The sequence below is a fragment of the Camelina sativa genome, chromosome 6 (genome assembly GCF_030686135.1).
Source record: "Camelina sativa cultivar CO46 ecotype springtype chromosome 6, ASM3068613v1".
NCBI lineage: Eukaryota > Viridiplantae > Streptophyta > Magnoliopsida > Brassicales > Brassicaceae > Camelina > Camelina sativa.
Window position 1 is genome coordinate 3708821 of NC_141885.1, and position 121896 is coordinate 3830716.

Genomic DNA, 121896 nt, shown 5'->3' on the forward strand with positions numbered 1-121896 from the left:
TATTAAAAAATTAAAGGAAATATTTTATATCATATAAAATGCATACTAACGTTGTGTTAAATTTACAAAACCCACCAGCCAATAAGATATTCGACCGAAGAACAACGGACAATAAGATTTTCTCAACGCATAAGAGTTTAGGGTGATAGAGGATGGGTTGAAAAGCTAGTCAAAAAGCCTTTTACCACCAGCCCACACATAAGTAATTGTATTTCATAAAAATATTTGATATATAAATATATATTAGGGAGGAACCGCGCTTAAAGCGCGGTATTAAAATTTTAATAAAAATGGTTATGATACTTTAGTATATGGTGTTTTTTGAGTAATTATTCAATAATTTTCATCTTATTTAGAATTTTCATATTTAGAGAAGGGATTAGTTTTTAAAGTTTCATAATATTCACAATGTAAAATATCAATGAAGTCTTCTATTTTTTAAAAAATTGTAAGGAAATTCTAAAAGATGAAATTATAATATGTTATCCTAGTTACAAAATAAAGTTAAGATTAATCCATATTAGGAATTCAGGTAGCGATTACTACAATCATACTTTTTAAAAAAGACATTCAAACTACAAAAAAAAAAAAAAGACTCCATTCTTTACAGATGAGTTCTTGAGCTTTCACCTTGTTGCTTCATCACATTGTTTATGTAATAACGTCCAGCAAATTCAGACCTGTTAATATTTAAGGTGTTTAAAGAAAGATTACTTAAACATCATACAAAGTCTCAAGAAGATGCCAATATCTTACATATCCTGGTGATGCTCCAGTCCTTCAAAGTCTGGTCTTATGAAGATCTTCGAAGAGGCCAATGTGTTTTCAATACATGGTGCACCTTTAGATATTTACAATTTAAAGTGAATTTATTGGTTACCTTATGAAGATTTTTATCAGAACTAAATTATGTTACATACCTGCATATTCTCCGACCTTTATAAACCACATTACACAAAACAGAGGTTCGGTTTTGTATATGAGATGACAGTCGTTTGATTGCCATGTAGACATGAACTGAGAAGCGTAGTTGTCTTTGAGACGACACTTCACTTTCTCATTCCTACATGTTATCAAATTAATATAAATCTTAACATAGACAACTATAAAATGTAATAACTTTCTTTAAGGTAGAGTAAATTTCTTTCACCTGCCATTCAACATTATGAGAACAATTTCATCACTATTAATGGCACTCGCAGGTCTTCTTTTATCTTACACATTCATTATACACCCACAAACATCTATATCGAAAAAAAGACAGAATTTAGGTTTCCAAAGTGTTACTAAACTATCTTTGGTAAGGTTTAAGTCATACTTTCTATACGAGGGACCAATACACAAAGTTCCAAAATTTATAAAAAAATTGTAGCTTTCCGAACAGAAAGACACCAATTTATTATACTCACGGATTGTACCAAAACTATATAAAATAAATTAAAGAAACATTTACCGAAAGAGATGGGATGATTTATTCTCCCACGGTATATGTCATCCAAATTCTCGAATCGAAAATAATTCTTTGGACTCAATGATTGGAGCAACATCATCGTGGTAGCATCCGTAAATTTAATTTGATAAGGATGGTGGGTATTCCTCTCCTGCAGAGTTGGATTGATGACTTTGAAATCTCTAATTTCGTACCACTCACCATTGTCGATATATTTTCGGAGTTTAGCGAGTGTATTGGATAAAAAAGATGCTTCAATTGTGTCACCCTTCACAGTTTAACAACAATTGTGTAAGAAGTGTTAAGTACAATAACTGTTAAAACTTGGAAATTAAGTAAAAAATCATCCAAATAGAAACTCTAACCTTTACATCCACAAGAAGCATAACTCGTTTTGTAAAGAACTCTCTGACACTCCAAGAATATAAGACCTTCGCTTGGATATACAAATTAGTTCTTCCGGGAAGAAGATCAACAATATAATTGATTCTCATAATTTCACAAATTAGGGTTTTCCTTGATTCTTCTCTGTAATCGAAAACGGAAGGGGGATTTTTTGGCTTCGAGAGAATACAAAGTGTCACGTCTTAACGTTTCGCCTTAATCGTTTAAGTGGCTCACCTTTTTGCGATTATTAAAATTTATAATCTATTATATAAATAAATACTGTCTTAAGAAAAGTGTTGTCACTTTTGCATGTTCAAGTATTAAAATTGTGTTAACATATTGAAGATGTTTTCACTTTCTTATTTTTATAAAGGAAAATAAACCCTGAAATTCGAATATTAAATGTAAAAGGAACCATGAAAATCGAATAACAAATGTATAAAACAAAACGTTATAGTAGATATGAAATGCTTTAAATAAAATCATATATTTTCAAAGACTTCTTTGAAAACCACATTAAGGGTTTTGTTTTGGCATTTCCCTTCTTCATCTGTAATCAAAACCTTCAGTCCTTTTCTGCTTGTCAGTCTAGAGGATGCAACGTAAAGTTGTCCATGTGTAAATACAGGCTTAGGTAGAAACAATCCAACATGTTCTAACGTCTGACCCTGGCTTTTGTTAATAGTAATCGCAAATGTAAGAGCAACAGGAAACTGACGACGCCTCATACGAAAGGGAAACTTTGCATCCGGTGGAGAAACAAACATCCTAAGAATAAGAACTTTATCATTGACATTTTTTTCACCTGTTACAATCCTTGCTTCGATAACATGATTAGCCATTTGAGTAACAATCAATCTCGTTCCATTGCAGAAACCTCCCTTAGGATCAATATTCCTAAACAACATGATAGGTTCTCCCTTTTTCAATGTTAGAACATGGTTAGGTAATCCAGAAACTTGAATATTGTTTAAGAATTCCTTAGTGTAAATCATATCATCGTAAGAACTTGTATCGAAAGTGTCAACACTATATGAACTCAAATATTGCCTCTCTTCCCCTGGATATAATAAAATCAAAATGAGAATCTGTTTATACTGGATTTTGTTTGAAAAAAAAAAATCCTATTTATATACCTAGAATTTGAGAGAGCATAATAGAATGGTTTATTTCCTCACTTAACGACGTGAAGGAATACATCATATTGTATGCTCTTATATTATCACGAAAGTTGTCACTCCTATCATCCTGATTATATAACAACGCCGATAATTTATTTGGTGGAGTTTTCAGCTTGGGGAGCTTGACTTTCCCTTTCCCTTGTGGAAAATTAGACACACAGATTACATGCCATGGTCTAAGAATTAAAACATTTAACAAACCCTGATCATCAATTAAAATCATCTCTAGGGTTGAACCAAGTTGAAGAGATTTTTCTTCCCATAAACACAAGATTCTAACCCGGATTATCCATTCGTATATTGAAGGATTCAAATATGAAACCATTCAATAATTATAATCAAAATTAGATTGTCAAACATAATAAAATCATTGAATGAAGATAAATTTTTAAGAATCTTAAAATATATTTGAGAGTTGGATATCAATCATAAGCTCTGACCAAGGTCTATATATACAACCTTAGAGATTGCTATATATTTCTAAATTCACAATATTAATTAATAATATAATATATAATGGTAAATATATAACATATATATCTCTTATATATGTTAAATTACTTATTTAAACAATACTTATTTACATCCTAATCATATAGTTTATGCTATTTTTTTATTTTTTTATTTTTAAATATAACCAACATATATTCATTTTCATAATTATAATAATTTCCATCTTTATCACTTTAATTTTATTATAATAAATATACTTATAAAGATAATCATCCACTTAAGTAAGTATGTATAACATGTTTATGTATATATTTTTTGAGATATGTTAATTTTCTTTTTCAAACAATAGTTATTTCTACCTTTATCATTTCAAATTTGTAAATTTCTTAAAAATCGTGGGTTTCTCCTTTGCGAGTTTGATTTTTACAAATGAAGGTATATAATAAATTTTTCTTACATATTCATCGTTTAAATTTACGAAATTATATAAGTTTAAAAATATACATTTTTATTATTTATTTATTTATGTATAATTTTTTAATTTATAATAAAATAATTTTTAAAGATTGTCAGAAACGTTTATAATAAATTTATTCACAAATTAAATATTATCAAAAATTAGTAATTAATGATTCTATTAGAAAAAATCAAAAAAGTGTAATATTTTAAAAGATAAAAGATCAATGTATTAATAATTAAATTATTGTTACATTAAAATAAATAAAAACTAAACCAAAGGAACAAATGTAACAGCAACATTGTAGGGTAAAAAAAGTGTCTACTCTTTGAGCTTGGCTTCCATATCATCACTTTATGACACCAAACAGATTGATATGGGATTCCAGAATAAGTGATTTTTTTGGCTTGAAGAGCTTGTGTATTAAATAAAATCCATTCCGAGAATTTAGTTCTTGCAATTGTCGAACGAATCACAACGTCATCATCAGGACCATCTCCATTGTGGTGTTCTTTAGGTATATTCTGTTCAATATATATATATATATATATATATATATATATATATATATATATATTTAAGTAAGAATTTAAAACATGAAATTAATTAATCTAACAAAATTGAAACTAAAAAGGAATTTTTTGATTTATAATGCGAAAATAGGTAAATTTACGTTTAGGGATAAAGTATTTCAACGTCAATGGCACTTTTCATTAATGGCAAAACGGTAATCCGTACCTGAGATTGAATGTGGGACGTTTTGACTTCTGTTTTAATATAATAGATATTTAAAATACATCGAATCAAATCTTAACGTCGTTAATAGTTTCGCAAAGTTCCTGTTAAATCGTGGGTATAAATCTACCAACAAATAAAAAGATGAAATATTTTTCAAACCAAATATATTAAATGAAGTATTTTTTTTATTCCGATACAAAAAAACAAGGTACTAGTCTTTGTAGGTGTCTTTCGGTCTGTCCTTTGCTCCCCCCTCACTTCCGCGCCGTGATGGTGTCTCGACCATGTTAGGTCTTGTGCGGAGGCCCTTGAAGTTGACTTCTTGGTGGGCCTGGTCCAATACTTCTTGGATATTTGTTGGAGCCTTTAGAGCTTGCCTTGACTGTGAACGCTCATGGGAGCCACCGGTCGGCTTAGGAGTCGCCGGTGTTAGAAGATCTTTGTGGTTTGGATACACTTCTATCCATTACCCTGAATGGACTGGATATACTTGTATCCTCCACCTTGTTTTTGCTTCTTTTTCCAGGTTTTTGGAGAAAAGCACTCAACCGCCACACTTGATTCTGTGGCGCTTCAACTGCTGCTATTGTTTTGAGCGGCCAGCATCTGTTATTGAGGGGTGCTTCCCAAAGACTTCTTTCTCTGATGGTTTCGTTAACTCGTCAGCTTAGTGCCCTGTCACTTTTGTTGCTGCAGCCCAATTGTGGATTGTTTTATCTGCCCATGTGGTAGACTCAATCTCGTGCAACATCTCATCTCATGTGTGTGGTGTTGTCGAAGGTGTCTTCTCACTTATCTGCTTTACTGTTATCAAGGATCAAGGTTTCAACGATTTCAGTTATTGTCAATGTGTTAGGATTACTTTGTTCAATCAATCTATATGCTTTTATTCGGTTATTGATCTCGTTTTGGATCAGGGAGTTTTAGCTTTGGTTCATCCTTTGTAAATTTCCTTCTTTGGAGGTTGATACTTGATTTCATATGATATAAAACCTTGGTGCATAAAAAAAAAGGTGTTACATTTGTTTGTATGATATATATTTACAACTAAAAAGGTGTACTAAATCACTTAAAATCTCTTTCAAAACTCGTTTCTAACATAATTGTGAAATTTTGAATAACACCAAATTTGATTTAACTTTTAATTTAATCCCGATTTGATATACCTAAGATGAAAACATTTGTATTGTAAACATTGTTATACTATATGCATCCAGATTGTCTATCTAGATGCATAGCTAAATACATATACTAATAACATATACATGATTTAAATGCATCATGTAGATGGACCATTTGAGTAATGCATTATTTAGCTGTACTAAGTACTAACGAACATGTCCAAAATTATTATTTTTGGTTGCATATTGGATCTTAAAGTTTTTCTAAAAATATAATAAAAATACACAACGTTAAGAAAAAAAATCAAAAGACATACACACACATGTGAACACTCTGCCACTTTTAGTAATTTAGTTTCTAAATTGTAGCAAGATCCAAAAGGTCACTTTTGTTTTTGCTCTAAACCCTCTTAATATACAGGAGGTGGGAAATATGGACTCTTAATAACTCTAGAGTCTAGACAAATGGAAACAATCTTATTGATCTTTTGTTTTTTGATAACATAGTTAATCATATATTATCAAACTTTTTTTTTTCTTATTAACCCGATCATTATTTGTTTTACAATAATTAGCACCGTTTGCAAACGTCCTATGCTATTAAATTTATTTTATATATGTATGGAAGATATCTAATACTGATTCTGTTAAATATAAAAATAAATAGAAAACTTTATCATCAAAACTCAAAAGGGATATATTCTTTTTTCGACAATAAAAAGAAAAAATATCCATTTTTTAGAATACAAGTTTTTTCTAGTTATTTATATATATTAAACAAATCTCAGTTTACACGGAGAAAAAGATAGCCACAGGTAGTACAATCGGTACTAGTTGTTGGACAAAAGTGTTTGAAGCATAATAATTTAGATAAAGTACAGTGCTTGGATTGATGTCGGCTGGTACAATTGTGATGTTCACTATGTTAAAATTTTGGTCTAATTATTCAATCAGTTTACAGATTTGGAACTTTGAGTCATATAAGAATATGTGACTAGCCGGATTGTTATATATTACTTAATTTTGCCAAAGTCTCTAATAAATATCTTATAATTTCCGGAATTACAAACAATGATCTCTATCTGAACTTATTTTTCATGCATTTTTTAAGATGTAGATAGTGATAACATAGGTCCACAATGATACTCTAAGCATTTCCTGATCATTCAGGCCCTAGTTGGATTTGTATCCTTATTCAGTCATATATATTATCATTAAATTTGTTTCTTTATAATAATTTATATATATACATCCGACCCACACATTTCTTCAGCGAGGTCTAGTGGATTTGTATTCTTTAATTTTCCAGTCATTTCCTCTATCCCCTATTTTTTTCGTTAATCCAATTATTAACCAACTATATTGACTCTTAAATGATATAAAGGACCACATGACATTACGCATGTGACATGTCGAATAATGTTTTTTTTTTTTTTCACAAGAAAGGAAATAGTGAAGTTTTTTATTTACCGCGCACTTTTTTGGCTTGTTGTTGGGAATAGTTTTGTCACATTTCTGAGTATAAGCTAACTAGGAAACGGCTACGTACAACTCTCTATAGAGCTTCTCACAAATGGCAATCACGGTACTTCGCTCGACCTTGTGTCTCTGTTCCGTCTCATCTTCATCAAACCTACGACAACAACGGACCTCAGCCCCGAAGCATCGACTCACTTCGGTCAAATCAGTAACATCCACGACTCCTCCAACTTTTAGGGGTGTTCAACGGAGGCGGAAGAATAATGATGAAAACGGAGCCACGGTGGAAAAGGTGGTGGAGAATCCGTATGCCAAAGTGGAGGCGGCCCGTCCTGATTTGAGGAAGAGCTTGTCCGATTTTTTGGAGGAAGCGAGAGGTTTCGTGGGAGATGGAGGAGGTCCACCTCGTTGGTTTTCTCCTTTGGAGTGTGCCGCTCAAGCTCAAGGCTCTCCTCTCCTCCTCTTTGTACCAGGTTTGTCCTCTTTCGCCTTCCGATTTTGAATTCATACCAACCTACCCACGTGTGGTGGTAATAATTGGGATTTAAATGGATACCAACCCGCGTGTCGTGGTTGAGGATCTGTGTCTCATCATAGACGTAAGTGACCTGCCACTTGGAGTCTTGAGTTTAATTCGAGGTGGGCTTGCGGGAAGTTGCAAAAGGGCTTACAGACTAGTCTTATTCTTAGAATGTTTGGAAGTAGACATGCAGTATAATACGTGCATGATATCTCCACTCATTATTATCAATTATTTTTTTTTATTATTATTATTGCAAGTAAGAAGACTTCTTATAAATATTTCATCCGCACATCCAAAAATAAAATAATATAAATGGATCTGTAAGGGAATAGGATATATTTGTTAGGTTAAATTGTGAAATTTCTACGGATTTAGGACTTTAATTTCATTTTCATGGATCTATGAAACGTTTACTTCTTTTTTTTGGTGTGTCAAGCAACGTTAATTAGCTTATTCAAGTTAACAAGACTGAGGATGTATATAACCTGCAGGGATCGATGGGACTGGACTAGGGCTCATTCGCCATCACAAGAAACTTGGGGAGTGCGTTATTTCACATTAGTTCTCTGTTTTTCCAAGAACTTTTAGTTTTTGAATTATTGACATGTAATGGATCTTCACTTCTGATGTTGTTGTCTTTGAGTAGGATTTTTGACATATGGTGCCTACACATTCCAGTCAGCGATCGTACTCCTGCTAAAGGTATCTTTTTATTGCTCCTTCGAAGCACTAGGTTAACTGACAGAGAATACAGTTACTTGGAAGTAAAGACTTTTTGTATTCAGACTTGGTGAAGCTTATTGAGAAGACTGTTAAATCGGAGCACCATCGGTTCCCAAACAGACCTATATACTTAGTTGGAGAATACATTGGAGCCTGTCTTGCTTTTGATGTTGCAGCCAGGAATCCCGATATTGATCTTTCTCTAATTTTAGTTAATCCAGGTACAAAGCTCTCTGTCTGTACCCTGTAGGTTTCTTAGTCGGTGAATGCTACAAATATTTTCTCATCGTACACACTGTTTGTTGCAGCAACACATGTCAACAACTTCATATCGCAACCTGTATCAGGAATATTGAATGTTTTACCAGATGGTATTCCAACACTATTGGAAGATATATTCAGTGTTAAGCAAGGTACACTTTCTCTTATTATCATTTTCTGTCTTGAATCATAAGTTACCCAACTAATTGAGTTTCAAGTTAGATCAATAACTTAATTAATTCAACCATATGTTTCTTTGTTATGTGGTAGGCCATTCGCTGACTGGAATGTTAGACGCATTGTCAAATAATTTTTCTGGCCAGCAAATGGGTGGAGGGATGCTAAGAGATATCCTTGCTGTTTCAACTAATCTTCCAGTAAGTATTCCTTCTTAGAAACTTATGATCTATGGGGATTTCCGTTTATCCTCGACATATTTTCTATTTCAGTTCTAGTCTTCATCTAGTAATGTGATCAAAATATTTTTGCAGACTCTTGGTAGGATATTCTCTAAGGACACACTGCTTTGGAAGCTGGAAATGCTTAAGTCTGCTATTGCTTCTGTGAATTCTCACATACACCCAGTCAGAGTGGAGACACTCATACTTCTGAGGTCCAATAAGTTTCTCTGTTTCATTGATCACCATAAATTTCTGAATAGCTTGGAGCATAAGTTTTCGTGAATATCTGGTTGTTGACTATTGCAGTGGACGCGATCAGTGGCTACTGAACAAGGAAGACATTGACAGATACTCGCGCACGTTGCTAAAATGTATTGTCCGTAAGCTTGATGACAATGGACAGTTTCCCCTTTTGGTTAGTGATCTCTTCATCCAATAAAGAAGAGATATGATACATAGGTTCAAATATTGATACTTTGGATCATCTATAACATACATCTCATGTTAGGAGGACGGCGTAGATCTGGCTACGATCATCAAATGTACTTCTTTTTATCGCCGTGGGAAGTCTCATGATCACATTACGGATTACATTATGCCTACCACATATGAGTTAAAACAACAAGTAGACGATCACCGGTAAAATGCCTCACTAATTGCTCTGAGACATATATCTTAGTTTTTCTGTATACTTAGCAAAACAAATCAGACTATCAAGTAAAAAGTGCAGATTGCTAGTCGATAGTACTTCCCCAGTAATGCTGTCAACTCTAGAAGATGGAACACTTGTAAGAAGCCTCGAAGGATTACCTTCAGAGGGACCTGTTCTGTACGTTGGCTATCACATGCTATTGGGATTTGACTTGAGTCCAATGGTAAATCAAATCATGAAAGAGAGAAACATTCACCTGCGGGGTTTGGCACATCCCATGTTTTTCAAGAATCCCCAAGACTCGTTAGTCGACATGAAGATGTTTGACAAATACAAGATGATGGGTGGAGTTCCAGTCTCTAATTTCAGTATTTACAAACTACTGCGTGAAAAAGCTCATGTGCTTTTGTATCCTGGAGGTGTTCGTGAAGCCTTGCATAGAAAGGTGATAATATTAGTCTGTGAACTTTTCATAGTTTCTGCATTCTTGGAAACTTTTATTTTAGACGCTTACATGTACAGAGTGACTTTGCAGGGTGAAGCATACATGCTGTTTTGGCCAGAACGATCTGAGTTTGTGAGAGTTGCATCTAAGTTTGGAGCTAAAATCGTTCCTTTTGGTGTTGTTGGAGTAGACGACATCTGCGAAGTAAGTTTTCTCTACTGGATTCCGCTTCCTTCATGTTTACACAAGTTAGCAAGAGGCAGAAGCAGTGTCTCTGTTTTCAAAATGATGATAACTCTACTCTATATCTCAGATTGTCCTGGATTCCAATGATCAAAGGAAAATGCCAATATTGAAGGATTTAATGGAAATGGCAACAAATATCGCTGGCAACATAAGGTGTTTCATCACACACTACTATTTATAGATTGTTCTCATAATCCTTCCAAGTAATATATACTCATATGAACATTGATTTTAAACGTCAGGGAAGGTGACGAGAGCGAATTGGGGAACCAAGATATCTATTTACCAGCAATTATACCTAAGATTCCAGGGCGATTCTACTTTTACTTCGGCAAACCAATAGAAACAGCAGGTACACATTTAATCAAAGTGTATGCTCTCAACTTCAAATAACTAACCTTAATAGTCATAATGGCAGGTAAGGAGAAAGAGATGAAAGACAAAGAGAAGGCGCACGAGCTTTACTTGCAAGTCAAGTCTGAGGTTGAACAATGGGTTGCATATTTAAAAATGAAAAGAGAGAAAGATCCTTTCAGACACTTGTTGCCAAGGATGTTGTATCAAGCAACACATGGTTGGTCTTCTGAAATTCCTACGTTTGATCTCTAAAATCTCTCTTCTTTATATGTTGTACACATCTAATCATATGATATTTAGAGGTTTTCAGATTCTGATTCTTTAGTGATCTAAAATCTTTTAATTGGTTACATGGAAAATAAGACAAGATTATTAATAAGTGTGATTTGTTTGTACCATATTTATAACTGAAAATGTATATGCAACTAGATAAGGCCCGCACGAATTTACAAATTGTCAAAGAAAATAACTTAAAACAATTTTTTGGAAAAATATATAAAAAAATTATTTCCTAAACTAAATATATAAATAATTTAAGTTAGAGAATATTTATATTCACCTTCATACATTTATTTATACTTATGTATTTTTAATATCTTATAACAATTATTACAATAATCTAAAGCCTAATTATATCCCACTAAAACTTTTGCCAAATACTCATCATTGCAAATATTATTATTGTCAAATTTCAAAAACATTTCACAACTTATTCACAAAACAATTGACATGCAACAAATTCATCAAAGCAACATCTCATAAGTAACCACGTATAATTTTACTCTATGTTTTACCATTAAAAATATGTTCTTATACGCTAAATTATTTTGTTGTTAAAGTATGTTCTTTATCACCACCTATCAAATATCTTCTAAACAACTTAAACAAATTATATGTTGCTTTACTTTCATTTTGGCATAATTATAGTTCTTATAATTACTAAAAAAATTTTGTGACATAATTTCTTTAACCATAAAGTTTTTTTTACTCCAAAGATATTTCGGATGAACAACTAGTGAAAATTATCTACTCGATTACAATGATTTTATGACTAACCCAATAAAAGTTGAGAAATTGAAAGAAAGTTAATATATATATATATATATATATATATATATATATATATATAAAATTGAAAATTATAATCAGGATGGTATATATAAGTCGTATAATTCATATATACAAAATAGAAGCTTTATATACAATCCAAAACATGACATATGTCATAATCACGTTAATGATCAACGACCTATTTACTCTTCAGAAATATCTAATTGTACCAAAACAACTTAAAGCTATGACCTAATCTAAAATATTCTCGAATCATAAATTCTCAACTTATTTTTACTCGAATCAAAAGTTCTCATATATTTCTTTATATACATTGTTTAAACGGTTTATGAACCTAATCCGATAAAAAACCACATAAATCCGGTTTGAAACCAATTTAAAATGGTTTATCGTTCCAACTTCCCAAATTTGAAACCGCTTCTCAATTACTCGATCAAGCAGCTCTTGTTTCAGTACCAAAATCATCAACATTATTCAGAAAAGACAACTCTATATTTTGACCAAAAACATCAACGACCGACTTATCTTCCAAACTAATAATGCTAGTAATTGTAGAATCACTTTTGGAACCTCCATCAGTGTCTCTATCCTTGATTAAATTAGAGGGCTTATATACTTCGATTTCATTTCATTGCATCTAATAGCTTCCATTGAAAAACCCGCACAAATCAAAGACCCACACAATAGATCGATAAAATTATATCAAAGAAAAATCAAAGATCAAAGCTTTCGATATAAACATGTAATGTTATGTAGATATAATGTTATTTTTTAATTAGCTGTCCTATTCTGTTTCAAAAACAAATAATTATTTTTACATAACTTATGTTATTCTTTTTAAATTTGTTATTCACTATTTATTTATTAATAATAATATACATGCTTAGTGAATTACTTTTTTGTTTATACCTGTCAAATTCTTATTGAGAAAACACGTGTAATATAAATAACGTACAATGGAAAATAGATTAGTTTTGTTAATTTTCTTTTTAGATTTAGAAATTTTTTTTAGAAATCTTATTGATTAATTTTTTTTTTACAAATTTTATTTAGATTTTTTGTTATTTTCTTAATTAGTTGTTTTAGAAAATAATAATTTTTGACATGTGTCAACATCTCATCAATGTATTTGACACATGTGATGGTCATGTTTATGACTAATTTAAAAATCCAACTTTATATAATAAGTTTTTAATATAATAAAAATATTAGTTCAGACTTCAATTTTAGCTGCCAATTGGTTTATCATGATCTTCGTTTTCTTCGCATGTGCCTTCACAAATTTTATTGCAGTACTCAGTGTCCGAAATTGGCTAACCATAGAGACATAAAATTTATTTATTTATTTTTTGTGCAAACAAAGACATAAAATTTAATCTGTTAGGTTATATAGTATAATTATACAACCAAATATGGATGGCAAATAGTGTATTTATTTTACCATGTAGTGGTTGAGAATCTTTGTAACAGTGAAAATTTGATATGGATGGCACATAGTATATTTATCTTAGTTGTTTTTTTTAATATAATAAAATTACAATTATCTTATGCTTCGTTTTACTAAGTTTGAAAACTGTAATTTTTGATCGTTAAAATTGACACGTGTCACAATCTGATGAGTTATTAACTTTGATATTTAATCGTTAAAATTGACACGTGTCATGATCTGGTGAGTTTTTAAATTTGATCTCTAATCTTTAAAACTAACACGTGTCACAATCTGGTGAGTTACTAACTTTGAGAACTTAGTTTTATATAATAAGATATCCTTCAAAACTCCTTTCTACCATAATTGTGAAATATTAAATATATATTACCATATTTGATACATTCTTTATTTATAAATCAGATTTAATAATAAGAGATTATATATTATTTTTATTTTAAATAAATTCTATATTCAGGTTCATAAGATTTGGGAAGACATTTCAAAATCATCGTTTGAATAACAGAAAATTTAATATAGAAACAAAAAGTTCCAAACTACTTAATCTAATAGAACCCTCTAAGATGAAGATATGTGTGTGTAGTTCATTTTGATACTAGTATATGCATTTGGATGTAGATGCATATTCTTATAAAAACAAAAATGTGCATTTTAGATATTTTGATACTACAGTAAAACCTCTATAAATTATTAAGGTCGGGATCACCAAATTTAATTAGTTTATAGAGGTTTTAGTTTATCGATATGAAGAGATTTTTCATTTTATAGTTTTGAATATTTTCTATTAGTTTTATAGTTATGAGCAAACCTCAGATAACTGGTCAGCATTTTCTAATCTTCTAGATGATTTTCACCTGCTCTGTGGGTCCTTCCCTCTATTCTCTCTGTCCAAGGTTGCTCACACATCAATTCAATGGGTGGATTGCCTCGCTTGGTCTTCCCGTTCTCTACTCTATGATATTTCTTTTGTAAACTCATTTCCTCTGGTTTGGGCTACCATTCCTGAAGTTACTTTCCATATAATAGTTTGGTTGACAAAAAAAAAATATACATTTGCTAATAATTCACACTTTTATAGAATTTTCTTAATTTATAATTTCGACTATCCTGATATTATGGATGTAATTAGTTTACTAGATTATCCAGGTAAAAATTATTAATATTAGAAGTTTAGAGTTTTGAAAAATAAATCTTTTTACTATCCTTCATGATGAAGTCCAAGAAGATATTACGGTATCTTTAAAACAAATTACACATAAGAAAACAATTATCTCATCTAGGAGGACGCTCTACAACTTTTGGATGCAATTTGAGAAAACAATACAATTTTTTTTTGATTCAATGAGAAATATTATAGATGTGCTCCAACAAAAATGTAAATTTCAAACAACAATAGAGTCATATTTCACTAAAATTTCTTAGATATATATATATATATATATATTTAGTTTATATCATTATTAATTTATGATATTTATGGGACCATATTTTTACATAAAATTTCAAAAAGTATTATTTTATTATTTTATTGATTTGTATCATTTTTACACCGTTCTAACTTGAAACCAAATTTTTTTATTAATTTATAGCGAGTAATAATTTAAATAGTACTAATTTATAGAGAGTCTACCGTATATGTATCCAGATAATGATGAAGCATATGCATATTATTAAAACAAAACTGCATTTAGATTGGTTTATCAAAATGCACACCTAAATACATATACGAATATAGCATACATATACATTATCTAAATGTATCGTATGAACTATTTAAATAATGCATTATTGGATGAACTAGATTCAGACTCCCCCACGCCATGTCGCTTGCGGAAGTATTTTAGAAAGAAAAAAACTGAATTTAAAATTTAAAATTATACATTATAAAATTATTTGAATGTAATGGAATAGGTTAAATACATAAACTGTTACTAAAGACACAATCATTAAAATGAAAATTTCACAAAAAATATTATGTATAATAGACGCAACTTTGCAAAATATATTGTTTTAAGTATTATAAATATAAGATATTTTTATGAAGAATTATGGTAAAGTGGCACAATTAGAAAAATTATTATAGTAAAAGTGATCCTAACTGAGAATATTGAAATGATGGTTGTAATGAGTAAATGTAAATTTCTATTAAATAACTATAATTAAAAATATATTTAATAATGAGTGGAACTGTATCAACGAAAAATTAAAATTAAAATACACAACTCTTAACAAAAATAAAATTAATTTTAAATATTAAAATAGTTTTAACGAAAAGTTACGATAAATAGGCGCAACTGAAAATTCTATATTAAGTTTTAGTAAATTTCTATATTACGATAATCATTTCTAAAATTTTAGTTAGATTATAGAATAACATTGAATATTAGATATTAATATTTAAATTTTTAGTTTCAACATAAAACAAAAAATTTCTTTCAACAAACAATGATTTGTTAGTTATTGTTGAAGAGACATATATAGAGAGTTCAAAAGATATGACTATTTAAATAGATACACTTATTAGAACGAAAGTTGTGATAAAAAAATATGAATAATATATAGTGAAAAATATAACTCTACAATAAACAAATACAACTGTTTGAGTTTTATAAAAAAAAAAAGAAAACCAATTTTTTTACAAAAAAAGTACTACGAAAGTCGTAACTGTTGTTCTCATTTATTCAGATTGTTATTCTTATTTTTAAATATTAAATATTTTTTTAACGAAAGTTATGAGAAATAGACGTAATTGTAAATTATATATTAAGTTGTATTAAATTTCTCTATTGCTATAATCATTTTTAAAATTTTAGTTAGATTATAGAATAATGTTAAATATTAGATATTGTAACATCCGCGAACCGGAATCCCGATTTGGGATATGCATCGGTTGATGCTGGTGGTGTATCGGTCGAAGCATAGCCGGTTTAGTGCGGACAAGTTTAAGTTAAACGCTGCGTTTTAGGTTAGGGAAATAACCCTTAAGTCGTGTGTTTGTCTCATTAGGCGAGTTTAGCCGTTTTTGAGAGAAAAGAGAAGAGAAAAGAGGTTCTTCAGTGTTCTTTAGGATTTTGGGAGATTTGAAGCTGTTCCTGTAGAGATCTGTAGCGGAGATCGTTGTAGGAGCTTCCTAGGAGCGTGTTCTTTCTTGTTTGTGGTTCAGAATCTTCTGTGGCAAAGGTAAGTGCATGACCATGACTTATCTAAGCTGAAGATTTCTCTGATCTGCTTCTTGTGTGTTGTTAGGTTTGTTAGAACGTTATTTGGGACATTGGGAAGCTTTTTTGTGGATTGGGATCGAGTTTTATTTATGGTTGTAGGAACAAAGATCCGGCGAGAAGCTTAGGGGAAAACGATGCTCGGCATATGCATCGGTCGATGCACTTCGTGCATCGGTCGATGCAAGTGCGAGGATGGCGCATGAAACCTTAGGGTTTTCGTGCTATGTCGAGCATGCGTCGGTCAATACAATGGGAGTATCGGTCGATGCAAGTGACCCTTGCAACGGTCGATGCATGTTATGCGTCGGTCTACGCAACCCCCAACTGGTGTCGGTCGATGCAGAGTCCTGGTTTGTTATTGTTGATTGTTGATTGTTGGTTGATGGTTAGAGATGTCTCTATTGCTTGTGTGTATAGCCCAGTAGATGGGAGGGTTGCCTTACTGAGTGTTTATAAAATACTCATGCATTGCAATTTGTGTTTGTGGTGCAGGTAAAGGCAAAGTGTGATCGTGGAATCAAGGCAATAAAGAGGAGGATGTTCTAGAGACTCGATTGGTTGTTGTCTGGCATTGCTAGGTTTCCAGAGTTGAGTCACTAGAAACATTGCTAGGATGTTGGTTTTGTGTTTCCTGTTGTTTGGTATTTGGATATTGTTTATGCTTTAATATTGGATTATTATTGGATATTTATTGGATGTTGGTATTGGTTATTTCCGCTATTGGTTGTGATTGTGATTAGTTGGCTAGTGGGTATGGGACCACTAGTTGTAGTTTATTTATTATTATTATTTATTAAAATAAATGGGTCTCGTCGTTTTAGTTTGGTATCAGAGCCCTTACGGTTCTAGGTTTGGGTTCACTAGGTTTGGGTTCACTAGGTTTCTGTTGTTGATGTTGGGATTGCATGATTTGATTGATTATGTGAGTTAGTCAATTTTGTGTGGCATGGAATCCTAGAACATCCTCTTCGAGCCTACAGTGTGATTCCACAGTGAGTTTATGTTTTTGTGTTATGTTAAGATTGCTTGTTAGCCTCTGTTCTTGGAAGTGCAGTGGTTAAAGGTGTTTCAGTTTTTGGTCGTGGACATGGGCGTTGTCGTGGTTTTGGTCGGGCAGGTTTCCGAGGCCAGCGAGTGTGTGGTCCAGAGTTCCACGAGGAGGTACGTCGTAGGATCGCAAGCGTATCAGGAGGGACCAGAGGGGGTTAGCCGGTGAGCGTGCCGGGGGTGATGGGAACCCAAGTGTGGGGTTGCAGCAGGTGGAGCCTAGGGTCGAGATGATCGCTTGGCAGATCAATTGGCGTGTTGTGGGAGCGGTTACCGAGGGGGTACCATTGCAGGCTCCAGTTGTACCGCATGTGGCAGGGTGCAGCTGAAACTTGTATTTTTCTATCTTAACCTATGAATGAATGTATGATGAAGAAACAAACAGACTTAGGCTAAGATGATCATGAATGATCAGATGGTATGCATGGTGTTTCAATACCCTTATGATGTTGTAGCATAAAGGATGTCAATCCATAAAGAGTGTGATATGTAAGCAGTCAAGATGTGATCAATGCATTCAAGTTAAGCCAAATATCAAGTTAATTTGTTTCTAACAACCTAGTGAAAGAAATGTAAATGCAGAAGATTAAAGCAACTTAAGACAGTACTAATGCATAATAAAACAATAGAACAAATGCAATGAACTATGCTAAGCAATAGAAAACTACTAACATATGCAACTAAGAGCAAACTGAAATGACACAGAACAATGCATAAACAAGTAAGTAAACTGGAGCTCGACCTAGCACTCGGTCAAGTGCATGGTCGAGTGGGGAGTCGAGTTAACTTGCGGATGAAAAACAGAGACAGAACAACAATAAAAACAGAGCGAAACGAAAGTAAATCAAACAGGAAGCGAATAACAATGCTTGAACAGGGAAATCAATAAACAAGGAAAGGTCCTAAGGATGAATTCATGGGCTGGGCTTAAGTTATGATTATCTAAGATTGACCAACAAACCTCAATCAACAAGGAGCTATCTCTAGACAATGATCTTCCAAGACTTGTTAATCCATTCTCATGGCAATAACAATCAAGCTTAGATACTCTTAGACCTAGATCTCCTTAGCTATTACATATAAAAGCAGGCATTAAAACCCAGATCATTATTGTCAAAAATCAAACAAAACATCTAATCTCTTAGCATGCTTCATGATAATCTCCAGCATTAGCCTTATCTAGAAACTTAAACATTGGTGTGATATTAAGAAGCATGAGATCTATCCTCACCCTCTCAGTATAAGGATGGCATAGAGCATATCTAATCCAGAAGAGATATATAACAATAAAGCTTGATCAATCTAAACACCCATAACCTTTACCCAGCCTAATCCTTCCTTAAGATCTCTACACACTACTAAGAATCACAAAACATGATGAACAAATTCATAAACCCAGAAATCAATGAAACTTGCATAATTAGATAGATGAGATGAAGATCTACAATATTGAAGAAGAAATCAAACTCAAATTCTCAATACTTAGAAAGTTGTGGAACCAACAAGTATCAAAGATTTCTTGGTTTTTTTGGAAAAAAGGGGCTAATGATCTAAGAAAAAAAAAATAAAAAGTAGACAATCCCCAAAAGGGTAAAAACTAGGTTTAGATATTTTTTCCCTAAAAAGTGCTCTCTTTGCGGACATAGAGTACAATATGTTTATATAGGAAGGAAGGGAAGCCCTAAAATGGCTAGAAGACAAAATAGAGAGGCGGCTCACAACTCGACCATGTGGTCGGTCGAGTGCATGGTCGAGTGACCTCTTCTTCTGCTTCTTCCAACGGTCGAGTCCTCGATCTGGGATGATATATGTTCAGTAAAATCAGAATAACTCTTGAAATACACCTCCGATTGACTTGAGACCACCGAAATAGGAAAAGTAACTCAATTTACTACAACTCTCGTGAAAGGCTGAAGCTGAATCGCAACAGAAGATCTTCATTTGAATTGATTTTTGAGGAGCTCGTTATGAATCCGACCAAGTACTCGACTGTGTGCCTGCTCGAGTGGTATGGTCGAGTACCTTCTTTTCCCTTCCTGATACGTCCAATCCTCTTGTTTAGCTCCAGAAATAACACCAAGTCCTTCCTTACCTTTTTAGAGCTCCATAACACCTAATAATACTCCAAATGCACAAATGTATGCAATGCATGCTTCTAAACATCCGAAGTGCATATTTGGACAGAAATGACTATAAAACTTAAGGAATCACTTCGATATGATGCAAAACACGAACTAAACAAGGCCTAAAATATGGTAAAATATAGTGACATCAACACCCCCAAACTTAGTCTTTGCTTGCTCTCAAGCAAACAAACAAGACAAAGAGAGGGAAGTGAGGTTTGAAAATGGGATCTGAGAATCTAAAGCCTGCTAATAAACTAGCTAGAATCAATGTCCAAGTTACTAGTACTATGATGCAAGGTGAATGAGCTATACTTAAAAATTTTAGACAAGCCTTTCACAACCTTAACTGATTCTAGCCTAAGACTTCCACATGCGTTCAAATCATTCATTTCTTTTAACATTCATTAAACAAGAACATGAATCAGATTATGCAATGTTTAAACTCATTTGTCTTTGTAATAAGGGTTTAGAGACAAAAAATGGTCTCTCTTTTGAGTGGGGCTTATCATTAAGAAGGTTTCTCTCACAAAAAGTGGATTGAGCTTTAGAAGAAGGCTAAAGGTAAGATCACTTAGACACATACAAGAACAGAACCTTGTCTACCCAAATGTACCCAAAGTGTTTGTTCTTAACATTCTAATCCCATAATGTCCTAATTCTACCCTTTAACTTCTTCTTTTCTCTTTTACCCTTTTCTCTTTTCTGTTTTTAAGTCTTAGAAGAGGTTTCTTACTTAGTTTCTCTAGTGGAATGGGGGTTTCTTTCTTATTTGCTAAGGCTCTTTCTCTTACTTGTTTCCCAAGTCATAAAGCTTTTTACTAGACTCTTCTTTTCTTTCTTTATTTTCTTTGACCATAACCTTATTTGAAACTTTTACTACACCCCATTCCTTCACTTAGAGCTTGAATTTTCTTGAAAACACTTCCCTCCTAAGGACTTTACCCTTTTCTTTCTCTTTTCACTCTTATTTTTTCTTTATGAACACACCAAGTCCCAAACCCAGAATTTAAACCTCCTAGTCCTATCTAGTTTGAAAAATGCAAACTAGAACTACATAAGGTTTTATTCTTGTCAGTTCAAACCTAACACTTTCTACCAAGCTCAATCCCAAAGTAGGCCTCGCACACAAGAATAAACATGGCTTGAAAGAAAGGTTGGTTATGGGTGGGGAAAAACTGATTCAATGATGAAATCAACTACTTGGATCAACAAGAGTGGTAAAAATGGGAAAGATGATCCAAATATGTATAAAGTATCCATGAGTTCAAAACATTGCACAAACTGATATTTAAAATTCAATATTAGGTTCTTATAAATAGGAAATGACTTCAAATCACAACATGCTTCAGTTTAGACAGAATGCAATATAAGAATTCAAGACTTGGTTCAATCTTATGTTTCTAGCCACTCAACTAGCATCAAAGTACTATTAACTTGGGCATTGATCCTAGTTTAGTGAATTCAAACAGTGTTAACAAGGCTAAACTCATCATTGATCCCTAATGCAAATATGAAGCAATCCTATATGAAACATGCTAACAAGATCCTAATATGCAATGCAAACTACATGAACACTCTTTTTTTTAAAGATTTTTGTGAAAAAGTTTCAAATTTTTTTTTTTGGTTTTTCTATGCCCTAGATGCAATGCAAATACTAATATGTTTATGCCAAAATTTTGAAATAAGAAAATAGAAAACAATGTCAAATGTCATCTCAAACCCTCCCCCAAACTTAAATTACAAGTCCCTTGTGTAAGAAAAATTTGGAAAAGGAGTCAAGAATCAAGAAACAACATAAAAACAAGAAATGCAATGGTATATACAAAGATAGTGTTGGAGTAATACTTGGGATGGGCTGAGGGTGGGATTCATTTATGAAAGTGTTACCAAGTGCTTAAACTCCCTTCCTAGTACATGAACCATGATACTAAAGAAAACAAGATCAAAATAACAGGAAACTTAAACTAATATGTACAAGGATACCTTTGGGACTTCCTCCCAAGTGAGCTTGTTTAAAGTCTTTAAGCTTGACTTTGCATACTTCTTATGCTTTGGAAGGGTCATAAAGAGGTGATGAAGTCCCATCTGTTCTTAAAGATTGCATTGCTCCTCTTATTTATGGGTCAATGCTAAAAGAGTTGTGTCTGCAAATAATACTCAGACCTTGCCTTACTTTCGTTGGAGAAGAACTTCTACCTTTACCATGGAGCTGCTTGATTTGCCCACTTATCTACTCATCCTTAGTTGTTAACTCCCTCGCTGAATCATGTAGAATGTTGATAGTTTGAAGCTCAGAAAAACCATCAGAGGAATGATTTATTGGCTCTTGTTGTTGGTGAAGCTTGGGGATGAAGTCTGGGCATTTTGGGTGACTTGGTACCACTCGGTCGGGTGGCTTAAGGTGCTCGGTCGAGTGGTAGGTCGAAGTGAAGGCCGAGTGACCTAAAATCTCTGTTTCTACCCCACTCACACCCTCAAAGATTTCAGACTCAGTTTCATGACCTTTCTCTTCAATCCTGAAGGTCTGCCCATCAATAGTTGGCTTCTTCTGCTCAAGCACTTTAACTTGTGGCTTATCCTTCATTTCAAAATCTTCTAACAAAGTTTCATGACTCAAGACCATCATTGATTGCTTATCAATAGAAGCCTTGTACTTTTTCAGCATTTGCTCTTTAAACCATCCTGGAAACGGTAAAGGTGGCTGATAAAGAGGAGAAATGAACCGAACCGGCTTGATAGAATCTTGACCAATGACTCGATCAAGCACTCGAACAGGCACTCCACCGTGTGCATGGTCGAGTGTATGGTTGAATTTATGGCCGAGTGGTGTCTCAAATGCAGTTCTCTTCTCATTTTGCACCTCTGGTTGGAGAAAATCCTCCCCATCTTGGTTGTCACTGTCCTCAGGGAGTTTTGAAGGTAGTTCTTTGAGAGAGGTAGCTTGGGTAGTGGCAAACTCCTTTAGATTGTCAATTGATGTCCCATTGAGGTGTCTAGAAGAAGAAGATTCATTCTTGCTCTCTATGAGAAGCAGTCTGCAAGTTAAAGCTTCAATCTTGATATTAAGGTCATTGTATGTGCAGTCCATCTTGTTATTCATCTCTGTGAGCTTCTTACTTGTTTTCATATCTCCATTAGCTTGACCTTGTAGGAGTTGCTGAAGCATACTCTTCATCTCTTGATCAATAGCAGATGCTTGTTGGGGTTGTTGTGGAGGATAGATTGGGGCCATAAACTGCTCATCTTCACAAACAACATGTACTTGCTTCTGTTGGGTTAGAAAGAGCTTATCTAGCTTCTCAAGTTTCTCATTTAAGGCTTGTAGGTCCTTTCTATGCTCTTCCTCAGAATCAACACCTTCCCTTAAGCTGCTATCATTTTCCTCACTATTATCTCCATCAGACTGAGCAAAGTTCTCTACTAATTTCAAACCTCCAGCTACATCTCTATTCATGAAGCTTCCATTGGAGGTTGTGTCCAGGAGCATCTTGATCTTGGGAAGAACACCTCTATACAAAGTACCCAACAAATATTCATTGCTGAATCCATGGTGTGGGCATTGTCTCTGGTAGACTTTGAAACGCACCCATGCTTCACTGAAAGATTCACCATTCTGTTGGAGAAATCCTGAAATTTCATTCCTCAAATGTGCAGTCCTTGAACTAGTGAAGAATTTTGCAAGGAAGACCTTCTTACAATCAACCCAAGAGGTGATTCTTCCAGAAGGTAGAGTCTTCTCCCACTGATGGGCTTAATCTCCTAGAGAAAAAGGAAACAATCTCAGCTTCAAGGCATCCTCACTAACTCCATTTATATTGGTGAGGCTACAGAGCCTATCGAACTCATCAAGATGTGCAAGGGGGTCTTCAGTAGGCAGGCCATGAAATCTGCTGCTCTGAACAATTGAGATTAGACTAGTCTTGATTGTGAAGGTTGTGTTGTGGATAGGAGGAGGCACTATCCCATACCTCTGAGTATGAGTAGTGGGAGCATCACTATCACCAATCTTCCTTCTCCTTTGAGGTTCAATCTGATCATGTTGTAGGTCCATTTCCACCTTTTCTTATATTTTTTTTAGACTCTCAACAGGTGCTCGACCAGGTGCTCGAACCAGCACTCGACCGTTTGCTTTTAGGTGCTCGGTAGAGTGCCTGGTCGATTGGTACCTGAGGATCAAAACAGAACACCAGAAAAACAAACAGATGAGTAATAGAATAAAATCAGAATAACTCTTGAAATACACCTCCGATTGACTCGAAACCACCGGAATTGGAAAGGTAACTCAATTTACTACAACTCTCGTGAAGAAGGCTGAAGCTGAATCGCAACAAAAGATCTTCATTTGAATGGATCTTTGAGGAGCTCGTTATGAATCCGACCAAGTACTCGACCGTGTGCCTGCTCGAGTGGTATGGTCGAGTACCTTCTTTTCCCTTCCTGATACGTCCAATCCTCTTGTTTAGCTCCAGAAATAACACCAAGTCATTCCTTACCTTTTAGAGCTCCATAACACCTAATAATACTCCAAATGCACAAATGTATGCAATGCATGCTTCTAAACATCCTAAGTGCATATTTGGACAGAAATGGCTATAAAACTTAAGGTATCACTTATATATGATGCAAAACATGAACTAAACAAGGCCTAAAATATGGTAAAATATAGTGACATCAGCAGCCGCGGGCTGCGGATGTTGAGGACTATCCAGCTTTTGTTAGGAGGATGGAGCAGTTGTTGATGACCGATACGAGGTTCTTCTCGAGAGGTATCGAGCCTAGAGGATCAGATACTTCTCTGGTTGGTGGGTAATCCAGGTTGATATGAGAAGTTGAGTGGGCAGGTGTAACATTGAAATGTTATACTCGGACCACAGGAGATACTTTTGGTCGGGAGATGTTTATAGTCGCTGAGGATTGTTGCTCTTGAGCGGATGGTGATTCTCCTGTATACTAATAGCTCGAGGGGCTGGGGGCTCCAAGAGTGGCAGAGGGGATGATGTTCCTCTGAGGGGATGAGTAGTTCCCCTGATACCGAGATCTTGAGGATTGTGGTCCAAGAGTGAGACGGTATAACTCGAAGATGCTGGTCTGAGAGTGAGATCAGTATGGCTCGAAGGTTGCGACCTAAGGGTGGAGGAGTTGGGAGCAAGCAATGCCTAGTACGAGAGTATAAACATAACGATTGAATGTAGACCCCGAGAGATTGTCGGTGGTTTAATCTCGGGTTTTGGATGTGTTGACCAATGGGTCAGGGTTTTATGACTAGAGCAGTTATGAATGTTTGGCTGTTGCGCCAGGATTGTGAGGCCGGTGGTGCTGGAGTCCCGGGAAGGGGAGTTGCAGCAGGTTTGAGCCGGGAAATGCATGTTTGCCAGATACATAAGTTCACGAGAAGCCTTCATGGCAGGATAATCTAATCGTTGCGATGATGTTGGATTAAGTTCATTGGAGATGGACAGGGTTGCTAGATTCAAGGTTTTGGTAAGCTTGTTGAGGGAAACAAGGCAAGTGGTTTGAGTTGGCGGCTGATAGAGCAGATCTTTTGCGCAGGGTGCAGTTGGCTTAGGAAAATGATTTGGGGCTGGTGAATGCCTCGAAGGCTGTTGATTTTGAGTATCAGGTCTCAGCTAATGGTACTATTTTGGTACATGGGCGGATTTGTGGGCCTAAGGATGAGGAGTTAAGGCTGGAGATCCTGAGAGAGGCTCCTGCGAGCTTGTTCTCTATTCATCCAGGAGCGACTAAGATGTACCATGCCCTCAAGAGGTACTATCATTGATTCGGGATGAAGAAGGATGTGGCTAGCTGGGTCGCGAGATGTGATGTGGCTAGCTGGGTCGCGAGGTGTGATTTGGCTGAGCAGCAGGTACGAGGTGGATTGCTAAAGAGTCTTCCCATTCCAGAGTGGAAGTGGGATATGATTACTATGGACTTCGTGGTAGGTTTACTAGTTTCCAGGACGTTTGATGCGATTTGGGTCATTGTCGACCGGTTGACTAAGTCGGCATATTTTCTGGCCATTAAAAAGACTGATGGAGCAGCGGTCTTGGCTACGAAGTATGTGAATGAGATAGTCAGATTACATGGGGTGCCAGCGAGCATTGTGTCTGACATGGACTCCAAGTTCACTTCGGTGTTCTTGAGGGCATTTCAGGCAGAGATGAGCACTAAGATGCATATGAGTACAGCTTATCATCCCCAGACAGATGGGCAATCCGAGAGGACGATCTAGACGTTGGAGGATTTGCTGAGGATGTGTGTGCTGGATTGGGGTGATCATTGGGCAGATCACTTGAGCTTGGTAGAGTTTGCTTACCACAACAGTTACCAGGCGAGTATTGGGATGACTCCTTACGAGGTTTTGTATGGGAGGCCGTGTCGTACATCGTTATGCTGGACTCATGTGGGGGGAGAGGAGCATGTACGAGGCAGATTTTGTTCAGGAGACCTCAGAGAAGATTTGGGTTCTCAAGCTGAACATGAAAGAAGCTCAGGATCGACAGAGGAGTTATGCCGATAGGAGGAGAAGAGATCTTGAGTTTCAGGTTGGAGATAGAGTGTACCTCAAGATGGCCATGTTGCGGGGTCCGAACAAGTCATTGACCGAGACTAAGTTGAGTCTGAGGTATATGGGTACACTCAGAGTGATTGAGCGAGTTGGACTAGTAGCATATAGACTGGAGTTACCTGAGGTTATGCGAGCATTCCATAAGGTTTCCATGTGTCTATGTTGCGGAAGTGTCTCTGTGAGGATGATCAGTTGTTGGCTAAGATTCCAGAGGATCTTCAGCCTAACATGACTTTGGAGGCGAGACCAGTGAGGGTTCTCGAGAGGAGGATCAAGGAACTTCGGAAGAAGAAGGTTCCTTTGATGAGGGTCCTATGGGACTGTGATGCACTTCGTGCGTCGGTTGATGCAAGTGCGAGGACGGCGCATGAAATCTTAGGGTTTTCGTGCTATGTCGAGCATGCGTCGGGCGATTCAATGGGAGTATCGGTCGATGCAAGTGATCCTTGCATCGATCGATGCATGTCATGCGTTGGTCGACGCAACCCCCAACTGGTGTCGGTCGATGCATGCTTGGTGTCGGTCGATGCATGCTTGGTGTCGGTCGATGCATAGTCCTGGTTTGTTATTGTTGATTGTTGATTGTTGGTTGATAGTTAGAGATGTCTCTATTGCTTGTGTGTATAGCCCAGTAGATGGGAGGATTGCCTTACTGAGTGTTTATAAAATACTCATGCATTGCAATTTGTGTTTGTGGTGCAGTTTAAGGCAAAATGTGATCGTGGAATCAAGGCAATGAAGAGGAGGATGTTCTAGGGACTCGATTGGTTATTGTCTAGCATTGCTAGGTTGCTAGAATTGAGTCACTAGAAACAATGCTAGGATGCTGGTTTTGTGTTTCTTGTTGTTTGATATTTGGATATTCTTTATGCTTTAATATTGGATTATTATTGGATATTTATTGGATGTTGGTATTGGTTATTTCCGCTGTTGGTTGTGATTGTGATTAGGTGGCTAGTAGATTTAGGACCACTAGTTGTAGTTTATTTATTATTATTATTTATTAAAAAAAACGGGTTGGGTCGTTTCAGATATTAATATTCAATTATTTAGATTTAACATAAAATGAAATTTTTTTTCAACGAACTTGTTAGTTAGTGATGAAGAGACAAATGTAAACAGAGTTCAGAAGGCATGACTATTTAAATAGACACACATATTAGAATGAATAGTTATGATGAAAAAATATATAAAAAATATAGTGAAAAGACACAACTCTAAAATGAACAGATAAAACCGTTTCAATTATAAAAAAACAAATAAAAACAATTTTTTTACGAAAAAGTACTACGAAAAATCACAATTGTTATGTCAGCACTTGGTTATACCTACAAATTCATATAAACTGCTTTTAAATAGAGGACATCTTTATTACCATATTCAAAAGTCAAATTCAAAAGTTCACTATATAATCCATCTAACTCTTGAAAAAAACTCTAGGTGTTTTTATTAAAATTTTATATAGAAAATTAACTAAAAGTTGTAAATTAGATTCATCATTCTAAAAATATTTTGTTAGATCAAGATCTGAAGGAATTTATTTAATTTTAAAAGAATGAATGCTAGAGAATAATTTAGAGAGCTTTTAAAACTGTTGAGATTGAAATTTTATATTATTTTGTGTCATAGCAAAAAAATGAAAACAATTCAAACAGACAAATATATATAGATTTCAAAATATACAAATATTCGAATAGACACAACTCCACAATGAACAGTTTCAACTTTTTGCAAAACACTCAATTTAATTTTTCTACAGATTTTTTTAGAAAATTATCCAAAATGTATGATTGAAAAAAAACACAACTTTGGTGGTATTTATTAGGATTGCTATTATATATAAATTTATTTAATTCAATTATTAACCGACTAGGTTCGGACCCGCACGTACGTGCAGGGTTATGTTTATAAACAACATTAATCTATATATATATATAAAGTTCACTTTTCTCATTCCTGGTGCTGCCACCTCAGCTATCCACTAACCATTTTCTATTGTTTTTTGGACCAAATTTCTTTGAAACCCCTAATTATTTGAGACTCCTAATATGACACGTCAGTTAGATTTTAGGTTGCTTTCTATGACTATATATATATGTAGGATTTCGAGGGAGGTTCGAACTCACCTCCTTCTTCACATTTAAAAACGAAACGTCCCTTCTTCTACTTCCAATCGCTTCACATCCTATCTGAGGGTTTCACCCTTTCTTATTTCATTGTTTTCTCGGGTATGTGCAAGTTCCAGAGATGAAACTGGTCTCATGGACGTTAATTAGGATTAGGGCTTAAACATTTCAAATCCTGGTGATAATGACATATTGTTCGGGGAAGTGCAACTCATTCCGGAATGTAAGTGTCTAACCAAAAAAAAACATCCACTCCGTATTTCTTTTGATTCCTCCGATTGGTGGTTCATTTTCTGATCTTTTTTTTCCCAGATTTAAAAACCTTGACTGATGGTTTCAGTTTGGTTTATCAATCAGTTACGTAGCCAAAAACGCCAGGTAGCTGCTCTTTCTTAAGAACTTATAATAAATTTTGTATTTGGAGAACTTATATTAAAGTTTAGTATTATCTTCGTTTGATATGGATATAGTCTGACGCATGTGGAATATGTCCAATCTATAATAACTTATGTTGCTTATCTAAACCTTTTTATATGTAGTAAATTTGTTGATTTCTTGCAGGTGAAAAGCTTTGGATGAGGAGAAAAATCCAAAGACCTACATACGAAGACTCCTCCAATTGCTAAATCATAGGTACGGCTTACATTAGGAAGAGTGATTTTGTTGGGCTTTTCCTATGCCGATCAAACACTTTTTCCTTTGTTGGTCAAACCATTTTGTGTTTATTTAACTGTTCGTATGTACTCTTATTAATAATGTGCTTCATGGGGTTAAAATAATTGAACTACATATCATGATTTGATTATTTTCTGTACTTTTGTTTGCGTTTTTCATTTAGGAAGTTAAGAAAAAGAAACGTCACTGCGAAAGAGTTTGAAAGTTATAAATGCTAAGCTTCCACAACGTAACTGCCTCAAATTAAGGTTAGGCTAATAGACATTCTCTTATTCAATACTCTGATATAATTTGTAAGACTGTCATGGCAATTAAATACAAATCTGATCAGTTTTAAATTTTTATTTTCGTCAAAGGTATAGAACTTACACTTTTGTATATTAGATATTTTATAAACTTCCTGCTATTGCATGATTAGAACATATATACATACTACATTGAACATAGTATATCCTCACTATACATATTTCTCAAGAATCCCAAAATGGTTACTAATATATTCGTTGCAACTCTTGTGACGTTTTTGTTACAAATAAAAATTTGTGACCATTATATTGCAACCATTCAAAAAACATCACAAATGCGTAACAATGTTTATATTGTGACTAAATAATTTTAATTGTGACTAAATATTTCGTCTTAATAAAATTATTTTCTTGTAGTGCTTGAAGATGCTTTGACAGGAGGAAATACAACACCATGATGTCTATGCTGATGATGATCAATTCGTTTGTCACATAAAAAGACGAAGAATGTGAGGAGGTGGTGCGTTAGTGCAAGAGTGGAGAGAATGAAAGTGTTGTAAGTTTTGTTAGTAGTTTGGTCGGAAAAACCAGTTAAAGTAGATGCCAAAGTTATGTTTTCGCTTAGATTGTTGCACCTCCAATGCAAATAATGCAAATGGGTATGTATATGGGTGTGTATGTGTCCATATGCAATGGATTATGGACACATACACACCCATATACATACCCATTTAGCATTGTCTTATAAATTTTAAAAATTAATTCGCGCGTAACGCGGCATATCGTCCAGCCTATAAATAACAGTAGGAAAAAGTCTTAACCTAAAAATCACACACAACTTGCAAAAAATGCTGCAAAACACACACTATTCCCTTGAAGAACTACCAAACGACGTCCTCGGAGATATAATCTCTCAAGTTGCTAAGATTTCATGCACAACCGTGAGACATGTTATGCAAGCATCACCACATCTAGCCAAGGCAGCCCAAGATCATCGAGTCTACAAGAATATCAACCTAAGGCCCCTGGCGATGAATCCACTAGCAGCACTAACGAGATACCAAGACCTCATAAAAAAATGCATTACAAGTGGAAATGTTGAGGCTCACTATATCAAAGGGATCAAAGAGTATTTTCAAAAGAACAACACAAAAACAGGGCAGGAACACTTGAAGAAGGCGGCAGAAGGTAGTTATGAGAATGGTATGTACCTTTACGGAATTGTGAAGTTGTGCAGGGGTGACGCAGCAGAAGGAAAAATTTGGCTCGACAAGCTAGGATGGAAACAAAACAAAGCAAAGGGTGACCAATGCTGGAAAGATATCAAAAAGGCGTTACACAGAGTCAATGTACAAAGCCTACAATGCTACTACACTACATTGACAGCAATCAGACCAACTATTTACTGCACCGTCAATGACATGGAAAATAGATGCGCACACTGCTACTACTACAAACAAATGCTCAACTTTGTCTTTTTCATTTAGGTTAAGGAACATCAATATGGTTTACCAATGTTATCAACCTTAAATCAATTCCACAATTCGAAATAGAAATCTATGTTTTTCTCCTTCTTAAACAATAGCGACGCCTCCAAAAGAATTAAAACAAGAGAAACAAGGAACAAACCTGAAAGTATAGCAAGTAAACAAAAAATATATATAAAAAAAAATTTAAGTCTGCCGCTTACCATCACATCAAAATCAGAACATAGAAAATCAAAATATGTTGAAAAGACCAACATGACATAGATATATGCAAAGAGGTCTTTACCTTCAGGGACAACTACATCATAGAAAAACTCGGCTTAGAAAAACTGGGCTATACAAAATCAAAAAGAATAACCAAATCAAAGCAAGGCAACACAAGCAACACTTTCAGAGGATCAGGAAAACACAACTAGAAACCAATTAACATTATTTGGCAGCCCTTCACAAAACCATCACCAAAGACAAAGAAGGTAAGAGATGCACACACCTTTAGTAAACTAAAGAGATTCAGAAATATAAGTGCCACAATCGATAATCGTAGAACTAAATTATATGAAAATGAAAACTGAGCCAGCAAAAAACAACCTGGAATGTATAAAATAACAGATAAGAAAATTAATTTTTCCCAAAACACAACTCACATCGAATCGAAAAAATCACTCAGAGGACAAACGGAAAAAGTACAACTAAGAACACAAAAACAACTCACAACTTAATTAGGAAATCTAAGAAAGACAACACATTTTCATATAAAAAAATTTGAACACAAATTCACATTTACCTTTAACGAAATCAACAGAGGGATAACCAAATATCTCCTACAGATGCGAAGCGAGCAGCAAATCAACCAAATACGCAAACCAAAAAAAAAAGGTAATGGATATATGAAAGGGATGACTGAAAAAACGATTATGAGCATCAAAGAAATAGGTTCAATACTCGTATTGTCCTCTAGATCGCAAACATTGCTCTCCTCCTATCCGTTCACGAGGACATCGAATTTTGAAAAAGAACAAATTCATTCCCAACTCAAGAACATACAAATAATGACCCAATAGACCAACACATTATAAGCCTTACAGAGAAATTGGGCCCAACGGCTGAAACAAAGAAAAATAGCCCCAAAAAAAAAAATGTAAGTTATTGATTTTATTTACTTTTCTTAATAAAATCCACAACTTTTTTCACTCCAAACACTAAAACATTGACAAAAAAACTACTCCCACAGTTTACTAAATACAAATGAAAATATTAAAAACTCTAACCCAAAACCACATATAAAACCAAATAACACATGACAAATAATAATAAATTAATAAAAACTAACAACTACAGCCAAACAACAACTTTAACTACACAATATTAACTTCTCATGATAATTTAAAAAAAAACATTAAAAACACACAAGATTATCTCAATTTTTGAAAAATAAACAGCGATATGCTTGAAAATATCCAACAAAACAACATAACCACCCAAATCAAATGCAAAAACAGACGTAAAGATGAATCTGCGTAACAAAAAAATAATATACACAAAAAAACTCGGAATACACCTTAATCTAACTCCCGCGCGTAGCGCGGATCAATTGCTAGTTTTGTATATATAATCAAACTTATACTAATTGAGATTTTAGTTTGATATTTGGTTTGGTTTATTAATGTCTGAAAATTGAAAATAATAATGATTTCACCAGTATCCTAAAATTTGGAACAACATAACGGTTGGACTGGTAACAAACTAAATCAAATAAATGAGTTGTTAGATTCTATTAAATTTGTGAAATATTAAATTGGATATATAACCGCTAACAGCGATGAAAACCCATTTGAAACATATACAAATATTTAGGGATGACTGTAACTCTCTTTTCGTTTTGTCATGTTCCATTATGTGCTATACCCGTTCTCAACTTTTTGTTGCATAACAGAAAGCATTCCCAATATGGGACATTCCGGATATAAGACAAATTTCCGATTGAAAACGGGAGAGGACCGGACGAATACATAAATTCTCGAACTCCCGTATGAAATAAACATAAATATAATTCATAGTGTATCTATATATCATATGTTTTAATAAAAATATTACAAAATTAATTGACTTCTTTATTCTTACTATTTTATATATATTTCACCTATATTAGATTATGTTTTTTTTAATATTTTTAACTGTTACAGAACATATTTTATGTATTTTTATTTTTATTTTATTTTGAACTTATGCTAGTTTAATTGAAAATAGTAAGAATTATTTATTTAGTATGTGTAAACATATTTATATAGTATAACGTTATTAACCCAAAATTTTGTCATTTTGATTTATGAATATTTGGGTGTTTGAGTGTTAATCTGTACTTTAAGATTTGGATTAGAAATTTGTATACTATGAGTCATCGTTACCTTGAAAATTTCGTTAGAAATTCAAGGTAACCATGACTTAAAAGACTATAAAAAAATTTCAAGGTGCTCTTGTTATTAAATTTTACTGCCATGTGTGTTTTTTATTTTCTTTTCTATATACATCCCAAGTTATAGTCCCATTTTAATAAAGACCATTAACATCATATATTTGGAAAAATTAAGAAAATAATATAATTTAATACATACAGCTGATTACAATATAGTCATGGAAGATTAATTGTACTTACATAGTTTATGTATATGTACCCCTTGCTGGTATTAAAAGTTAATTAATGTTAATGCAAAGCTCAACTATATACTCTAATAAGAATTTCCTACAGAGGTTTCTTAAGTAAATCTATAGAAAAACTGAAGAAAACAAACACTAATATAGTATTTTGTGACTTACCGGGTTCATATAAAAAATGTGGACTTTTTTAAGCAATCAAATGTAATTGGATGAACACCCGTTCATACCATAATCCTCGCTTATATACAATCTCTAGATAGAAAAATGTATGCTTTCGAAAAAGATCTTGATTTGTATATGCTTATTATATACACAATAGAAAATTATAAATTTAACAAATGAGAAGAATCATAAATCATAAACTGGACATAGAATCATAAATCATAAACTTAATACATAGACACTTTTTATTTTTTTGTGCAGAAACATAGAGATACAAACAAAAATAGTGCTAGAGTGGTGTATATGATATGTGAATGTTAGGTCGATTACTCTATTTATAAGCTCGAAAGATTAAACATTTTTGCCTTTACGTTTAAAACTAAAAAATCAATATAAAATCTTTTAAAAACTTGTTTAGTTTTCAGTTAATTTATATACAATATGTTTGAATGTTTATGGATAATTAGATTTTTATTTTGAATTAATTGTCTAGATTTTCCTATTAAACCGATGAGAGTAAATATATAAGGTTAGTTTTAGAAATAATTCCTAAATTTTAGAAATTTGGTAAATAATTACTGATTTTATTTCAAGATTTCTTAAAATAAATCATTTATTTAAATTTAAGTTAAGTTATTTTCATAAATACTATTCGAAATTAATGAGACTCATTTGTTATGGAAATTTTGTTAAATAGTGAGTTACATTTTTGGTATGTTATTAATTGCAGAAATCTCTTATTATTTTATAAAATTTTAATAACTTTATAAATTCAAGAAATTATTAATAGAATTAATTTCGTTTTTATTATAATATTTTTAATTTCATTTTGTAATCTTGTTGGTTTTTTTTTTATATAGTGACGGTATGTTCTAACTAAATTTAAAGAGAAAATGATTAGTTTAATATTTAATTTAGAAAAATATTTGGAAAACTTAATATATTCAAAATTAATTATTAATTATTTATATCTATATGAGAATATATATATACAAAATCTATAATCAATTATAAAAAAAGTTAATCATTTATGTTTTTTAATAGTTGTTACCATTATTTTAGGAAAGATTAACTTTTTTTATTATGTATGCAAGTGGATCTGTTTGACAACATGAATATATGTTATATTTTTTTAATACCTAATTGTGTTTCTCATTTAATAGTATAGATTATTATATCGACTGTTAGAGAGGTGTATCCAATTTCACATTTTAAGTGATTTGTGTAAAAGTTACAAATCTCATGTTTTTAAAAAGTTTCATGAAATCTACTGTTATTCAACTAATGATTTAAAAATCTACTTTGAAATCCACTGTTATTCAAAACAGTTTGTAGATTTAAATTTTAATAAGTTTTAAAGATTGTTAAGAATTTTGGAAGATTTTGAAAAATTTATTTAGTTAAAAATACAAAAATATAAATCTCATGATTTTATGTAAAATTTGAAACCATAAATCATATCAACTCTCTTAAAATCTATCAACATTCCAAATTTTTTAAATCCCATCAGATCTTCCAAAATTATTAAACGATACTCCAAGGACCCCATGAGATTAATTACGCATGTGACATGTCGAAGTTTTGTTCTTGGCTCGTTGTTGGCTCCTTTCTGAGTATAAGCTGAATAGGAAACGGTTAAAACTCTCTATAGAGCTTCTCACAAATGGCAATCGCGGTACTTTGCTCGACCTTGGGTCTCTGTTCCGTCTCATCCTCATCAAACCTACTACAACAACGGACCTCATCCCCGAAGCATCGACTCACTTCGGTCAAATCAGTAACATCCACGACTCCTCCGTCTTCTAGGGGTGTTCAACGGAGGCGGAAGAATAATGATGAAAACGGAGCTACGGTGGAAAAGGTGGTGGAGAATCCGTATGCCAAAGTGGAGGCGGCCCGTCCTGATTTGAGGAAGAGCTTGTCCGATTTTTTGGAGGAAGCGAGAGGTTTCATGGGAGATGGAGGAGGTCCACCTCGTTGGTTTTCTCCGTTGGAGTGCGGTGCTCATGCTCCTGGCTCCCCTCTCCTCCTCTTTATCCCTGGTTTGTCCTCTTTCGCCTTCCGATTTTGAATTCATACCAACCCACGTGTCGTGGTAGTAATTGGGATTTAAATGGATACCAACCCACGTGTCGTGGTTGAGGATCCGTGTCTCATAGACGTAAGTGATCACTTGGAGTCTTGAGTTTAATCCGAGGTGGGCTTGCGGGAGCATGCAAAAGGGCCTACGGATTAATCAATCAGTCTTATCAGTCTTATTTTATATTGGAAGTTGACACAATATAAATAGGGCCTACGGTTTCTCCAACTCATTGTTAACTGGTTTTTGAATGGCAAGTAAAATGATTCTTTAAGCCAATTAAAAATATATAATAATATGTATGGATCTTTAGAGGGATATGATAAATTTCTTTGGTTAAATTTTGATAGTTTCTACGGATTTACGATCTTTGAAACGTTACTTTTTTTTTTCCTGTTTTTTTCTATTTTTTTTTAAAAAAAACTGAAGATGTATAACCTGCAGGGATCGATGGGACTGGACTAGGGCTCATTCGCCATCACAAGAAACTCGGGGAGTGCGTATTTTCACATTATTTTTCTGTTTGTCCAAACACTTCAACTTTAGGTAGAGTTTTTGAAATATTGACATGTAAGGGATCTTCATTCTTGATGTTGATGTCTGATAAGAGAGCACATGTGAGAGGCACATGTTAAGAGTAAAGAGAAGCATGTGAAGGATAGAGTATAAATAGAGGTAGAGAGGAAAAATATAGGATTCATCCTGCGTGATCAACATTGTGAGTTTGTTAGATCAGAGCTGCATCTCTGTTCATGGTGATAAGAGAGAAGAACTGTAACTCCAATCTTATCAGTTAGGGTTCATAGTTTGTATTAGGGAATTAAGAAGAGATAAGAGAGAAGAGTTCTTACCTTCATTCTTATCATTGTCTTTGAGTAGGGTTTTTGATATATGGTGCCTACACATTCCAGTCAGCGATCGTACTCCTGCTGAAGGTACATTTTTCTCGCACTACAAAAAAATGGTTAACTGACAGAGAATACAGTTACATGGAACTAAATACTTTTGTATTCAGACTTGGTGAAGCTTATCGAGAAGATTGTTAAGTCAGAGTACCATCGGTTCCAAAACAGACCTATATACTTAGTTGGAGAATCTATTGGAGCATGTCTTGCTTTAGATGTTGCAGCCAGGAATCCCAATATTGATCTTTCTCTGATCTTGGTTAATCCAGGCACAAAGCTCTCTGTCTGTTAGATTCTGTAATAGTCGGTGAATGTCACAAATATATGCTAATCATAGACATTGTTTGTTGCAGCCACACATGTTAACAACTTCATTTCGCAGCCTCTATCGGAAATGCTTAATGCTTTACCAGATGGTATTCCAAAACTATTGGAAGATATCTTCAATGTTAAGCAAGGTACACTTTTATTCTCTTCTCATATTCTGTCTTGAATCATAAGTTAACCAACTACTTGAGTTTCAAGTTACATATTCAAACATGTGTTTCTTTGTTACGGTAGGCGATCCGCTGACTGGAATGTTAGACGCTTTGTCAAATAATTTTTCTGGCCAGCAAATGGGCGGAGTGAGTGGAGGGATGCTAAGAGATATCCTTGCTGTTTCAACTAATCTTCCTGTAAGTATTCCATCTAAGAAACTTATGATTACCGACTACACAATTCAATTTCAATTCTAGAGTTCAAAATATATTTGCAGACTCTTGGTAGGATGTTGCCTAAGGACACACTGCTTTGGAAGCTGGAAATGCTCAAGTCTGCTATTGCTTCTGTTAATTCTCACATATACTCAGTCAGAGCGGAAACACTCATACTTATGAGGTCCAATAAGTTTCTCTGTTTCATAAATTTCTGAATATCTTTTACTTGTAAAAAGGTATTCTAGCTTGGAACATAAGTGTTCGTGAATATGTGGTTGTTGACTATTGCAGTGGACGGGATCAATGGCTACTGAATGAGGAAGACATTGACATATACTCACGCACGTTGCCAAAATGTATTGTCCGTAAGCTTGATGACAAGGGACAGTTTCCCCTTTTGGTTAGTGATCTCTTTTCATCCAATAATAGAAGAAATATGCATTGATACATATTTGTAACCAACACAACACTTCAACAATCTCTTTTACATCTCATATTAGGAGGATGGCGTAGATCTGGCTACGATCATTAAGTGTACTTCTTTTTATCGCCGTGGGAAGTCTCATGATCACATTACGGATTACATTATGCCTACCACATATGAGTTAAAACAACAAGTAGACGATCACCGGTAAAATGCCTCACTAATTGCTCTGTGACATATCAGACTATCAAGTAAAAAGTTATTGTGGATACCGAATGATAAATTCTGTAGTGCAGACTGGTAGTGGCTAGTACTTCCCCAGTAATGCTGTCAACTCTAGAAGACGGAGCGATTGTAAGGAGCCTCGAAGGATTACCTTCAGAGGGACCTGTTCTGTACGTTGGCTATCACATGTTATTAGGATTTGACTTGGTTCCAATGGTAACTCAAATCATGAAAGAGAGAAACATTCACCTGCGGGGTTTGGCACATCCCATGTTCTTTATAAATCCCCAAAACTCGTTAGTCGACATGAAGATGTTTGACAAATACAAGATGATGGGTGGAGTTCCAGTCTCTAATTTCAGTATTTACAAACTACTACGTGAAAAGGCTCATGTGCTTTTGTATCCTGGAGGTGTCCGTGAAGCCTTGCATAGAAAGGTGATAATATTAGTCTTGTGAACTTTTCATAGTTTCTGCATTCTTGGAAATTTTTATCTTAGAGGCTTACATGTACCGAGTGAGTTTGCAGGGTGAAGCATACAAGCTGTTTTGGCCAGAACGATCCGAGTTTGTGAGAGTTGCATCTAAGTTTGGAGCTAAAATCGTTCCTTTTGGTGTTGTTGGAGTAGACGACATCTGCGAAGTAAGTTTTCTCTACTCGATTCCGCTTCCTTCATGTTTACACAAGTTAGCAAGAGGCAGAAGCAGTGTCTCTGTTTTCAAAATGATGATAACTCTACTCTATATCTCAGATTGTCCTGGATTCCAATGATCAAAGGAAAATCCCAATATTGAAGGATTTAATGGAAATGGCAACAAATATCGCTGGCAACATAAGGTTGTTTCATCACACACTACTATTTATAGATTGTTCTCATAATCATTCAAGTAATACTCTTATGAACATTGATTTTGAACGTCAGGGAAGGCGACGAGAGCGAATTGGGAAACCAAGATATCTATTTACCAGCAATTCTACCTAAGGTTCCAGGGCGGTTCTACTATTACTTTGGCAAACCAATAGAAACAGCAGGTACGTATTTAATCAAAGTGTATACTCTACTTCAAATCACTAACCTCAATATTTATAATAATGGCAGGTAAGGAGAAAGAGCTGAAAGACAAAGAAAAGGCACACGAGCTTTACTTGCAAGTCAAGTCTGAGGTCGAACAATGCGTCGCCTATTTAAAAATGAAAAGAGAGAGTGATCCTTACAGACACTTGTTGCCAAGGATGTTGTATCAAGCAACACATGGTTGGTCTTCTGAAATTCCTACCTTTGATCTCTAAAATCTCTCTTTTATTTTTTTAAATTACGATGTGGCTCTTTATATGTTGTACACATCTAATCATATGATATTTAGAAGTTTTAAGATTCTGATTCTTTAGTGATCTAAAATCTTTTAATTGGTTACATGGAAAATAAGACAAGATTATTTAATTGAACGTCCATGACATGAATCTACCTCTTACTTCATAAGATGTCAAGTTTTAACCAATTTAAGGGGACTTATGAATGCCGTCATATGTGATGTGGGTTAAGGATCAGACAAACATTTTAACTACTTTTAAAAAATGCAAATTAAGGATCAAGTTAGAGATTAATTGACGGTTATACATGCTAGTAGTATTTATAGAGACGGAGTCGATGGGCATCTATGTTTTCTAACTTTTCTAAAGTCTCTTCAATTATTATTATAATAGGTGTGATTTGTTTGTACCATATGTTCAACTGAAAATGTAAATGCGATATCTTTCAAAACTCATTTCCACCATAATTGTGAAAGTCTAAATATATAACACCATATTTGATACGTTCTATATATATAAATCATTGATTTAATAATAAGGGATTATATATTATTTATATGTTAGATAAATTCTATATTCAGGTTCATAAGATTTGGGAAGACATTTCAAAATCACCGTTTGAATAACAGAGTATTTAATATAGAAACACAAAAGTTCCAAAATACTTAATCTAATAGAACCCTCTAAGAAGATATGTGTGTGTTAGTTCATTTTGATACTAGTATATGCATTTGGATGTAGATGCATATTCTTACAACAGAAAAAAAAAACATGTGCATTTTACATATTTTGATACCATATGCATCCAGATGATGATGATGAATATGCATATTGTTAAAACAAAACTGCATTTAGATAGACCTAAATACATATACGAATAGCATACATATACATTATATAAATGTATCATATGGACCATTTGAATAATGCATTATCTAGATGAATTAACGAACATCTCCATTGTTTTTTTTTGGTTTGCATGATGGATCTTATAGTATATATACTTTTCTAAAATCTAACTAATACGTTAGGAAAAAAAATATCTAAAGTTATACACATACATGTGATTAATAGTTGAGTTTGTGAAATTTCTTTTTGTTTTGTAGAAATTTCAGAAGACGAACCTTGCACGTCTATATTTAGATTCTAAATTATAACAAGATCCAAAAGGTCACTGTTGGTGTTGTATATATCCAAATCTCTATATATTTTGACTAGCCCATATATAATTAATTAGTCAAACAAACTGTTATTTCTTTATTTATAAAAACTTTTGGTCATTTCTCAAATTTTTATCTTCTTTTATTTTTTTAATCTAATGTTAAGTTTTTTTTTTTTTCTGGGATTACAAACAAATCTCTTTCTTACTTTCATGCATGATTTCTTGGCTCTTTTGTTCGGAATAGTTTCATGCATGATTTCAGTGATACGATACCCAAAGCATTTCCTGATCATTGATCAGCTCTAGTGGATTTGTTTCTTTATTCAATCATATATCTAAATCTAATTGGCAAAAACAAAATCTTGTATCAGCAGATTTGTTTCTTTATTAACCATTTTTGCTAGTCAAATGATTTACCAATTTATTACTTCTTAAAACAAAATTATACCTCATGTGAAACGTCCAATATAATAAATGTCTTTTCAAAAAGGATATAATAAAATTTCTTGGCTCTTTTGTTCGGAATAGTTTTGTCATATTCTGAATATAAGCAAAATACAAACGGCAAAAACTCTTCTGATTAGAGCTTTTCACAAATGGAGACAACAACAGTACTTCGCTCGACCTTGGGTCTCTGTTCCGTCTCATCTTCATCAAACCTACGGCAGTACCGGACCTCAGCCGCGAAACATCGACTCACTTCGGTCAAATCCGTAACATCCACGACTCCTCCTCCTCCTAGGGGTGTTCAACTGAAGCGGAAGAGTAATGATGAAAATGGAGCCACGGTGGGCAAGGTGGTCGAGAATCCGTATTCCAAAGTGGAGGCGGCCCGTCCTGATTTGAGGAAGAGCTTGTCGGATTTTTTGGAGGAAGCCAAAGGTTTCGTGGGAGATGGAGGGGGTCCACCTCGTTGGTTCTCTCCGTTGGAGAGTGGCGCTCAAGCTCAAGGCTCTCCTCTCCTCCTCTTTTTGCCTGGTTTGTCCTCTTTCCCCTTACGTAAATTCAAGAATTATAGTGGATGATTGGTTAATGATTCGCACATCAGTGCCAATAAAGAAAATAATATTATAAATGGATCTTGTTTGGTTATATTGAGATAGTTTCTTTCTATGGATTTAGACTTTACATTTTTCTTTGTGAAGCAACGTTAAGGTTATTCAAGGTAACGAAACTGAAGAAACTAAAAACTTGCAGGGATCGATGGGACTGGACTAGGGCTCATTCGCCATCACAAGAAACTAGGAGAGTGCGTAATTTCACATTATTCCTTTCAAGAATATATGGTTTCTCTGTTTCTGAAAATTCCTCATCATTCTCTTCTTGTTTGTCTAAGAACTTCTGAGTTTAGGTAGTTTTTGAAGTATTATTAACATGTAAGGGATGTTGACTTTGAGTAGGTTTTTTGATATTTGGTGCCTTCACATTCCAGTCAGCGATCGTACTCCTGCTAAAGGTACCTTTTTATTTCCCGTTCGAAGCACTACAAAAAGTGATTAACACTGACCGAGAAGATAGTTACTGCGAACTAAAGCCTTTTTTGTTTGTGTTCTGTTTCACTCAGACTTAGTGAAGCTTATTGAGAAGACTGTTAAGTCGGAGTCCTTTAGGTTCCCAAATAGACCTATATATTTAGTTGGGGAATCTATTGGAGCATGTCTTGCTTTAGATGTTGCAGCCAGGAATCCCAATATTGATCTTTCTCTGATCTTGGCTAATCCAGGTAAAAAGCTCTCGTTCTGTATGATTCTTAATCAGTGAATATCACAAATCTTTTCTCAACAGAGTTACATTGTTTGTTGCAGCCACACATGTCAACAACTTCATATCGCAACCTCTATCAGGAATGCTTAATGTTTTACCAGGTGGTATTCCAACACTATTGGAAGATATCATCGGTGTTAACCAAGGTACACTTTTATTCTCTTCTCATATTTCTTTCTTGAATCATAAGTTAACCAAATTATTGAGTACCAAGAACTTATTCAAAAATGTGTTTCTTTGTTATGGTAGGCGATCCGCTGACTGGAATGTTAGAGGCATTGTCAAATGAATTTTTTAGCCAGCGAATGGGCGGAGTGGGTGGAGGGTTGCTAAGAGATATCCTTGCTGTTTCAACTAATCTTCCTGTAAGTATTCCTTCTTACAAAGTTATGATCTATATTCGGTTTTCGGTTTATTGACTACACAATTCAGTTTCAGTTCTAGTGTTCATCTAGTAATGTGATCAAAATATATTTTCAGACTATCAGTAGGATGTTGCCTAAGGACACACTGCTTTGGAAACTGGAAATGCTCAAGTATGCTATTGCTTCTGTGAATTCTCACATATACTCAGTCAGAGCGGAAACACTCATACTTATGAGGTCCAATAATTTTCTGAATATTTTAACTTGTAAAGAGGTATTAATTATAGCTTGGAGCCTAAGTATTTGTCAATACCTTGTTATGACTATTGCAGTGGACGCGATCAGTGGCTGCTGAACGAGGAAGACATTGACAGATACTCGCGAACGTTGCCAAAATGTATTGTCCGTAAGCTTGATGACAGTGGACAGTTTCCCCTTTTGGTTAGTGATCTCTCTTCATCCAATAATAGAAGAAATATACATTGATACATATTTGTAACCAACACTTCAACAATCTCTTTTACATCTCATGTTAGGAGGACGGCGTAGATCTGGCTACTATAATCAAGTGTACTTGTTTTTATCGCCGTGGGAAGTCTCATGATCACATTACGGATTACATTATGCCAACCACATATGAGTTAAAACAACAAGTAGACGATCACCGGTAAAATGCCTTACTAATTGTTCTGATCTATATCTTACTTTTTCTATATGCTTGGCAAAAAAAATCAGACTATCAAGTATAAAGTTATAGTGGATAGTGAATTATATGTACTGCAATGCAGATTTCTATTGGATGGTACCTCTCCTGTAATGCTGTCAACTCTAGAAGACGGCACAATTGTAAGGAGCCTCGAAGGATTACCATCAGAAGGACCTGTTCTGTACGTTGGCTATCACATGATATTGGGATTTGAGTTGGCTCCAATGGTACTTCAACTCATGAAAGAGAGGAACATTCACCTGCGGGGTTTGACACATCCGCTGGTATTTAAGAATCTCCCAGACTCGTTAGTCGACACAAAGATGTTTGACAAATATAAGATAATGGGTGGAGTCCCAGTCTCCAGTTTCAATATCTACAAACTACTGCGTGAAAAGGCTCATGTGCTTTTGTATCCTGGAGGTGTCCGTGAAGCTTTGCATAGAAAGGTGACAGTATAGTTTATAAACCTTTTACGGTTTCTACATTCTTTGGACATTCTTATTCTAGAGGCTTACATGTACAGAGTGACTATGCAGGGTGAAGCATACAAGCTGTTTTGGCCAGAACGATCCGAGTTTGTGAGAGTTGCATCTAAGTTTGGGGCGAAAATAGTTCCTTTTGGTGTTGTTGGAGAAGACGACATCTGCGAAGTAAGCTTTACCTACTCTGTTCCGCTTCCTTTATGTTTACACGTTAGCAAATCAGCAACCTAGAACGACGATAACTCGACATATGCTCTAGTCTATATCTACTCGAACCTCAGTTATGAGTTTACTTTGAATTTCTTAGATTGTATTGGATTCCAATGATCAAAGGAACATCCCTATCTTGAAGGATTTAGTAGAAAAGGCAACAAAGGACGCTGGCAACATAAGGTGTTACATCACACACTATTAATATATTGTTCTCAAAATAAGTAATACTCATATGAACATTGATTATGAACGTCAGGGAAGGCGACGAGAGCGAACTGGGAAACCAAGATTGCTGTTTCCCAGGACTTGTACCTAAGATTCCAGGGCGGTTCTACTATTACTTTGGAAAACCACTAGACTTAGCAGGTACGAATATGATATAATCTAAATGTATGCTCTCTACTTCAAATCACTGACCTCAATACTTGCAACAATGACGGGTTTTGTTTTCTGGCAGGTAAGGAGAAAGAGCTGAAAGAGAAAGAAAAGGCACAAGAGGTTTACTTGCAAGTAAAGTCTGAAGTCGAACAATGCATTGCCTATTTAAAAGTAAAAAGAGAGACTGATCCTTACAGACATTTGTTGCCAAGGACGTTGTATCAAGCCTCACATGGTTGGTCTTCTGAAATTCCAACTTTTGAACTTTAAATTCTCTATTCGAGCTACTGTGGCTATATCAAGATGCTTAGAGGTTCTAAGATTCTTTTAGTGGTCTAAGGTCTTTATTTGATCATGCAAAATTAGACAAAAATATTTTAAATTGATTATGTTAGTACTTGTACATGAATCTATCAAGAAAGGTTTTTCTCACTGCAGTCATATGAGATGTGGATTTAGGATCAGACAAGCGTTTCAACTACTCTGTTTTAAAAATGATGGATTCTTCATTTACATTGTAAAACTCACAACCGTAGAAGAACAATTCTGACTAAACATCGTTTGCAGACAAGACAAAAGGTCTAATCTTCTCCAGCTGCAGAAAGCTGTGTTATGGGAAATCCCCTTTGATTCTCTTATCTTCTATGCTTTGACATATTTGTCTACATAACCCTGCCAAAAACAAAAAATGAAGAACCACCATCACGAGTCTGGTTCGGTAAAGATGGAATTTGAGGGTATTATGTGACTTACCATAACCAGTTTAGTCAGCTTCTGCCGTGAAGTGTCAATGTACCTATCGATCTTAGCTCTTGATTTGGGTATACGATGACCCTCCATTGAATTCGACACTTTATCCACAACTCTCTTAACAATAGTCTTAAACGCCTCTTTGCTCATGTTCCCTTGTCTCCACGATGGTTTCAAAAGATCCTTGACGAATTTTGTAAGCACGACTTTGAAAAGCTTCATGGACCTTGACGAATCCTTCTCCTTTGTTTTCTCTCCAGACTTTTTCCTCATGTCATCATCACCTTCATGTACATTGTGCTCTACCTTCATATCCTCGTTATGGGAGTTCGGAGTCACAGTCTCATGGCTGTTACATTCTCTTCCAATCTCCGCATTCTCACAAAACTCATCATTCTCTCCAGAGACAACAACTCCAATATCATTTCCTGTAGTGGTGTTTTCATCTTCAACATCAGGTGGTTTGTTAGAGGAAACACTGACCCGAGCTGTCATGTCTGACTCACTCAGAGCTTGTTTATCAACACCTTGAATGTTTTCTTCCATACTGAGCGGTCTGTTGGAAGAAACGCTCGCCTTTGGTACTGGTTCATGCTCTTGAACACAATCTAATTCCACAGAAGCTGGTTCAAAGCTGTCTACAAAAGGATCATACATGTCTCCACCAATACCACATTCAGAAACAGCCTTGGCTTTTCCAGAGTAAGGTGAAGAAGAAGCTTGCCGTGAACCATCATCAGGAAGCTCTATCTGAAGATTCATGTTCTACAATTTGCTTTTGGAGATGCTTCCTACTGCCATAAAAACCAAAGCTTTTAGAAATTTAAATCCTGGGTTACTTCCATTAAAGCCATAAAACATGAATCATAACAATGCTGCAACACAAAATCAAACCCTAAACCCAAAAAATCAAAGAAATTGCCAAACTAAAACACAATCAAACAACATAATACTGAAATTGATAAAAAAAAATAAAATAAATAAATAAATAACAAATAACAGAAACAGAAGCAAATGAGGAGAACATAACATACTTCTTTACGAGATTGAAGACGAACGAGAAGCTAAATCGCCTCTAGTGATAGATTTACATGTCCCCTTGTTCAACTCAACGAAGAAACCAGTTTTTCTCTACTTGTCATCTTCTGATTTTTTTTTTTTGTTTTCCTTTTTTTTTTCGACTCGTTACAAAATCGAATCCACCATTACAAGAGACGATTTAGTAGAAGATAATAAGAAGAGGAATTGAATCAGAGAAGTGATGAGATGAGATTACTGATTGGTACCTCTAATTCTAAATGGTCTTTTGGATCGAACTCCTCAGACTGAAAATTGCGTTTTATATCTACGTAATATATAAAAAGAAGAACCCTAACCCTTTTATTTGGGCCTATGTTGGGTCTTAACATTTGGGTTGGGTGTTGAGTTTTAAACTTTGTCGCTACCTCATTAGCTACTACACATTTTTTTACAAAAGTGTCCAGTCTAAAAAATAAAATAAAACCACTTAATTTTGAACTCCTCTACTATATTATTAAAAATTACTACAATAAAACATATTATTTTAAAATCCACATGTTTTAATTTTTATAATTTATAATTTTACATGGATTTACAAATTATTCATCCAAATTAAACATCTTAAAATAGTTTGTATTAAATACCATGTTCTTTTTTGTGGAATTTTATGTGCTTGCATTTAGTTACATCTCCAAACGATTTAGCAAAACTTTTTCCAACTTCAAGTAGTCAATTTTTACATATAAAAATTATATGATTTCAATTACACAAAATGTTATTAAGTATTCACAAATAATGAAATGAATAACACAAAATGTTATTATATATATTTTTACATCTGAAAAACACATAACTAGAAAAATTATATGGTTTCAATAACACAAAATGTTATTATATAGTTATAAATAATGAATTAAATAAAAAAATGAATTTTTACAAGAATTTTAAATAAATGATAGACTCAACACAATAAAAATAGTATTGTTTAAATCTTATATTGATCACCTTAAATATTGAAACTTATTTTGATTTTCAAATAGCTCATAATGTTTTTAATATATCCAATCAAATGCTTTATGCATATTAACCGCGTTTCTTATATGTTTACCACCTTCTTTCTTTAGATAGATGCCATCTTCTCTCGCTCTCCAATCCCATACGCCTCCATGATCAGAATGACTAAAAAGTTTAAATGCTGTAAAGTTCTGATAGTGTCTATAGTTAGGCCCTTGTCGCAAGGTACACATAAAACGAGTCGCACCCCAAAAGTTAGTGCCAAAATAGTTTTCAAACTGCTGTCCAATGGGTATTATTTTTGGACCTAGAACGTCATTTTTGGAATATCATCTCATCCAAAGGAGTTTTTTGAATTTAAGTTCGTTGGCAATCTTTATTCCGGAACCAGCTACATGACCAAGCATGCAAAGGCTACACACAGATACAAAGATTGAGAAGTTTTTCATTATTATGTATTTTTGGATTGTTTTTGGAAGATCCGTAGATCTTTTGTTTTAGACATCTATGCCACTACTTTTCTGTTTTAAAGCTCTCTTTTTTTTGGAATGAACTAGCTTTTTTATTTTTCTTTTTTTCTTGTCTATAAATATAAGTTTGCTATTTAATAGTTGAGGTACCAATCATCAGAGACTATTCAATCTGTGGTTGACAAAAATAAATATTTGAATTTGTAAGTACCAGATTAGCAAAGGTTATCCCATCGCGAGATTGTATTGCACTTCTATTTTATAAAATTAATTGACAACGAAAGCTTGGTCTTGTAGGTATTGACTAGACTTCGACATCGGACTGGAGGAATCTGGCAAGAAGGGATTGGGACCGTTGTCAGGTGGTTTTTTTTTTCCAAACCCTTGTCAGGTGGTTCTGTTGTATGGTTTTTGAAAAAGCCAGCTGAATCCATCCAGACAATTGTCGAGTTCCAGTTGAACATCTAACAGACCAACCATTGTCTATCATGTGTAACATGTGTTGGTTCATCGTTAAAATTAGTCGGATGACTCTTAATTATATTTAAGTCAATTATCAATTATGGTTGGACAAGATTCTAGCTAATCCTAGACCCTGAATAGATGTTGTCCCAAGCAGCCAAAAACGTCAAATATGGCAAATAAAAAGATCGATGAGAAACAAATTAAAATATATTGACTTAGTAACCGTGTTCAAAGACCTTGACAAACAGAAGTAAATATGCAAGAAACAGACTATATGTATTTCAAGCTACATTAAACTTGGAGCATATATATAATAGCACACAATTTAGAAACAATGCTTGCATATTCAGATTTCTTTGAAGTATCCATCCTCCCTAACGATGTATAAATTATATATGTTTTCTATTAAATCCACTTTGTCTTTATCAAAAACCACAACGATTTGCTTCTTATCTCAACGAAGAAAATCTCGCAGCTGTAATGAGAAACTGAAACCAATTGAGTGGTCTCATATTGGCATTACGCAAATTATACCTTTGTATGATTTGCAAAGATACGTTTCTTTGCTCACCAACTTTTTTTAGCAATTCGATATCACAACTACTACTATAAATACCATGTTTATAGATTAACGAAAATGCACATGATAAGCCATTTCAAGTATATACAAGGAAGAAGAGGAGTGAGGCTACAACACGTGTGGAGTAGAAGTAATACACGTGTGAGACTAAAATGTGATGTTGTATATAAATGTGGAAAAAAGAAAAAAGTAGTTTTCATGTTTGTTGCGAGGAAACAGAGTCGCATGTGACTTCTGAGGGAGACGGTTATGATCTAGCTGTGTTTAGAGGTCTCTCTGGTTCTACACTTGTATCAGATTGTTTTCAGATAATAAATGAGTGATTCTTTTCTTATCAATTGGTGCGCTTGTGTGCTAGATCGAGTCTTCGCATGAGATTAGGGTTTGCGAATTTGGGGAATCAATCAATTTCGAGCAATTGAACAAGTCTTAACATCGGTGAAGGAGCTATCAACCGTGGAGCAAGCTTCAATTGAGTTTTACGAGCAGCTTTCGCAAATGAATACGAAGGTGCGAACTTCGGATCTACAAGCGAAGGATCAATTTGTGTCGCTAGATTCCAGAATCGTAGCGCAAGATCATATGTTGAAGGAGATTAGCAAAAAACTAGAGTTCGTAATCAAACATCTTCCTAGGAAAGAAACGGTGCAAGAAATTGGTGGATTAAGTCAGCTGGGAACAACAAGAACTCACGATCCTCATAATCAGGTACCACATTCTCATCTCGAACCATGCCGTAGTGAAATTAGGCCAGGATTACGGGAAAATCTCTTCAGAAATGATGAGATGGCCATTTTCGAAGGGTTCAGCATCTTTTTTCAAATCACGGTAGTCAATGATGGGGCTAATCAAGAGGACGAACCAATTGAAGATAAGGACATGGTGGAAGATGTGAGACAGCACAGAGTAGCTGCAAGGAGCACACCATGAGCTGAAACTTGAGGACAACCTTTAAGTCGACGTGCTATATGCTTATTAGTTGGTTATTAGGATTTTCTTTTATTATTAGATTAAATTTTGGTATTTTAACTTATTTAAATTAGTATAAGTCGGTTGTAAGAGTTCTAGGAGACTCAAAATCTATAATAATAAAAAGTATGAGCTATAAGCTCCTAAAGGCATCCATATAAGATTTTAAACCTCCAATTGTGATTAGACACTTCACTAATTAACATTTTTTAAAATCTTTAGAATTTTCTATATTAAAAATTATTTTAAACAACCAATCAGGATTTGACATGTCATTCATTAACATTTTTTAAATTTCCAGAATTTTTTAGAAAAAGGAAAATTTTAAATTTATGGAAATAAAAGAACTATGCACAATATCCCACATCGCCTAGAAAAGTTTTAGACAATGGTTCAGAACCAGTATAAATAAGATTAATATGCTTCTGATATATCATGGTTTTCTAGGACTTTGGCACAGAATGAGCAATTTGGATCATTTTGGATCATTTTGGACTCGGATCAAAACAAGGGCATCGATCGACACCACTTAGGAGCATCGGTCGACACCCTTTTCAGCCGATGAAGAATCACAAATTTGGAAGTTTTACAAAGTTGCCCGAAGTTTTCCATATTTGCAACACAAGTCTCTGACGTGTTTTAGGACATATAAATAGTATTTTTAGGTTTTACAAACCTTTTTTTTTTTTTTTTGAACTAAAAGTTTTACAAACCCTTAAGTTTCATTCTAGCAAGTTTTATTTTCTGCAACCCTGTGAGATTTTGAGAGCTTTTGGGAGAGAGATATCTGAACTACTTTGAGAGAAGAATTCCTAAACTCCCTCTTTTACTCTTTTAATTTCAATTGCTTATTATTCAGAATTATGTTTTGTTCTTTATTGAATATGTATGAGTAGTTTGCTTATTAGGTTCAGGATTTTTTATATGGATTTTATGATTTATTAGATCTGTTTATTTAGGATTTATTATCTTTCTAGATTTTCATCATAGGTTCTTCATCATATTAATCCTTGATTGGTCATAAGCTAGGAAAATAAATTGATATGAGAATATAATTGATTTTCCTGATAAAACCTTTTGATGAGCAAAATTACTTCTTGCAAAGAGATTTGATTTAGTAATTTTGTGAACAATCTAAACCTGTTTTTAAAGCTGATTTTTAACCTAGAATTTTACAAAGAGATTTGGATTTTCTAGTTTTAAATTTAGATAATATTTGCAGTGAGAACTGATTTATTTTACAAAAGAGTTTAGAGTTCTAGATCTGATTTTAATTGCTTGAATCTATTTAATTATTGATTTAATATTTTGTAATTTTCTGAGAAATTCCCTGGACCTAGCTTTTTGATCTCTTGAATTTACAACTGTTTAATTTAATATTTTGCATTGCCTTTTTAATTTAATTCATCTTGTTTAGCGTAATAACAAAACTCTATAATTTATTGTGTTTGATCTTGAGTCTTTGTGGAATTCGACCCCTAAGTATTACAATGACCTCTTAATTTGAGAGAGTAGCTCTAGGATAAATTTGAGCATATCAAATTTTGGCGCCGTTGCCGGGAACTCTTTGATCTACCATTAGATTTGAGTTTTTAATTTCGTCTAAATTTTTGTTTTTATTTTCTACTTACACATTTTTGTTTTTCTTCTCTTTGGTGTTTCAGGTACATGCCTAATAAGCCTAACACAAGGAGCAACAAGACTGGTCCTACTGTCAATGAGCAGGCTGCTGTCGAAAACGAGCAAATTCTGGTAGTTGACGAACAGGCTGATGGTGTCGATCGACACCAACAGGGTATCGGTCGACACCCCCTTCCAGCAGACGGACGTGGAGCTGCCAACCACTTCCACAACCCGGTTCAAAGACAGGATCAAAACCAGGATCTGATCAGGACTATTGCAGACTTCAACAGAGCTGATTTGATGTATGAAAACCACTCTGCAATTGTTCCACCACCATTCCCCAGGAATGACTTTGAGTTAAAACCTGCATATTTTCAACTGGTTGGACAAAGACCCTTGTCTACCCTGCCAAATGAGAAGGCTTTGGACCATATTGAGCATTTTGAAGACTTGGTGACTAGTATCAAGGCCAATGGAGTAACTGAAGACTACATCTACTGCAAGCTCTTCCCATACTCACTTGCAGGAGAAGCATCCCAATGGTTGAAACAGTTGCCAGCCAGATATTTGACCTCTTGGCAACAAGTAAAGGTGGCTTTCCTCAATTACTTTTTATGATGATGCCATGTCAAATGAGCTAAGAGTCAAGTTGTCCTCCTTCAAGCAAAAACCAGATGAAGCTTTCAAGGCAGCTTGGGTGAGATTCAAGGCTTATCAAAGGGACTGTCCACACCATGGATTTTCAAGAGTGCAACTGCTAAGCATCTTTTTCAGAGGAATTGACTGGGAATATCAGCTAGCTTTGGATGCTGCAAGCCATGGGAACTTCAAGACAAGATTTCCAGAAGATGCTGAAGCTTTGATTGAGAATTTGGCTTCCGGCAATAGCACTAAGAGAGAAGATACTGAAAGGAAGAGATTACATGGAGGATTTGATTCAAAACAGCTAGCTTCTGTTAATGCCAAGCTGGATTCAGTTCACAATCTTCTAGTGGGTAAGAAGTCAGTTCAATTTGCTGTTGAGGTTGAGACATTTGAGCCTGAGCCTGAGAATACAGAGGAGAATGTCAACTATGTGTATGGAGCTGGGTATCAAGGACAAAGATTCGGTAATCAGCAAAGCAACAAGCCTTAAAGTGGGAACTCTTTGGGCTACACTCCTAAGCCTGATTTTCAGAAGCAGCAACAAGGGAACAACTTCACAAGGACTTATGGGAACTCTTCCTATCAATCTCCACATCCACAAACTCCTTCTGAGAGTATAATGGAGGCCAAGCTTGAGCAGCTTCTTCGAGGAAAAGAGAATATGACAGTGACATTCAATGGGAAGATTGATAATGTCTACACAGAGCTTACCGGAAGGATTGATGCACTGAATGTACATGTTAAGCAATTGGAGAGTCAAGTGGCACAGACTGTTGGGTCTGTTAAAAGGCAAGAGGGTTTTCTTCCTGGAAGAGTTGAGTCAAACCCAAAGCATGCTTGCATTGCCATATCAGTGAGAGATGAAGATGTTGGTGCAATTGTTTCTACAGAACAGGGAGAAATATCGACCAAATTCTCGGGTTCAGATGATGGTGTCGATCGACACCACCTGGGTGTCGGTCGACACCACCTGGGTGTCGGTCGACACCACCTGGGTGTCGGTCGACACCCCTCTCAGACAGAACCCGAAGTTGCAAAATCTCAGGTTCCAGCAGTTGAAAGGGTATACCAACCTAAGATTCATTTTCCTAAGCCAAGAAAGTCCAAGCAGGAGATGGAGGAAGCTAGATGCAAGGCAATGATGGACAAGGTGATGATTGAGATGCCTTTGATTGATGAAGTTAAGCTTTCACCACCTCTTAAGCGGTATGTGAAGAGAATGGTATCAAATGGTTTGAGCACTGAGGAAGGAGCACTGCTTACCAAGGATGTCAGTACAGTTCTTTTGAACCAGCCTCCATAGAGGAAGAAGGAGAGAAAGCATGATGTGGTTGTCTCTAAGGAAGTGAGTGCAATAATTCAGTGTAGAGTTGTAGAGAAATTACCAGATCCTGGAAGCTTTATACTTGATTGCTCTATCTCTGCAGAACGGTTTGCTCACTCACTTTGTGATCTAGGCTCAAGTATTAACTTGATGCCACATTTTGTTGCTGTGAAACTAGGGATGACAGAGTTTAAGCCAACTCAGATTGCTCTTATCTTAGCTGATAGATCCAAAAGAATTCCTAAAGGTGTCTTAGAGGATATTCCAATTAAGGTTGAAAACTTCATGATTCCCACTGACTTTGTGGTGTTGAAGTATGATAAAGAGCTTAAGGACCCTCTCATCTTAGGAAGATCTTTCTTGGCTACAGCAGGTGCCATCATAGATGTACAGAAGAGCCACATAGCATTGAATGTGGGAGGTTTGAGTATGAACATTGAGATGGATAAGCTGAGGAGGGCTCCTACTATTGATGGACAGACTTTTTCTGTTGAGAAATTTTCTGCTACTCGAGTTGCAGGCTTAGCATCGATCGATGCTACATTAGCATCGGTCGACACCCCTCCACATCCGAGACCGAACTTGTCCAAAACAGTTGCTCCTAGTCAGAAACCTGTTTCCAAACAGAAACCTCCCCATTTCACACTCCATAGTCCTCAGGTAAGGCAAATGTATGCATCTTTTTCACCCAAACCCCCTCCTATCATCAACAAGGCTTTCAAAGGTACAAAAACTGTTTTGCAGTTAACCAAGCCACGAGATTATCGTAGAGCGCTTGTTTCTTCTGTTGATGATTTTGCAGGACATAAAAGAAGCAAACCCATCCTAAAATCCCGCTCTAGTCCTATTCCTCATGTCCTTGGTAGACCTCACTCTTCTATTGCTTATACACCACCTTGGATGAAGAGGTCATGCTATGGGAGGCATTCACTGCCACGTTCTGATCCACCCGATGCCTGAGCTTCACCACAGTCAAGCTAATAACTGAAAACAAGCGCTTAGTGGGAGGCAACCCACTAGTAGGTTTTTCTTTTTCTTTTGATTTTGATTTATATTTATTTTATTTTTATTTTGCCAATCTTAGGCTTGAAAACACTGGGGAAAGTGTCGTTTAAGTCTGGGGGAGGTTAGTACTAACTACTAACATAGTTTTGGTTTTTAGTGTGTCAAAACCGATTTTTGTTTTTATTGAGTCAAATTTTTCAAAATTGTGTTGGGAACTATGATTTTTCTTTTTAGGTGTATTACCTTGGTTGATTAATGCTGCAGATTGAATCCACTAATCCGACTAATGAAAAATCCAATGGCTGACCAGTAAACCAGAGACATCCAAATTTCCAACGGAATTCATAAAAGCCTGAGGTAACTTCTGCACTTTTCTTTTATCTCATCAAGGAGAATGATGTTCATAGAGCTTAACTCCTTGTTCATACCTGACAAGTAAGATTTTCAAAAGAAAATGGTACTCATCTCCCTTATTTAAGTTGAAAAAATTATTCCTGAGAGCTTTGTTTAGAAAAAAAAAAGAGAATAAAAGATGAGATGATTTTGATCAGTTTAGAGAGGTAGGTAAATTACCTAAGACCTTATTATTCTACTCTTGAGTCAAATGATCACACAAAGCTTGGAAGCGAGGGGTAGGTAAATTACCGATGACCCCATTATTCACCTACAACTTTGAGAAAAAGAATAATAATAAAAAAAAACAGCAAAGCAAAGCTCAAAAGAGGATAATAATAGAATAAGTCTGGGGGAGAGGAAGAATACCACATGTTGTAAAGAATTATATCTTGCTTGTTATGGTATAGTACGGGAATGAGTCTAGAAGGTTCTTGACATTGATCAAATTGATGAGACCCACCGATGAAGCCTTAATGGAGGAAGTAGTGAAATTTGGTTTGAATTTGGGATGCTATGAATTTCAACGGAGAATTACATGGTGGTTCAATTTGGATTTGTCTGCTAAGCATATGGATTATGGTTTGGATGATCATGGTATTACCTTAGAGAGAAAATGAGTTTCTGTGTTTTCAAACCTCTTTCACAGGTCTAAGTTTCTGTTTTGCTTGAGGGCAAGCAAATATTAAGCCTGGGGGAGTTGATATATCATGGTTTTTGTGGTTTTTAACCATGATATAAGGAGTCTTTTTGAGTCTTTTGATTTGTTTTCTAGGATGTTTTTGAGTTTTTGCAGGGTTTCTAGAACTTTGGCACAGAAGGAGCAAAATGGAGCAATTTGGATCATTTTGGAGCATAAATCTCGAAGAATCAATTTGGACTCGGATCAAAACAAGGACATCGATCGACACCACTTAGGAGCATCGGTCGACACCCTCTTCAGTCGATGAAGAATCACAAATTTGGAAGTTTTACAAAGTAGCCCGAAGTTTTCCATATTTGCAACACAAGTCCCTAACGTGTTTTAGGACATATAAATAGTATTTTAGGTTTTACAAACCCTTATGTTTCATTCTAGCAAGTTTTATTTTCCGCAACCCTCTGAGATTTTGAGAGATTTGAACTGCTTTGAGACAAGAATTCCTAAACTCCCTCTTTTACTCTTTTAATTTCAATTGCTTATTATTCAGAATTATGTTTTGTTCTTTATTGAATATGTCTGAGTAGTTTGATTGTTAGGTTCAGGGTTTTTCTTAGGGATTTTATGATTTATTAGATCTGTTTATTTGGCATTCATTATCTTTCTAGATCTTCGTCATAGGTTGTTCACCATATTAATCCTTGATTGGCCATCTAGAATTAATAAGCTAGGAAAATAAATTGATATGAGAATATAATTGATTTTCCTGATAAAACCTTTTGATGAGAAAAATTACTTCTTGCAAAGAGATTTGATTTAGTAATTTTGTGAACAATCTAAACCTGTTTTTAAAGCTGATTTTTAACCTAGAATTTCACAAAGAGATTTGGATTTTCTAATTTTAAATTTAGATAATATTTGCAGTGAGAACTGATATATTTTACAAAAGAGTTTAGAGTTCTAGATCTGATTTTAATTGCTTGAATCCTATTTAATTATTGATTTAATATTTTTTAATTTCCTGAGAAATTACCTGGACCTAGCTTTTTGATCTCTTGAATTTACAACAGTTTAATTTAATATTTTGTATTGCCTTTTTAATTTAAATCATCTCTTTTAGCGTAATAACAAAACTCTATAATTTATTGTGTTTGATCTTGAGTCTCTGTGGAATTCGACCCCTAAGTATTACAGTGACCTCTTAATTTGAGAGAGTAGCTATAGGGTAAATTTGAGCATATCAACTTCCAACAACGAATGAGCAGAAAATCTTGATTTATCAGCCGTCCAAGTTTAAAAGTATATTCGGTTTGATCCGGTTTTTTATTTGATCAAAATAAAACTTTAAAAAGTTTCAAAAAAATAAATTATAATATTTAAAAATTTTAAAAGTTTTAATATTATTAATATTGAAACTTTTAAAAGTTCTTAGCTTTTAAATTTTTTTTAAATATTATAATTTTAAAATTTTAAAAGTTTCAATATTTATAATATTTAAACTTTTAAAAAGTTTCAATATTTATAATATATTAAACTTTTAAAAGTTCTTAGCTTATAAAAAGTATTTAAATATTATAATTTTGAAATTTTAAAAGTTTAAAATATTATAAATATTGAAACTTTTTAAAAGGTTCAAAATTTATATTTCGAAACCTTTTAAAAGTTTACAATATTATAAATATTTATGTAAACACACAAATTAGTTTATGCTTTTTATTTCTTATGAGCTCTAAAACATATTTTTGTGTATGATTTTATAGATAAGTTGATATTTTTTCATTAATTTTTTATTTTTTATCTTATGTTTTATTTTTATGAAAAAAAAATGATTTTGTTTTTGGAGTTTGATGGATTAACAAGTTGTGTGGTAGTCTAAAAAAAAGGTTTTTTAGTGGAAGAAAGTGAAGAAGTTGACGAGGATGAAGAAGAAAAAGAGTATAGCGAAGAACCAGACGGTAAAAGTAATGATGACGATTACCACTAAATTTGACAATATAAATGACAAGAAAGAATATGAAGAATAAAAAAACATTGAATAAAAAACACAAAAACATAGGTGGTAGCGATCAATTAAATATAAAAACGAGTTATATTCATGATGATAAAATTGTTTTGTTTTTCTGGTGGTCAAACAAATGGTTTAGGATATTTGAGGTCATCAGTTTAATTCGCCTCGCCTGGATGTCGAGTTAAATTCATGATTTTTTTTATCAGAATTGATTTTATAACACAACTAATTTTTATATTTCAAAAAATTGTGTATCTGAAATTTAACTTTTTCCTTAATACTAATTTAAATTTTTTATAAGATAATATTTTACTACCATCATCAATCATATATAGTTTTCATCAAAATATATCAAATATACCCATACGTAGCGTGGGTTCAAAACCTAGTATCAATAAGAGGGAAGGTTTAGCTTAAATTTTTTGTTTTAGGTTTGAGAAACCACATTGTTTTGTTATTAACGGATTCTCGTTAACGGTTAATTAATAATGGATTCTCGTTAACGGCTAATTAACAGTTACCAATATACTAAACTACAATGGTATAAATGCAGATTCTTTCCAATATATTGTTTTAATGTTAACGACTGAGGAGGCTACTATCCAGAATATTGCGGTATCTTATTTCGAGGGTTTATTTACATCTTCAGATCCATCCGGTTTTGACGAGGCCTTAGGTGAGGTTCGTTCTGTGATTACTGGGGACATAAATGATCTCCTTACTCAAGAAGTTACTGAAATAGAGGTCAAGGAGGTGTTGTTCATGATGTCTCCGGACAAGGCTCCAGGTCCGGATGGGATGACTGCTTTGTTTTATCAAAAGGCGTGGGGGATGGTTAAGGCAGATTTGGACTCTTGGTTAACTCTTTTTTACAGGAGGGGGTTTTTGACAAGCGGTTGAATATGACGAACATTTGTCTTATTCCTAAGGTGGATAAGCCAACTAGGATGACAGAATTGAGACCCATTAGTCTGTGCAATGTGGGATATAAGATTATTTCGAAGGTTTTGTGCCAGAGGTTGCGCACTTTTCTACCTTATCTGGTCTCGGAGACGCAGTCGGCCTTCATAGAAGGACGGTTGATCTCTGATAATATTTTGATTACTTAGGAGATGTTCCATGGGCTACGAACTAACCCTTCATGTAAAGGGAAGTTCATGGCTATCAAAACAGACATGAGTAAAGCATATGATCGGGTGTAGTGGCCGGCTCGACTTTTGACCAACGGTGGGAAAGAGGTGATGATTAAGTCGGTGGCCACAGCTGTCCCTACCTTTGTGATGTCTTGTTTTCGGCTTCCGAAAATGGTCACGCGGAAGTTAACTAGTGCGATTTCCAATTTTTGGTGGAGCCCATCGGGGGACTCGCGGGGGTTACATTGGATGGCTTGGGATAAATTATGTCTCAGTAAGCTGGATGGGGGACTGGGATTCCGTTGTGATGACTGTAATACTGCGTTGCTGGCTAAGCAACTTTGGCGGTTGATTACAGTACCAGACTCTCTATTCGCTCGAGTTTTTAAAGGTGTTACTATAGGCATTCAGATCATTTGGACCCAATAAAGTCTTACTCACCATCTTATGGTTGGCGGAGTATGGTTTCTGCTCGCTCTCTGGTTCATAAAGGACTCATTAAACGGGTAGGATCCAGTGATTCGATTTCAGTTTGGAATGATCCTTGGATCCCTGCCCAATCCCCGAGACCAGCTTTAAGCAATGGGTTGATTTTAGACCCTATGCTTCCAGTTAAATCTTTCGTTGACAGGAACACCAATTCCTAGAACATGGCTCAGCTCGCGGCCACTTTTGTGCCGGAAGATGTTGCTATCATTTCGGCCTTACCTATTGGACGGTCGGATTTGCCAGACTTGTTGGGCTGGCATTTCACAAAGACAGGTAAATATACGGTCAAATCTGGGTACAACATTTTACAACAACATAGGGTGTCCAACTCAGGTGGGAAAGACATTGGTCCTCATATTACACCATTACATGCCTTCGTTTGGACCATTAAGTGTCCTCCTAAAGTTCGTCCTTTTATGTGGCAAGCGATTACCGGGTGTGTGGCAGTCTCATCTAACCTCCGGAAGCGCGGGTTGGGTTGTGATACTCAATGTGTGCTCTGTGGAGCTCCGGAGGAGACTATTAATCATGTTTTGTTTGAGTGTCCGCCAACACGTCAGGTGTGGGCCTTATCTCAGTTTCCGACACGATCAGGGATTTCCCTTCGGAGTCGGTCTATACTAATATGGATTTTCTATTTTGGCGGTTTTCGGAGACACCTACTCCAGAGATTTATCCCTGGCTTTTGTGGTATCTATGGAAAACATGAAATGAGAAAATTTTCAGTATCTTGGATCCAAACCCAGAAGCAATTTTGAGGGTAGCGGAGGATGAATCAAAGGCTTGGTTTTTGGCACAATTAGAGGAGGTGGCTGAGCCTACATCTTTGGTCCCAAGGATATTTCCTGGAGGTGGTAGAGGCTTTTTGAGGGATAGGGATCACACTAATTTCTTATGCTTTCTAAATGGCTTTTGGAAAGCGACAGATCCATTTGCAGGCCGAGGTTGGTTTTGTTCTCCTCCTTTGGGGGGGGGGGGGGGGGGGGCTCCCACTATGGGAGCAGCTAATCTTCGGCGTAGTCTCTCCCCACTACATGCAGAGGTCGAAGCCCTCCTTTGGGCGATGCGTTGCATGATTGGAGCGGATAATCAGGATGTTGTGTTCTTTACCGACTGCTCCGACTTAGTGAAGATGGTGTCTTCACCCTCAGAGTGGCCAGTGTTCAAGACTTATTTGGAAGACATTCAGGAAGATAAAGAGGAGTTCACATCCTTCTCGCTGATCCTCATTCCTCGCACGCAGAATGGTAAAGCGGATAATCTGGCACAGCGAGTTCGTTCCGAGCCGTATTTTATTACATTTGTAAACAATGTTCCGTCTCATTGGCTTTAAACCTATCTGGTTTGCTGTTGACAGACAAAAAAAAAAAAAAAAAAAAAAGAAACTCAAATAGCTTCAGTAATCTATAGCAACTTTTAATATAACTTTTTCTTATTCAGTTTTCCATATTCTTTTTTTTGTTCTTGTAAACGAAAACCCCGAAATGGTAACTGTACAAAGTGGGTCAGAGCCATTGTAACTAAATTTGTATGTACAAAGAAGTCCATTGATTTCTTCCTTCTTGGACAAGAAAACCATAAAGCTTATGTAACCATGCAACCGAACCAGTTAAGTTCTCAGTCGGTGATGTCGAAGTATCTTGGGTTTTCTGGATAATGGTACTCCACATTCAACTGCAACACAGAGACAAGTAATGGTGTTTTGTATCACTTACGATAAGACTCAACTAGATTTAGCTATTTGCAAAACAAAGTTCAAGACTCAAAAACACAAATCTCGTACGTACCTTTCCTTCATCAGAATCTGTGTGGCGTTGAGGAAACACAACTCTCAAATCATTGTACAGATAGAATCTCCTCTTCCCATCTGAATTCAAGTTTTTATTTTGTCCTGTAGTTTCGGTTTCATCAGATTTCTTTGAAGCTTTCTTTGGTAATGGGCAAAGAAATCTCAGATGAAGAGCGTAGCGTAGAGCACCAGAACCACCATTACATTCTTTGGACAACTTTATACAGCTTTTTTCACTTTCATGTAACTCATCAAATTTCCCATCTCCTTCCACTGCATCTACTAAATCAGATCCTTCACAACTCTTTTTGTCCCTATATCTAGAGTTTTCATTTACCAAGCTTTTGGCTTTTTTAGCGTTCTCCTCTGTTGCTTCACTAGTTGGATTTGATGATCCCAGAGTAACCTTTTGGCGCAAGAACGTCTGCATAATACGAAATATTCAAAAAACTTCTGACGTATCATTACAGCAAAACATGCACTGATGAGTTTAAAAGGGGAAGCAATGAGTGGAAAATGAAAACAGTGACTTCCATGTTTTGCTTGAGACCTTATGCCTTCCTAGAAGCTTAACAATTACTCTTCTGACTATGGCAGTTACACTCTATCACTCCCTAATGTTTTTAGTTCTTGAACACAATATCATTTCCTCTGCCTAAAATGAAAAGAAATAAATAAAAAAAGGTTGATATCGTTATGTTCTATATTACCTTTGTACCAGCTGGCATATCAGTCAAGTCATAGTTACAGAGGAAGGTGTGAAGAGGTGTTTTCTCAGGGTTACTAAGAACCTGCATAGGAGCAGTTCAATCATATGAGTGAATATTTTAGAGCTTTTCAGAACTACCTATTAGCAACACTGACAAACATAGTAACTTAGCCTATTATCTTCATAAGCACTTGGCTATTTGGAATTCAGGGAGAGTAGTAGCTGTTAAACCGCTATTTGGTCTTTCCAAATTAATTACACAAGAAAAGTACGGTTACAATCTACTGCAACCATCAAATAAGTTTTTAGCCATATCTTTATAATCCAATAGCATCAGTGCAAAATGCAAAAGAAAAAAAAAAGAGAGATAGGGGATACCAGTTGAATCCGGCCCTTCATAGGGATCCGCAGTTGGCTCTTCGAACTCTGACCATCAGAGTTCACTTGACTTGTTTTCATTTTCTGGCCCCAGAATTTGTTCAATATAGATCCTCCAGCGAGATCTATGGAGGCATAGTATAGCAAGAAGCAATCATCACCAACACTAGTTACTGAGAATGGAAGCTTCTGTGATTTTGGAGAGATGTTTCCCCCAGCAATACTAAGAACGGCAAGAAAACCGTCAATCTTCTGTACATAAAAAGCAGACAGAAGTCACTAATCTAAATTACAAAACAGAAAGCAAAAGAAAACTTTTTTTTTACATCTGAGGTTATAGCTTTTGCATAACCAGGATGGTTATAACGATTTCTTCCTTTCAGTTGTTGCATATATAAGATTAAATCAATAGACAGTCGTCTGCTATGAGCCAGTTTTACCAATCCTCAATTTCTAAGGTTACACATATTTCTTTCATGAAATGGGGACGAACACTAGTTAAAGAATGTGACTTTCTAATGACCTATAAAGTGAGTTATCAAAGCATCAACGTTGAAGATGAAAACCTGATTTGTTGGCCCGCATGACAATCTTCCTGTCAATAGTGACTCCTCAAAAGAACCAACTAATGACCTCTGAATGGGGCGTCCACTCAAGCTTCTAACGAACCTTTTACATGGAGATGCCGGAGCTGATTCAGTACTTCTCTCCATTGAAAACGTTCTCCTAACGGCATATGCATCATCAAATAATCTATGATCAATTCTTAATTCTGCTTCTTCACTAATATTCCTTAAATCTTCCAGTATCTTCCCATTTTGGCCACTTGTTACAGCTTTTATTCTCTCAGAAAACTTCGGACCAAGTGGTGACATACAAAGCGGCGGAGAGACAGATATCTCCTTATCACAAGGTAAGGGCTTATTGGACATGCCATACGTTTCATATTGTGGTGAATATAAGCAAACCTCACCTTTGGTGGGTCGGCGGAGGTTTACAGAGTCAAGCAATGGACCATCAGTGAAGACCATGGACGAGAGTCTACCACTGTTTGAGGCATTCTTCCGATCCCAGCAACTAGATGAGGTTGTGGTCGTAGGAGTGGTAGAGAGATGTAACATACTAGGGGCATTAGCCTTTCTGTGATCTAATGCGACAGAGTTGCAGAATCCATTAGACTGACCAGAATAAGTAATTTGTTGGTGGTTACCACAGCTGATATCAAGCAGGTCACCTCTGAATTTTACAGGGAAGAGAGTATTCAGGGGGGAGAGTACTCGTTTCCTGACTAACGCTCCACCAATTTCTACTCCTGTAACTCCACCAGTGGATGATAGAGAGTGATCAACATCGACACTCGTTGGTTTGTTGTCCAGCGAGCTAACTTCGCTTGATGCAAAACCAACTATCCTTCTAGCTCCAATTAGACTCGAACTAACCTTATTGGCAGCATAACTAGTCGATCCATGAGCACTTGATGAGGTAACAACACGAGTGCCATGGAACCTACACGAATCATCTGTGAACTCCAAAGGCTCCAGTGATGTTTTTCTATCAAATTCTCCAATGGAAGAGCAGATACCTTCTTCACTTCCACTGTTAATGCCATCTGAATCATGGGAAGTAGCGTACACAGGCAGACTTTGTGAAAGGCTACAACTAGGAGCAGACAAAGCTTCCTGGGATTGTTCACTTGAAGCAGTCTGTGGCAAACCCATAACCAATGCTCAAAGGAAATTTTCAAGTAAAAAGGGAGGTTATGGTCACTTGAGAGATGTCAGTTTCCAAATCCCTACTTGTCTAGAAACTCCGACTACAAACCACCAAATCCTAACAATACAGACTACCTCTCTCTATCTCTAGCAGAAGAATAAATAAAATAAAAAATCTAGAACTATGTATCAGTCACAGGCATCCACAAGTCATGCATTGCTTGACTAGAGACCCGCATACAAGAAACCAAACAATTAACATTAATCCGACATTGGTTTATGGCAGAGCAGTCTGCTGAAGCTACATAAAATGTGAGGGTAACAGGTACAGAGTTCATTGCAGTTACCCTTTTCCTGAAACAAATAATACAGAGAAAGCTAAATCAGTTACATATTCTCAACACAGTAAGCACATAACACCCGAAGTTGCTCTGCTAGACTCAATAGAACACACAAAATGGGCAGAAGTGTTTATCAGGAATGGTCAAACGAAGATATGACTGATTCCAGTTAAAAATAATAAAGAAACAATCAAACATATAAGAAGAGATCAAACAATACCACTGTACAAGCTATTCCAACAAAATCAGGAACTCGGAAGCAGTAAACTAATATTCTCATAATTATAAAGCTTAGAAAGCACACACGTCTGCAAGATTTGAGCAAAATATATATAAAAAAAAAAAAAAAAAAAAAAAAAAAATGATCGAACACTCCTACAAAATCTTCGTAACACTCCTACAAAAATTTCCTAAAGAAACAAACGAAGTGATCAAACATATCAATGATCCAAGATCACAAAAACATGCACTTCACAAACGAAATGAACCGAAGACCACACGAAATAAGCTTGTGATTAAATCAATCTGATCAACGAATACTCAGAAAAAAAAAGAAAAAAGAAAAAAGAGAAACCATCAAATCCGAAGAAAACACAGCAGCTGCTCATCAATCATCATAGACAACAAACATGGTAAAACTCACAAAACCGATAATAAAATAAAATAAAATAAAATAAAAAATAAAAAAACACGAAGAACGGCAGATAAAAACCCCCGTTAGAAGACGCACCGGTGAAGCAATCCGTTCAACAAAACATTTTCAGACGAACCAAGTCCAAAATCTGAATCATTTCACACAAATATATGTATATAAACCCTCCTGGTCTGGGATCCAAAATTAGAATCAAACGAAGAAGAAGAAAAGGTAAGAGAGAGATTCTTAAAAAGGGATGAGAGAAAGAAAGAAAGAAGCAAAGAGGTACCTCTCTCTTCTTCCCTTATCTCTCTTACTTCTGTTTATAAACAAAAGGAAAAAAAAAACAAATCCCAATAAAATTCATCATCGCCATTAACATCGCTCTTTTTTTTTTTTTCTTAATTAAACATTTTTTCAATTTTATCAAAACTCTTTTATGTAACAAAAACATGAAATTTCGTATACTTTTCAATACATTATTTAATTAAAATCATTAATTAATCTATAAAACCTTACAGTTTTTATTGTCTTTTTTTTTTACCGTTTCCGTTAATAATAATAACTCCAACGAACTGTAAAAATGGAGAAAACATCATTTGTTTTTTTTTTCTTTAATGACGAGAGAGACAAGAAAGCTGTTGGGAATTGGGATGATTTTTCTTTTGGTGCCCTTTCACTGTTTTTTTTCTTCCAAGTCTTATCCCTTAGTGGGCCATAAAATCAAGGCCCACAAACTAGTGGATCAAATAGATTAAGCCCAGCACGTGATCGATCTCACGTGAGAGAGAAGACGACAGACAGATGATGATCATTGATTTGATGATAAATGATTCTTCTCCTCCACCCAAAGCTGAGCCTCTTGTCTCTTGTACAACACATGTCACTGCAGTTTTAGTTTCCTTTTACTAGTTGGAGAGTAGTATATGAAATAAAGGTATTAAAAAAAAAAAAAAAAAAAAAGCTGAAAACACTAAATTTTATGCAAAAAAGCTCTACATTAATGTCGAGACGATATACATTACATACAAGATAAATCATATGAGTGAGAGAGTATGATCGACCTAGAAAGGTCGTGAAGCTTCTTCCATCATTTTCTTCACTCTCGTCAACTTCTCGATTTCTTTCAGAATCTGATGAACCATTCACCATTGTTCGTAAAACTTTTCACATTTGTCATCATAAAAGCCATAATGGGGGAAAAAAAAAAATGAAAGACAACTTGAGACTTACCTCCAAAGCAATGTCTTCAGATGTTACCGCTTCCAAGTCTTCAAATTCCAGCTTTGTGGCTATTTCTGTTTCCAAGTAACAATACAGAATCAATCAGTCATACAATGAAAATTGTCAAGAATATTATTTGACTTATATGATTGATAGATCCTTACTGTCAAGGGAAATGGATGCATCTGCTGTTTCGTAACCCTTTCTTGATTTTTCGTAACTCGCTTTTAGTGTGTCAAACAACTGTGCCGTTATTCATCCATCATATAAGTTAGTTTCTCTGTAATAACATACTAGTAAGTTTAAGCAGTTCAGTTCAAAGAAAGAAGTAAAACCTCACGAGAAGATTCCGAGTTGAATGAATCATCATCCCCTTTAGCAGCGATATACAGAGGAACATCAATCCATATGGAGATTCCGTGTCTTAGAAGTGAACTGTTCAAATGAGAACAGACAAGATTTAAGCAGCGTGTGTATGTCTTCCAAAAGCACCAACTGCTAGAGATAAACACTAGTGCAACTTATACAGAACATACAGATTTTTCAAGCTCTGTACCGCACCATCTCCAGCGCAAACTACAAGCCGGCCCATAGATGATAGCTGCTTCAGCACTTCAGTCTGCAGAAACATATTAGAGAGTCATCATCGTCAGAAACAATTATGTGGGTATTCAGATTGGTTTTGACTCAGTATCTTGTAACCGAGATCAATCCTCGATCAGAAACTAGACAAGGGATGCATTTGTACGATTGAAAAATGCAGATCAAAGTAATGAATTTACCTCTGATTCTTGAAAAGCCTTCTCATCAGCTTCCTTTAAAGCATGAGCAGACAAATTTCCACCAGCCGCCTCTGTGATCAAATTATCACTACACAATAAAAGTAAACTAGAAGTTAGGGTAATGTGAAAGGACTCGAGATCATTCAATGTGAAACTATCAAGAGGAGAAGAAGAATAAAGTGGCAACCCTGTGCTAAGGAAGTAAAGGACCAAAACAAAAAGCTTCGAGCTTAACACTAATGCTCGGATAAAGCTAAGAAACTAGATTCCGCAAGTAAGTCACTATACGTATTTAAACAAAGATAAGTACATATAAGTAACAATGAGAATGTCAGAGATTCTGGAAACTCTCAACAACTATACGGGTTCTAAAAAAACAATAGAAGCAGAACTGAGGTTCTGATATGATGAACTTATGAGTGCTTTACCTATCAAAGTAGTAATATCGTAACGCCTCAGCCAAAAGCTTCCCCGCGTTTGCTTTAATGGGGTTATTAATCCCTAATCCAGAGTGTCAAAGCTCACAATATCAGTGTCTGTCCATGTGAAGTACACAGTTAGTTAAATTATTGGGGCCTAGCCAAGCCAGCCTTACCAACCAGAAATATCGAAGCTCCTTTGAGTGCAGGGGATATGTCCATAGCTTTCCTCTGAGTTTCATATGGAAATGGTTAAGAGCAAAGGTCGTTTTGAAGTATACAGGAAGTAAATCTAGTAACATATGTAAGATAGTTCTTATGAAAACTCTCACCTTCACAGTATCTATGGGATCCGAATCAACAACACTGACCCCTATGCAAAAAAAAAAAAAAAAAAAAAAGTAAATCGAAAAGATAAATTAACTCTCATTACTTCGTTTCTCGAGCAGCCATTACTCATTGCATCAATCTAAGAAAGAATCAGGGCAAAGAACACCACAATTTAAAATAATTCACAGCATCAGACATATCGTCGAACACTTTGTTCACACACATATGCAATTGAAAGAAACTAACGGTTTCGGTAGACTTAGAGGCATCTCCTAAAAAATACCACAATTAAGGTTTGAAAACTAACCGGTGAAGGCAGATTGATCGGCGAGACACAGAGACGGAGCTATAATAATACGTCTGTGAGAAGAAATGAGTCCAATAGAGGAAGAAGAAGAAGACAGCAACGGCTTGCAGGAAGTAGTCGGAGCATGAGGATAGAGCAAGGGAAGAAGACGAGGGACTAGTCCAGAGGAAGTTAGAGAAGCAGACGCCGAGATCTCCATTGACAACGACGATATTGGTCGGTCTCTTTAGCTCCTTCTCTAGTCCCTCCCAAGATATCCGCCACGCAACTCAACTCAACTCAACGTGATAATACCATATTTTTGGTTTGTCCGGTTTGTTTGGGATGTCCGGTTCGTTTGGTTTGTCTAAACACAACGTATTGTAATTGGGTATCCACTTATTAGTGAACAAATGTTCAACTAAAAATTAATAGTGTATAATATACTAATTCAAAAGAAATATAGCAATATACATCTTAAAATGTAAAAAAAAATATAATCATAATCTATTGTATATAAATGAGCAGATAAATTTTTTGATAATAACTAACCAACTAAAATGTTACAACAAAAAAAAATAAAAGAGAGAGAAAACAAAAAAAACGTAGAGGAAAAAAAAAGAGACAAAAATGATAAAAAGATTTATCTGTTGTTATTATCCACACAATGACACAATCTTCCTCAGCCGTAAGATTAGAATTATTTAACTTAAATCCAATGGTAAAAAAACAATACAATCTCATATGTTTAGTGCGCACACATATCACGATGGTAAGGGTATAATTGTCTGAAATGAATTTCTCCATACAAAAATCTTCACACAAGTATATCTTATCTCAAAAGTTTGTCTACTTGCAAACTTAAACTCCCAAAGTAGGTGTAAGTGCTATTCTTCCATTTTATTATCAACAGAAATAGTTCAGCTAATATTTTTTAAAAGGATTGGAAAAGGAAAATGGATTAAAAAAACAAAGGCTTCAGATTTACAATGGGTAAAAAGAAACCTAGAAATGAAAAAGAAACCTAGAAAAGAAAAAGAAAAAAAAAACGAGATTGACCAACTAAAAAATAATACATATAACCGACTTCTTCTCTATATTCACTTGTGAAGATCTCTGAATTTGTACAACCAGCGACGCAGACGAGGCAGCAGCTTTATCTTTCGATCAGCTTTCCTACTCCTGCATTATTAATAACCTAAGGAGGTTTCAATAAATCCACAGCAAACAAAAAAAATCCTTTTTACAAAACTAATACATTTAAACTTGTTTTGCGTGTATAGTTTTCAAATGTCAACCTATACGCCAAACAAGAACTTATCATTTGCGTCTTATGGAAAACTGAGCATGCTTTATATTTGTTCTATAAGATTACTTTCATGTAAACATATAAAGTGAGATGGAAACAATTGATTTTACCTCTGATTTGACTGGTCTGCGCAACTCCCGTAGCTTGAGGAAGTGGCCGAGACAGGCTCATTGGTGTTAACGGCGGGGACGCTACTGCTACTCTATCATCGCTCCTTTCGACCGGCCGTTGAGAAACAGCTCTCTGGTTTCTTGAAGGTATAGAGTAACTTCTGGGGACAATCAACGGAGGTACTGGAAGCGGCGAGGCCACAATGTTGGTGGAAGATGGAGCAGCAACAGTTACAGTGTTTCTTTCTTGGTTCCATGCGGTTAGAGGCGCCGAGTGACCAACCAGACTCGGGGATTTTGCTCGTCTTGGCGGTGGTGCAAAGTGGCCTGGGGGTCTTGGAAGCTCGTGAAGCGCATTCAGCCTCGGGGAAGAACCAGGAGGAGGTGAAGCGGTAGGGGAGACTTTTGGAGAAGATGACGGATGAGGATGAGGTTTGAGTAGTGGAGGAGTCGGCAGAGGACAATACATGCCTGAGTAATTGTCCGCGGTGGTGACGGGTTTTGTTGAGGACGGTTTCAGGGGTCCTGAAAATGCATGTCGTCCTGCTGCTTGCTGCTGATAATGATGCGTGTCTGTTGTAGAATGACGAGGGAGGCGGCCGTATACGCTGTTGTTTTCCATGTCTTTCCCATCTTTCCCGCTTTTTATCGGCTCTAATGGAGATGAATGCCATATGTTTCCGGTACTGTGGTTTGCTGGCCTCGGATTTAAAGCTTGGGAAGCTGGTTTCGAGTACCTTGTATCGTTTGGTGTTGGTAATACGTAGGCATTAAAAGATGGATTCACCTGTCTCAACCTCTCTGATAAATCAGGTTTCTTTTCTGGGAACAACGGAGCCGAATGGCTGCTCAAATACTTATCGCGGGTTGAAACTGGATACTCTTCTCTATGATCAGCATTTACCTGTGCAAGAGAGAAGTAAAATACTTATCACACTGGTCTCTCATCAACCCAATTAATTGCAGTTGAGAGCATTTGGTACACATATATTGAAAAAACATACCGCTGCTGGTCTTGTTACAGAAGGGCGAGGAAATGAGAGGTCTGTATCATCCACCTAGATAAAATGAGAAGAGGATAAGAACAATTTTTTAGGTGATGTGTGTATGTAACATTTTACCGTCACAATCAACTTACCTTCATTGAGCCCCATGGTGTAGAGAGAGAAGCAGCTTCGATCTTCTGCTCATTTGTTCTGTAATCAAAACTCAGTTCTCCTTCTCTGTTCATATATCGGCCGTCATCATCATCATCATCATCATCATCCTCGCTAGCTTCCACATCATTCCCATGAACATATAGATCACAATCAATGTGTTGTTTCTCTGCAGCAACTTTTACATGACGCTCAACTGCCTCTAGCGATTTCAGTCCAGTGTGGAACAAACGCATCTACAAAGAATTATAAGAAAGAAATTCAGAAACACATACGACGGACACCAAGGCTCAATGAGCAATATATCGACGAAATTGAAACACAAGCTTTACCTGAGCAGTGTGGTGACGGACTGCTTGTGTAAGGAAACTACGAGCTTGTCCTTCTTTAAGAGATTTCAATCGAAAAATGCACATTGTTGCTTCGTCATGAAACTCACTGTAGGCAGGTCGAGAGTCAGGAGGAATATGTCTCTCTCCTTTACTGCTTTTAGGTCTTCCTTTATCTTTCACTAGCGACATTTCAAACACATTCCTGAGAGTTTACAGGTAAAGAAGTTGTTGAAGTAAAACTTTTAACCAAACTATAAAATGAAAACTTCAGTAGTAGAAAATTAACAAACCTCTTCTCGTCGCATTGTTGCTTCATATCCTGCTCATATATGAAGATCAAAAGATGAGTGGAAAAAAAAACAGTAAAAGCATTCCTTGAATACAAGAGTAGCAAATTATGGTATACCTCAACAGTTCTGAGGTCCTTGAGAAGCGCCTCTGATGGGGTTGTAATAGTTTTAAATATATGACTACGCTGAAGAACAAGAACCATGACCAAGTAAGTTTTTTTTTCCAGAGAGCATTTGCCGAATTCATGTTTGCAACAAACAACTTACATATGTATCAAGAAGTCTCTGCAGCTCAGACTGAACTTTACCTAACATAAACAAGATTCTACCTACACAAGAAAAAGAAAAAACAATGTTACACTACAGTATATACACAGTAAAGTAAAATTCTGTAAGTGGCTAGATCTCAATCGCTTACTGCTTTCTTCGTCATTATCAGGCGCGATTTGCTCCAAACAAGAACCCATCTCTCCCAATGACTCAGAGAACTCTAAAATCCACCAAAGTATAACAACAAAGCGTAAGAATGTTTTATCTTCAGTAACCTAATTGCATTTCCCATATGACAAGACAATTGCATGTTTTCTTTACCATAAGCGCTATTTGCCGTGGCAGCAGCTGCAGAGAGTAGTCTATCGTAACAGTCTCGCATGTCTTGCATATCCTAAGAATCCCAAAAGACTAATGTTACCACTCAAACGAATTTGGAAATTTCCAATACAGTTAAAAGTCAAATTCAGTAACTGCTTCCCTAGCACTAAATCTCATGTAAGTGATCAGATTTGCTACCAATTGAAAAAAAAAAAAAAAGTTTCTAAATTTGTTCATCACTCTCAGAATCAGAAACTCGATCGAACATCAGAAAAATTTCCTAAAAACTAGACTAAACCACAATCATAAACCCTACTAAAATCTCGTCGATTTCAGCAAAAAATAAAAAAACCCAAGTCCGTGAGAACATTAAATTACAATAATTTTTCGAAATTTAATGAAGTTTAGTTAATTGTTTACCTTCCCGGCTCGAGCGAGTTCGTCGATTTGTGTTGTAGACACAATCTCTCCTTTATCCTTTGCATCGACCTTATGCGAATGCGATGTAAACCTCTTTAACTTCTCAATCGAAGCTTTCATCTTTAGAATGAGATCAAATCAAAAACCCTAATTCAAGCAATCCCCTCAGTCAAAATTAACAAGAAAGCTTCGGATCGAAATTTCCAAAAGCAAATTGAGAAGAGATGATTGAATTGAGTCGGAGAAGAAACAGAGAAGAGATGATTGAATTGAGTCGGAGAAGAAACAGAGAAGAGTGAGACTCAAGTATCCTCAGATATGTTCAACGACATTGAATGAAGAAGAAGAAGAAGAAAAATAAAAGCTTTTGGTCAAAAAAAAAAACAGATCGGAAACAGAGAGAGACGGAGACGGAAACCCAGAGAGATAAACAGCAAAGATATTATGATCCAACGGCGTTAAACCTCTGGTTGGATTTATACAAGGAGAGATGAAAAGACACGTGTCGAAATCGTAACGGATATTAAGGAAGAGTCAAAGTTCAAAGATTGATGACAGGGAAAGAAAGTGATTATCATTATTTGGGTTTGACCGCCAGTGGGAGGGTCAAACATCTCTTCCCTTTTTTTTGACAAGTTATTAATTGTTTCTATTGAATCTAAAACACACACACACACAAAAACTATACAATGGTACTATTTTAAATTGCATTCAGATATTTAATATACTATCCCCTTGAGTTAATTCAAAGCATCTAATCATCTGTTTTAGATACAAATATCAAACCAGTATGCTTGTTGCTAGTTTTAGGATTTTACCCATGATTAAAAATAATAATCATTAGTTTTACATTCTTTGATCTTTTTTTATGTGTTAAACATGTTTTGGTAGTTTACATCTTTAAAAACTTTTATTTTACACTCTATATCGAGGATTAAGAAGAATCCATTTACATGTTTTTTAGGAAGTTTCCGTGTTTTGTATATATGCGTTAAATATGTTTCAGTAGATTACATCTTTAACGCTTTCTTTTTACATAGATTCCGTGTTTTATACTCTATACAGAAGATTAGGAAGAATCCATTTACATGTTTTTTAGGAAGCTTTCGTGTCTTTTATATATGCGTTAAACATGTTTCGGTAGTTTACATCTTTAACGCTTTCCTTTTTACATAGCTTCCGTGTTTTACACTCTATATCGAGGATTAGAACGAATCCATTTACATGTTTTTCAGAAGCTTATGTCTTTTATATTTGCGTTAAACATGTTTCGGTAGTTTACATCTTTAACGCTTGCTTTTTACATAGCTTCCGTGTTTTACACTCTATATCGAGGATTAGAAAGAATCCATTTACATAGCTTTCGTACTCTACACTTTATATTGAGGATTAGGAAAAATCCAAAGATGATAAAGTACTTTCCGCCAAAGAATCCGTCAACATACTGACAAATCACGGAAACTTTTAAAAAGACTTATAGAACATATCTCGTGAAAGAGTCGTGTAAACTCATTTAAGTTAAAGATGAAAATAAAGATCTCTGAAACCGACGAAATTTAGATGTGGAAAACTAGGTTTTACAACATATGTGGTTTTATGATATAAAAAATCTATATTAAATAAAAGTACCAGCTATAAGTTTCTAAGGCTGTCCACATAGGATTTTAAACAACCTATCGGGATTCGACATGTCACTAATTAACATTTTTTTAAAAAGTTCCAGAATTTTCTATATTAACATTTAAAAAACGACCAATTGATATCAGACATCTCAATATTTAACATTTCTAAAATTATGTAAAATTTCTATATTAAAATACATATAAATAAGTGTATGTACAACGTCCCACATCGGCTAGAAAATTTTAGACAATGGTTGAGAACCATTATAAATAATACTAAAATGTTTCCAACTACGAATGAGCAGGAAGTTTAATTTATCATACGTCCAAACTTAAAAATTAAATTTTTAAAAAATATGATAATTATTGTATCTTTTAAAAGGTTCAAATATTATAAATATTTAAAATTTATAAAATATTTAAAAATATGATAAATATCCGCATAGAAAGTTTAAAATATATAAATATTTAAACTGTATCAAAAGTTTTTAAGTATCATTAATAGTTAACTCTAAAAATATTTGAATGTTATAAATATTTGAACTACATAAAAATTTTAAAATATTATAAATATTTAAACTCTATTAAAAAATAAAAATTTAAGTATTATTAATTATTATATATTTGATGTTTTAATATTTTGAATATTTTGAATATATCTTATTTATCTCTCTTTGTGTTTTACATCACTTGTGTTGTAAAACATGTTTTTGTGTATGACTTTATAGGTGATTTGATATTATTTCAATAAATTCTCTGCAAGTAATTTGCAATTTTGAAGTATTAAAGATTTTGGTTCGAGAAGTTTCAATAAATGTGGATCTAAAACCAGGTAAGTATATTGGTGAAAGTATCAATAATTGAGTGCATGTGGTGACTATGCTGATCCATGAAATTTTACGAAAAAAGAGGCAATGATTTTGGTTTTGGAGTTTGATGGGTTAACAAGTTATGTTGTAGTTTAAAAAATGGTTTTAAATGATTATTCAGTAGAAGAATGTGAGTAAGCTGACGAAAAATATGAAGAAGAAGAGTATAACAAAGAACTGGACGTTAAAAGTAATGATGACAATTATCATGAAATTTGACAATGAAAATGAAAAGAAAAAATATGAAGAGTAAGAAAACAGTGGAAAAAAAAAACACAAAGACATAGATGGTGGCTGTCAATTAAATATGAGAAAACGAGATTAATTCGTTATTCTAAAAATGTTTCGTTTGTCTGGTGGTTAAAGAAATGGTTTAGTATATGCAACATCACCAGTTCGAATGTCTGATCCATCTCACCTAGACGTCTAGTTAAATCCATGATTCTTTTGATCTGATTTGATTTTAGCACAACTAATTTTTATATATTTTAAAATTTGTGTATCTGAAATAAAATTTTTACCTTAATAGTAACTTAAAGTTTTCTATAATTTAATATTTCATAACTGTCATCAATCATATATAGTTTTCACCAAAATATATCAAATAAACCCACATGTAGCGTGTGTTCAAAACTTAGTTGCTTTTAAAAGAGAAACTGCTAAAATTGTATATAAAAATGTGAACTTTATATAAGCAAACTTCTAATAATCCATTTAATTTTGTAAATTATTGTAAAAATACTAAATAGATTTTTTCTTAGAAATATTAGCAAGTATGAATTTGTTATAAAATTATCATATCATATGGTAATTAAATGATTTGGGTATTATTTTTTGTTATACTCTATGCTATTTAAGTCAAGGAAAATTTGTGGGTTCCCCCCTTAGTCAATCATAATTTGCCACCTAATAAAAGCAAGAACAATATGTGGGTTAGAGTGAACCCTTTTATTCACTCATTTTTCTTGTAATCAAAAAAATTACACCATGTCATATTACATTTAAATATAACTTACAAATTAAACAAACAAAATTAAATATTTTTGAAAATATTAACAAAAATAATAATTTAGTTAAACCCAGCCCAGACCGACACATAATCCGTTTAATTGTAAAATCTAAATATTAATTCTCCTTAATAAATCCAAACCAATGTATAAATTCGTTTTATTATAAAATTTAAACTCTAATCCTCTTTTATAAACCTAAACTGATATATAACTTTATTTAATTGTAAAATTTAAGTGATCCTTTTTTATAATCTAAATCGATATATAATCTCGTTTAATTGTATAATCTAAAGCCTACATCCTCATTGATAAACTCAAACTGACATACAATCTCGTTTAATTGTAGAATCTAATTCCTACATTCTCTTTTACAAATCGTAATCGACAAATAATATTGTTTACCTATAAAACATAAACCCTATATTGTTATTTATAAACCTAATCGAGATATATAATACTCAATGGTATAGTGCAACCTTTTTCTTATGGATAATACTTTTTTTTGTCAACCAATGGACCACAACAGGCCGACCCATTTGCCAAATTCCTACATTCGTAAGGAATGGGACTCGATCCCGGATGTGATGGTGCCTTGTGCATTAAGGACTTACCATTGCCCACTGCGCTAAAGTCACTTCACATAATACTATTTGTTTATGACAACTGATTAATTGTTTCTTTTGAATTTCAAAAAAAAAAAAACTATAGTATTTTTAGTTGCATTAAGAATGTCCTTGAGTTAATTAAAATATCAAAAAATATGTTGGTGGACAAACCAGAAAATAAAGCATATAATCGGTTTTAAATACAAATATTAAACTAGTATGCTTATTGCTAGTTTTAGGATTTTGCCCATGATTAAAAGTAATAACCTTAGTTTTTTTTTTCACTCTTTAATCTTTTTTCTTATGTATGAAACTAGATATTCACCCGATAATGCGAATATTTTTCATTTTTTTATAATTCAGTATGCTCTCATATTTTTAATTTTTGACACCTATATATATATATATAGCTTTTGTGCTTTATTGAGGATTAGGAATCAACAATTTACATAGCTTCCGTATTCTACACTCTCTATCGAGAATTAGGAAGAATATTGAGGATTAGGAAGAATATTGAGAATAGCTTCCGTAATCTACACTCGATATAGCTTCCTTACTCTACACTCTATATTGAGGATTAGGAAGAATTCAGAGATGATAAGATCCCGCCAAAAAACCCGTCAACATATTGATAAATCACTGAAACTCTTAAAAAGATTTATAGAACATATCTCGTGAAGCAGTCATGTAAAATCATTTAAGTTAAAGACGAAAATAAAGATCTTTGAATCCGACAAATTTTAGATGTGGAAAACTAGGTCTACAACATACATAGTTTTGTGATATTTAATTTGTTTAATAAAAAATTAGTTTAAGATAGATAACTGCTAAACTTGTATATAAAATTGTAGAATTATATAATACTAGATAAGGGTCCACACGATGTGCATGTTTAAAATTTGTTGAAAAAATAAATCCTAAATATTAAACAAATTTTTAAAAATATAAAAAAATTATTTCCTGAATTAAATATATAAATAATTTTAGTTAGAAAATAAAATCATATTTGTATTTACCTTCGTACACTTATTTAAATTTATATATTTTTAATATATTATAACAATTATTACAATAATTTAAAGCTAAATTATATCCCACCAAAACTTTTGCCAAATATTCATCATTATGAGTATTATTATTGTCAAATTTTTAAAACGTTACACAAAATATTTTACATGAAAAGAGTTCATCAAAGCAACATCTAATTAGTAAGCATGTACAATTTTACTTTATCTTTTATCATTAAAATTATGATCTTACAAAATTATTTTATTGTTAAAGTATGATCAAATTAAACAAATTTTATATTGCTTTATCACCACCTATAAAAAATATTATGATCAAATTAAACAAATTTTATATTGCTTTATTTTCATTTTGGCATAATTATAGTTCTTTAAATTACTAAAATTGTTTTGTGACATAATTTTTTTAACCATGAGATATTTTGTATGAACAACTGGTGAAAGTTATGTACTCTATTACAATGAATTTATGATCAACCTAACAAAATTTGAGAAACTGAGAAAAAAGTTAATATAACATAATAAAAATAAAAATTTAAAAATTATAATCACGATAATATATATATATATATATATAAGTCTTAGATAATTCAAATAAACAAAATAGACATTTTATAAACAATCCAAAACATGACATATGTCATAATCAAGTTAAGGATCGACGACCTATTTACTCCTCAGAAGTGTATCACATTATACCAAAACTACTTAAAACTATGACCTCGTCTCGAATATTCTCGAATCGTAAATTCTAAACTTATTTCTACCTGAATCAAAAGTTCTCATATATTTCTCCATATACCTGGGTTTAAACGGTTTACGAACCAAATTCGATAGAAAACCACATAAATCCAGCTTGAAACCAATTTTAAAACGGTTTACCATTCCAACTTCCCAAATTTGAAAATCGCTTCTCAATTACTCGATCAAGCATCTCTTGTTTCAATACCAGAATCATCAACATTATGCAGAAGAGTAAACTCTAGATTTTGACTAGAAACATCAATCACCGACTAATCTTCTAAACTTATAATGCTACTAACCGTAAAATCACTTTTGGAACCTCCATTAGTGTCTCCATCATCGATTAAATTAGCGGGATTTATATACTTCGACTCCATTTCATTGCATCCGATAACTTCCACTAAAGAACCCTCAAGAATCAAAGACCACACAATAGATCGACAAAATTATATCGGAAATAAAAATCAAAGATCAAAGCTTTTGATATAAACAAATAATACTCCCTCCGTTTCAAAATATATGATGTTTTAGTTAAAACACGCATATTAAGAAATAGTTACTTTTAAAAAGTTTAACCAATCAGAATTAAAACTGCATAGTATAAAATATAAATTTAATCTAAAAGTTGCATAGAAAATTGGAAACATCCTATATTATGAAACAAAAATACTTCTCTAAGCATCCTATATTATGAAACGGAGGGAGTATTTTTTTTGGTCAACATTTGAGCTACAACAGGCCGGTTCATTAGCCAAATCCGTACATTCCTAGATAGCGGGACTCGATCCCTCATGTGATATTATACAATTGGAGTTACCAATGACCACTGCAGTAAGATTACTTCACAAACATAATTTTTATGTAGATATAATGTTATTTTCTTAATTAGATGTCCTATTACGTTTCAAAAATAAGAATTCTTTTGACATAACTTATGCTATTCTTTTTAAATTTGTTATTCACTATTTATTGATTAATAATAATATACATGTTTAATGCTTAATGAATTATTTTTTTTTTATACATGTCAAAATCTAATTGAGAAAAAAATGTATAATATAATTAGCATACAATAGAAAATAAATTAGTTTTGTTAATTTTTCTTTTTGATTTAGGAATTTTTAAAGACATAAACATGTAAATTTTATGTAGACTAGGTTGAAACCCGCGCTACGCGGCGGATTGGTTTTTTATTTTATTTTATAATTTAATATATGTTGTTTGGAATTAAGTTTCATAAGTTTTTGATAATTTCAATACTAATTTTGTTGTTTTATTTCTTATTAGATTGAGTTTTTGATTTGATATATTTCGTTTCTGAATATATTTTCATTTTATTACCTTAAAAAATAAGTTTTGTTTTTTTTTTACTTCAAAATGATATTCTTCTGTTACCAAAAGTCTAAAACAATACTGAAGATTTTGGATGTAAATACAGTGAATCCAAAATGTTCAGTTTTCATAAAAGCAGCAATAAAATTAAATGTGTATTTGAAAAATAAAAGTATATTCAAATGAAATTTAAATTGCATTTTTAATATAGATTTTATCAGTGTTTGTTGATAATATTTTGGTTTTTAGTTTTTCATTTTTTTAATTATTTTTTGCTGCATTTTTTCTTATAAAATCATAAACTAAAATATTATTTGTGTTTTCTTGTCATTCACCCATGAAATAACATCAATCCATCAACTACATAAACCAAATAACACCAAACAAGGAAGACAAACATTCAAAAACTCAAGTATCATATTATGATGTAAATAATAATAACAAAATAACCACAAAATTATCATTGAAATTATCAAAATTTTATGAAACTTGACTCCAAACAATTTATACTAATTAATGAAATTGAATAAAACAAAACAAAAAAAATATAACAAAAAGATAAATTTAAAAAACCAACCTGCCGCGTAGTGCAGATTTTACCAGTCCTCACAACCCAAAGCATGTTCAAGAGAAGAAAGACTTGCGATTCAAGTCGAAAACACGAAGAATTATCTCAAATCCTCTTGTGATTAGAAATTACGTATCCTGAAGAGAAAACCATGTTAGACACATACCTTACATGATTCTTACATAATACATTTCCTTTAAGCATAACAAAAGAACAATGAACGGATACATATACAGCAAGACCAGTACAACATAAACTAATGAATCTTCTGTCTAGAAAACTGTTAAACAAGCAAAGAAGTTGTTTATATACCTGGGAGAAGGCGCATGCTCAAGCAATATGCTTTTGCTTAAAAGAATGTAGGGCATCTCCGATCAAAGCATCCCAAAGTTTCCTAAAAATAAGCCAATTATAGATGAAAAAAAGTACAGACCAACTAATCAAATCAAGAACGAATAGAATAAGCACACATAATTCCATTGAAGTCCACTACTGTCACATAATTTCTCGTCCAACCCCAGCTTGGAGTCCTCCAAATTGTACAATATGATGGTGCCACTGCATGTCTTATCCAGAATTTTCTCGTTTTTCGCTATCGACCTTCTTAAAGCTACTTAGAGAAAAAACTTCATGCTCTTCTTGTCCTGCTTCAACCGATAACCATCATCCCCAGACATGTTTTTCCTTTTAAAGCTCTTATTAACTGAATCCTTGGAAATGCTAGACTTATACAACGTCTTACGATCTAAGGACATGGATTTCTTCAAAATTTCCACTCCATTAGAGTCACCTAGAATCACAAAATCAAAACCAAAACCAGAATCATAAAACTACCCAAAAATCGGACTGTGAATTGGGTCCCTAAATCAAACAATCGAAAATTCCCAAAAGTATTGAGATTAATAGGAAGAAGAAGATTATCTAAAAAGCGGAAATTGACCGATAGGAAGAAGAATAAGATTAACAATTTCTAAAAAGCAATCAACTTTGTAATCAGAAGGGGAGTTAGATTAATGCCCCCTTGCGAGAATTGGGTTGAGAAGCTAGCTCACGTCTAGTGACGACATGTCCTTTGTTCAACCCAACGAACAAACCGGTCTTCACTGCTGGAATTATCATCTTCACCTGCAACAAACTCACATAGAGTAGATTTAGAAATCGATTATGGAAATCTTCAAAACAATGATAACAAAACTTTAGAGAAAAATATATTATCTCTAGTCTAACTTTGTATAGAACAGTTCTCAATCAATAGAGCTGACAAAATTGAATCTGGAACAAAGAGATTGAGAAAACTATTGAATGAGATTGCAATTTCACTTTCACTGTTTTCTGGTTCTCCACCAAGTAACTCTCGCGTGAGTAAAATACCCTCTTGTCTCGTCTTTATTTCTTCGTTTCTCCTCGTTTAGTTCCTTTGTCCACCTAGGTAAAAAAAAAGCTTAGTTGTATTATTTGTTATAATTTCATTGGATATTTATTTTAATTGATGTGTCACTCTATGCTTCAATACAAAAGCTGAAGTGTTTTGCTCTGGTGAAAAACATTGTAGTTTTATTGTTTTGATTTAGATTTAATGTTATTTTTTGACATGTGTCAACATCTCATCAGTATATGTCACACGTGTCATGATCATGTTAATAGCTATTTTTTTTTTATTTCTTGATCTTTTTAGAGATTTTTTTTAATAGAAATTTGTGTAAAATTGATACTTGTCACTATCTTATAAGTTAGTAATTTTTAAAATTGTCACGTGTCACGATTTGGTGAGTTAGTAACTTTTTTTTTTATCAAAAAACAAATTTCATTTAAATCAAAGAGTTATTACAAAGACATACAGAATTACTGTAACACTGTTATTACATACGCAGAGGTATGTGTCATACACTAAGAAAAGTACAGCAGAATAGATTTTGACGATGCTTTCTAGAGTAGCCTTACTCGCTAACCGATCTGAAGATCTGTTATTATCCAAATTCATATTTGATTTCTCTTTGTTACGAATTGTATCCAGCAACTTTTGGCTGACACTTCTTTTCACAAAACGTAACATTAAACCCGATGTGCCCAAATCTAATTCTGGATTGTAGACATAGTGGCACCAAAGCTTCCGTACCACGGTCTTTATGAAATATGTAGACGTCTTTGTACTTCTCTTCAACATGTCCCAAGTGCTTGATCCTCTCGTGTTGATAGATTCCCATTTAAGTATCGTAAGTGCTTTGCTCAACCACACAATACGATTAATACCGATGAAATATTCTCGCCAATATATTACCACATCCAAATGTAATCTCAACATCTCAAACCAACAAAATCCAAATATGTACACCCAATAATCATAATCACTCACTTTTGGATTCCATATCTTAACTTGAACTCCATTTCTCAAGTTGGAGAAGTCTAAATCTAAATGGAAGATTCTAAGAGATTGTAGACACGTACCAAAGATGAAATAATGAAGAACATATTTCCAACGCCCCAAAATAGCAGTGCTCATCAGATCATTCTTAAAGGATGAACTAGAGACAACGAGAACGAGAAGACAATGATTCAGTGTCGCTCTTGTGCATATACATCGACCGTAATCGAAGCATCATCAAATTCAGGATTAATTCCTTGCTTCCTGCATCCGGAATTTTCACCCAATTCTGATTGAAAAGAAGAGATGTTTGGGTATTGACACGCAACAGATAGGAGATTGAAATCAATTGACCATGGTGGTTTTTTTTTTTTTTTTTTTTTCCTTAAACGAACTTTAAATTCCATAGATTGGAAACAAAAACCGTCTGGGGAATTCCCCAACGGAAGGAAACCGACGATTGCTCTCCGAATTTGGAAGAAACTGGTCGGAAAATCACTTGCTCGAAGAAGGGAAAAACAGAATCTGAAATTTGTCTTTGGGGTTATCTTTGAGAAAGACAAGCAAAAAGGATTTATTACTAACCTAAACATATGTAGAAACAGACAGTAAAGCAAAGGTGACAATGGCTGACGCCGGAGAAGCCGACGCCGGCCGGAATTAGGGAAGAAAAAACGAACGGTTGCTGCCTTTGCCTCGTTGATGTCGCTGACGAGAGAAAATGAACGGTTATTTTAGTATGAGTTAGTAACTTTTGAAACCATACTTTATATAAAATAATCGAACTTTTGATAATCCATCAGATTTTATAAAGGTGTTGTAATGATACTAAATAGTCTTTTAGAAAAATTAGCAAGTATGATTTTATTATGAAATTATCAAAGTATCATATGGTAATTAGATAATTTGAGTAATTTTTTTTATCCTTTCGTTTGAACTCTATGACGTTTCAATCAAATCTTATTAGTGAAACCGGAGTCAAGGATGTGCTCTGATCAATGAGTTGGCCAGGCCAAACCCAAACCATCATCTAAACGCACAGTAACAAACCCCAGTTAATTACGGTTAATTACGATAACCTTCTAAAAAAGCCTAAACCAATGCATGTGCAGCACTGCAGCGCACATGAGCAGCACTGCAGCGCACATGAGCAGGTCACTCTCATTCTGAACCCTCCGACTAATCCCAAAGAGCCTTTCCACAAAGATAATTACTCTTCACCAAAAAAAAAACCAAAAAAAAAGGAAAGAATAATTGACTTTTAAGTTTTTGAATGTACCTTATTTTCTTTTTAATAAAGTAAGTACATGACTCTTAAGATTTGGAAAGACTATTTAATAATAATTATAACTTTTACTTTTTTTTTTTACTTCCGGAAAAGAGCCTTTCCACGAAGAGATTTACTCTTTAGCAAAAATAAAAATAAAAAGATTAATTACCGAAATTTACAAAACATATGCTAAACATAATTGAGTGTTAAGTTTTTGAATGTACCATATTTTACAGAAATCATTTAATAAAGTAAGTACAAACAAAAATAATAATACGTGATTCTATTTCCCTGTTTTTTTTTTATCATTGTGTCTTCTATTTTGTAATAAAATGTGTCTTCTATATACGTATATGTTTTGTAATAAAAATTTATTTTAAATAATATCATAATTTTATCCCTACTATTAATCCTAAAACATTTTAACCAATTAATCTTTGTTTTGTAAGAAATTACAATCAAATGCTATTGGAGTTATGACCATTTTAATATTTTTTAGAAAGGATAAAAAGGTTATTTATCTCTTATAAAAACGGATAAACACGCGGGTCATATAAACCCGGTAATCTAACCCAGTTTAATGTTATAATCTCAGTCGTTCGTTGCCTATTTTTTTAAATCCTGACCGTATATTTTGAGATCTTTTTAATCTTAGCCGTCCATTACTCTGTCAATATTAAAAATAAGAAACAAAACCCTAACCCGAAACTTCTTTTTCTCTGTCGCCTCTCTCTCAAGGCAGCAAAGCAGTACTTAAAGATATCGACACTCTCTCTTTCTTTTTTTCTCCGTAATTGCTTCTTATTCTATTGTACGTCCACTAATAGATATGTAAGATCTATTTTGATTTCAAGTCATTGTTTGGGCAAAATTAGATCTTTTGAGCTTGATTCTCTCTCAATTTTAAAATATAGTATGTTTGATTTTGAAACGATTAGGATGAATATGATTTGTGATATTGTCGTTTGTTCATTGGATGTAGTTTTTTTATGATGATAATACAGGAGATTTCTTGCTATTTTGATCTAGAGCTTGGGAAAATCAATACTAAACGTTTTGCTGCAAGAGAGTGTAATGGACGACATGATTGGCACAACAGGTGAGTTATAAGTCTGTATCTTCTGCATATAAATCTGTAAACACTCTCCGTTATGCTTAGATACTTATGTTTAAACATATTAGGAACCATAAGCAAAGGTCCGGCTCTGTCACTTTTTTTTTTTCTTTTTTAAAAGTGAATAATTGGATCTAAAACTAAATGTATTTGGATTTCTCAGGGAGCCATTGAGCCAGTTCGACGTTGGGGACTGATTGAGTGAAGCAACAACGGTAAATAATCGACTTATGGAACTTTCATGTGAAAGCTAATTTCTTCCACGGATCAAGGGAGTTTGTGTTAAATGCATTTTTTGAATTCCGTATTTTGTAGTTGGGGCACATGTATATGTCAGATGTTGTGACATTTCGATTTATCTATAAGTTGCAGAGAGAATGTTGTGGCTGGTGATTTTACTGCTGATATGGGTATTGTTTTCTTTTCTAATTGTCTGAACTTTTCCCATGTTTATTGATTGAATTTTAAAACAATTTCTAAATTCTGTTTGTGTTATGGATGAGTAATTCTGATTAAATTTTTGACATCGATACTAGTAACTGAGTTTTTCAGCTTTTAGTTATCCAATTCTGAAAATTTCTATGACCCTTCTCACTCGATCTAATATGATCATTGATTTTTTGCAGAATCAAATTGTTTATGTTTATCTTTACGATCCTTTTGCTTTCTTAAATTTGCAGGTCGCAGATTTCTTCATCTCCTTCTGTGAGAAACTGGATAAATCTTCCCCTACGAAGTGTTTGGCTAAGACACCAAAGAAAAATAACAAATCACTATGGTAAGAGATCTTTTATTTTTGTATTATCCATTTTATACAAGACTGAGATCTTGGGTATGGTTCTGAAGCACTGTTTTTTTCATGCTAAAGATCCCACAATTATTGGATAGAGGACTTTCATAGGACATGGAAAATGGCGTTGTAAGCATTAACTGGAACAAAAAAAAAATAGAGAGAGGCGACAGAGAAAAATTGTGTTGTATATATATGGTATACAGTCACCATATAAGTTTAAGTTAATATCGACACAAACTGTGTTGTGTATATATGGTATATGATAATATAATTGGTGGGAAGCTGAAGCTACTTTGGGTGTGAAAGCAGGTGAAATAAAGAAGAGAATAAACATAAGAAACATGAAGAACAAGCTCTTCAAGTTATTGATCATGAACTCATAAAAGGTAAGACACCACCGCTTCATTCTCATAAACATGACTTATGTATAATATTATCCATTTGAAGTACATCGTCCTGAAAATCTGTTTGTGTTTAAGCTTATAACTAAAGGAATTTTAAAAACGGTTCAATGAACCTTTGTTTTCTTATATAAGCCTTTTATGGTTTTCAAGGGTAAACTAATGAAAGTGTTACAGTTGGTCGAGTGTTTAGAGTGGAAGACTCATAATAAGATTGACAAGAAACCAAGAGTGAGTTTTCAGCTTTTTGTTATTTAATATGTGTTTTCTGTGATCCTTTTAATGATTCATATTTTATAATCTTCACTTTGATCTATTGTTCTCACTCATTTCAGCTTGTGCTGTGTAAAATGAATGCAGGTCAAGTCATTGTACATGAAAGAGATTTTGAAGAGATTTAACACAACATCTAAAGAAATTATTCAAACATCACAGGAAAACTATACGAGTTTGTGCACTACGCATACATAGAGGACAAGCGTCATAAGAGCCATGGGTTGCAATAAAAGATGTGTGATCGGTGGTATGCTTCATTTGAGTAATCATTTTTTTTTGTATATTCTCTTTCATCAGATTTTTTTTCTTTGTATTCTTTTTCTAACTAACAGTATCAAGAATCAAGGTTTTGATGACATCTTAAATGTGTTTCTAATCTGAATCAGTACATCATTTGTTTCTATTAAGATCTTAGTTGTTGGATAAGTTGAGATTTGTTTAATTGCAGCACACTAATGGAATTTTAGAGAATTGTTAGTGTGATAGATAACATCTCTGGAAGGTTAAACAAATTAATGTGGCCAAAAAACAAACCATATTAATTAGTACTAATCTGATACAACAAAGCAACCTTGCACTATTATTAGTTTATTACCACTGGGGAGGACAATTTATAACCAGAAAGTTTACTTTTTTCTTAACGCTAATTGAAAAAGGAAGAAATTTTTTAGAAAACCAAACTACATTTTTATAATAATATGTCGTACATGGATAAAGTTTAGTGGTCTGTTAGCTTTGTTCGTTTTTTTTTTTTTTTTTTGGCAACCTGTTATCTTTGTTCATAAGCAACTATTATTAAAACTAATTCTAATTAATGAGATTCTCACTAATTAAGATTGGGGAATTTTCAAAAGATAAATATTTAGGTTCATCTGTAGGGGTATATCTTTCTATTCACCTCATTCTTTTCAATAAGAATCTTCTAAATAATAATTTATTTTTTTAAATAAATTAAATTGAATTAAAAAGCAAAACAAATTATGTATAATTTTAATTAAAAAAGTTAAATATTTTTTTTTTGTTTTAGATTTCACAACTAAAAGAGGATATATATATATATATATATCGGTATGAGTTTATAAATGAGAATTAGGGTTTAGATTTTACAATTAGAACGAAAATATGTGTTGGTTAAGGTTTAAAAATGAGGTGATTAAGATTTAGATTTTACAATTAAAACCAAATTATATGTCGGCATGCCATTGCAAATGTGGTGGTTAGGGTTTAAATTTTACAAGTATAACGAAATTACATGTTAGTTTGGCTTTAAACTGAGGTGGTTAGGGTTTAGATTGTCAATTATAACTATATGTCGGTTTGGTTTACAAATGAGGTGGTTAGAGTTTAGATTTTACAATTAAACCAAAATTATATATTGGTTGGATTTACAAATGTGGTGGTTAGGGTTGAGATTTTACAATTATAACGAAATTATATATCGGTTTGAGTTTACAAACTTTATTTATTAATCAAAGATTCAAAAAACAATATATAATTTCAACTAAAATCGAATCAAAAGACGGATTGAAAATTTTTAATCATAAGATTATATATAATTTTTTTAAAAATACTCTTAATATCATCGAAAATATATTAATGTTTATGCACATAATTTCATATCTGAACATGTAAACTAAATTATGATTAAAAGTCAAGTCTATTTATGGTATTACAATGAGAAATGTCAAGAAAGTGAGACAAAAATGGGTAATTCGTATAATAGAAAACATAGTAATTAAACGATTTTTTTTTTTAAAAGTTGACTATGTGACATGTAAAGAACTACTTTGAGATGAGTATTTTGAGAATATGGGGTGTTTTTGAAAATATTTTGAGAGTTTTTAAGAATTATAATTTCTACTAACTATATAAATTAAACATTTAAATGGAGAATACATTTATTTTGTCTAAATTTCTTAGCCAAAATTTATTAAGAAAATTATTATATGGGTAATTATTTAAAAGAGAATGGTTTATGGAACATAAAATTTCTAACGGGATGAGATAGAATAGGACTGGAGTGGACAAGATTTAACTACACCCCATAAAAGTTATTTTAACATTTTCAACAAACATGGGCTGTGCTTGATGATTATGGATGAATTGCAAAAAAATTTATGTTTTCGAGGTGAAGAAGATGATGATCATGTTTATTTTCGATACAAGTTGCAGTATTTTACATATACACTAAAATATTGACAAAACACTATAAAAGAGTGGCCAACTAATTTTTATGGAAAATTTTAATATTATACAATTAAAATATTACAACCTAAAAGGGTTTATTATTTGACTGAATATATGTTTTATCAGTGTTTTGAAGTAATTTAATTGACTAATTATGTACATATAATTTAAGAAAAAATAATTAAATTTTGAGAAAAAGTCAAGTCTATTTATGGTATTAAGACGAGGAATAGTATGTAAACTGAAACGGGTAATTCAAATAATGAGAACCAATATACCGAATTTTTTTTTAAAAGGACATAAATCTTAGATAAAAGTAAGAAATTAAAAAATATAAGTAAATAAATTCAAAACTCAAGTTTTCACTAATTTTGATACGGATTGACTATGCAACATGTAACTAACCATTTTGGAACAGTCAATTTTAAAATTTGGGTATTTTTGAAAACAATTATATAATTTTTGAAAATTATATTTTTTTGATAATTTCATCTAACTAAATAAAAAAAAATATTCAGCGAAGAACTTTGGTATCCCATCTTTATTTTTTATCCAATCTCTTTTAGCAAACATTATGTAACGAGTAATAATTTAAAAAAGAATGAACATAAGATGAAAAATTATGATGGATACGGGATGAGACAGAACGAGAAAGGATGAGACGAGACGAGAGATGATGAGTTGGGATTTGAGGGAATGGAACGGGACGTGTTTCATGTTCCAAAGTAAATACGTCTACATTTATTTTGTTTTAAAATTAAATGAGAATAATGCACCTATACAACAACACCTGAATTAATATAATTCTTAATCGATTTACGAATTTAAAATTTATATGAAAATATTTTGTCTCGTGCTATGGCATGGGTCACTACCTAGTTAGATACTAATTTAAAATAAACTAAGTGGGTTAAACTTAAATTTTTAATTTTTTTAATTTGAGGACTATAGTAGAAGTTAAAATAAAACATTTAATAAAATATATTTGAATTACTTATTTTTTTCAAAACCAAAAATAACCAATTAGAATGGAATAATGGTTTTCAATTTTGCCGGTATGATTTCGAACCGGTTTAAAGACGCAAGTGGAGTCTGATCTATGTTGCATGGAAACGGAAACGGAAACGCGGAAACGAAACGTTTCGGAAACGGAAAACGGGTTTTTTTGAAAAATAGATAATGGAAACGTATAGGAAACGTATATATATATATATAATAAATCCCTAAACATAAAAATCATAATAAAAAAAATTCTGAAACAACACAAATTCAAAACATAAATATTAAATAGTTTAATTAAAAACTGTAACATATTATTGCAGAATTGATCATAGACTGTTTGTGTTGAAATTATATTATTTATTGCAGAGTTGATCATAGACAGGTAACATATTATTTAAGAGTTGAAATTATATTATTTATTTATTAAATTTCAAAATTATAAAAAAGAGTTTCCTTCGCGTTTCCAACGTGTTTCCAAAACAGAAATAGAGTTTCCATCATGTTTCCAAACTGGGATTTTTAGGAAACGTATTTCTATGCCTTGTTTCCGAGTTTCCATGAGTTTCCGTTTCCGAAACATTTCGGAAACGGGAAACGCACCTCAAAAAGAGTTTTCATGCAACATAGAGTCTGATAACTTTGGCCGATATTTCACCCTGCCATGTTTTTGTCTCCACACCGCCGTCGATTTTCACAGCGGTCGAACTTCTTTTAAACGCAGCTGGCTTTGAAGATCACAAGTTATTGAGTCGTTTTCTATCGAAGAGCTAGCGTTTGGTGCGTTGCGATTAAAACATCGTTTTGTAGATGAGATAGTTCTCCGGAAGGTATAATAAATTCAAGAGTAGATCTTATTTCATTGTCTCTGTCAGTCAGCGGCGATGAGTCAGTGGTATGTTTCTTCTTCTTCGTGATGTGCTTATTTCTTCTGTGAACTGTTCTTAGGGCTTTTTTTTTTTTTTTTTCTAACTGTAAGCTTTAACCCTTAATTTGAATTTCTTGGATTTGGGGGGCTTTTATTACAACAAAAGTTGTGGTCAAAATTGGAGCAATGAGGATAGGATCAGTGAGTTGCCTGAAGCTCTGCTTCTTCAGATATTGTCTTTGCTTCCAACAAAAGAAGTTGTAGCGATGAGTATATTGGCTAAACGATGGAGGTATCTTTGGAAGATGGTGCCGAGTCTTGAGTTTGATTGTCTGATGTCTTCAGATGATGTCAGCAGGTGTTTGCTTTCAAATCAAGCTCCGGTTCTACAGAGGCTGTGTCTCGAAAGGGATTATGATTATGACTCTAATATGGATACTGGGGTATTGATGGGAATTGCGTTTGGACTCCATGTGCGTAACTTGGAACTCTATGTTTACGCTTGTAAGAAGTTCAGATTTCCTACAAGCTTGTGTAACTCTGAATCACTAGAGACATTGAAGCTCAGTGATGCCATTCTTGTGGATGTCCCTTCTCCGATTTGTCTCAAGTGCCTTAGAAGTTAGAACTCTACACCTTCACGGGGTGGTGTACAAGGACGATGAATCGGTTTCTAACCTTTTATCTGGTTGTATTAGCCTGGAGAATTTGGTGATTCATCGATTTGAGCAAGCTGATGTGGATACTTTCACTATTGCGGTGCCATCCTTGCAGAGGCTAACACTTACTTCTGAAAATGATGATGAAGACTCGGTCTATGTGATAAATGCTCCTTCTTTGATATACTTGGAGTTTCAAGGGGTTTTAAATGATAAGACTTTTATGATCAAGAATTCACCTGAGCTGGTGGAGGCAAGTTTGAGAGATCTTTGTGATTTGTCTGGTCATCCGAACATTTCAGTCTTTGAGAACATTCTTAGATCCCTTACTTCAGTCAAACGCCTTTCATTGGAGATATCGGCACCCTCAAAGGTAGGCTTCTCTTTCAATTGATTCAGTTTCATGTTGTTGTTATTTGTTATTTACTTTGTATTTTGTTCTAATATTGTGCCATGCATAGATTAAGTTTCCTACTGGTAGCATCGTCTTCCAGCTGGTATATTTGGAGCTAGATACATATGAACCAAAGTGGTGGAATGTGCTTATGCTTATGCTTGATAGTTCACCTAAATTACAAGTCCTCAAGCTTATCCGCGTAAGCATTTCAAGCTTATATTCCGTATAAAACTCCAGTTCAGTTTTAGGGTTCGATGATCTAATATACATTAATTGTGTTTCTCCCTCGTCGGTAACAGAAATCGTGTAGGAGGGAAGAACCAGAGGCCTATATGAAATGGAATAAACCAAAGTATGTTCCAAAATGTTTGTTGCTCCATCTCGAGACATTAGTGTGGAAAAATTACCAAGGGGAAGTAGAAGATGAGAAAGAGATTGCGAAATACATCCTAATGAATGCAAGTCGTCTGACAAAGGCAACTTTCTCCAATGCATATATTCGTCGTGAAAAGAGTCTTCAAAGGTTGAAGGAATTGAGAAGTGTGGTCATGGCTTCGAACTCATGCAAGCTTGTGTTCAAAGGACCTCGTTAAACATGCAAGTACTAAGTATTACAAATGTCTTACTTCACTCAGTTTTTCTAAAACATATTGGTTTTAGCCTTTTAGATGTTGAGTTTTAGTATGGCACTATATTAAACCCCGTTTGAAATTCTGAACTTTATGTGTATTGTTAAGGTTATACGATCTTGGGTTTGTGTTTATGCTTTTTTATCTAGCCATAACTTACTATTTTTGGAAGGATAACTAGATTCAGAAATCTTTTTTGATGAGTAAGAACGGCATAACATATATTAAATGAAACTAAGAATGGTAGGAACAGAGAGGCATTCATACAATTTCTGACCAAGTGTACCAAAAATCTCTGCTTTCTTTTTTTTTTTCTTTGGTGGGAATTGGGAAACAAGGAGAAAGATCTCCTTGTGTTTTATTCAAAAACTATATAAAAATACAACCGGACTTGCCATGGGATGGCATGCCCGCGAGCATCTTCATCAACAATAAAACCAACATCACTCGGACTAGACTCTGCTTTATTTTTGGATTTTGATGTGGAAACATATGTTTTAATCGGTTTCCATGTTACACAATTCAAAAAACCGGCTATTCAGTCATCTTTATTGCAAGGAAACTCTTTACGCTCATGCTCGATATGTCCTAGTTTGCAAGACCTCAGGTTCTTTCGGCTTACCACCCTGAAATTCAAACGCGTGGTCAGGGCTTCTCAAATTCATGTCGCATTCACACCATTTTTTTATATGAATATTTAAACCCTTTTTAACACCTTATTTTTCCAAAATGGTCGTAAAATACCTAAACTGATTCTAAACAAACCAGAGCTGGAAAAAAAAATTTATTACACACACAAACACCAAAACATGATTTTAATTATTTATGTAAAAATAACTAAAATATATTTAAACCGGACTTATACAAAATTGAATTGAGGGACGGTCGGTTTCATCCGGTTTGTATCGGTTGAATAAATCTCTCCGCCTCCTCTGAAACCCTTAAAAGTCTACCAGTTTTTCTCACTGCCGTGAACTCTCTCTTAGTGGTTTGAATTGAATCGTTCTCTGTTGGTTGGTTTGGCGTTGAAACAGCGTTTGCAAGTGCGATAATACCTGCACCAAGCTGATCCTTTACACTTTGATTTTTTTTCTTTGTCTCTACCAACGACAATGAAACGATGGTATGTTTCTTCTATGTGTTTTTAGGGTTTTTCTTTTAACCGTAAGCTCCAAACTAACTCAGTGTTCCTTCGTTACTTCAATTAAAAAGGTTTTTGTTTGTTTGTTTTGTTTTATAGCAAAAGTTATGGTCCTAGTTTGAGCAATGAGGACAGGATCAGTGAGTTGCCTGATGATCTGCTTCTGCAGATATTGTCTTTACGTACAACAGAAGATGTTGTAGCCATGAGTGTCTTGGCTAAACGATGGTGGTCTCTTTGGAAGATGATGCCTTGTCTTGATTTTTATTACGATGGCAGGACTAATTACGAGACATTTTCCAATAATGTTTGCAGGTGTTTGCTTTCGCATCAAGCTCCGGTTCTACAGAGTTTGGATCTCTGGATTTATTTTACTAAAGGTACTAGTACTATCGATATCGGAATATTAGTTGGAACTGCATTTGGACTCCATGTGTTAATATTTTCACTGATGGACAACCGTTCAAATTTCCTAGCAGTTTGTATAACTGTGAAACACTAGAGACCTTGGAACTTGGAAGTAATCTTGGTTCCGTCCTTGTAGATGTCCCTTCTCCGGTGTGTCTGAAATCGCTTAGAACTCTACACCTTATCGAAGTGGACTACAAAGACGATGAATCAATAATTAACCTTTTAACTGGCTGTATTAATCTTGAAAATTTGGTGGTTAATCTAAATGGATATGAGTCATATGAAAATGTGGATACTTTCACTGTTGCCGTGCCATCCTTACAGCGGCTAACAATTATTGATTATATTTATGATTCGGTCTGTGAGATAAATGCCCCTTCTTTGAAATACTTGAGGATTGAAGGGCTTCTTGATGGAAGCAATTATTGTCTGACTGAGAATGTGCCTGACCTGGTGGAGGCAGATATTGACATCAATGGTGAAATCGACGAGAACATCTTGGGATCACTCACTTCAGTTAAACGTCTTTCCTTGAAGGTATCACCGTTGGAGGTAAGGCTTTCATGTGATTAATCGAATTACTTGTTGTTATTATTGCATATTGTTTCTCTACTAATATTGCCTTCATGTATGTATAGATTACACTTCCTATCAGTAGTACCTTTTATCACTTGACTTATTTGGAGCTATGTACATATAAATCTGATTGGTGGAATCTACTTACGTTCATGCTCGATATTTCTCCTAATTTACAAGTCCTCAAGCTCATCGGTTTCAAGATAGTAAGTTCATCTTTCAATAATGTTTTCCAGCTCTGTTTTGGGTTTAATGATCATATTTATATGTGATTTTATTTTATATGGAACAAACCGAAGAATGTTCCTGAATGTTTGTTGCTCCACCTCGAAACATTGGTGTGGACATGTTATTAAGCGAGACTAGAGGATGAGATAGAGGTGGCAAAATATATCCTAAGGAACGCAAGCCGTTTGGAAAAGGCAACTTTCTCCAAACTTGAAATTAGTTCGGACAAGAGAGTTGAGATGGTTCAGGAACTCAAAAGCGTGGTCAGGGCTTCGAAGTCATGTCAACTTGTGTTCAAATGAAACTTACACATATATATTTGTAGAGTTTAATTTATTTTTCATTGTGGGCAGGTTTGGTACTCTTTAATTTGGAAAAGACCCATTTATAATTTTCTGATTTGGTTGAGTTTGATGTTGTAACGCATCTAAGATGTTGTAACGCATCTAAGATGTTGCAATCCATAGAGACTAGTGTGGTTAAAAACTCATGCATGCTCGTGTTATACTGCCACGAAGCTCATGTTCAGTCCTTGGTTGTGACTTTGAAGCCTGATTCTTGGGATTGAAGGAACATTACTTAATCGAAGTTTAATTACAGACTTGAATTTATGTATATCACTTGTATATGTGAATTAATCTTTAGTTTTTGCAATTCATTATTGAAAGAGCTTTTTCTAAATACTAAATTTTCAAATCCAAAACTACAGACTTTATAACACTTTTAATTAGATAGTCTTTAGATTTTCACGGCAGCGAAGACACATGTACGTAGTACTACTACTCCTCTTCAAAACCCTAACTTCCAGCCGAACAATCTCTCTAGACTCTAGCAGTGGAGGAAGAAAGGCCTTTCTATTTCCTTCTGAACGTTTGGCCGCGCGTCTTCTTTTGGAGGCTGAAACAGCGTTTGTAAATGCGATCGCACAATTCTTTCTTGACCAATTGTTATCAGTATCACTATCAACAACAAACGATGGTATGTTTTTATGAACACATATTGTTATTTCTCTCCGAATCCTTTTTTTTTTTAATCAACCAATACTAATTCATGTTTTATTATTTTTCTTTGGGTATCTCGAAGTTTGAGAAATTGAAGTGGTGTTAATTAATGAGGACAGGATTAATGACTTGCTTGCCTGAAGCTCTAGCTTTTGCAGATATTGTCTTTTTTGCTTCAAGTAAAAGATGTTGTAACTACTAGCTTGTGTTTTGTCTAATCAAAGTGAAATCGGTTCGAAAAACATATTGGTTTGTACACTCTTAGATGTTGAATTTTAGTATGGCACTGTGTTAAATAGTTAAATCTGTTTGAAATATGATTGTTAAGGTTAAACAAACAATCGTGGGTTTGTGTTTTTTTTCTCTAGCCGTAACTTCTTGCCATTTGCAAAGATAAATAAATAGATTCTGAAACTTTTTGATACATACTATTATTAGATTTTTTGTGTTTATAATTTTTGTTGTTGTTACTGTCACTAAATATACTAGATATTCACCTGCGGTATATTGCGAGATTAGATTTGTTTAAAAAAATGAAAAATATAAATGTACTTTACATTTATATATTATGTAGTTGATCAAAGGTCAATTAAAACCCAATATGTACTCCACGAAGATCTAGTGGTATCGTTGTAACACTTCAGGATCGAATCCACAGAGACCAAACAATTGCACTATGAAACTATGAAGATCAAATATAGTTAAGACAAAAGAAGAAGTTTTTGAAGCAAGTAATAATTAAACAAACGGAAAATAAATAAGTTGTTTCTAAATCAAAAAGGAAATATTAGGCACATGGAATCTATGGGGAATATAATCTCGGACTAAGGTGGTTAGATGGGGATGCATTAGACACCGTTCTAGAACTCAAATCACGGTTGTAAAGCTAACCTACTTTCGCAGCGTTAACTATCTATGCAATGAATTCACTAAACCCTAAACCGTCGTTTGGATCTAGCAAACCAAGCAAGCAATAAAAGTTCAAGTTTGATCTGTTCACAAGGTGCCTCAACTTCAAATTTCGCTGGCTAAGGTCCACCTTGCTCACCTAAGTTCTTTTCCAGCAACTCAACAACACTTTTGGTGCCACGATGAATTAAACCTATGATCATAAACTAGGTAGTTAATCTAGTTTAGGCTTTAAGAACAACTATAGATGAAGAACAAAAGAGATCAACCCCAAATCTAAAACACCATCATTAGAGAATCATAAACCCCTTTGAAACCCGAAACCCAATAGATAAACTACTCAGACATTGAAATCAAAGAACAGCAAATCAAAGATGAAGAAAACATAATTGAATTGCAAAAGAATAGAAAATAGGGTTTAGAAATCTTCTCTAAAGTGTCAAGAAGGATTAGAGATCTTCTCCCCCAGCTCTCAATACACAATAGTCTCCGAAAATAAAACTTATGTCTCTGGAGGCCGAGACTCTAACTTAAATATCAAAATAAAACCCTAAAAGTCGGTTTAAAACAAAAAAAAGGAAAACTTGAGTCGGGTACGGGACTGGTCGATCCCGAATGCGGATCAGCCGATCTTGGATGTTTTTCTCTGTTTGCTCCATCTGCTTGCTAGTCCGATCAGTCTTCACCAAACTGGCTCCAGATGCTTGTTTTCATCCCCAAAACACTCAGCTTCCTTCCAAAGTAACCTATAACCTATACAAACTCTCAAAAGACTAAAAAGACTCTAAAAACACACTTTGACTCAATAAAAGACCCAAAACAAATATAAAAATATGGTTAAAAACCTATAAAATACAGACACATCAATTCCCCCGGACTTGAATCTTTGCTTGTCCTCAAGCAAGAACAAACAAAAACTCAGGAACAGAGAAAAGGTTTGAAAGTGGAAACTCACACATTCTTGGGAACCTCTTCTTTGCACTCGCACTCTTCATCAAATCAAATTAAAAACTACTTTTTGTACTCCGCCCATGATTAGGATCAACACTCCCTACTCTGAACTCCACAACCTTAAAGAACCTTCAGCATCCCCATAGTTGTCTCTCTACATCAGATTAGTGAAAATGTGTGGTCTAGCCGATGGAATATCGATCACTGAACTTATTGACTCTTTCAACCTTTTAATGCCCAAGACTTCCTTCATATGCTCCCTTTCCTATCTCTTTTCTCACTTCTAAAGGATCGATTTTCCCTAATTTTCTAGGGTATCATTGTATTTTTTTTTTATCGATCCTTTTCTCGTTTCTTTGGACAGGCTTCCATGAATTACGAAGGATGCACGGTTTTACGCACAACCCTCGGTTCACTTCTTTATTAACTATATCCTCTTCTTCTTTTCTTTTATGTTGTTATTTTTTTTAATGAGTATTGAAGGGAAGAGAGAGGGGAAGCATCTTTGTGAGGAGATGCATGTCTTGTATTGCTTAAGGGAGGAGTCTTGTTCGATGCATACCAAGTCCCAAGGCAAGAAGTTAAATCCGGTTAAGTCCTTTCAAAGCTAGAGACAACGCATGATCAACTTAATGTCCTTTTCGGTGAGGGTCTTTTGGGGCATGTTGATTCTTCTCATGTTCGTTCCAAGCTTCATTCAAAAATAAAAAGTACTAAAGCAATCATAAGAGTGTTAGTTCAAAGCAAAGACTCCTAGAAATGTTCATAGTTTCCCAATACAATTTGTTTTTTTTTTAGAAAATAAAAAGACTCAAAGAAAGAAAAATCTAAATAAAACAACCAAAGAAAACGACATTAGTAACTTGGAGACACCCCTCCCCCGGACTTACTTTACACCGTCCCAGTGTGAAAGCAAAACCAAGAAAAGAATGAATCCCACAAAGAATATAAGAAAAAATGAAAATGAAAAAGAAAGGAAAAGAAACAAAAACCGGTGATCTCGCATATGGTGTTGGAGTGGTGTTGGCAAGGGTGGGGATCGATCGGTCTCGGGATGGGATCGACTGATATGAAACATTATTGAACTTGGAGATACCCGCAGCAGACCAACGAGATCGACCGATCTGTAAAGAGGATTGATCGATCCGAAGCTCCTGGAACAAAAAGAAAATTTCACATCTTCTGCGTTTGGAACCTGTTCCTGAAAATACTTAACACCAGACGTGATTTCACAGTTATAAATCCTAAAAACAAAATCAAAATCCTAAGACAAATAAAAAAATAAAGGGTAAGCCAGCACAAACCCCATGGGTTGCCTCCCATAAGCGCTTGTTTAAGGTCTATAGCTTGACCGCTCAACACAAAATATTAATCATGAGTATCAAAAGGCTGAGCCAATGGACCTTTAGTCCTTCTCTTGTTAATGCAATAAACAATATGTGTCAAGTAACACACAATTATCCATGGCAAAACGTTAAAATCCACGTCAAGGAAGTTTACTACAAATGTAGCATATAGTTTGAAATATTCCTTGATGGTTGGATGCTCATGAGGATCAAATGCATTTAATGGGAAAATAAAGTCAATTTCAGATTCAAAAGAAGTTTTCACAAAATAATCATCTTCATCACCATTAATTTCATAAAACACAATATCCTCATTCATATAATCAACCTCAGGGTCATTTGTTTCATGCAAAATTGTATCAATATCAAGAACACACCCTAGGTAAGATTCTTCAAGAAGAGAGCTAGATACATCAGGCATTGAAAACTCAAACTCGAGATCATGAACATTCAAAGCACAATGATATTCTATATCAAAACATATTTCATGATAATCCCTAGCAAGTTTTTCTGCTCTTAAAATGTCTAGACGTTGAGACTCACATATCAAATCATAGCATTCATCAATGAGCAATGGAGTATCCAAACTAGAAGTTACTTCTTCAATGCATGGCATGTGAATATCCTCAAAATCATGAATTTCAAGGGTGGAAACGCATGTACCTTCTATTTGGCTTGGTGGAACCCAATATATTACCTTTTCGCAAGCATGATCTTCCCTAATCTCCATGAAAGTGGGCTCCCTCCCTTCAAGTACTGCTCCATGTGAGACGAGATTCAACCGGACCATTGCTGCTAAGTTCCTCCTTGTTGTTGTTGGATGCTCCATGGAAAGCTCATCAAACCTAAATTTTTGATCCGGTGTAAGAACACTCTCATCAAACGGTGGCTCCACATAAAGCTCATCTAGAATGTCTTCATCAACTGTGGTCTCCTCCTCTTGTGGCCAGTCATCGTAATCCATGCCCCCAAAAACATTTTTCATTTTCTTTTTTTAAAATCTACAAAAAAAGAGAAAATAATAAAAATTCGTAAAAACAAAAAAAAATCTTAGACTATACTCAATTCTAAAATTTCAAAGGTAACGTTTTGGTCTTCGGCAACGACGCAAAATTGATAAAAGGTCAATTAAAACCCAATGTGTACTCCACCACGATCTAGTGGTATCGTTGTAACACTTCAGGATCGAATCCACAGAGACCAAACAATTGCACTATGAAACTATGAAGATCAAATATAGCTAAGACAAAAGAGGAAGTTTGTGAAGCAAGTAATAATTAAACAAACGGAAAATAAATAAGTTGTTTCTAAATCAAAAAGAAAATATTGGGCACAGGGAATCTATGGGGAATATAATCTCGGACTAAGGTGGTTAGATGGGGATGCATTAGACACCGTTCTAGAACTCAATTCACGGTTGTAAAGCTAACCTACTTTCGCAGCGTTAACTATCTATGCAATGAATTCACTAAACCCTAAACCGTCGTTTGGATCTAGCAAACCAAGCAAGCAATAAAAGTTCAAGTTTGATTTGTTCACAAGGTGCCTCAACTTCAACTTTCGTTGGCTAAGGTCCACCTTGCTCACCTAAGTTCTTTTCCAGCAACTCAACAACACTTTTGGTGCCACGATGAATTAAACCTATGATCATAAACTAGGTAGGTAATCTAGTTTAGGCTTTAAGAACAACTATAGATGAAGAACAAAAGAGATGAACCCCAAATCTAAAACACCATCATTAGAGAATCATAAACCCCTTTGAAACCCGAAACCCAATAGATAAACTACTCAGACATTGAAACCAAAGAACAACAAATCAAAGATGAAGAAAACATAATTGAATTGCAAAAGAATAGAAAATAGGGTTTAGAAATCTTCTCCAAAGTGTCAAGAAGGATTAGAGATCTTCTCCCCCAGCTCTCAATACAAAATAGTCTCCGAAAATAAAACTTATGTCTCTGGAGGCCGAGCCTCTAACTTAGAGGGGGGTATTCAACTTAAATTTTAAAGGATTTGGTAGGATTTTAACATTTTAGGACTTTGGAAGATTTATGTGAGTTTTAAGGAGATTTGGTTGTGTTTAGAGTTTTTATATTTTTAAAAAAGGAAATGAAATGTGATTCTATGAGATTTGATGGTTAAACTTTGGGTGATTTTAACATATTTTACATCTCAATTATATGGGAACTCTATTTACATGTTCAAAAATATTTTTGGTTTTTTAAGAAACCGAAGCGTTAGATTGATAGTCACATGCCTCGAACCAAAGTTACCTCTGATGGAACATGGCTGATGGATTTATGCCAGAGAAAAAGATTCCTGATGAGTATGAAATTGTACATCAAGCTATTTTTACGGACCCAGATGACCAAAGTGGTTGGTTTTACCATCTGTGTCTCCTCTTCTCACTTCCTCTTGGCCTTCACCTGGTTCCAGTGTAATTCTATTTGGAGTTGGGTGCTTGAATGGCTCTCCTTCTAACGTCACTACTTTTTGTTCTGAGACGGGTTATGTTCCACTGATTCTCTACTTTGACCACGCTGTTGGTGGAGTTAGCTCGTCGACTGTTACAATTGATTCTGAACTAAAAGGAAACGAGAACCTTGTTTGGGAACCAATTTCGAAATAAAAGCTCTCAAGTGTCTTGTGTCGTAGATTTTTTTTTATTTTTTATCAAATCCTTTAAAATTCTATCTCAAAAGGTATGATTTTGAGATGGTATTTTTTAACTAGAAAACAAAAAAGAAGTCTTTTAGAATCATTCAAAATCTCAATTTTTTTAAAGTTGTGATATTTTGAATAACAGTAGATTTCAAGTAAGTTTTATAAATAACTGATTGAATAACAAGAGATTTTAGATTATTTTAAATGATTTTACATAAATCCAAGTTGAATAACATAGGATTTTAAAAAATCTTTTAAAATCAACAATTGAATAACAAGTGATTTTAAGAATACTTTAGAATCTTTTAAAATATCAGTTGAATACCTCCCTCTTAAATATCAAAATAAAACTCTAAAAGTCGGTTTAAAACAAAAAAGGAAAACTTGAGTCGGGTACGGGACTGGTCGATCCCGAATGCGGATCAGCCGATCTTGGATGTTTTTCTCTGTTTGCTCCATCTGCTTGCTAGTCCGATCAGTCTTCACCAAACTGGCTCCAGATGCTTGTTTTCATCTCCAAAACACTCAGATTTCTTCCAAAGTAACCTATAACTTATACAAACTCTCAAAAGACTAAAAAGACTCTAAAAACACACGTTGACTCAATAAAAGACCCAAAACAAATCTAAAACTATGGTTAAAAACCTATAAAATACAGACACATCAGTAGTGTCCAATTTATATGTTTTAGGTGTATATCATGTATTGTTTTATAATATAGAAATGATATCATACAATCCTTTAATATTTAAATACTTCAATATATATATTTTTGTGTGCAATGAAAATAAAACTCAGTTGGTTTTTTATATGAACTATACTAATTGTTTACTTTTATAAACTTTAATTATTAATGTGGATTAAAAATATGTGTGTTTAATATGTTATCTTTCACCTTTTGGTAAGTAGAAAAAAATCAACATTTCCTAAAAAGTGTTTAGTAAATATAGTATTGATATCTTAAATCTATAATAATATATTGATTATAACCCGTTCCACAATATTTTTTTTAAGGTTAATTATAATATTATTATATATATAACTATACAGATAATAACTTTAAATTTTTAGACTAAAATAGGTAGCATGAGATTTAACTTCATACTGTATCTATAATTTACAACTCCATTTGTAGTAATAATATATAAAGGAAATATATGGAAGTGGAAAAAATAGTTAATTTGACTTAAAATGCATGGCCTGAAAGGATATAAATTCGTGAACAAAGATAAATCATGTGATTATTTTTTGTAAAATTAAATAAAGTAAAGAATAATGTTATAGAAGTTAATTTTTAATTGATTTTGAGAAAATTAGATGTTTCTGAATAATACTGTAACTACAAATTATTGTAGTTAGAAAGTATTTAGGGAAGAAAGATTTGTTATCTGTTTGACTAAGGAATATGCTAGGAATCACGCATTAATACCCATTTAATTTGTTTCTTTGTTTTGATTTTGTACAGGTACGAGAGGAAGAAGATCTTTGAGATAGAATTTTAAAATTGAATGTGTAGTTAGAGTAATTACATGTAAATCGTGATTGGGTTGTTTCTAATTTCGGTAGAGTTAGAGATATTAGGGAGAGTGGTCGCAAATATTGGTTGTGATATTTGTTATTTTGAAAAATAATTTATCGTTTAAAGTAATTTATGTGTAGAATAATTTATTTTAGGTTGTTTCAAAAAAAGGGAAGTTAGAGATATGTGAGAAAGGAATCAAATTTCGTAGCAATTATTGGTTTCGTAATATTCTGTTTTTATTTTTATTTTTATTTTTAAAAATACAATGGCATGAACTGTAAATAAGTTCCAACTCCAAACTTTTTTTCTTAAAACTGCTGTGAAAATGTTAATGTAGATATAAAATAAAATTGACCCTAAAAAAAAAAGTTGACCCTAAAAAAAAGAAGACTCATATAAATCATTAATATAAGTTGACAGAAAAAAAAAATCGTTAACAGAGGTTTAATGCGGCAAGAGTCAAACACTCAAACTAAACATACTCCTCCCGAAACCCTAACTCTTCTACCTCGCCTTACTCGTTGGGATGTCGAAAAGACACAAGGCTATAACAGCTATGGAACCATGGTACGTTTCGATATATATATATATATATATATATATATATATATATATATATATATGTTTTAGGATTTAGTAACAGTTAACCTCCAAAACTCGAAACTAAACTCGTTCATGTCTTTTGTTGTGGTGTTTGGCAGCAAAAAAAATGGCGAGACAATGAATAATCGAGATGTTGCGAAAGAGGACAGGATCAGTGAGTTGCCTAAAGCTTTGATTCTGAAGATATTGTCTCTTCTTCCTACAGAAGAAGCCATAGCCACAAGTGTTTTGTCAATACAATGGCAGTCTCTTTGGAAGATGCTGCCTAAACTCAAGTTTGATTCTAGCTATCATCACAAACGTAAACTATTACGGGATAAGCTCGTATCGTTTGTGTTGTGTTCCTAATCTTATTGTGATAAGTCTAAGTCGTATATTCTTAGGAGTCTTAGACCTTATCTTATTCACGGGTCTGTTGTATAAATACCAAAAGTTCATACGTTAATAAAACCAAGTCAGTTCGACACCTAATTCTACATGGTATCAGAGCTAAGATCACAAAATTCTCTTCCTTTTTTCATCGATAGTTTCGATCTTCTATTTTCAATTTTCGTTTCTTGCGTGACAAGCAATCATGTCTACGGTGGAGGATAGTTCTTCTGTAACCAAAACAGCTGTTGGTCAACAGCAAGAGACACCTGTGGTGTCTCCCTTTACTTTGTCAAGCTCCGACAACCCCAGTTCCATGATCTCATCGGTTTTGTTAACAGGCGACAACTACAACGAGTGGGCAACAGAGATGTTAAATGCCCTCCAAGCTAAACGTAAGACAGGCTTCATCAATGGAACAATCCCTAAACCAACCGGTGATGATCCTAATTTTGAGAACTGTCTAACGGTGAACTCTATGATCGTTGGTTGGATAAGGACTTCCATCGAACCAAAGGTGAAATCTATAGTCACTTTTATAGCCAATGCTCATCACTTGTGGCTAGACTTGAAGCAGCGTTTCTCTATTAGAAATAAAGTGCGTGTTCATCAACTTAAAGGTCAGCTTGCGTCGTGTCGACAAGAGGGCCAAGCGGTTATCGACTACTATGGCAAGTTGTCTTCTCTTTGGGAGGAATATCAGATTTATAAACCTCTCACTGTGTGTTCTTGTGGTTTGTGTACCTGTGGAGCTACCTCTGCTCCTGCAAAAGAAAGAGAGGAAGAAAAGGTTCATCAGTTTGTGCTGGGTCTCGATGAGTCCAGATTTGGTGGTCTGTGTGCCACTCTTGTTGCGATGGACCCTCTTTCCTCTCTTGGTGAAGTTTATAGCAGAGTAATAAGGGAGGAACAGAGGTTGTCTTCAACCCGTCAACGTGAACAAAAAGAGGCTGTGGGTTTTCTTACCAGATCGGAGGCTACTAGTGGAAGCAAACCAGACTCAATCATGAGTAAGAGTCGTCTATCTTGCTCTCATTGCGGTCGTACTGGTCATGAAAAGCGTGATTGTTGGCAACTCGTCGGCTTCCCAGATTGGTGGACGGAGAGGTCTGAAAAGAGTTACAATGGTCATGGTTCTAGCAGTAGAGGAAGAGGCGGTTGTGGTTCTTCTTTCAATAGCAATGGTCGTGGACGTGGTCAGCTGGTTGCTGCGCATGCTACAACCTCCAATTCGTTTGCTTTTCCTGAGTTTACACAAGAACACTTGAAGGCTTTCACTCAGTTTCTTCAAGTAAAGTCCAACAACAACACATCTGCAACTGATAGCTCCAACAAGTTGTCTGGTAAGATAAAAATTGGCAAAGTTATTTTGGATACTAGAGCATCTCACCACATGACAGGGAATATCTCTTTGCTAATCAATGTGGTTCCCATTCCACCAAGTCCAGTTGGATTTACTGATGGAAGTAAAGCTTTTGCTATAAGCATGGGAGTTTTTCCGCTCTCAAATAATGTTAAGTTGACTAATGTTCTATTTGTGCCTTCTCTGACTTGCACACTGATCTCTGTTTCGAAGATTTTGAAACAAACAAAGTGTCGTGCCATGTTTTCTGACACTATTTTTTTCTTACAGGACCGTTTTTCGAAGACTTTGATTGGAAGCGGTGAAGAGCGTGATGGTGTGTATTATCTTATGGATGTGGCTACAACAAAGATTCATATGGCGAGTGCGGTCTATGATCAGGCTTTGTGGCATCGACGTTTAGGACATCCTAGTTTTTCGGTTATTTCGGCTTTACCTTTATTTTCTAGTTCCTCGTCTTCTGTCAGCTCTTTGTCTTGTGACGTATGTTTTCGAGCTAAACAAACAAGATCAGTTTTTCCAGAGAGCATTAATAAACCAACAGATTGTTTTTCACTGATTCATTGTGATGTTTGGGGTCCATATCGTGTCCCTTCTTCTTGCGGTGCAGTATATTTTTTAACAATTGTTGACGATTTCTCAAGGGCTGTTTGGACATATCTTTTGCTTGAGAAATCTGAAGTTCGCAGTGTTCTGCAAAATTTCTTGACATACACGGAAAAACAGTTCGGTAAAGCGGTCAAGACAGTTCGAACAGACAATGGGACGGAATTCATGTGTCTTTCATCTCATTTTCGTGCCAATGGCATTGTTCATCAGACGTCGTGTGTGGGTACGCCCCAACAGAATGGTCGTGTAGAACGTAAGCATCGACACATTCTCAATGTTGCTAGGGCTCTGTTGTTTCAGGCAAGTTTGCCTATCAAGTTTTGGGGTGAAGCTGTGCTCACCGCCACCTATTTAATCAACCGCACTCCATCTGCTATTCATTCTGGTCGCATTCCTTATGAAATTCTTCATGATTGCAAGCCTGCTTATGATCAGCTCCGTGTTTTTGGTTCTGCATGTTATGTTCATCGTACTACACGGGAGAATGATAAATTTGGTCAGCGTAGCCGCAAGTGTGTATTTGTGGGCTATCCTTTTGGTAGGAAAGGATGGAAGGTGTTTGATATTGAGCGTAATGAGTTTCTTGTGTCTCACGATGTTGTTTTTCAAGAAGATGTGTTTCCTTATGCTGCTACTGTTTCGTCTTCTCCGTCTGTGGTGTCTCCATCACCGGTTCATTGTGATGATGATTGGATAATGACCACTATGGGTGATAGTGGGAGCAACGTTGTTCCTCCCGCAGATTCTCTTTTGGCGACTCCGGTTATTGCTCCTCCACCTATCGCTAATGACATTGTTGGTTCTATAGAAGATGAGTCTCTAACTCCTGCAGAAGCGGTTGTTTCTGATGTTTCTTCGCCACCTTCACTTCCGGACACTCCTAGTACTGAGCTAGTTCCTTCGTTAGTTACTGTTGATCGACAAGTTCCACAGCCTGCTCCTGCGCTACGACAAAGTACGCGTACTACTAAGCCGTCTGTGCGTTTATCTGATTATGTTCTCTACAATGCTAATTACACACCATCTTCATCACACGCTCTTTCCGACTCTCCGTTACAGTCTTCGGCACTGGTCCAAGGTACGTCTCTGTTCCCTTTGACGGATTCTGTTTCTGATGATAGCTTTTCACCGAGTCATCAGGTCTTTTTAGCAGCTATTACTGCTAATACTGAACCTAAGCATTTTAAAGAGGCGGTTAAGATCAAAGAGTGGAACAATGCGATGACTAAGGAGGTTGATTCTCTTGAGATCAATAAGACAGGAGAGTTGGTTGATTTGCCTCCTAACAAAGTAGCCATTGGTTGTCAATGGATTTACAAAACCAAATATAATTCGGATGGTACTATAGAACGTTACAAAGCTCGATTTGTTGCTCTTGGAAGCAATCAGGTCGAGGGGGAGGATTACAAGGAGACATTTGCTCCTGTTGTTCGTATGACAACTGTTCGCACACTCCTTCGTCTTGTGGCTGCTAAGCAATGGGAGGTCTACCAAATGGATGTTCATAATGCGTTTCTTCATGGTGATCTCGATGAGGAGGTTTACATGAAGCTACCTTAGGGATTTCGTCATTCTCATCCTGGCAAGGTTTGGCGTCTTCGTAAGTTGTTGTACGGCTTGAAACAGGCCCCTCGATGTTGGGTTTAAAAGCTTTCTGACTCTCTTCTCCGCTTTGGTTTCGTTCAGTCGTATGATGATTACTCCCTTTTCTCCTATACTCGCAAAGGGATTGAGTTGCGTGTGTTGATCTATGTTGATGATCTCATTATTTGTGGTAATGATGGTTATATGCTTCAGAAGTTTAAAGACTATCTTAGTCGTTGTTTCTCTATGAAGGATTTGGGGAAACTTAAATATTTCTTGGGTATTGAGGTGAGTCGTGGTGCTGAAGGTATCTTCTTGTCACAGCGTAAGTATGCACTTGAAGTTATTTCTGATAGTGGGGTTCTTGGTGTGCATTCTGCCTTTACTCCGTTGGAACAAAATCATCATCTTGCTATTAATGATGGTCCTCTGCTTTCGGATCCTAAGCCTTACCGTCGTCTTGTTGGTCGTTTGTTGTATTTGCTTCATACGCGTCCAGAGTTGAGTTACTCTGTTCATGTTTTGGCACAGTTTATGCAAACACCACGTGAAGTTCACATGGATGCTGCTTTGCGAGTTGTTCGTTACTTAAAGGGGTGTCCAGGACAGGGTATTTTGCTTCATTCCTCCTCGGAGTTATCACTTGAAGTTTATTGTGATTCGGATTGGAGTTCTCGTCCGGTTACTCGTCGTTCTCTTAGTGCTTATGTTGTGTTACTTGGTGGTTCGCCTATTTCATGGAAAACTAAGAAACAAAAGACTGTTTCTCATTCTTCCGCAGAATCTGAGTATCGAGCAAATGGCTTCGCAAAGAAATCAAATGGCTTCACAAATTGTTGCAAGAATTAGGCGTCGACCAAGCTGCACCAGCTCGTTTGTATTGTGATAGCAAAGCTGCTATTTATATAGCTATTAACTCAGTTTTTCATGAGCGGACTAAGCATATTGAGAACGGTTGTCATGATGTTCGTGATGCGGTTCGTGACAGGATTATCTCGACACAACATGTTCGTACAACGGAACAGCTCGCTGACATTTTTACAAAAGCCTTTGGTCGTGATCAGTTCCTCTACATAATGTCCAAGTTGGGTGCTCAGGATCTTCACACTCCAACGTGAGGGGGAGTATTACGGGATAAGCTCATATCGTTTGTGTTGTGTTCCTAATCTTATTGTGATAAGTCCAAGTCGTATATTCTTAGGAGTCTTAGACCTTATCTTATTCACGGGTCTGTTGTATAAATACCAAAAGTTCATAGGTTAATAAAACCAAGTCAATTCGACCCCTAATTCTACATAAACGCGGAACATTTTCAAAGAACGTCTGTAAGACCATGCTTTCTCACAAGGCTCCAGTTTTAAGAAGTCTGCATCTCAAAGTTCTTTTAGATAGATGTAATGCAAAATATATTAGCGACTTGGTTGGGATTGCATTATCTCGCAATGTGCTTAAGCTGGTACTCCAAGTTGACCTTGTGAAATGGGTTAGAATTCCTGAAAGCTAGTTTAACTTTGAAAAACTAGAGACCTTGAAACTCAAGTTCTTCGTTCGTATGGATGTCCCTTCTTCAGTTTGTCTGAAATCCCTTAGAACTCTGCATCTTCGCTTCATAGACTTCAAAGACGATGAATTGGTTATTAACCTCTTAACTGGTTGTCCTAATCTTGAAACTTCCACTATTGCCGTGCCATCCTTACAAAGACTCACAATTTATGATTACACTAGCAGGCATTCAGGCTATGTGATAAATGCTCCTTCTTTGAAATACTTGAAGATTGAAGGGCTTAGGTCTCTTGTGATGGAGAATGTGACTATGTTGGTGGAGGCAAATCTCATATGTCTCTAATACAATCATTGAGAACCTTTTGGGATATCTAACTTCAGTCAAACGTCTTTTTTTGGAATTATCATCTTTGAAGGTATAGATTTTCAGGTTTCATGCAATTAATTAATTTAGTTGGTTATTGAATTTGTTTATATGTACTAATACTATGCCTAATGCATAGATTAAGTTTCCCACAGGTAACATCTTCTATCAGCTGGTATATTTGGAGCTGCTTACATATAAAGCCGAGTGGTGGAATCTACTTACCCTTATGCTTGATAATTCTCCTAAATTGCAAGTCCTCAAGCTCATTGATGTAAGCAATTAATGTTCATTTGTATCAACAAATTTTTCAGTAGGTTTGATGATCTAATAATAACATATATTGCATGTGTTTCTCTCTCAATTTGGTTCAGCGACCAAGACCCCACACGGCTTGTGGGAAATTATGGAATCAACCCAAGAATGTTCCTGAATGTTTATTGTGGAACCTCGAGACACTCATATGGGAAGGCTTTGAATGGAAACGAGAAGGAGAGACCGAAATGGTCAGTCCTAAAGAGAGAGTTGAGATGGTCGAGAGTTTAAATAGTGTGGTCAGGGCTTCAAGTTCATGCCAGATTCTGGTCAAATGAAACATTATATATTATGTGAGTCTTTTATAACTTTTAGTTACTAACTTACTATGCTTTTTGTTCAACCGGTTTCTAGGAATTTTTATCTATTTTGGATGTGAATGAACGTGAAAAAAAAAAAAATCCTTACTTTTGATTTGGTGTCATGGTGATCCAATTTTGGAGTTTTATGATTTATATGTTATAAAGAAGTTATAAAGAAGTTCCTCCTCGCGACTCGAAAACTGGTTGGGAGTCATAGAGAGAGAGAGCTTTGGATTGTGTTTCCTCAGGTCGGCGTTGCTCCGGCGCGTCGTCACTCACGAACACCATATTCGGTTTTGTTCCATCTCTAGCTAGCCATTAAACCAACTTTGAGTATTAATCGGTGGTTTATTCGACATGGATCTGGGATCCAAAATTGAAGAAAATTCTGGTGAGTTGCTTCCTCCGTCAAGTCTCAACCGGAGATCTTCATCGCCTCTTCTTGCTTGCTTAGAATCTTCAGTTCCAGATCCACGATGGCCTAGCAAGCATCGTTGGTCGGCGTTGAAGAACGAGGTTGCAAACCAAATCACCATATCCTCTGCTCCCGACTCTTCTTCTTCACCGCCGGCGAAGTCTCTCCTTCCCACGGCCGTTGAGAAATTACTGGTCTCTGTTCATTCTACTACTCCGGTGGCATCGATATCCAAAGTGGTGGATGGTGTCTCGCCGGAAGATACCCACTGCTCTTCTCACGATGCCGTAAGTCAACCTCCTCCGAAGGTTCCATCATTACCACTTAACGCAGAGCCTGAACCGGTGTCTTCAAACGAGCTTTCATCTGAACCCGTGGAGGTTGTTGTTGATGCATCTAACAAACCCAATGCCCCTAAGGATTTGGTTTCTCCACCTCTGAAAGGAGCTTGGGCGAAGAAGCTAAAGTATACCTCTTCATCCACCTCGCAACAAGCTGCGAATGGAGTAACAATCTCTGGACCGAGGAAAAATCTTCCTGAATCATCACAGGAAGATAATCTAAGGTTTCCTTGGGCTGCTAAAATGGATCCGGCAGCAAGAAATCTTTACAGAGCTACCTCACCGGAGTATATGGAAGACGGTACTCCAAAAGTAACAATTCCGAGTCATGTCTTGTTGCAAGGTATTGAGAACAGAAGGAATATGTTTTAGGTCAGTTCTATAGATGTAGTCCTCCTCCTAATGGATTGATTCATGCACTGTTAAATAGAATTTGGGGTAGAAAGTGTAAGATCTTTATGCGCAAGTTAGATGGTTCAAGATTTCTCTTCCATATCCCAGATGCTTCAACCAGAGCTTGGGTTCTCCAAAGAGGAATATGGCATGTTGATGATTGTCTTATGTTTGTTGCTCCTTGGTCTGATGCAGAAACATTTGATCTCCCAGAGATATCAACTATTCCTGTCTGGGTAACACTCAAAAATATACCACACAGGTTGTACTCAATTCCAGGAATTAGTCATATTGTATCAGGGTTAGGTGCTCCTATGGCTACGTATAAACCAAGACTTGACCCTTCCTTAATGGGTGAGGCCAAGATATTGGTGGAAGTGGAGCTGAGTAAAGCTTTCCCTCCTAGGATTGCTGCAGCTGACAAAAGGGGTAACATTTCTATGGTGAATGTTGAGTATGCTTGGATCCCAGCGGTTTGTGGAGATTGTGGACAGTTAGGGCATAAGGCCTCCCACTGTTTGCACCCCCATCTGCCGAATGAAAAAGTTACTCAGCTGGTTTCAAAAGATGTCACCGCTCCTACTATTGTAAGTATTTCTAGTCTCTCTGCTTTGGTATCACCAATCACTCTTCCATCTGAGCCTCCAGTTGCTCCCTTTACCACAACCACAAAAATCCAACTCGGTACAGCTCTAGCAGTTGAGGCTAGCCCAATCCAAGTCATAGAGGAAAGCACCGAGGTGGCAGATTGTCATACAATTGTTGAAGCTGGAATTGTAACTGAGGCTGTTTACTCAGTTGAAATAGTTGCTGAAATAGCAGGCTCACATGAACATGCTCTTAGTGAAAGTGAGGTAAGACATGTCATGACTAACAACAGGTTTAACCATTTGGGGTCTTCGTTTTCAGATGGAGAGTCACTTGGGTCAGATGAAGATTCAATTGAGTCCGATGATTCCGACACTGAGTCGAGAATGTTGGATCAAATGACTCCGGCTGGACAACGAATTTTGCGTGAAAGACCAGTTCAACCTTCCATCAAAGCTAAGGAGATAAAAGAATCTTCTAATGCTCGAGGAAGGGGTAACCGGGGACGTGGGAATCGTGGACGCGGGAAACCATGGGCGTGGTTAGGTGTCCTGTCATGAAGAGATAAGAAGCTAACCGAAGCGGAAGAGTCGGTTACCAACTTTATTCTACTTGTAATATGGGCATCTGTCTGTATTAATTTCTTGTTTTTAAGAACTGTATGACTTAGCACAGTCATGGCTTCTGTATCACGAACTTGTTATGAATAAAAGAGAGGTTTCTCGTAAAAAAAAAAAAAGTTCTAGTATTACAGACGTCATTGGTTTTAGATGTTGACGTATGTCACTAAGTTTTGCGGTTAAAATAAAGAATCGCAAAACATATAGAAGAATCGTAAAATCAAAGTGGAAGTTACACAATATCTGACTAACTGGAACCAAGATTTATATTTGGTTGAGATTACGTATGAAAACATATATGCATGTTAACCGATTTCCTATACGTTGCGATTCATAGAACCGGCTAGCTAGCTACTCATATAAAATTCGTCCCTTAAATCCAGTTGAATCCCCGGATGTTTTAACCAGCCAAGGCATGCGCATGCATACATACTCTCATTTATGCGTTGTGGAAACATTCTTGTAACATCTAGAGGTAACTATGTTGGCAAACGACAATTTCACTTTTCTACATTAGTTTTCAAACTTTTTTTTCAAATTACAAAATTTGAGATAATTTTGGTTCTATTAATTAGATATTCTTTTTGAGAAAATTTTGGTTTTATTAATTAGATAAAATTTTTATATATTGAATTTAAAAATCAAAGAAATAGTTTAATTTTTGGGTCAATGAAATAAATAAACTTTGAAGTGAAGTGTTATTGGCGGACTAAACAACGAAGAGTCGAAAATGACTTGAGACTGACTGTAAGAGGCAGAGAAGACTCCGTCTCCTCCTCTCAGAAACCCTAACATTCGCCGAACAAATCTACTTCAATATCTTCTACCGCCGCCATGAGCTACGGTTGAAGCGGCCAGCAAACGGGAGGAATTAGGTCTTTCTTTCTCTACGGAATACAAAAACAATACCTTTCTGAGCGTTTGGCTTCGTCTGCGTTCTGAACGTACGTAGAAACAGCGTTTGTAATTCGATAACACTAGGAAGGAATACTTTTATCTCCATCAACGACAATGAAACAATGGTATACTTTTATGACCCGTTATAGGTTTTTTTTTTCTTGTGCATTTCTTTCTCATGAATGTTCGAGGGTTCTCCTTCTAAACCATTTAATTCATTATTTTTACTTCCAGTTAAAATGTTGTAGCCACTAGAGTTTTGTCTAAACCATGGAGGTCTCTCTGGAAGCTTGTGCCTAAACTCAAGTTTGATTATGAAAACAATCAAAGTGAACACAAGACATACTCAGAGATCGTAACCAGGCTTTTGCTTTCCAATAAAGCTCCGGTTCTAGAGAGTTTGCATCTCGAGTTTGAGGTTGGCAAGTGTCGTTCTGTGGATGTTGGAATGTGGATTGGAATCGCATACGCACGCCGTGTGCGTAAGTTGGTTCTCCATCCTATATCTGAGAAAGGGTATTTCAGATTTCCTACAAGCTTGTATAACTGTGAAACGCTAGAGAGCTTGACACTCATAAGTTGGGTCTGCATTGATGTCCCTTCTAAGGTTTGTCTCAAGTCTCTTAGAACTCTGCGTACGTCTTGACTATGTGGACTAAAGAGACGGTGAAACATTTGTTAACCTTTTATCTGGGTGCCCTAATCTTGAAAATTTGGTACTGTATCGGATATGGAGACTTTCACTATTTCTGAGCCATCCTTACAAAGACTAACAATTTTTGATGGAAACGATTCACAAGGGTTTGTTTCTGGCTATGTGATAAATGCTCCTTCTTTGAAGTACTTAAATATTGACGGGGTTAAGGCTCTTGAGTTTTTGTCTGATGGAGAATGGGCCGGAGTTGGTGGAGGCAACTATTAGTAATGTCTCTAAGATAATCAATGAGGAATCTCTCACGTCAGTCAAACGTCTTTCCTTGGCTTTATCACCGTTGGAGGTAAACTTTTCTTGCAAGTAATTGTTATCACACACTGTTTTTGTGCTAATATTATTGCCTCATCTCATGTATCTTCTGTCAGTTGGTATCTTTGTGCTCATGCTCGATAGTTCTCCTAAATTGCAAGTTCTCAAGCTCATTGGTGTAAGCAATGTTCATCTGTCAGAATTTTTTTGCAAGTTGGTTGTAAAGATCTAATAATAACAGTATACATTGTGTTTTCCCTTCGTTGTCTTAGGAATGGCGTATTGCAAACAATCGTTTGGCCATTAGGAGTTGGAATCAACCAAAGAATGTTCTTGGATGTTTGTTGTTTCATCTTGAGACATTTATGTGGAAAGGCTGCAAAAGGCTAGGAGAAGATGAAAAAGAAGTGGCGAAATACATCCTAATTCCTAAGGAACACAAATCGTGAAGAATCTATGAAGAGAAAAATTCTCAAGACATGATTGAGATGGTTGAGATGGTGGAGGAATTCGAAAGTGTGGCCAGAGCTTCAATTGTATTCGAATGTAACCTAGAAAAATAGTCTTTTCTTTACATATAACTTTTTTATTATTATGATGTTTAATTGGATACTGAGTTCTAGTATGGCCTGCTTGACCGTTTAATTATTATGTATTTAGTACGGGTGATACAATTTTGGGTTTTGTGAAGAGGTTTTGGTCCTTGTGGAGAAGCTTTTGCTGGAAACTGTATATTTTTCTTTATACTTTTGCAGTTTCAATAAATGTTCGCAACTTGCAAGGCTCCGCTTCTACAGAGTTTGCATATAGGTGTAATGCAGTGGATACTGGATCTTGATTGGAATTGCATTTTTGCACGCAATGTTTGTGAGATGGCATACTCCAAGTTGAATATAATGAACAAAATTCATATTTCCGAAAAGCTTGTACAACTGTGATACAGTAAAGATCTTGGAACTCAAGCATTCGGTTCTTTTAGATCTAGAATCAACCAAAATATATGCCCTTCCGATACAGATGGTAGTGTCTAAGTCAGAATCAAAAATTAAATTAAAAATTATATTAGAACTGAAAACCAATAGGAAGGTGACAGATAAGTTGAAAGGTCTAAAAAGGTGTCTTTAAATATCTTGGAGAAGACATTTATTCTTCTCTCTCTCTAAAACATGTCTTACATTTATATTAAAAAAAAAAACCAAAAACACCAGCAGTATATGCAATGGAAATGTTCTTATGCTTGTTGTTAAGTCAACCAAAATATATAGTCAACTATCTCCAAAACTTTCTCATTCATCCCCAAAAATGGATTTATAAACGTCTTACTTCATTCGGTTGTATTGGTTTCAAATGTTGAGTTGTAGTTTAACCGGTTACAAATTCTGTAATGTATGAATTGTTAAGGTTACACTAGAACTTCTCTAAATTAATACTTTGTAAATTAATAATTATTATAAATTAATATATTTTTCCGGTCCTAAATAGTTGGGTCAATGTAATTTAGACACAATTTGATAAAATAATAAAATATTTTTTTTGAAAATCATTTATAAAGACATGGTTCCATCAATAATATAAATTAATAAGTATCTAAAATTATTAAAATATATGTATATGTATACACATTACTTTCTGTTAGAGTTCATTTCTAATATTTTTACTATATAAGAAACTTTGAGTATCCTCTTGAAAATATGATAATTATTATTTTCATTCTATAAAAGTATTAGTTATATTAATTCAATCTTATTTTAAAACTTTTCTTTTGAAAAAACTACCATATTAGAAAAATCTCTCTATAAATTAATAATTATTAATTTATTGATAAATTAAAACCTCTTTAAATTAATAAATTTTCATGGTCTCAACTTTATTTATTTATAGAAATTTTATTGTATATACTATATTGGGTTTGTGACTTTTTAATTTTAAGAGGTGTTATTAGATTCTAAAGATTATAAAGGATTTGCTAAAGATTATATAGGATTTGCTAAAGGGTTTTCTATAATGTTGATTGGTTCTTCAATAATTTTGTTAAGTTTTCCAAACAATCTGTTTATTTAATGATATTTTCATGACTTTATTTTGTGAATTAAAAAAAGCTATAAAATCATAAACTAATATATATACATATAATAATTGAATTCATTAACAATTCTAAATTCTTTTATTTTAGTTGGATAACACAAAACTTTTACAGACTTTATAAAATCATGAATCTAATTAATAACCCCAAATTTATTAATATTTTAAACAATTTTTTACATATGATAAACTAATAACACCAAACTTTTGCAGAGTTTAACAAAATTTTATTGAATAACATCACATATTCTACATAACATTTAAAGATATCAAAACTCTATTTAAATTACAAACCAATAACCTTCCCTTAAAATAGATAAAAATAAACTAAAATTTACGGATACACACTGAATATAATTTATATACATTAAAATAAAGTGGTTTGAATCAATCTATGTAAATGTGCTTGGATTTTTTTCCTTTTTTTTTTTTTCTTGTTAGACGCCTCTATATATATATATATATATATATATATATTAACATCACTAGGCATTCGTCTAAAATACACACAAACCATATATATTTCCTCCGAAACAACCCTCTTTAGCCTTGCTCTCTACGGCGGCCGAATTCGACCAGATCCCATCTGCATCTGCTTCAATTCAAGCTTGAACAATATGGAACAACGGTTAGATTCTTTATATGTTTCAGGATTCTTTAACTGTAATCTCCAAATTTTAAAAAACCAACTCGTGTGTCTTTTGTTGTGATCTTTAGCAGCAAAATAGATGGCTTTGATTATGAGGAGGACAGGATCAGTCAGTTGCCTGAGGCTTTGATTCTGGAGATATTGTCTCATCTTCCGATGGAAGTTGCTGTAACCACGAGTGTTTTGTCCAAGCAATGGCAGTCTCTTTGGAAGACTTTGCCTAAACTCAGTTTTGATTCTTGCGGTCCTTACCAAAGCAAGGCTTTGCTTTTACAAAAGGCTCCGGTTCTAAAGAGTTTGCATCTCAATATCTGTTTCGATGAGTTTACTGCAATGGATACTGAAAAACTGATTGGAATTGCATTCGCCCGCAATTTGCGTAAGCTGGTACTCCAAGTTAATTATATTGAAAAATTCAGATTTCCTACAAGCTTTTACAACGTTGAAACACTAGAGACCTTGGAACTCAAGTATTCGATTCTTTTAGATGTCCCCGCTTCTTCAGTTTGTCTGAAATCCCTTAGAACTCTGCACCTTTTCTATGTGATTTTCAAAGACGATGCATCAGTTATGAACCTTTTATCTGGCTGTCCTAATCTCGAAAACTTGAATGTTCATGGTAATGGAAATGTGAAGACTTTCACTATCGCCGTCCCATCATTACAGAGACTAACAATTTATAATAACGATGGTAGCGGACAAAGTTGTGGTGGCTATGTGATAAATGCTCCTTCTTTAAAATACTTGAAGATTGAAGTGTACACTAGTCTTGACTTTTGTCTGATTGAGAAGGTGACTGATCTGAGAAAGGCAAATCTCATTGTTGACCCGCAGATAATAAATGAGAACCTTCTCGAATCTATAACTTCAGTCCAACGTCTTTCCTTGAGATTATTATCACCTTTGGAGGTAGATTATCAGGTTTTTCTTGCAATTAATTTAGTTTTGTTATTACATTATTTATGTACTAATAATACTTCTTCATGTATAGTTTAAGTTTCCCAGGGGTAGCATCTTCTATAATCTGGTATACTTGGAGCTATATACTACTTATGAACCTAGTTGGTGGAATCTACTTACCCCCATGCTTGATGGTTCTCCTAATTTGCAAGTTCTCAAGCTCAATGGCGTAAGCAATATATTCATCCGTCATAAAAAAATTTGTCCTGATGATCTTAATATATAGTGACATACATTGCATGTTTTTCTCTGTCAGAAATTGGGTTGGAGAAAAGACCTTGTGGCTTGTGGGAACTCATGGAATCGACCAGAAAAAGTTCCTGAATGTTTATTGTGGAACCTTGAGACATTCGTTTGGGATTTCTATGCTTGGAACCGAGAGGGTGAGGTTGAAGTGGCAAAATATATTCTAAGTAACTCAAATCGTTTGAAGAGAGCAACTTTTTCCTCAAAACACATCACTGATCCTAAAGAGAGAGATAACATGGTCGAGGATTTGAATAGTGTGGTCAGGGCTTCGAGTTCATGCCAGCTTCTGGTCATATGAGAAATATGTATTATAGCAGTCTTTGTTCTCACATCTAACTTTAACTATGCTTTGGTGTAAAGACTGTTTTTTCTTTAAGGCGTAGTAAATATTTTGGCATTTCCAAATGATGTCATATAATTCATATGAAAATAAACTTTAATTACGCTTTGGTCGAGAAAATGTTTTTTTTTTCTTAGGTGAAATATGTATTGTATGAAATTAATTAAAAAATGGTAAAACATTTTTACTTAATGAAACTAAGAATGGTAAAAAACAGAAATTAATGAAAAATAACGAAGTTTACTGAACAAAGTAGGGTCTTAGGGTTCCGTTGAGAGATATCTCTCCTGTAAATGTGGTTGCTTCGAGGAGATGTGGAAAAAAAAAAATATAGTTGTGGACTCTTTCGTATGCCCCAAATAGCTGCTTGTAATTAGGATAGTTTGTTTTTTTTGACCATAATAAAAAGTGAAGAACAAGGATATCTATTAATTAATAGCAAACTTCGGATCTCTCTTAACTTTTGCATCTCCACTTTGCTCGTTAACCTTATTCAAATCTGAGCAGAAACGTTTGCATATTGAGATCAAAGGCGTAAATCATCATAAGGGTTTAAAACAAAAGTTTGACAAAATGAAACGATGGTTAGTTTCTTTACATGTTTTAGGATTCTTTCACTTGTAATGTCCAAAACTTAACATGTCTTTCTTTGTTGATCTGTTTTGGTATTTTTGACAGCAAATATTGTGATAGTGGGAGTACGAGAAACCAAGATACTGTGAATGCAGACAGGATCAGTGAATTGCCTGAAGCTCTGATTCTTCAGATACTGTCTCTGCTTCCTACAAAAGAAGCCATAGCCACGAGTGTTTTGTCTAAACAATGGCAGTCTCATTGGAAGATGCTGCCTAAACTCAAGTTTGATTGTAGCGATCACAAGCCTGTACGCGGAACAATGACATTTTCAACTAATATTTGCAGGTCGTTGCTTTCTTACAATAAGGCTCCGGTTTTAAAGAGTTTGCATCTGAAAATTTGTTTCTCTATATGTTCTACAATTGATATTGGAATCTTGATTGGAATTGCTCTGTCCCGGAATGTGCGTAAGCTGGTACTAGAATGTTCACTTGGGAAAGTTTTCAAATTTCCGAGATGCTTATCGTATAACTGTGAAACACTAGAGACCTTGAAACTCAAGTATTCGGCTCGTATCGATGTCCCTTCTTCGGTTCGTTTGAAATCCCTTACAAGCACCTTGACCGTGTGGACTTCAAAAACGATGAATCTGTGGTTAAACTTTTATCTGGTTGTCCTAATCTTGAAAATTTTATGGTGCATCTATTTCCAATAAGGCGTTTGAATACTTTGAAGAGTTTCAAAATTGTGGTGCCATCGTTACAGAGACTGTCCATATTTGGTAGCAGGCGTGGAAGGCTACAGGGCTATGTGATAAATGCTCCTTCTTTAAAATACTTGAAGATTGAAGGGATTGTTGGTCATGACTTTTGTCTGATTGAGAACGTACCAAAGCTGGTGGAGGCAAATATCATGATGTCTCTGATATAATCAATGAGAACGTTCTGGGATCTCTAACTTCACTCACACGTCTTTCCTTGGCTTTGTCGTCACCCTTGAAGGTAAATTTATATATAGAGTTGGCGATATTACATTGTTTTTGTACTAATACTCTCTCATGTATAGATTAAGTTTCCTACTGGTAGCATCTTCTACCAGCTAGTATATTTGGAGCTACATACAAATAAAGAAGCGTGGTGGAATCTACTTACACTCATGCTCGATAGTTCTCCTCAATTGCAATTCCTCGAGCTCATTGATGTAAGCAATATGAAGTTCATTTTCAGCTATCTTTTCCTAAATCGGTTTAGTTTTGCTTAATTAATATAATGTCATTGAGGTCACTAGTCTCGGCCATTGGGTTCAAGAAAAGATCTTGTGGCTCATGGGACATGGAACCAACCAAATAATGTTGCGGAATGTTTGTTGCATCATCTCGAGACATTTGTGAGGAATGGTTACAAAGAGCAACTAGAAGAGGTGATAGAGGTGGCGAAATATATCCTCAGAAATGCAAATTGCTTGAAGGAAGCAACTTTCTCCATAATAGGCCTTAACTCATACGAGAGACTTGAGATGCTTGAAGAGTTGGAGAGTGTGGTCAGGGTTTCGAATTCATCATGCAAACTTGTTTTGCTCAAATAAAGTGAAAACGTAAGAGCTAAACGGTTTTGGATTTTTAACGCAGAGAATCAAACAGAAATTCAAACAACTCTCTTTTTATTAGAAAATAAGTTCTTACAAGGTTTTTTCTTAACTCTATTTTCTAATCTTATTAAGCTCTTAGCCTCCTTTGAATCTTCAAGCTATTCTTTCTCAAAGCTTAAGATTCAATGCTAGGATCTCTTAATCTATGAAGTGCTGATCTTTCTCAAGACCCAGCCTCCCCTATTTATACTAATTGGACTCAACCACACAATAGGTTAATTTCCAATTCTAATTAAACTAGGAATTGTTAATTTCCTTTTTTTTCTTTATAGTTTAGGAAATTAACAATATTTGTAAAACTTCCTTTTATCCTTATAACAAGAAAGTCTTTACTCTTCTAGAAACTTCTTCTTGCTTCGTGTGACTTCTCTTAACCGCCATAATAGATTTCCTTTCTTTGGTTTAATCCTCATGATCCACATCTTGTACTACTTTTGTTTTAAGACATCATCTATGTCAATAGATGCATCTTCAATCTCCCCCTTTTTAACCTTATGCTCCTTTCAAGCATCCATGGTTTATAATTTGCAGCAATACTATACTTCACACACAAACTTATGAAAAGTCTTTGAGCCCAACCTTCAAAGTTTAACACGCTTTAAGACCAACCTTTAAAGTTTAACATAAACATCACAAAAGAAGTTCAGCGTTTAAAACAAACAAAAGGAAAAATTAGCTTGATGCTCCCCCCCAAACTGATACTACTACTAGCTTGATGCTCCCCCGCAAACCGAGACCAGATCTTCTCCCCCTGCTTGAAGAGTATACAGGTTAAAAACCAATCAGAGCATCTTTGACATGGGATGATTCTAAGTCAATCAATGTATCACTTTGGATAAAGTCTGTAGAACACGTGAAGTATCAATCAAAGCTCTATAAACAACCTCTGGATCATTCTGATCAACCAACGACATACAAATACTTCCAAACTCAACATCAATAAAGTTCTGACCAGGAGCTGCAGCAGGAGGTGGTTCAGAGGACACTGGTGGAACATAAAAACTGGGACACTCAGGAAACTTAGTAGCATATGCCCTTCCAGTGCGAGCATCTTTCCGATATGCTACAAGTTTGACAAAAACTTCTGACTCAGTTGTCTTTATCTTCTTCTGATGCATAAGAACCTTAAAAATGGTCCTAGGAAACACTAACCACCTAGAATCATTCTTCTTAACATTAGACAAGTCAAACACCTGATCATAATTTTGTACACAAGCCTAGCTCGCTGTTCAGACACATGATTCCTATGAGATGATGATATCCAGTTATAACCTGAGATGCTAAACAAAGCTCCAAATGCAGCTGGTAAATCCTTTGGATTCATATCTGCCCATGAAATATTATCTTCCCCACTCAAAGTTTCAGCAATTTTACCAAGACTAAGTAATTCAGCATCTGCATCAGCCTGTTTTTCTGCTTCAGTCAAAGGTGATTAACGAAACGCTCTGTTAATAGCAGCTGGAGAAAAATCATAAGAATACCCACGAACACTCACTACAACTCCATATGTTGGTGCTTTGACTGGCAAACTAGCATAAAACTCTGCAATTACTTCTTTAACATAGCAAGGCAAATTTTCAACACAATCTGGTATACCCATTCTCTTGATCAAATCTAGATAGCCCCATTCATCTTTACACTTAAGATCCACAGACCGTTCCTCCGTAATCCCACGAGAAATAAAAATATTGTACGTTGATGAAGCTGCTGAATTCATCTTTGATTTAGATCTTGTACTCGGTTCCCCTGTTTTTCTTGTTTTGCTTGGTGATACATGCCTTGACTTCTTGGGGATTTTTCTTTTCTTAGCAATTAGCTCAAATTGTTCTTGAACCGAGACATCAGTAGGATCAAATTCGTCACCCAAAAGCTCTGGTTCTTTCCCTTTTTGAGTTTTATGAACTCGATTAATCGAACTCCCA

General features: G+C 34.7%; 11 protein-coding genes, 1 long non-coding RNA gene, 2 other non-coding genes and 6 pseudogenes across 34 annotated transcripts; 13 read left to right on the forward strand and 7 right to left on the reverse strand.

The window, feature by feature from the left end:
- Positions 1–7058: 7058 nt before the first annotated feature.
- LOC104790323 (phytyl ester synthase 2, chloroplastic-like) lies at positions 7059–11272 on the forward strand. 2 transcript variants are annotated; one of them, XM_010516048.3, is made up of 14 exons: positions 7059–7739; positions 8281–8332; positions 8436–8491; positions 8575–8733; positions 8821–8925; positions 9044–9150; positions 9265–9386; positions 9481–9589; positions 9683–9813; positions 9905–10271; positions 10362–10475; positions 10585–10670; positions 10760–10869; positions 10936–11272. In XM_010516048.3, the coding sequence occupies exons 1-14, from the start codon at positions 7361–7363 to the stop codon at positions 11124–11126; spliced, it is 2088 nt and encodes a 695-aa protein (XP_010514350.1). In that variant the 5' UTR covers positions 7059–7360; the 3' UTR covers positions 11127–11272. The 2 variants fall into 2 exon arrangements, with proteins under 2 accessions (XP_010514350.1, XP_087311937.1); XM_087455811.1 differs by having other exon boundaries at positions 7122–7739; positions 9884–10271.
- A 12056-nt stretch (positions 11273–23328) lies between these two features.
- On the forward strand, positions 23329–23434 carry LOC147942220 (small nucleolar RNA R71). The gene has a single exon (XR_015560562.1). It is a non-coding gene; the product is annotated as a small nucleolar RNA R71 (small nucleolar RNA).
- An 11577-nt stretch (positions 23435–35011) lies between these two features.
- Positions 35012–39478, forward strand: LOC104790324 (phytyl ester synthase 2, chloroplastic). Of its 4 annotated transcripts, none has more exons than XM_087455812.1 (14): positions 35012–35746; positions 36229–36280; positions 36664–36719; positions 36800–36958; positions 37043–37147; positions 37251–37366; positions 37447–37568; positions 37679–37787; positions 37888–38018; positions 38108–38474; positions 38566–38679; positions 38789–38874; positions 38960–39069; positions 39137–39478. In XM_087455812.1, the coding sequence occupies exons 1-14, from the start codon at positions 35368–35370 to the stop codon at positions 39325–39327; spliced, it is 2097 nt and encodes a 698-aa protein (XP_087311938.1). In that variant the 5' UTR covers positions 35012–35367; the 3' UTR covers positions 39328–39478. The 4 variants fall into 4 exon arrangements, with proteins under 4 accessions (XP_087311938.1, XP_087311940.1, XP_087311939.1 ...); XM_087455814.1 differs by having other exon boundaries at positions 35260–35746; positions 36229–36330; XM_087455813.1 differs by having other exon boundaries at positions 35264–35746; positions 36800–36948.
- A 1091-nt stretch (positions 39479–40569) lies between these two features.
- On the forward strand, positions 40570–44862 carry LOC104790325 (phytyl ester synthase 2, chloroplastic). Of its 2 annotated transcripts, XM_010516051.3 has the most exons (14): positions 40570–41488; positions 41708–41759; positions 41911–41966; positions 42075–42233; positions 42316–42420; positions 42524–42639; positions 42755–42876; positions 42972–43080; positions 43176–43306; positions 43428–43794; positions 43885–43998; positions 44138–44223; positions 44300–44409; positions 44501–44862. In XM_010516051.3, the coding sequence occupies exons 1-14, from the start codon at positions 41107–41109 to the stop codon at positions 44689–44691; spliced, it is 2100 nt and encodes a 699-aa protein (XP_010514353.3). In that variant the 5' UTR covers positions 40570–41106; the 3' UTR covers positions 44692–44862. The 2 variants fall into 2 exon arrangements, 1 of the variants encoding a protein (XP_010514353.3); XR_015560361.1 differs by lacking the exon at positions 44138–44223 and having other exon boundaries at positions 40877–41488.
- A 13-nt stretch (positions 44863–44875) lies between these two features.
- Positions 44876–46525, reverse strand: LOC104790326 (uncharacterized). 2 transcript variants are annotated; one of them, XM_010516052.3, is made up of 3 exons: positions 46206–46525; positions 45175–45965; positions 44876–45093 (listed from the first exon to the last, which is right to left on the reverse strand). In XM_010516052.3, exons 2-3 carry the CDS (start codon positions 45931–45933, stop codon positions 45064–45066), a joined length of 789 nt encoding a protein of 262 aa, XP_010514354.1. In that variant the 5' UTR covers positions 45934–45965; positions 46206–46525; the 3' UTR covers positions 44876–45063. The 2 variants fall into 2 exon arrangements, with proteins under 2 accessions (XP_010514354.1, XP_010514355.1); XM_010516053.3 differs by having other exon boundaries at positions 45175–45962; positions 46206–46512.
- Positions 46526–47202: 677 nt separating this feature from the next.
- LOC104793931 (S-protein homolog 17 pseudogene) lies at positions 47203–47700 on the reverse strand (annotated as a pseudogene).
- A 4246-nt stretch (positions 47701–51946) lies between these two features.
- LOC147942221 (small nucleolar RNA R71) lies at positions 51947–52053 on the reverse strand. Its single transcript, XR_015560590.1, has one exon. It is a non-coding gene; the product is annotated as a small nucleolar RNA R71 (small nucleolar RNA).
- Positions 52054–59110: 7057 nt separating this feature from the next.
- Positions 59111–60282, forward strand: LOC104793932 (uncharacterized). Its single transcript, XM_010520352.1, has 3 exons — positions 59111–59562; positions 59676–59893; positions 59990–60282. Exons 1-3 carry the CDS (start codon positions 59111–59113, stop codon positions 60280–60282), a joined length of 963 nt encoding a protein of 320 aa, XP_010518654.1.
- Positions 60283–60363: 81 nt separating this feature from the next.
- LOC104790327 (uncharacterized) lies at positions 60364–65186 on the reverse strand. Of its 4 annotated transcripts, none has more exons than XM_010516055.3 (6): positions 64609–65186; positions 62392–63891; positions 61826–62074; positions 61449–61529; positions 60737–61162; positions 60364–60623 (listed from the first exon to the last, which is right to left on the reverse strand). In XM_010516055.3, the coding sequence occupies exons 2-6, from the start codon at positions 63541–63543 to the stop codon at positions 60567–60569; spliced, it is 1965 nt and encodes a 654-aa protein (XP_010514357.2). In that variant the 5' UTR covers positions 63544–63891; positions 64609–65186; the 3' UTR covers positions 60364–60566. The 4 variants fall into 4 exon arrangements, with proteins under 4 accessions (XP_010514357.2, XP_010514356.2, XP_087311942.1 ...); XM_010516054.3 differs by having other exon boundaries at positions 61826–62077; positions 64609–65143; XM_087455816.1 differs by having other exon boundaries at positions 61826–62077; positions 64802–64966.
- Positions 65187–65473: 287 nt separating this feature from the next.
- Positions 65474–68179, reverse strand: LOC104790329 (putative inactive shikimate kinase like 1, chloroplastic). The gene is made up of 10 exons (XM_010516056.3): positions 67575–68179; positions 67270–67310; positions 67114–67168; positions 66947–67019; positions 66519–66606; positions 66273–66355; positions 66072–66171; positions 65901–65979; positions 65746–65810; positions 65474–65645 (listed from the first exon to the last, which is right to left on the reverse strand). The coding sequence occupies exons 1-10, from the start codon at positions 67771–67773 to the stop codon at positions 65577–65579; spliced, it is 852 nt and encodes a 283-aa protein (XP_010514358.2). The 5' UTR covers positions 67774–68179; the 3' UTR covers positions 65474–65576.
- Positions 68180–68428: 249 nt separating this feature from the next.
- Positions 68429–72671, reverse strand: LOC104790330 (uncharacterized protein At2g33490). 2 transcript variants are annotated; one of them, XM_087455819.1, is made up of 11 exons: positions 71763–72671; positions 71343–71415; positions 71170–71241; positions 71019–71080; positions 70868–70936; positions 70752–70780; positions 70462–70663; positions 70111–70365; positions 69977–70030; positions 68973–69876; positions 68429–68751 (listed from the first exon to the last, which is right to left on the reverse strand). In XM_087455819.1, exons 1-11 carry the CDS (start codon positions 71880–71882, stop codon positions 68744–68746), a joined length of 1848 nt encoding a protein of 615 aa, XP_087311945.1. In that variant the 5' UTR covers positions 71883–72671; the 3' UTR covers positions 68429–68743. The 2 variants fall into 2 exon arrangements, with proteins under 2 accessions (XP_087311945.1, XP_010514360.1); XM_010516058.2 differs by having other exon boundaries at positions 68429–68735; positions 71763–72456.
- Positions 72672–84141: 11470 nt separating this feature from the next.
- LOC104790331 (uncharacterized) lies at positions 84142–86167 on the forward strand. 6 transcript variants are annotated; one of them, XR_002038500.2, is made up of 7 exons: positions 84142–84268; positions 84447–84498; positions 84656–84693; positions 84964–85061; positions 85152–85462; positions 85631–85708; positions 85813–86167. It is a non-coding gene; the product is annotated as an uncharacterized LOC104790331 (long non-coding RNA). The 6 variants fall into 6 exon arrangements; XR_015560219.1 differs by having other exon boundaries at positions 84146–84268; positions 85838–86167; XR_015560218.1 differs by having other exon boundaries at positions 84151–84268; positions 84650–84693; positions 85655–85708; positions 85838–86167.
- Positions 86168–89956: 3789 nt separating this feature from the next.
- On the forward strand, positions 89957–91457 carry LOC109133278 (F-box/FBD/LRR-repeat protein At3g26920-like; annotated as a pseudogene).
- A 1319-nt stretch (positions 91458–92776) lies between these two features.
- LOC109133279 (F-box/FBD/LRR-repeat protein At3g26920-like) lies at positions 92777–94223 on the forward strand (annotated as a pseudogene).
- Positions 94224–96757: 2534 nt separating this feature from the next.
- Positions 96758–100736, reverse strand: LOC147942222 (uncharacterized). The gene is made up of 2 exons (XM_087454080.1): positions 100329–100736; positions 96758–99056 (listed from the first exon to the last, which is right to left on the reverse strand). Exon 2 carries the CDS (start codon positions 99038–99040, stop codon positions 98078–98080), a length of 963 nt encoding a protein of 320 aa, XP_087310206.1. The 5' UTR covers positions 99041–99056; positions 100329–100736; the 3' UTR covers positions 96758–98077.
- A 2225-nt stretch (positions 100737–102961) lies between these two features.
- Positions 102962–110570, forward strand: LOC109133280 (putative F-box/FBD/LRR-repeat protein At4g13965; annotated as a pseudogene). The gene is made up of 4 exons (XR_015560417.1): positions 102962–103152; positions 108078–108688; positions 108776–108910; positions 109011–110570. The product of XR_015560417.1 is annotated as a putative F-box/FBD/LRR-repeat protein At4g13965 (transcript).
- Positions 109081–111729, forward strand: LOC104790333 (uncharacterized). 3 transcript variants are annotated; one of them, XM_087455820.1, is made up of 3 exons: positions 109404–110352; positions 110598–110989; positions 111312–111729. In XM_087455820.1, exons 1-3 carry the CDS (start codon positions 109611–109613, stop codon positions 111390–111392), a joined length of 1215 nt encoding a protein of 404 aa, XP_087311946.1. In that variant the 5' UTR covers positions 109404–109610; the 3' UTR covers positions 111393–111729. The 3 variants fall into 3 exon arrangements, with proteins under 3 accessions (XP_010514363.2, XP_087311947.1, XP_087311946.1); XM_010516061.3 differs by having other exon boundaries at positions 109081–110352; positions 110598–111729; XM_087455821.1 differs by lacking the exon at positions 110598–110989 and having other exon boundaries at positions 109081–110352.
- Positions 111730–112051: 322 nt separating this feature from the next.
- Positions 112052–114034, forward strand: LOC109133281 (F-box/LRR-repeat protein At3g26922-like; annotated as a pseudogene).
- Positions 114035–115848: 1814 nt separating this feature from the next.
- Positions 115849–117871, forward strand: LOC104790334 (putative F-box/FBD/LRR-repeat protein At4g13965). Of its 2 annotated transcripts, none has more exons than XM_087455538.1 (4): positions 115849–116181; positions 116271–117111; positions 117194–117331; positions 117419–117871. In XM_087455538.1, exons 1-4 carry the CDS (start codon positions 116171–116173, stop codon positions 117707–117709), a joined length of 1281 nt encoding a protein of 426 aa, XP_087311664.1. In that variant the 5' UTR covers positions 115849–116170; the 3' UTR covers positions 117710–117871. The 2 variants fall into 2 exon arrangements, with proteins under 2 accessions (XP_087311664.1, XP_010514366.1); XM_010516064.3 differs by having other exon boundaries at positions 115874–116181; positions 116274–117111.
- Positions 117872–118212: 341 nt separating this feature from the next.
- LOC104793934 (putative F-box/FBD/LRR-repeat protein At4g13965) lies at positions 118213–120329 on the forward strand (annotated as a pseudogene). Its single transcript, XR_015558971.1, has 4 exons — positions 118213–118335; positions 118430–119328; positions 119393–119527; positions 119615–120329. The product of XR_015558971.1 is annotated as a putative F-box/FBD/LRR-repeat protein At4g13965 (transcript).
- Positions 120330–121896: the final 1567 nt, after the last annotated feature.

Bases quoted from the DNA above. Each gene is read 5' to 3' on its own strand.
- LOC104790323 (XM_087455811.1), top strand. From the start codon at position 7,361: ATGGCAATCACGGTACTTCGCTCGACCTTGTGTCTCTGTTCCGTCTCA. The intron at 7,740-8,280 runs GTTTGTCCTCTT...TATAACCTGCAG, and splicing joins TCTCCTCCTCTTTGTACCAG to GGATCGATGGGACTGGACTA. The intron at 9,151-9,264 runs GTAAGTATTCCT...ATATTTTTGCAG, and splicing joins CTGTTTCAACTAATCTTCCA to ACTCTTGGTAGGATATTCTC.
- LOC104790324 (XM_087455812.1), top strand. From the start codon at position 35,368: ATGGCAATCGCGGTACTTTGCTCGACCTTGGGTCTCTGTTCCGTCTCA. The intron at 38,680-38,788 runs GTAAGTTTTCTC...TCTATATCTCAG, and splicing joins GAGTAGACGACATCTGCGAA to ATTGTCCTGGATTCCAATGA. The intron at 38,875-38,959 runs GTTGTTTCATCA...TTTGAACGTCAG, and splicing joins AATATCGCTGGCAACATAAG to GGAAGGCGACGAGAGCGAAT.
- LOC104790325 (XM_010516051.3), top strand. From the start codon at position 41,107: ATGGAGACAACAACAGTACTTCGCTCGACCTTGGGTCTCTGTTCCGTC. The intron at 43,081-43,175 runs GTTAGTGATCTC...ATCTCATGTTAG, and splicing joins GTGGACAGTTTCCCCTTTTG to GAGGACGGCGTAGATCTGGC. The intron at 44,224-44,299 runs GTGTTACATCAC...TATGAACGTCAG, and splicing joins AAGGACGCTGGCAACATAAG to GGAAGGCGACGAGAGCGAAC.
- LOC104790326 (XM_010516052.3), bottom strand. From the start codon at position 45,933: ATGAATCTTCAGATAGAGCTTCCTGATGATGGTTCACGGCAAGCTTCT. The intron at 45,094-45,174 runs GTAAGTCACATA...TGTTTTTGGCAG, and splicing joins AGCTGACTAAACTGGTTATG to GGTTATGTAGACAAATATGT.
- LOC104793932 (XM_010520352.1), top strand. From the start codon at position 59,111: ATGGCTCAGCTCGCGGCCACTTTTGTGCCGGAAGATGTTGCTATCATT. The intron at 59,563-59,675 runs GTCTATACTAAT...GAAAATTTTCAG, and splicing joins GGGATTTCCCTTCGGAGTCG to TATCTTGGATCCAAACCCAG. The intron at 59,894-59,989 runs GTTGGTTTTGTT...CACTACATGCAG, and splicing joins AGATCCATTTGCAGGCCGAG to AGGTCGAAGCCCTCCTTTGG.
- LOC104790327 (XM_010516054.3), bottom strand. From the start codon at position 63,543: ATGGGTTTGCCACAGACTGCTTCAAGTGAACAATCCCAGGAAGCTTTG. The intron at 61,530-61,825 runs GTATCCCCTATC...GCTCCTATGCAG, and splicing joins TGAAGGGCCGGATTCAACTG to GTTCTTAGTAACCCTGAGAA. The intron at 60,624-60,736 runs GTACGTACGAGA...TCTGTGTTGCAG, and splicing joins CAGATTCTGATGAAGGAAAG to TTGAATGTGGAGTACCATTA.
- LOC104790329 (XM_010516056.3), bottom strand. From the start codon at position 67,773: ATGGAGATCTCGGCGTCTGCTTCTCTAACTTCCTCTGGACTAGTCCCT. The intron at 67,020-67,113 runs GTAAGGCTGGCT...ACTCTGGATTAG, and splicing joins AGCTTCGATATTTCTGGTTG to GGATTAATAACCCCATTAAA. The intron at 65,980-66,071 runs GTTTTACTTCTT...ATAACGGCACAG, and splicing joins ACTCGGAATCTTCTCGTGAG to TTGTTTGACACACTAAAAGC.
- LOC104790330 (XM_010516058.2), bottom strand. From the start codon at position 71,882: ATGAAAGCTTCGATTGAGAAGTTAAAGAGGTTTACATCGCATTCGCAT. The intron at 71,081-71,169 runs GTAAGCGATTGA...TTTCTTGTGTAG, and splicing joins TGATAATGACGAAGAAAGCA to GTAGAATCTTGTTTATGTTA. The intron at 70,031-70,110 runs GTAAGTTGATTG...CATTTTATCTAG, and splicing joins CACCATGGGGCTCAATGAAG to GTGGATGATACAGACCTCTC.
- LOC147942222 (XM_087454080.1), bottom strand. From the start codon at position 99,040: ATGAAAAATGTTTTTGGGGGCATGGATTACGATGACTGGCCACAAGAG.
- LOC104790333 (XM_010516061.3), top strand. From the start codon at position 109,611: ATGGATCTGGGATCCAAAATTGAAGAAAATTCTGGTGAGTTGCTTCCT. The intron at 110,353-110,597 runs GTATTGAGAACA...GGTCTGATGCAG, and splicing joins GAGTCATGTCTTGTTGCAAG to AAACATTTGATCTCCCAGAG.
- LOC104790334 (XM_087455538.1), top strand. The intron at 117,112-117,193 runs GTAGATTATCAG...CTTCATGTATAG, and splicing joins GATTATTATCACCTTTGGAG to TTTAAGTTTCCCAGGGGTAG. The intron at 117,332-117,418 runs GTAAGCAATATA...TTTCTCTGTCAG, and splicing joins AAGTTCTCAAGCTCAATGGC to AAATTGGGTTGGAGAAAAGA.